This window comes from Arvicanthis niloticus, chromosome 4 (genome assembly GCF_011762505.2).
Source record: "Arvicanthis niloticus isolate mArvNil1 chromosome 4, mArvNil1.pat.X, whole genome shotgun sequence".
Lineage (NCBI taxonomy): Eukaryota > Metazoa > Chordata > Mammalia > Rodentia > Muridae > Arvicanthis > Arvicanthis niloticus.
Window position 1 is genome coordinate 110,249,629 of NC_047661.1, and position 144,179 is coordinate 110,393,807.

The following is a 144,179-nucleotide window of genomic DNA, read 5'->3' on the forward strand; positions in this document are numbered from 1 at the left end:
TTCCTATATTACTTCATGTATGGTTATCTCCTCCTATTGAGTTAAACATCATCACAGTTTAGCAAAATAGTACAATAGAAGCAAGATAATTTTGCCAAAGTTTAATGAACTTTGTTAATAAATCATAACTTGCTTATTCAGTTAACACCCGTTGAGTTCATACAGTAAGCCAGATATATTTCTAGGACTGCCCTTACAATAATTTCTGGTTTTACTTAATTTACAGAATGACATACCATAAAGTAATCGAGTAAAATCTTAGCCTGTGTAGCATCACTATGCTCATTTTTTGGCACGATATTTGCAAAGTTAGAGATGCCAAGCCAGAGTAGACACACAGAGCCAATTAAAATGCAATTTAGATGTTAGACAAGAAATATTTTCAGTATTGGTATATTTTAAATATTGCACAGAAACTATATTAAAATGTTATCCAATTACCTGAACATATAATTTTCAGTTTTTTTTAATTTGCCTATCCTAAATGCAGCTAAATGAAAGCCAAGATACAGCCAGGTGTAGAGGCATTCTCCTTTAGTGTCAGCACTTGGAGGCAGAACAGGCGGAGCTCTAGGAACTCAAGGCAAATCACGTGTACACAGTGAGGCATGTCTCAAAAATAATAAAAAAAAAAAACAATTAAAAAGACGACTCTCAGTGAAATAACCTGTGTGCTTTATTCCACGTGGATAGAGACTTGATAGACATTGAGGAGTAGGGTGGGATCCAGGGGTAGATGATTCCCATTGGCTCAGTTTGAGATGCTAGTGATGCTCTGTTTGCATGGGGAAGGACTCCAGGTATTTCCCCTGAATGACTGACTGTCATGGTCCTCTCAGTGGGGTATTATGGTTATATGTTCCAGAGCAGACAGAGTTAGGCAGGGAGTTGGCCTTACTCCTACTGTTCTCAGTTCCAAGATTCCCGGGGTTTGGGCTCACTCAGCCTTACCAGTTCTTCTATCTGCTGGCATAGTCGACTTGGTCCACAAAAGATGGCTATTGTTTGTAACTAATCAGCTGAAAAGGCTCAGTAAAGATTAAGTTAAGTGGATGACTATAAAGTATAATATCTAGGGCCACAGAGAGTGGGGCGCAGAGTGAGTGTGGGGGCGGGAGGAGGGTGCGAAGCGAGCGGGGCTGGAGCAAGAGGAAGAAGGGAAAGGGGGGGAAAGTATAAAATCTATGTGTTTCTTGGTTTTTGTTGAGTGTGTAGAGAGATAAGGAGGACTGGAGGAACTGGAGCATGGAAAAAAAAACATGATCAAAATTATGAAAAAAAAAAAAACCCTGTAATTAAAAGAGTGGTTTATAAATAGCATGAATGTGAGGGATAAATAATTGCTTTATGTATGATATATTGCTAATCATATAGACCATTACATAGGAACTTGAATTTGAATGAAGTAATTTTGCAGAAAGCAGAAAAAAAACCCTAATGCTCTATGCCTTTATTGCTATTGACTGAAGCTCATTATAAAATACAATGAACCAGATACAAGTGAAAAATAAAGATGAGAATTGCTCAGAAATGCATGTTGTAATAAGTGGGAAACCATGAGAAGTGAGAGGTGTGGGAGGATTCCAGAAAACATGTATAGACTCCTGCTAAATTCAGATTAGAGTGTGTGTGTGTGTGTGTGTGTCTGTGTGTGTGTCTGTGTGTGTGTCTGTGTGTGTGTTGAGGGTAGGGAACAACTAATGACTCTCTTCCTTCCACCACATGGGTCCAGGGGATTAGACTTGCCAGACTTGGCAGCCCATTATGTCAGTTCTCCAGCCCACTGTTCATTTCTTATTGCTGGGACTGTGTATTTATGTATCCTTGCTCAATCACTTAGGTGGATGATGATAGGGTCCTTAGCTTCCTTTACTGGGACCTGCCCTGCTCAGCCTCTCCTAGAGATGGTGAGTTTCTCAGCTGATGGATCTGCATTTCTCTTTCACATTTGTGGTTAGGTGTCCCTAGGCAACTGTGTGTGAAAATGAGGTTGTAAGGTGGGTACTGGCCTTGAGGTGGCTGCTGACCTTGTGTGTCTTCTTGACTTTCCTTGTCCTTTCATGGCCACTCTCTCTAGGCTTCTTTGGTGAGGAGGATTCATGGTATCGTGATCTTGTAGCCCCACAAATTCTGCCTCACGTTTGGTACCTGCCATCACTTCTCCCTGCACAGGGAGGTTTGAAAACCCTGGGAAGGTTCCCATATGCCTTTGGGTGGGAACCTTGACTTTCTATAGGGCTGGCTTTGTTGTACCTTGCAGGGAATCTCTGCAATACCTTTTCTTTCCCTGTATTATTCTGGTCATCTCCTGGTAAGTGGTCCTCAACAGCAAGAGGCACTCCCAGTGGTTACAGTTGACTGCATCGTTACAGCTGTGAACTGGAATCATTAGGACCTATAATATGTGTGATTGCCACACCCTTTTCTTCTTCACTAATACTGAGCCCCAGCCTTTTCTAGCTCCTATACCATGAAGGTACTTCTTTGGGGTTGTTCTCTGGGCCATCTGATGTACAAATACATTTTTATTAATGTCATTCCTGTTGGTGAAACTATAGCCATTTATTTTATTGGGCCATTTTACTGTTCAGCAAAATTTCTTTGGAAGGATGACCTGCTGGGCATGCATTGTAAGCAGAAGGCCACCCTGTGTATTGCTGACTGCAGATGGTGCCAGCCTCGGTGGCTATACCCCTGAGGTGGTATGGAAGTGTCAGACAGCTGCTATGCCTCTGTCTTGTTGCACTGCATGCGCCAGTGACTGGGGTAGCTGCAGCAGCTGCTGGAGCCTCCTATGGTATAACGGTAGCAAGGTGGGGGTGCTACACATCTGTTCCTATTGCTAATCATACTGTATTAGGTGTTTCAGGCACTCCAGGGATATAAAGCATATGGACAGGTATGCATAGACTGTATACAAATGCAATTAAATAAGGGACTTGAGCATGTGACTATTTTAATGTCACTGAGATTCTGGAATTAATCTCACATGGATAATAAATGAACTTAAATATCTATTAGACTTTAATAGGAAAGTGTTGTGGACTTGTTTTTTGAATGGTTAAATTATAATGTCACTAACTGTACTGTTTGGCAAAAGAGCCTTTTTGTTGCTGGTATTACATGCTATCATAAGGGTAGGACTTTGTGTTCTTCCCCCCCCTTTTTAATTGGTTATAATATTTACATTTCAAATTATATCCCCTTATCCCATTCCCCCCACCACCCAGGAGCCCCTTATCCCATCTCCCCTCCTCGTGTTTCTATGAGGGTGTGATTTTCCAGTTTCTATGATGCTGTTTCCATTAACATAAACTGCCTCCTAAATTTCTAAATCCTTCCATTTGTGTTATTAAAAAGAAAAAAAAAGAAAAATAGGAGATTTAAGGACTTTGTGTTCTTATAAGAAAGGATATCAGCATATCTCTTCTATATTGTTTTATCTTCTAGGACAAAATATGCCTCTTGTATATTCAGTGGGAAACCCAGTAAAGTCTTTATTTGGAGGCAAGAGATACCCTTTGAAGCTACTTGGAGTGCAGCTTAATTTCTGTTTAACTTTCTGGCTTCCCACTTCCTACTCTGTGTGGGTGGGTTGGTTCTCACTTAATGTTACTGGTAAGTTGAGCACATTCTGAGATGATGGGCTTAGATGCTATGGAAAGTGCTTCCTGGGACAAGAGTAGCTCATCACTTAAGAGACTATGCTATTTCAACAGGGGTTGTTCCATCTTAGTGAATGAACTAAGTATGTTCAAAACTGTTCTTTTATGAGATGGGTAGAATCACTTTAACCCACTGTGTCTCTGACTCAAAATAATGCTATTTCTAGGTTTTTCTCTTATTGACATATTTGATTTAGATACTACTGATGTGTTGAATTTTTTATAAATTAGAGATCGTAAGGTGCTTTTTTATCTTTAACTTTATCTTTTACTATAGTTGGTACTTTGTCTAAGTATAAAGGCAAATACCTTCCCCACTGAACTCATTAAGGCAAATTATCTTCATGTAGAGAGAAGCTGTCTCAAGACCTACGTCAACATCTGTTGTAAAAAAAAAATTACTTCCAATTTACTGGGTGTTGGCTTAGTGATAAATAAAATTTTTTTTCTAAAAAGTTTTATCTCAATGTTATCACATTAACTCTTTATAGCTCATCATGTTTATCTTTCAGGAGATGAGGGATGCACCTGAGTCCCAGTTACCAACAGGGAAATAGATATACAACCAATAAGTGTCAGTAAAGGGGCTCCTGTGCTTTTGAAGGTTTGGGTGAATTTTGTTCAAATTCTATTTGGCAGTTGGTGTGCCTTCAAATGCTCCACAGAGAAACAGAGACTCCCAAAAAATAATTTCTTACTATCACCTGTATTCATCAGTCTTAGCAAGCTATTATAAGCCACTCACATCTTCCTCACTTCAGTTTTTTTCCATGTAATGTCCAGTTAGATAGGAATGTCCTTGATGATGTGAAGAGTCATAGAGGGGGCTGGAGAGATTGCTCAGTGGTTAGAGCACTGACTACTCTTCCAGAGGTCCTGAGTTCAATTCCCAGCAACCACATGGGGGCTCACAACCATCTATAACGGAATCTTCCGGTGTGTCTGAAGACAGCTACAGTGTTCTCATATACATAAAATAAATAAATAAATCTTTAAAAATAAAAAAGAATCATAGAAGGAAATCCAATCCCATTCCCCTTCATCTCCCCTGCAGCCTTCAGGCTTTCTTACTTTCTAAGGATCCAGGCCTCTGACACAAGACCATCTTGTGATCCTCAGACCCCCAAAAGTAGTGTGGTCCTGTTTATTCGACCTTTTCTATAGGGAATGTTTTCTCAGTGTTACCTGTCTCCTGCCCCCCTGGGACATGGAGAATGCAGTCTCTATTTCACTACATGGGTTACAATGCAACATTACTGACACTTGTGCAGGAGGCAGTAGTAGTCCCAATTTATTAAATGCCTATTTAGTACCTATTATTGTTTTAAGAATGCAAATACAAGACAGAGGAATGGGACATGAATTCTTGAAAGACTTTTCCATTTTTGAGGAATGCTCTAAAGTGAAAGAATTGGGAAGTTCTTGGAAATCATCTCTTTGAATTCTTCATCTGTACCCAGATTTAAAAAAAATAACAACAGTAACAAAACAAAGACAAGAAACCAAACCAAATCAAATCAAACAAAAAATGGATGGGTAAGTTTGGGTCCTGATGTGGCAGAGCTGGGCTTCATTCTCAGGCCTTCAATCTCAGTCTGGTTCCTGTACATCACTGGTTTGAAGACTGCTGATAAAGCTGAAGACGTAGGTGAGGTGTGCTGGGGGGATTGCAGGGGTAGGGTATGCCAGGGATATGTACACATTGAAGGAAGAAGTAATACAAGCATGCCTCATAATGAGGAAAGTAAAAATGCCCCACACCGATGTTCAGCTTCTTTAGAAGAAATTGTTTGTTGGCGTGCCAAGGTGAGTTGCAGAGGGAAACGTTGTGGATGTGTTTGTTCACGGGTGAGGAAACGAGAAATAGAATATAACTCTTTCCCAAGCTTGATAATGTTTCACCTTAATTGTGCCTTCTGATGTCACTTGCTGTACTGTGTCAGTAGGCATTGATAAATACAGGGGAAACTAAGAGTATTTATGAGTCCCGAGGTCTGAGAAGATGAAGAGAATGAGAGAAAAAGAAAAATGCTGTTTTACTCAGAAGATCCATTCGAGCCACTGGTGTAGGCTGACTAGCACGAAATAGCAACATGAAGTATGGAGGAAGGGGGCTACTCCAAGAGCTGTATCTGCAGATACAACATGCAATTTCTGTTGTCTGGAGGTTATGTCGTTACAATGGTTTGAGGGGTGGCAGAGAGAAAAATGAGACTAAAGATACAGCTCAGGGGTAGAACACGTGCCTAGAATGTGTGGGGCCAGAACCCCTCAGTACCACACACACACAAAGGATGGAGATGTTTTCTTCTCTTGCATGTTTAAATAGAGAAACGCCTACCATGATTACACTAATCAGAATCTTACTAATCAGAATATGTCAGTGTCTTTCATTACGTATGCATTGATAACTTGGGTGACTTATAACCTATGTTTTTAAATGATTAATACATAAAATGAATAAAAATCTCTGTAAGCTAAAGTGGACATTTACAAATAGATAACAAAACAAAGCAATGTCACATAGAAACTAGAGTTGAACCTTCACAAAGGGAAGAGCTTCCTCTGTTGTTTAAATCTGCATGGAATTTTCATCCTGGCTTTTTTTTTATTATTGCTGAAAATAGGTTCTTTTCTTACATACTATATCCTGCTTACAGTTTTTCCTCCCTCCATTCCTCCCAAATTTCCCCTTTCCCCCTCCTTTCCAGATCTACTTTCATTAGAAAAGAACAGACTTCTAAGAGAAAGTGAGCAAGCACGGCAAAATAAAATTGAATGAGGTAAAGCAAAAACTTTCATGTCAAAGTTGGACACGGCAACCCAACAGGAGGAAATAGAGCCACATGGCAGGCTGTGGGTAGGGACCTACTTGTTCTTTTAGTTAGGAATTCAAAACAGTACTAAGCTAATAGCTCTAATAGATGTGCAGAGGACCTGGTGCAGACCCATGCAGGCTCTGTGCTTGCTACTTCAGTCTTTGTGAGCTCATATACACATGGCTTAGTTGATTCAGAGGGTCTTGTTCTCCTGGTGCCCTCCATCCCCTCTGGCTCTTACAATCTTTCTGCCTCTTCTTCTGTGGGGTTTTAGCTGAGTGTAGGAGTTGGTGGAAACCTCCAATTTAGACTTTCTTTCTGCATAAGGTCTGGCTGTTGGTCTCTCCCCATCTTCTGCCATAGGAAGCCTCTCTGATGATAACTGTACAAGGCACCAATCTATAAGTATAGCATAATATCATTAGGAATCACTTTATTGATACTGTTTTAGACTAGTTGTGTTTGGTGTTAGTCTAGGTCTTTGGGCTATCTAGTCTCTGGTTTTTGATTACCCAAGCAAGGTCTGGGTATGGGTTTCTTCTATAGAATGGGCCTTTTAAGTCAAACCAAACATTGGTTAGCTATTCCCACAAATTCTGTGCTTACATTACTCTAGTATATTTTCAGGCATGATAGATCATAGGTCAAAGGTTTTGTGACTGGGTTGGTGTTCAAATTTCTTTTTCAGCAGCCCACATAATACCTTCCCACACCATTGAGACTAGAACACAGGAGTGTTGGCTCCATGTAGGGACCAGCTCAACTTCTCCATATTCAACGAATTGCATGGATGTTGTCCTCACCAGTGGCACCTCACTACAAGTTTGAGGAGAACAACTCTTTTGTTTTAAAATTAGCCTAGGTTGTTATGGGAATTTCCAACGGACCCTCCTGGCCAACAATTCAATTAGAAGCAACCTCAACCCACCACTGGAAGCCATATTGATTTCCATAGTAGCTAGACAAATTTTCACTCCCATCAGCAATGAAGGAGCATTCTTCTTGTTCACATGCTCAACAGCATGAACCCTCACTTGTGTTTTTGATCTTGGTCATTAGGACATGTCTAAGATAGAATCTCAAAGTAGTTTTGCTTTGCATTTCCCTGATAGCTAAGGATGTTGAACGATTTTAAAGTGTTTCTCAGCTATTTGAGATTTCTCTACTGATAATTCTGTTTAGATCTGTACCCCATTTTTAATTATATTTGTTTTTTGTTGTTTTATATCAAGCTTCGTGAGTTATTTATATATTTTTAAGAATAGTTTGATGTGGAGTTAGTAGAAATTGTTTCTTATTCTGTAGGCTGTCACTTTGTCTGATTGAAGGTGTCTTTTTTCTCACAGAAGCTTTTCAGTTTTTTGAGGCCCCCACTTATTAATTATTGATCTTAGTACCTGTGCTATCATGTTCTATTCAGAACGTCATCTGTACCAATGAGTTCAAGACTATTGCCCACTTTTCTATCAGGTTCAGTGTATCTGGTTTTTTTTTTTTTTTTTTTTTTTTTTTTTTGGTTTTTTTTTGAGACAGGGTTTCTCTGTGTAGTCCTGGATGTCCTGGAACTCACTCTGTAGACCAGGCTAGCCTCGAACTCAGAAATCCACCTGCCTCTGCCTCCCAAGTGCTGGGATTAAAGGCGTGCGCCACCACCGCCCGGCCAGTGTATCTGGTTTTATGCTGAGGTTTTTGATCCCCCTGGAGTTTAGTTTTGTGCAGGGTGATAAAAATGTACCAGTTGCATTCTTCTACATGCAGACATCCAGTTTGACCAGCACCATTTGTTAAAGATGCTATGTGTATTTCTGGCTTTCTTATTAAAATCCAGGTGTCTATAGGTGTTTGGATTTATATCTGGGTCTTCAATTTCACTGATCCACATGTCTGTTTTTATGCCAATAGCATGCAGTTTTTATTACTATAGCTCTGTAATATAATTTGAAATCAGGCCTGGGGAGACCTCCAGTAGTTCTATTTTTATTTTTATTTTTATTTTTATTTTTATTTTTATTGTTTTAGGTAGCCTGGAATTTTTGTTTTTCCATACAAGGTTAAGAATGTTCTTTCAACATTTTCCTGAACTTAAATGTTTTCATCAAGAATCAATGGCACTATAGAGCCCAGCTCTCCACAGCCCATCTTCCTGTCCTTATACCCATCTGCGTGTTATTCATGCAAAGCATCTCCACAATTCAATACATTTTGCACCACCACATATTCTTTAGTATCTAGTTGACTGTGTGGTGTTCTAGTTTTTTTTTTTTTATTAGTTGACTAAATGTGACAGGAGTCATGAATGATCTGTCTTGGTTTCCCGATTCTATGCAAGTCTATGAGCCTCGATCTGCAATCAAAGTTCTCTTTTTGATGTTCATGGTTTTGAATGATAAAATTTACTGGCCGTCTTATGCATTTTTTGTGGTCCTCTGGCATGACATTCATATTCTCTTAGTGAGCACGTAAGAAATGTATGTCTAACATTTGAGGTTTAATCAGTCAGGATCTGTTAAAAGCACTAGAAATGTTTGTTTTTTCTTCTCTTCTGGTATAAATGAATATAGCTACAGTTTATGGTTTTCTACTTGCTGCTAATTCTTCCACTTGATCCAAACTTAACACACGTTTTAAAGGAGATGTGTATGGTAGAAAATGATCCTCTAAATAGAAGTCAGGTTTAGACATAGGAGAAATCAAATGTTTCTAGACTAAAGAAGATGTGGTAACTGAAGTGTGAACTTATTTTTGTTTGTTTTATTTGTTTGTTTCTTTCCATCTTTGTCCTTTTCTCTGGGTTTATGGTAGGTGGTAGGATCTTGTAACTGTGTTCTTTGTTTTTTTGGAAATGAGTTGAATGCAAGTCATCACTCATGCCTCCTGGTAATGTCTATGTGGTTTGGTGGTTTATATGAAGCATCCTATTGATTACATGATGGAAAATAAATTCCAAAATCACCTAGGTCCTTAACTGCAGGACATGTCCTATAAGGTCAATGATAGCTCTTCATCACTGTGACTGATGCCCAATTACTGACCTAGTGAGCCATCTTCAGGGAGTAATTGTGCTTTTCCTCCTCACTTTCATGTAGCCTGAGGACCCTCATATTTCCTTTTCCATGCTGGGCAGCAAGGAAAAAACACAGCTGTGTTTTCTAGGAAATTGAATCAGTGCTCCCCAGCCCTTTAAGAAAATCATGTCCCACAATTGCCGCACAGTTGTCTGTGTCCGAAGATGCCCTGAGGAAAAGAAGTGAGGACAAGAAACTCTCTAATTTCTTTGCATGCAATTAGCAGACTTGGTTATTGTCCTTCCTTGGAAGGGAAGCGTGAACTGGAAAGAACGGAAGCAGGTAGTGGCAGAGATGTGTCAAAAAACCACCAACAAGGGTTGTGCGTAAGCAATTGAAAACAATTAATAAAATGCTTTGAATCCTATAAGTGTCCTAAATGAAACATAGGGCATCAGCATTTTGGTGACTGAGAATTTAAATTAGTAGATATCTGGGCAATTTTGAACACATCTTAACTCATGCTCTTAGTTATTTGGGTTATGAAATCAATCAACAAAAAATTCAACCACAAAAGGTACAGATCCATAGGCACCAATTGTAAGCACTTAATGATTTTCAAAAATGAATTGGAGATATTAACTGGCTGAGGCACACTCACATGATGTTTTGCTGAGGCAAGACCTGTGAGAGGACACGTCATGTCTGGAGAGAGTATAAACGAAACTCAATGGATAGTGATGGGGCATTTGTATAGCTAGCCTTACAAAGCTTCGTTGGTCTTGAGTCTTCACTGATCTTCATTTTGTTGAGGCAAGCACAGCAGAGAACTTTATCTGGTATCCTAGCTGGTTCTGGTCATTGTTGACTCATGCCAGTTTGGTAGAGACCTGACTGTTTCCTCTGGTTCATGTCACTGCTGCTGATTTGAGTTTGGTATCCTGACACTACTGAACTGGACTGCTGGTATCCTGACAAATGGAGATTGGAATGTCCCCAAATTGTTGGGAGCCGACTTTAGTAGAAAGCGGCTAGATCAACTTTGCAGCCATCTGGAACCATATACCCTGATGAAAGACTTGGTTGTCAAAAGCCTATAACAGCTGAAGCACACTCTGATAAGTATATTGTTTATCCCACATAGCTTGTTTTGCTGTTTAGTGACCTCAGCTGTATGGTGCATGTGGTATAAAGTGTTTTCACCTGTGTTCTCCTGCTTGTGTATATAAATACCTCTGAATTCCCTTCAATAGAAGAGACTTGATCACACCCTGTCTTGTCTCCATTCTTCGAGTCTCCTGCCCCTGCAGCCCCACTCTCTCTTGACCAGAGCACTTAGCCCCAAAGCGTTGAGGCAGAGTACGGGCCACAACACCAAATAACTACTTCTAAACAAGTCTACCTTTCTTTGTCCTATTTGCCATCTTTTCTCCCCTACCTTTAATGGTGGACTAGAAGCAGAGTTAAAGCATTTGAAAACCCTTATTAAAAGTAGATTTTTAAAAATCTAAGCCTACACTCTAGCTCTGGAATATTCATAGCAACAGACAATGTTCTTGATTATTTTTATCCCCCTAAAAATAAGAAAGCAGACAGGTTGAGGCATGATGCATACACTGGTTATCTCAGCAACCAGGAAGTAGAGGTAGGCTCAGGAATACAATGCCAACTTCAGACTCTTAGGAAATACTGGGACTAAGCTACAGAGGACCTTATCTGAATGAACAAAAGAGCTCAATGGGTACTTGATGCATTTGGAATTTCATGCAGAGTGAGAAATAAGGGTCTACTTTCCTTTACACTTTGATAGCCAGTTTCCCAAGCACCAATTGTTGAGGACCCTTTTTTGCAGTGTGATTTTTTTTTATCTCTTTAGGTAGTTCTGTATGTCCTAGAACTCCATATATAAATTATGCTGACCTTGAACTTACAGAGATATGATATGCCTGTCTCCGTTCCCTACTCTCTTAACCCCAGTACTGAGATTAGAGGCATGTGTCACTAACTTAGCCAGAGTTGTATCTATTTATATCTGGGTCCAATGTTCTGTGTAGTTGATCTGTGTGTCTGTTTTGTTGTTGGTGATGGTGGTGGTTGTGGTGGTTGGTGTGTGTGTACCTTGCTGTTTTTCTTACTATAGCCCTGTAGTATAATTTGGACTAAAGTATGGTGATACTTGCTGCAGTATTCTTTTGTACATGATCATTTTGGCCAACCTTAGTCTTTTGGTTGTACATTATACATTTTTAGATTGTTTCCTCTGTGTCTATAAAGAATGACCCTGGAATTTTGAATGAGATTGAATTACATTTGTAGGTTGCTTTTGTTAAGCAAAGACTTTCTGAATAGGACTCTGATAGCATGGGAAATAAGACCAACAGCTGAAAAGTAGGATCTCGGGAAGCTAAAAAGCTTTTTACAACAAAAGAAACATGGAAAGTACCAAAGTTAAATCATGAGCATATATTGAAGAAAAAAAAAGCAGATCCATCATATGCACTGAGATTGAAAAAGTAATACAATTGCTTGGTATTGAGAGCCCAGGCAGCTGGACTGATGGCTCAGCAGTTAAGGGCTCATACTGCTCTTGGAGAAAACCCAAGGTTGTTTCCTAATTCAGAGGTTCACAGTTGCCTGTAACTCCAGTTGGTGGGGGGAGGGTTGGGGGATCTGACACTTCTGGCCTCTGTGTGCACCTAGATTCTGTACTCATGTGAACATAACCACTACACCCATACACATAATTAAAATAAGATAAATCTTTAAAAGGGGAGGGGGATCCTAGGACTTGATGGATTTACTGCTGAATTCTACCAAACCTTTAAAGAAAAGCTAACACTAATATTTTTCAAAGTCTTCTACTAAGTAGAAAAAGGAAGGACACTATCAAACTCATTCTATGAAGCCAGCATTATTATGATACAAAAATTGTTAAAGATACAAAAAACAAACAAAAAAACAACCCTGTAAACAAATTTCTTTGTTGACTATAAGAGTTGCCTTGGTCGTGGTGTCTCTTCATAGCAGTAAAACCCTAACTAAGACAGAAATTTGTACCAGGGACTGGTGTATTGTTGTGATAGGCCTGACTATATTTTTGTTTGGAAGAATGTGGATTTTGGGACTTTGGATTTGGAAAGTGGTGGAATGCTTTAAATGGAGCTTAATGGGCCATCCTAGTAGGAATATGGAAGACTTTGTTGCTGAGAGTAATTTCAACTGGATGGCCCAGGATAGGGGAATGCTAGGGCACTGAGAAGAGTGGGTGGGTGGGTGGGGGAAGCACCCCCATAGAGGCAGGGAACAGGGAAGAGGATAGGGAATTTGTGGAGGGGAACCTGAAAAGGGTGATAACATTTGAAATGTAAATAAATAAAATAACCAATTTAAAAAAGGAAAAAAAAAATCAACTGTGCAGATCTGGCCCAAGAGGTTTCAGTGGAGAATTTCGATATGTGGCCTAGAGACTCTTTTTGTGGTATTTTGGTGAAGAATTTGTGTACGTTTTGTCCTTGTCTGAAGAGTCTGCCTGAGGCTAAGGTGAAGAGACTCAGATTACATCGACAAAGGAAGTCTTAGAAATGCCCATCATACACTTTATTCTCTGGGTAAGTTTCACTAAGAGCATTTTAAACAAGCATAGCAAACTGAGAAAGGAAAAATATAAAATATCAGGTTCAAGTACTAGAGGGGCACGAGGAAGTGAAATGGAGCAGAATCCTGTGTTTAAGTATATTAAATTGAATTAAAGGAGTAGTGACCTTGGGGCAATCTCCCACCCAGTTATATTTAGGTCCAGGCATGGTAGAACAAGCCTTTAGTCCCAGGAGGCAAAGACAAGCAGATCTCTGAGCTCAAGACCAGCTCAGAACAGAGCAAGTTCTAGGTGAAGAAAAAGTAAAATCCTGGCTTGGTGGACCACACCTTTAATCCCTGTGTTTAGGAGATAGGCATGCAGATCTCTGAGTTCAAAGTCAGTCTGTGGAGCAAGTTCTAGGACAACCAAGTTTAGGCAGTGAAGGAGTTGGGAAACAGAAAGCTGATGATAATGTAGAACAAGGGGGACATGGTCCAGCTCCAGCAAGCAGCAGAACTTGGCAGTGTTTTGGCCATGTGGCTCTGACTTTAGAGTCTAGAATAGAAGGGACTATTGGGACAATTGATGCTGGTTAGCTGGAGCTAAGAAAATAGTAGTGATTAAGAGGCGACCAACATCACTGAAGTGAAGTCTTCTGGGAAATGTTTTTTGGAAAATGTTTTCAGAGAATCTGGGTTCCAGAGATAGCCAAGGTTATACCTCATGCTGCAGCTGTAATTGGTAATGTGTAAGAGTCACCCAGGTGGTACTGGTTTTGAAGGCATGAAGGGGTCATGAAGAGCAGCTGAGGCTTGGTGCCGTCTCAGTTGCAGTTGATGGCCCAGGACTGGAGGGATCATGCAAAGGAATTGAGTATTGGCCCCATGAAGAGAGCCTATGAGAGGCTATTGGTGAAACCTAGTTGCAGCAGAACACCCCAGCATTTTGGAGATGGCAGTACCATGGGGTGATCACCAAGATCAGCAGTGGTAGTGGACTGCTACCGAGGGCAACCTGAGCTTAGAGTGCTACTGAGGGCAGAGCTAGAGAAGTGATGTCAGCCCCTTGGAGGAGCCCAGAAGATCATGTGTGGGTCTCAGACATTTGAACAAGAAGCTGTAACACTGAAGTTGTCTTGGAGACTCCAAGATGTTCAGATGAGAGAGCTGTGGGCTATCTGCTGAGGAAAGCTTCTAACAGGGAATGGAACCAGCTCAGGAGAAAGAACTTTGTTTCAGTCAACAAAGATGAAAAAGGAGTTGGAGATCTGAAGACCACTTTGACATCAGACATGGAGATGCAGAGTTTGGAGTTTGCCCAGCTGGTTACCTGTCTTGCTTTGAGGATTACAGGTAAGTGATTGGATGAATCTCAGAAGAGACTTTTGAACTTTGGGCTTTTAACATTGTTGTTACTGCTATAGACTATGGGGTCTTTGGAAGTTGGACTAAATGTACTTTTTAAATTATGCTGTGGCTAGATATAGTCCCCTTATTTTCATGTGTTTGGCCAAGCCTATGGGGGGCCAGGAAGTGGAATGTCATGGTTTCAATATGCTTGCCCCAGGGAGTGGCATTATTTGGAAGTGTGGCCTTGTTGGAATAGGTGTGTCACTGTGGGCGTGGGCTTTAAGACCCTTATCCTAGCTGCCTGGAAGTCAGTATTCTCCTAGCAGCCTTCAGATGAAGACGTGGAACTCTCAGCTCCTCCTGAACCATGCCTGTTCTGGATGCTGCCATGTTCCAGCCTTGATGATAATGGACTGAACCTCTGGACCTGTAAGCCAGCTCCAATTAACTGTTGTCCTTTATAAGAGTTGCCTTGGTCATGGTGTCTGTTCACAGCAGTAAAAACCCTAACTGAGACATTGACCATACATGCTAAGATTCTCAATAAAATTCTTACCAATTATATTCAACAATGACTCAAGAAGATCATATAGTGTGACACAGTTCGTTTCCTTTCAGGGATATGAGATTGTTTCAATGTAAGCATATCTCAACATATATATATATATATATATATATATATATATATATATATATATATCATAAGCAGCATAAGATAAAATGGAGTAACTTAAATAATTTCCTCCAAGATAAAGAACAAGACAGGGTGCCCACCCTCTCACCACTGTTTCTCAATATTATGCTTGAACATTATCTAGAGATGTGAAGTGAACAAAAGGGACACAAACAGGAAAGGAGGTTTGCATACAACATGATCTTGTGGTTAAAGACCGTAAAGACCCCACCAGAAGATGATTGGTTCAGATCAGAGTTAGATAAGTTGTTTTAACAAACTAGATGGGTATACCAGTCAATGAAATTGCTGAGAGAAGAATAAAGAAAAAACCCAACCATAATAGCTTTTTAAAATATATGGGAATAAGTATAGCCAAATAGATGAATATCTTTTACAATAAAAACAATCCTTTCAAGACATTGAAGAAAACACTAGAATATGGGGAGACCTCTCATGCTTAAGAATTGACAGGATTAATATTGTAAAAATCATTGTCTTGCCAAAAAAACTATCTAAAAAAAATTAATGCAATTTCCATCAAAATTTCAAGCATACTCACCACAGAATTAAGGAGGTTTTATTTCAGTAGAGTTCCTTTTGACTTTGTAAAAAAAAAAAAAAAACTTTTAGTGTTATCCCTTCACCTGACTCTTTCTCTCCACACACTCTTGCACACCCCACTGCACATAATTCCTTCTGATCTGTTATTCCCGTTTAACCTTTCAAACACCTATGTTTGATCTCCCCTCCCTCGGAAAGCACCATTCCTGTTGGTCTTGTACTAACTTCCTGACTTCCATGGGCATTCCATTCAAAGTGAACATCCAGAAATGGGAGAAAACATGCAATGTCTTTATGTGTCTGAATTTTTTTTAAAAGATTCATCCATTTACCTGTGTATTTTATCATTTTATTTTTCCCAAGTGGAAAATAAAATGTGTTGTGTTCTGTTGTATAAATTTACCATGTTTTTTATTATGGATCCACCAACTGTTGGAAATCTACGATATTTCTATTTCCTGGCTATTATGAATACAGCAGCAATGAACATGGATGAGCTGATAGCTCGGTAGTAGGATGTAGAGTCGTCTGGGTATATGTCCAATAGTGGCATAGCTGGATCATGTGGTAGATCTATTTTTCCATGCTTCGAGAAACCCCCACACTTCTTTCACTAGCGGTTGTACCAATTTGTACTCCCACCAGCAGTGAACAAGCTAATGATCCCCCTTCTTGTGACCCCATAAACATCTTCTTCTCTTATTTTTTTTAAAATGTTATCTTGACCATTATGACTGGAATAAGATGAAATCTCAAAGTGGTTTTAATTTGCATTTCCCTTATGACTAAAGATGTTGAACATTTTAAGAAGTGTTTCTCAGTTATTTTAATTTTTTTGAGAAATCCCTGTTTAGCCCCATTTTCTTTTGAGTTTTGTTTGTTTGTTTTTGTTATTTGTATATTCTAGATGTATGCATCTGTTAGATGTATAGCTGGAAAAGTTCTTCTTCCCATTCTGTGGGCAGCCTCTTTACTCAAATAATGGTATTCTTTGCTGTACAGAAGCTTTTTAGCTTCATGAAGCCCTACTTATTAATTGTTGGTCTTAGTGACTGCTATCAGTATCCTCTTCAGAAAGTCTTTTCCTGTGACAATGAGTCCGAGTCTATTCTTTACTCCATCTCCACTCAGATTCGGGGCATCTGACCTTTTGTTAAGGTCCTTGATCCATTTGGAGTTGAGTTTGAACAGTGTGATAGATAAGGATCTACTTTCATTCTTCTACATGTAGCCATTCAGTTTGACATGTTATTTGTTGAAGATGCTGTCTTTTTCCTAGCTATATTTTGGCTTCTTTGAAAAAAAAACCTCAAGTGCTTATAGGTGTGCAGCCCTCTATCTATCTATTCTATTCCACTGGTCAATCAGTCTGTTTATAAGCCAATAGCATGCTGATTTTATTACTATAGCTCTGTAGCATTACTTAAAATCGGGTTTTGGTGATACCGCTAGTAGTTCTTTTATAGTTTGGGATGGTTTGGGCTGTTGTGAGTAGTTTGTATTTCCAAACAAAATCAATTTTTAGAAGTTTTCTGTGAAGAATTGCAATTTTGGTAAGGATTGTGTTAAGTCTGCCTTTGGTTAGATGGATATATTTACAATATTAATCCTATCAATCCATGATCAGATATAGTCTTTCCATCTGCTGGTATCTACTTCAATTTGTTTCATCGATGTCTTAACATTTTTAGTATTTTAAGTCCTATTTACTTATTATCTATTTTATAGGCTATTATGAATGGGATTGTTTCTCTAAATTTTTTCAATATGTTTACTGAGAAAAAGTTACTAATTTTTTTAAATTTTAAAATTTTTTATTTACTTTCTAAAAGATTTATTTATTTTATATATATGAGTACAACATTGCTCTCATTAGACACACCATAAGAGGGCATCAGAAGCCCATTACAGATGGTTGTGAGCCACCATGTGGTTGCTAGGAATTGAGCTCAGGACCTCTGGAAAAGCAGTCGGTGGTGCTCTTAACCACTGAGCCATCTCTCCAGCCCAAGGTTACTAATTTTTGTGTGTTAATCCTGGAACTTTGAGAATATATCAGCTGTAGGTATTTTCTGGTGGAGTCTTTAGAGTCTTTTATGTATAGAAATACACATCTGCAAATACAGATAATTTGACTTCTTTTCCTTCTTGCATTATCATTATTTCATCTGCCTATCTCATTGCTCTCGTTAAGACTTCAAATACTATATTGAACAGGAATGGAAAGAGCAAGTATCCTTGTCTTGCTCCTTTTAAGATATCTGTTGGGTCCATTTGATTTATGATGTTACTAACATTTCCCTGATTAGTTTTTGTATGGATGACTTGTTCATTGGTGTGAGTCAAGTACTGAAGTCACACCGTCACTGGATTGGGGGGGATCTAATTTTATACCTTTTTTATTTTGAGACAGGGTCAAATTGTGTATCCATGGCTGGCCTAGAATTCACTGTGTAGACTAGTCTGACTTTGAACTCACAGAGATCCACCTGCTTTTGCCTGTCAAATGCTGGGATTAAAGGTATGTACAGCCATGGTTCAATCTATGACTGTAGATTCCAATAATGTTTATTTTATGAAAACAGGTGGTCCCATGTTTAGTATGTGTTAGTATGTAAATGTTAATTGTAATATCTAGTCTTTTTCCCTTTAATGAATATGGAGTGTCATTCTCTATCTTGTTTGTCTAGTTTAGTTTTGATCTATTTTGTCAGATATTAGGATAGCTACGCCTGTTATTTGTTCCTCATTTCCTTGTGTTTCACTATTACTAATGTTGTCATCAAATACCATGACCAAAACAACTCTTATACAAGAAAGCATTTAACTGGGGACTTGCTTACAGTTTTAGAGTTAGTCCATGATTCTCATGGCAGGAAGCATGGCAGCATGCAGGCAGGCATGCTGGAGAAGTAGCTGAAAGCTTTCCATTCTGATCCACAGACAGCAGGCAGAGAGAATGACACTGGATTGGTGTGGGCTTTTCAAATCTAACAGCATACTCTTGTTAACACACCTCCTCTAACCAGGTCATATCTATTAGCCCTTGCCAAACAACTCATTAACTGGAGACTAAGTATGGTGATTTGAATATGTGTGGTACTGTTAAAAGGTGTGGCCTTGTTGAAGGAAGTGTGTCACTGTTGGGGTGGGTTTTGCAGGTCTCTTCCTATACTTTGGCTCCACCCATTGTAGAAGGGTGTCTACACCATTCTAGCTGTCTGAGGATACCAGTTTTCTCCTGTCTGCCTTCAGATCAAGATATAGAAGTCTCAGCTTCTCCCACACCATGCCTGCCTGGAAACTGCTATGCTCTCTCCTTGATGATACTGCACTGATCCTCTGAACCTAGAAGCCAGCTCCAATTAAATGTTGTTCTTTATGGGAGTTGCCTTGGTCATGGTGTCTCTTCACAGCAATAGAAACCATAACTAAGACACTAAGCATACAAAAGCATAAGGGCATTATTTCCATTAAAAATCAATATATCTTGGAGCACCTTTATCCATCCTCTTACTCTAAGGAAATGACTATTATTTATGTTGACGTATGTGTCTTGGAAGCAGCAAAGAGATGAATCCTGTTTTGCAAACCAGTCTATAGAGTTATTATTGAATAATGTCTATTCCTGCTATTTTGTTTTTGTTGTGGTGGTAGTGTGTCTTAGACCTCCTTTGTTCTGGGATTATACATTTCTGTGTCCTCTTGGTCATGCTTAATCTTCTCTTTAGACCTAAATATTCTTTCTAATATTCTCTGTGAAGCTGGTTTTTTGGATATAAATCCCTTAAATCTGTTTAGATTATGAATGATTTTGCATTCTCCTTTAATTATGACATACTTCTAGTGGGTATAATAGTTAGGCTGGCATCTGTGGTCCTTCAGAACTTATATCAACCAAGGTCCTTTCAGCATCTAAAAATTTCCAAAAAAAAAAAAAAAAAAATAGGTGTTATTCTGATGGGACTGCCTTTATGTGTGATTTTGTCTTTCTCTATTGGCATTGTTAATATCCCTTCAAAAACTAAAAATAGAGCTGACTTATGATCCAGCTGCACCACTCTGGGTATATAACAAAAGGATTCTAATTCAGTGCATCTGTATGCCAATGTTTAATGAGACACAATTCACAATATCTAAGAAATGGAATGAGCCTATGCCCATAAAAAATGGATGGGTAAATAAAATGTGGCACAGACACACAAAGATTATTCAATCAGAAAGAGAAATGAAAGCATGGCATTTTCAGGAAAATAGATGGAACTGGGATCATTATGTTAACTGAAATAAGCCAAACTCAGACAAATGGTGAATGTCTCCTCTTACGTGTAGAATCTATATTTCTCTGTGTGCATAGGTCATGAAAATAGAAAGGTCCAGGAGTGTGGCCACAAAGGGGTCTTATGGGAGGGTATAGGACAATAAAGATAAGGTAATGGGACTCATGGGATGTGTAAGTGGAGGGGATGCTACATAGGAGAAAAGAAGACCACCCTTGAGGGCATGGAGGTGGGTGGTAGCAGTGAGTGAGAAATCAGAGCAAAGTAATAATGGCACAGGTCTGAACATGTTGAAATGAGTCTTCTTACTTCGTGCACTAGCTTTTCTTAAGTTTAAAAAAATAGATGAAGGTTTTCTGTGACCCTGCATCTAAGACCAAATGCACATGGGACTTGTTGTATGATTATTTCATCTTCTGCATTAATGCAAACCATTATGGAGTTTCCTAACAGTGTAAAACAACAAACAAAATCAAAACAAAGCAAAACAACAATAAAAAACAGCCCCTAAAAGGAAAGTGGTGTGTGAAACAAGCCTGTTGGTCTTTATTTTTTATTTATTTATTTATTTATTTATTTATTTATTTATTTGAGACAGGGTTTCTCTGTGTAGCCCTGGCTGTCCTGGAACTCACTCTGTAGACCAGGCTGGCCTCGAACTCAGAAATCCACCTGCCTCTGTCTCCCAAGTGCTGGAATTAAAGGCGTGCACCACCACCGCCCGGCCCTATTGGTCTTTAAATAAAATCTCACTCGATTTTACCAGTGGAGACTTGGGAGCCAGATCTAGGGTGAAAGCCTGCTAGTTCAGAGAGGCAGAGAAAGCACCTTGCCAGCCTTCCTTGTCAGCAGACCCAGTTCCAGGCCCCCTCCTCAGTCCCAGAGGGATTACCTCTTTCTCAAAAAAACCTCCTTCAATCTAAATGTCCCTCCCTTCTACTTCCTGTGTATCCCTCTATCCACCTTCCTGATTCCCTCTTATTCTCAGATACATATTTTCAACACAGAATTGCTAGCCATGTCAGTTTAAAAATCATGAACTATTATTTTACCATTGAATTATAGAAATTACCCTTTTTGTCCATTGCCATTTGAATCGACAAAGAACACTCTACCCATATTTGAATGTGTGTTTGTGGACAAACATGCCACATGTGATTTTATGTGATGGCTGGAAAGACAGATACATAGAAGCAACCAGCCAGAGAGTATAGGATAAAAAGTTTCTGTTTTTAATGGAGAAAGAACCCTCTACGATTTCTTTAATGAGGGCTTCAATTCAAAATGAAAGGCAACCAGGTTAGTGGGAGGTGAGACAGAGGCCCAAGGAGCAAGGCAGCCATGGCTAGGACACTGTATTTAATAGCCTGGCTGGTGACAGCGTGCCACTAAGTCACTAAGTTAATAATTCACTCTGAGTCACACATGTTGTTAGTTTCTCTCTCTCTCTCTCTCTCTCTCTCTCTCTCTCTCTCTCTCTCTTTCTTTCTCTCTCTCTTTCTCTGTAATTAGACATTTCTATGCTGGTTCCAATTCAACAGGTAATATGTTTCTGGCAGAGGAAATTAACCCCTCAAGAGCAAAGAGAACAAACAGATAAAAACACATTGTGTTGCCCTATTTAACAAGAGTTTTTGGCTTCGTATTTGTGAATAGCACTGCCACCGTGAGACACATCAGATGTCATTACCAAAAGCACCTAAGTCCCTTCCCAATTATTGAGATGCCAACACCATATGTATTTTCTTTCTTGAGATCAAGATGTTACATTTCAGCTTCCTAGGAATCTCTGGGGTATCTGTAGAAATTAATTGCCTCTTATATTTTGATCCTTTGGGTTTGTGATTGTGATTTAGGAAGGCAGACCCAATAGTGAGTCTCAATTAAGGAAATATTTGCTGAAAAAATATAGCTTCAGGATTCTCTGTTTGTTCTTTGGCAAAACTACTCCAGCTAAGCATCTGGGGTTTTGCTCTGATAAACTTATTATAGACTGTAGATATTGTAAGAAAATACATTTAACACACCTACTCTCTCTTAGCAATATACTATACTTCAGAATATTAGTTATTTTCTGTCATAATCAAGTGGGCTGAACTGCTTAACACCTTGAAAGGATATCAGGTCATATATTGCATGTCTAAGAAAGTTAAAAGTTCTAAACCTAGTTTTTGTTTTGTTTTGTTTTCTGAATGCATATCACTTGGGACCACTGTAAATGGGTGTAGACTTGTAAGTCAAACCAGGATTCATTATGGGAACCTTTGTACTGGAAAACATTGGCTCACAAAGTTTTGATGGCTTTCTAAGAGCTGCAAGAAAAGCAAGTATGACCTAGGTTGAGATAAGTAAGTACTTCTGGAAATGACAACCTAAAAGTCTTTTTATTTTTTTCCTGAGCCCCAAATGACCTGTGAGAAAATTCTAACTTGAGCCTTGATCCTGGAGAACATTGTTACCACCTTTTCCTCATAGGTCTCTCTCCAGTCCTGACTCAACACTGACCATATACTGTCTTGTATCATTTGTGTATTTAAAAATTTATATGCCATGTGTTCTACATCTGTTATTCTATACATGGTACCAAAAATGTAATCTTACTGTAACTCTGTAGAGGAGTAGAGAAGAAAACTGGGTAGGTTGTAATGGAGCAGATATTGCCATAGGACCAAGGTCAATACAAATAAGGACTTCTGTCCTAGTAGAAGTTACAAAAGCATCAATACTTCCCTAGATTTATTACAGTGGACCTTCAGGCCAAAGGAGAGAACTATTGAATGAATTTGATCCCATGCATATATTTTTAACAGCGAAGGAATTCGAACAAGAATGCAAAATAAAATATTCCTCTTGATATTGCACAGAGTCTTCTCTTGAGGTGGAAACATAAGGGTGCTTTGGAAAGTTAGTTATGTTGGATGGTGTTCTTCTGGGGCAAACATGTGAAGGAACATTTCATTGAAGACACAGGTGAAAGACTAAGGCAGACTCTTTTTATTTTTTATTTTTATTTTTATTTTTTATTTTTTTTTGGTTTTTCGAGACAGGGTTTCTCTGTTTAGTCCTGGCTGTCCTGGAACTCACTCTGTAGACCAGGCTGGCCTTGAACTCAGAAATCTGCCTGTCTCTGCCTCCCAAGTGCTGGGATTAAAGGCATGCGCCACCACCACCTGGCTAAGGCAAACTCTTGAAGAAACATTTCACTGAAGCAGACATAGGGGAAAGAATTTTCTGTTAAAGCAAGCACATATGATGAAAGATTCTTTGAGAACGACACCCATGTATTGATCTGCCTTATATTGCGGTAGTTGAACTCCATTTGTCAGGACTGCACAGAAAGAAATGCACCAAAAAACTTCTGGGGGTCTATTGCAACTTCTTGGTAATTCTGTAGACTCTGGCTTATTGACAGAGTGGTATCAACTGAGACAGACACACATGCTGAGACAAGATCTGGGCAGGACACATGCTGTGATATTTGGAGGGCATATGAAGGACTTGACAGACAGTGAGGGAGGCTAAGTTAGCCCGGCTTATAGAGCTAGCTGTACATCGGTTGTTGGTCTTGAGTCTTCCCTGATCTTCACTTCTCTGAGAAAGGCATAACCAAGAAATGTTCCTGCTGTTCTGGTTGGCCCTGGTCCCTCCTGCTGACCTGTGCTGAGGCTGAGGCCTGGTTGTCTCTAAATAGTACTACTGCTGCTGATTCCTGTTTGCTAACCCAACTCTCCCAAACTAGAGTGCTGGTCTATCTGTGAAGTGTTTGCAAATGGATCGAGCTGCAGCCGCTGACTCCTGTGAACTCAACTGCTGATTTCCTGACAACCCAGATGGGAGTTGCTCCAAAGAACCTTTCTGAACAGGTCACTTTCCCTGTATCCCTTCCTTTCCACTACTTCTGGTAGGTGGGGGGCTAAACGAGAGATTAAAGCTTTTAAGAACCATCATTAAAAATAAGTTTTGAAAAATTAAAGTTACATTTTCTATTTGGTATTTCATGTTGCTCTAAGTTAAGAGAAATAAACGTTTTAAATCATTAGCATGAACTCAACCATTCGAATTTGTGTTGTGCTCTGACACATTATTTGATTTGAATGTTATGGCTCATCCCCCTTCAATGAGTGCCTGACACCAGCCAGAAAACAGCATAGGGTAAGTAGAGGAAACAGAACCCTGTCTGAGCACCTAGACATGAGGACATTGGGCTTCAGAGAGACAGGTGCAAACTCCAGGTGCTTGTCCAGAAAGTGTTTAGAGGACAAATATAGACCTTCACAGGCCATGACCTGTCATGCAGAGAAGTTTCCACTTTGCACCACTAGCCAAACTACTAAATTGTCCCTAAACTGGGAGTCGGATCTGGGGAAATCAAACAGGCAGGCCCCATTCTATGAGCCTATGCCCCAGGTCAACAGACAGGAGAACTCCAGGCATCTGTAAGCCTCTATCTTATAGGTAAAATTGGCCCCTGGATTGGGTAGAGCATCCCCACCCTGAAGGCAGGCACAAATGTCCCCACACAAATAAATTGAAAATGTCTGTGCCTTTCTCTGCTGAGCTTATCTAGGTGACATGCCAAGAGGAGAAAATGTGGTATCTCTGAGGCCACTGCTGAACGTGACAGGAAATTGGACATGATGGTTCATGTCTGTTATTTTTGAACTTAGAGGCCAAGACAAGAGGATTGTCAGTGGTTCAAGGTCAATTCAGACCTTGAACCAATTCAGTGAGACTACACAGTGAGCCTGAGACTGAACTGTGCTACAGAACAGTCTCCATCTAACAGAACTGAAATAAATGTTCCAGAAGGTTGGGCGTCCAGTTGAGCGGTGTTCAGATCAATGTGTGTTTCCACTCACCTCCTCCTCTTTCCCTCATTACAAAGTATTTTCCTAGTGTGGAAAAAATATAAAAATGAGAACTCAAAAATTTCAGACTGTGAGTTGCTTTCAACTAGACTAAAACTTTGGTTTGCTTTTGGTTGGTCTTTGGTGGTGGGGGCAGGGTACAGGTCAAGAAGACATAGGGGGGTTTGCTTGTCATTGGAAAAGAAATATCTATCTGAAATAAAGACTTCATTCTAGTTTGTCATGTCATTCAAACTCGCTAGTTAAAATCTGTACGCATGTCTTTATTACTGTAATTTCCACCTCAGGTAGAACATTAGGGCCAAGAAAAGGTTGTTCAAGTGATAGCCTGGACCAGCCAGTTTCAACCAGGTCTGCCTGTCTGTCAAGCTGCTGGCATCCTTGGGGAAAGGCTCTTGTTTCCTGGAGCAGGGTTTGAAAGTATTCTCCACTGGACTCAAGCACTAAACAATGCCTAAACTTTAACTATTCTTAATCTTCCCAATGCTATGACCCTTAAACACAGTTCCTCATGCTGTGCTGACCCCCAATCATAAAATTATTTCACCGCTACTTCATAGCCGTAATTTTGCTACTGTTATGAATCATAATGTAAATATCTGATATGCAGGACATCTGTTATGTAACCCCTCACACACACAGGTTGAAAAACTGCTGACCTAAAGAGATGATTTACCCAACAACTTGGCCACACCAGATGTAGAAACACGTTCCAACAGTGAAGCAAGCATGAAGGGGAAAGAGGAGAAAGGGAACTAGCAATGTCGCCTTTTCCCTGGTTGGGAAGAAAACTGTCCTGTGTGTCTTTGCTCTGTAGGTCCATGCACATTGAACCAGAAGGTGACTCAAAGTCTAGATTGAACCTCTCGAAACTCAAAGGCAGAAGGAAACCTTCCGTCCTGCCTCCAGGACCCCTGAGAATGCTGGTAGCATCTGAGTAACTAGAAGATTATCATAAACAAGTGCTCTACTCTTTTCTGCTTTCTGGCCCAGGGCTTCCCCCTCACCCTCCTAGCAATGAACCCATTTCTACTATCAACTGTGTTCTCTTGCGTCATTTTTTTCTGTTCCATTCAGCTAACTTCCTGACTCAGAAAAGTTGAACAACCGTCTTTTCTCTGAACAATCTGAAGCTGATTCTGTGAGCAGTTTCTCTCCTCCCCTTCATTCTGGGTAGCCCTGGGGTTTCCCCTTCTTCTTGAGTTCTAGTAATGAATGGTTGCCGTTGAAAGCAGGTGATTCAATGCTCTCATGTACCAAGCTATGGATGAGAAGCCCCAGTGACATCAACTGCTGTTCAGCGCTTGGGGCCACACACACACACATACGTCTTCCTTCACCGCTTCTGTCATCTGTAGCATTGTGGTGCAATGTTTCCATTGATGCTTTTCAGAGTCAGAGAAACACAATTAGGGCCTTAGAGATGCGTGTGACAAATATTCAAAATGCATGCTGCATTCATTTTAAAACCCTTAAAAATTTTTGACAGTTTTTATTTATATAAGCAATATTCTACTCTCTCATTCCTCTCTCTCTCTCTCTCACCAACACCCTCTTTCTTAACAAATGCTCTCCTGCTTTCATGTCTTTCTTTTGTGTATGCAACACTGATTTTAGTAAAAGTTACCTTCTGGAGTGTAGGTGAGGGATTATTTTAGTAAACAAGGTTGATTTATTAGTGACTACACCACTAAAGAAAGGACCACCTCCCTCACGAGCTCTGTTTGGGGCCTTTTTACTTACTGAGAATTTTGTCACCCAAAACCCTTTTGCCAGGGGACAGAGAGATGAATAGTGGGTGGTAAATATCTACTTCATATAGGTAGCCTGGACGTGACCCACAGGACGTGGTGATGGCGTTAGATGAGATGAATATGCCCACAGCCAGCCAGCGCACACTGTAGGTATTGGACAGCTGATGGTTGGGGATGTAACTCAGTGGTGGAACTTGCACTCAGTGTGTGAGAGATGCTGAGGTTCAGTCCCGGGACCAAGAAAGAAATAAAGACTGGCTGAACAGAAACTGACCTTCTGGGCTCCGATGGGTCACCCAGACGCTGCCCTCTTTAAAAAGAAAAGAAACTCCTAAGTCCCTTAATTCTGCCAGTCTTTGAAGTCATCATTTGTTATTAGTGCTTTGATCTGCAGATCTTAAAGTTATTTAAATTCTATACCCTAGTTTTTTCAACTATAAATTAGAGATAATAATAATAATAATAATAAATAACAGTTTTGCTAAGCCTCTAGGTTGAGAAGTTGCCGAAATGCAGTAATATTACAAACTACCTGGGAGATGAAAGTGCAGCCTTTGAAAAGCCTTGACAGGGAAAGAACAACAGTGGCCATCATGAACCATCTCAAATCACAGGAACGCCACCCCACTGTGAAGACTTATAGCCACGGTTGCTCCTGGAGGAAGTTTGCAGAGCAGAGACTCTGCCATCCTTAATTCCAGGCCTACTTGTCTTCTGGTGCAAAGCCAGGCATGCCGTAGATGCTTGGTAGAGTTGGCACTGAAGGTCATACTTTTGGATCATTACCGAGAAAACACAATATCAGTTTTTGAGAGGGCCTTGCTTTCTAGCCTGGGCTACCTTCAAGTTTATGATCTTCCTTCCTCTACCCCTAGAGTGCTGGGGTATCAGGTGTGTGCCAGCCATCTGGTTCTGAAAAGGGCTGCTTTTGCTTGGCCATGCAGAGCTGGTTTCTGTGTAGCATGACAGAAACTCATTTCAGACATCAGATTTCTAGTATTTCAGTGTTTACCATGATCTAAGTGTTCCTAGTATGCATGAAAATTATATTGTTTAAAACTATTTTCATTTACTGGTCATGTGTGATTATTCCTTAAGATTTACAAATAAGCATGTACTCCCTCAAGACAGAACACCAATGACAGGCTAGAACATTGATTTTACTGTGCCAGGGACCTGTCAGCCTCTGCCTCTGGTGTGCTGGGATGGAAGGCATGCAGCACCACACCTGGAAAGTCAGATGGTTATTAGTGATAAGTTTGTTCATGGGACGTATTATTGTGGCTGACTTTTTAAAGGTTGACATATCCATTTGTTCCATAGTTAAACCACATTTAGTAAAGTGTAAACTTACTTAGCAAACTGCTTTTGTATGATGCTGGATTTGGCCTGCTAGACTCTTACTGAGGAGTTTTTTTTACAACTATGTGATATGTGCTTTGGTGTTGGGGCGATGCTGGCCACAGGGAGAGTAATAACTTGCTCTCACACTCTCTAGTTTCTTCTGAAGAGTGTGAGATGTGTTGATAGTAATTCCTCAAATGTTTTGTGGAATTCTTCTGCAAAGATATCTGATCAAAGATGTTTTTACTTGGGAAGGTTTTGATTGTGACTCAATCACCCTGATCCAATCTAGATAAGGTCGCATGTTCTTGGGAATTTATCTATTTCATCTCATTTGTTGACATATAATGGCATATATATGTTGACATGTAACTGACATTAATGATAGCTGCTTTTTCTTTTCTTTTTTCTTTTCTTTTCCTTTCTTTTCTTTCTTTCTTTTTTTTTTTTTGAATAGACTTTTTGGAGAAGATTTAGAGTCACAGAAACTTTCAGTAAATGCGACTGGGATTTCCTATGTGCTGTCTACACTCATCCATGTACACATAGCTATTGATATTACTAACAACCCTCTGCTATTGTGGTCCGCTTTTTGGGAGAATGCACCCATACTGTTTGTGGTAGATTACAGCCTTCAGTTACGCACCCAGAAGTAGATGTAGTCTCTCGTTGGGAAGGACCTTTGCTTCTTTGTTATATTACTATCATTTTAAGGAGTTTGTCCCTTTTCACCTCCCTCCATGCCTTCTTTTGTGGGTACGCCTATTTTTTTGGTTTGGGAGGGGTCATGATGAATTTTGATTCTCTTCTCATTTTTTTGTGTGAGTATTTCTTTAGTTTTAACTATTTTTGGGTTTTTTTTGTTGTTTTTTGTCTTTTTCCTTTTTAGTTTTAATTATTTTTTACATTTATTTCTTTATCTCCATGTTTGTGTATGTGTATGGGTGTGTGTACCCTGCAGCAAACTTTTGGAAGTCAGTTCTCTCCTCCAGTGTGGATTCCCAGCCTCAAACTCAGGTCATCAGGTTTGGCGGCAAGCACCTTTACCCACTGAGAAATCTCACCACTCCTTCTGTGAAAATTCTATAGTTCATTTTGTGCTTATTATGGGTATTACAAATAACATTTGTCTTAACTACTGTCTATTGCTGCGAATGGGACACCATGACACAGCAACCCTTATAGAAGAAAGCATTTAATTGGGACTTGCTTACAGTTGCTTAAAGTTACAGTAGCTGAGAGTTCTATATCCATATTCACAGGCAGTGAGAAGAAAGAAAGGGAGGAGAGAGAGAGAGAGAGAGAGAGAGAGAGAGAGAGAGAGAGAGAGCTCACATTTTTGAGGGCAAAAAATAACTCCCAGACAGTGCTACTGAGAACAAAGTGTTCAAATATATGAACCTATGGGGATATACTCATTCAAACCACCACAGTCTCTTGTCTATTCCTGTCACCTCACATAAGTGGATTGAACAGATGCACATGCCTCTGGTTTGGCATGTTCTCGTTCTCTCCTTCTTCCTCTCTGTCTGTTCTGCAGACAGAGAAGGCCTAGTATATGTGAGATAAGCTCTCCACCACTGAGCTATGTTCACACTGTTTGTCTTCATTCGCTTCAAATAATGTATTCAAAGTTCATCCATAGTGTAGTTTGTAATTCCTTTCTTTGGAAGCCAAATAATATCTATTACGTGCACACATAGTGGTTGGCCTATTCATGTGCACAACAGGTTATGTCCACCTGTTGTGAATGGATCTGCCACACATGCATATGCAGGCTTGTGGATTCCCTTTTGAGTCCTTAAAAAAATACCATCTTGGAGTCTACGCTCTGCAGTGGGTCACGTGGCAACTCTATGTTGTTGTTTGAGGAGCTGCTGTGCTTCTTCTCACAATAGCTGTGCCAACTTGCCTTTCTGCCATTCGTGGACAAAAGACTCCATTTTCTCCATAGCCTCAGCAGTACCCTGATCATCTCAGTTTTGTTCGTTGTTTGCTTATTATCGTCCTAATGAATACTAAACCACATCGAATTGTGGTTCTGCTTTTCCCTAAAGTGATACTGAGCACCTACTCACGTACTTACGAGACATTTGTATTTTCCTTGGAATCCTCTGCTCATTTTTAATTGGAGTGGTTGTTGAACAAGAGAATTGCTTTAAACTCTGTCTAGTAAGACTGCCACCTATTCCCTCTGTGTGTGTGTGTGTGTGTGTGTGTGTGTGTGTGTGTTAGGGGTTCTTGCTGTCAGTTAAGTTTCCTTTTTGAAGTCAATGTGCATGCTATCTTGTTCATTTGTGTGAATTATGAATTTCTGATGAAATGTAGGTTTATGAAAAAAATAATCACTTCTCCTCCATTTGACAGACTGGACCTGGGTCGGGAGTTTTTGGTCTTTTCTGGGCCTGTGTCAGGATAAATTTAGAATGGACTGGCTCCAGCCATGTCCTGGTTTTCTGTGAGCCCTGACCGTCACAGGGCACCCGCCCAGCTCGGGGTCAGCTTCACGCCAGCTGTTATCAATTTCTCCTGGAGGTTGGTGACCTTGCTTTGAGTCGCCTCCCAGTAACAATATGAATTCCTCTGTCAGACTGGGAGTTCGGTCTGCAGAACTTTTCTTCAGAGAAGAAACTCTCAGCCTGGGATTTACTGTTGCTGGCTGTTCTTCACACACCATTTAGAAAGAAGAGGGGGATGTATTTATGTAGCTTTCTTGGACCCGCTTTTGGGTTCCTTCACTTTTATGAGCCTTAAATATTCCAGGCTTGTGTTAGTTTCCCCTCCAGTTTTCACGGGACTTATATGCGCAAGGATCGAGACAGAGGTTTGGTGCGCATCAGGACATGTGGTTCTCTCGGATGCTCCTCCATGCTCTGTAGTTTTCTCTTTAAAACTCCTTATGTCTATCCCTTTTCTCATCTCCTGCTGCTGTTCTCTGAGAAAGATTTTGCTTGTTTTGCTACAAATTCAGCCTCTGGCTGTATAGAAAAGGCAAGCTCCTTTTGCTTTGGGCTTCTTGCTACGCCCATTTATACATCTAGCTAAACGTGATCCTCATAGCCAGCCTTTACACTGCTGGCAGGAGGTGAAGAAGTCGTGTCACAGAGTGTACATAGCTAGGCCTATAGTCACAGCCCTTCAGGAGGCTGAGGCAGAAGGGTTGTGAGTTTAACTTGGGTTGCAGTGTGAGATCGAGGTTAGCCTGAATAACTCTTTAGCAACTTAGCAAGAACCTGTACACACACACACACACACACACACACACACACACACACGAGGTAGAGCTAGGCCTTCAGCTCAGTGGCAGAAAATTTACCTATTATGTACAAGGTCCTAGGTTCAGTCCCCAGCAAACTTGGGTGTTTATCTAAGGACAGAGCTGGTGGTTTCTTATTTAAAGCCAAACTCCATTCTGTCTCACTGCTTCCAAGTCCTTTTGCACTTGGTACTTATACACGAAGACCATCTCAAGCAAGGGGAGTCTCATCTCATAGTCACCTTCTCCAGCCTTTGCTGGGAGCTGCTCTTCGTTGCCCTAGTCCCACTAAGTAATTAGTATGAGGGTTGTTCAGTCACCCACTGGGCATCAGCTCTTGGTCATGCCTTTCAGTCTTCATACAATAGGTGGAGCTTCCTCCCACTTTTAGCCTCTTAAGGATTTAATTCTATTGTGTGTCTTTAGTCTGTAAACTGCCCTGAGCATAGACTTCATGAGGGTCTGGGCTTTGAGGAACCAAGAAAACCTATCTCTGGGAGGTCTTTTAGACTCTGGCTGTTCTCTATTGCTTAGGTCCTGTGTTTCTACCACTACCACTTCCAGTGCAAGGGTTTACACTTGAGTTCTTCCCCTAACCGCTACACAAGAGGCCTTCCTGCCTTTGAGTGGCTCAAATGTCAACTTTCCAAGCTAGTTCATTTCACCTAATGATCTCTGATTCTATATCCTTTCCTACAAATGCTATGATTTTGTTTTTGTGACTGAATAGTATTCATCTCTCTGTGTGTATGTTTGTGTGTGTGTGTGTGTGTGTGTGTGTGTGTGTGTGTGTGTGTGTGTGAAAGAGATAGAGGGTGGAGGAAGGAGGACAGGGGACAGAGAGATTATGCATGTGGAAACTAAGGGACAGCTTCAAGTGGGTCTTTTCCTTCCATCCTGTTGGGAGCCAACTTTAGTAGAAAGCGGCTAGATCAACTTTGCAGCCATCTGGAACCATATACCCTGATGAAAGACTTGGTTGTCAAAAGCCAACAGCTGAAGCACACTCTGATAAATATATTGTATATCCCACATAGCTTGTTTTGCTGTTTAGTGACCTCAGCTGTATGGTGCACGTGGTAAAGTGTTTTCACCTGTGTTCTCCTGCTTGTGTATATAAATACCTCAGAATTCCCTTCAATAAGGGAGACTTGAGAAAATAGAAGAGAGACTGAATCACACCCTGTCTTGTCTCCATTCTTCGCGTCACTTGCCCCAAGAGCCACACTCTCTCTTGACCAGAGCACTTAGCCCCAAAAGTGTTGAGGCAAAGTGTTGAGGCAGAATGTGGGCCTCAACACCATCCTATGGGAAAGGAGATTGAACTTGGCTTTTAGGGTTGGTGGCAGGTACTGGCTGGGTCATCTCACCGGCTCTTTAAGCAATTAGTTCTTGAGCTACTTGGCATCCTGATCTGGTCCTTGCCTGTGCTTCTATTTATGGACATATCTGTAAATGATTTATCTATCTTCCTCTAACAATTTTCTGTTCTATGTATTTTAAAATAAACTTCTTTTGTGATTCATTCATTCATTCATTCATTTTATGTGTGTGGGTGTTTGGCCTCCACATGTCTGTACACAGTGCATGCAGTGCTACAGAGGCCAGAAGAGAGGGTCAGATCCCCTGAGACTGGAGTGATAGATGGTTGTGAGCCTCCTATGGGTGCTGAGACTCAAACCCCAGTCCCATGGAAGAACAGCCAGTGCTCTTAACCACTGAGACATCGTTTCTGCCTTCAATTTTACATTTTATATTAAGATCCTCAACATAGTTGAATTGACTTTTAGAGGGAGGGAGAGAGGGAGAGAGGGAGAGAGGGAGAGAGGGAGAGAGGGAGAGAGAGAGAGAGAGAGAGAGAGAGAGAGAGAGAGAGAGAGAGAGAGACCAGGTTTCATCTTTCATCTTTGGATTTCTCAGTATCACTTCTTAAAGGGATCATCTTCTCTAACAGGGTTTTGGCAGTATTTGTGAAGATACGATGGCTGCATATGTGGGTACCTTTGAAATTTCTTGTTCCTCTGTTCAATTCCCTTAGTCTGTATGTCTTTTTTGCTTTAAATAAAAAAGGAAAACAAAACTAGTATAATTTCAAATCACATATAAAAATAGAACCAGTATATTGGTTTTTTTAAAAAAATATTTCTATATGAAGTATATAATCTTGGTTTTTCTAACCAGGGCTGGTGGCACATGCCTTTAATCCCAACACTCAGGAGGCAGAGACAAGCAGATTTCTGTGAGTTTGAGGCCAACCTGATTTGTAAGCAAATTCCAAGACAGCCAGGGCTGTTATGTAGAGAAACCCTGTATTGGAAATTTATTTTTGTTTATTTTATCTATCTATTTTATGAATGGTCTGGTGCATGTACACCTGCATGCATACATCAGACCCCTTTATTAGATGATCATTATTCACCATGTCGATGCTGGGAATTGAACTCAGGACCTCTGAAAGAGCAGCCAATGCTCTTAACTGTTGAGGCATCTCTCCAAGCCTCTGTCCCAATCTTTATCATTTCTTCCGAGCTGTTACTTTTGGGTTGGCTTGATGTCTTTCTAAGATTTTCAGGTGCATCATTATGCTTCTGGTTTGAGAACTCTGATTTCTTTTTCAAAAGATTCTCTTTTAGATTTACGTGTATGCGTGTGTGTGTGTGTGTGTGTGTGTGTGTGTGTATGCATGTATGTGTAACCATGTACATTCATAACGCCCATAGAAGGCAGAAGAGGATGCTGGATCACCTGGAACTGGAGCTATAACCAGGTGAGATGACATGTGAGTGCTGAGAACCCAACTGGAGTCCTCTGCAAGAGCAGCAAGCACTCTTAACCTCTTAGATGTCTCTCCAGCCCCAGCTCTGATTTTTTAATTCATTTATTTCTTTGTTTTTTTATTTCTTTTTGGGGGTATTGGGAAACAAAATACAAGAACATCAAGGTCTTTTTTTCCATGAAGCCATCTCTCCGGCCCCTCCTTTTTTTTTTTTTTTTTTTTTTTTTCAAATAATCACAGATATAAACTTCCCGTTTAGAAGTGCTTTAACGCAGGCCCCAGGTTTTAGTAACTAGCATCCATTTCATTTCATGTCATCTGTTTATAGGAGTTTACATTTTTCCTCCTTGACTCATTCAGTGATGTACTCATCTAAGAGTTACTGTGCAGTTTCCACGTGTTCCTGTTGTTTCTGTACTTTCTCTTACCATTGATGTCTAGCTTTAAGTCCACCATGATCTGATGAGATGTGAGGTACTATTTTGACCCTTTGTATTTATTAAAGTTGTTTTCTGGCCTTAAATATTTCAGAGGATGATCCAAGAACTGCTGAGATGGGGGCGTCTCCTGGGTGTGCTAGAAGCCAGGGAAGGGACAGCAGGGTGATCTGCGCATGTAAAGGGTCTGGTTTCATAGCTTCAAATCCTGCTGAAACAGGAACGCTGGTGGCAGTTATATGGCTGCAGAAGCTGATCCACCTGTTAACCCCAGGTCATCAGAACCCAGTTATTCTCAGTTGATAAGCTTGTCGGGCTGCATCTCTCTGAACATGTCTCTGTCTGAGTGGAGTCCCCTACTCCCTGCACTACTCAGCTTGTCCTAGACCAGCCAGCCCCTCCCCCACCTACCCACCTATCTGCACCCTTTACATCCATAGTTGCCTTTCCAGGCTGTGTCACCACGCCCTGGGGCTACAGCACATGGGCTCCCTGGTGGATGACTCCTGTTCTCAGGCCCCCCCAGCATAGCTCAGTTTTATACAGTAGACCCTCTCTCAGTATAGACACTGACACCCATCCTCTGAGTCACACAGAATGAGTCTATAGCCCAAGGAGTCCTTGTCTCCTGAAAACGTACAATTAGATGTGAGTATAGTGTAGGCTAAGGGTAACCATCTCTTTTCCCTAGGGGGACCTGGCTTTCAATCTGCCTTCTCTTTCTTTTCCCCCACTGGGGGTGGGGCATGTGTTGGGGAGCAGTGTTAAGCTTGCTTCACTTTAGCATGTCATCTTTTTTAATTTTTTAACTCAGTACTTAGCTGCCTGATTCTCATTGTTCTGAATATGTTGTTGGAAGCTCTTCTTTGCTTTTGTTTGTTTGTTTTGTTTTTTGTTTTTCGAGACAGGGTTTCTCTGTGCAGCCCTGGCTATCCTGGAACTCACTCTGTAGACCAGGCTGGCCTTGAACTGAGAAATCCGCCTGCCTCTGCCTCCCAAGTGCTGGGACTAAAGGCGTGTGCCACCACCACCGGCTCTTCTTTGCTTTTTTAATTCTCCTTTTCCTATTGTCCTTCCCACAGTCACTTGGACCATGTAGCTTTCAGTCTGCCATTTTACCTGGCTCCAATTTTACCTCCATTTGAATTTAAAACTTGTTTTATGATGGTCTCAATAATTGTCGTGAATCTATACCTTCATATACATTCATGATAACTGTCTTTCCTTTCTGGATGGATGGCTCTTTCGACATCTTTGTCAGGCTTCTTTGCTCATCATGAGTTCCCTCCTTTATCTCAAGTTCTAAGGTCATTGCTTCTTCCTCAGTTCGCAAGAGTTACCTTGTTATAGTAATCATGGCTGAAGGTCCTTTCAGGACCTGGCCTGTATCATAGCATTTCAACCTGGATAACAGGGATTCCCTGATAAATTTGCAGTTAATCTAATGTGAGAAGCATTCGATATGATAGCACTTTTACCTTGTATATTTTTATTTCCCCTTTTTGGCTTGTGCTTTAGTTGTTTGTGTATAAGATTCTTTTCTGTCCATTTCTGTTTGGAGGACCCTAAACCTCCAATGAACATATGTTTATGGCTTTTCTGAGCTTAGGAAATTCCTGGGGTTTTATTTGAATAGGTTTTTACATACTCCTAAATGTTTCTTGCTTTTAGGTATTAAAAACACTTGCAGATTTTTTATTTATGGTTTCACAAATATCTTGAATTAAATCCGCCTTCCTCTCTTTTTCTTTCATATGTCTGGTTAGGATATCTCATATAGCCTGTCTTCAAATTCTGATTGGTTGATCTAGTCTATTATTACTTAAGTTTCTCTCTCTCTCTCTCTCTCTCTCTCTCTCTCTCTCTCTCTGTCTCTTATTGCATGTAGAGGCCAGAGGATAACCTTTGGTAAGGGTGATCACCTTCCACCTGTTTTTCATACAGGATTTTTCTTGTTCATAGTTATGAACCGCAGGCTGGTTGGCCCGATAGATTCTGGAACTTCTCCTATCTCTGTTTCCTATGTCCCCTAGTGGGTACTAGGACTTCAGATGCTTGTGGTACTGGGTCTGTCTTTTACCTGGGCTCAGGGGGATCTTAACTCAGGTTACCAGACTTGCATGGAAAGTGCTCTTACCCACTGAACCATCTCCTCAGTCCTCAATTTTATTATTAGACTGATTCAGCTCTTTGTTTATATGGTTTCTGCCCAATTTTTTTTCTTTCTGAAATGTTCATGTTTTGCTGAATTCCTCATTCATATTTTCTGTTGTCTTCCCAACTTACACAAGTTTATCTATATTCTTTTTGATCTTATTGAAATGTTTTATGTAACAATTCTTTTAGAAAACATTATTTTTCTCTGCGTGTGCACACATATCCACACAGGTGTTATGGCTTACATTTGAAGCCAGTTCTCTTCTTCTAGCACAAATTGCAGAGATTAAACTCAGGTTGTTAGGTTTGTGTGGCAAGAATTTCCATTTGTAGGCTCTTTCTAAAATTCTTTTTTGTTTGTTTCTTGAGACAGGGTTTCCCTGTGTGGCCCTGGATGTCCTGGAACTTTCTCTGTCGACCAAGCTGGCCTCAAACTCATTCATGCACTGCCTCTGTCTCCCAAGTACTGGGATTAAAGGCATGTACCACTACTTCTCAGCTGACAGTTATAAACTTAAGACTCCATGTTTGCTTATTTTACATACTTATTTTTGCCCATATGCAATTTCTTATATTTTGGAGATTAGAGATCTTTACCAATTTTATTGGTTGCCTTCTTAGTTTTAAGACTTTCCACAGAAGAGGTACCTTAGAAGATCACCTTCTTGGGCAGCATTGGCTTTCATTATCAGTTGACATTGTATGCTCTTTGGCTGTGTATGAATGGTGGTTTCACAGTGTTATTTCTGGGAGAGCATAGAAGAGGACCATCACCTCTGAGTGCTTTATAAGAGAGGGAACGCTTGTAATGCAGGCAGGCATGGTGTGGACAACAATGTGTGTGGTGCACAGCATGGTCAGCCTGAAGTGCTTGTCGTTCTGGTAGTCACTGTGTCAGGATAGCAGCAGTCAGCACCCCTCTGTGGCACTCATTCCTAGTTCTGCAACAAGTATATCCAAAACAGGACTAAGTGGTAACCAGAGCCATAATATTTCTTTTTGTACTTTGTTGGCAATGGCCTCCTGGAAGTAGGGCCATGGTCAGAATCATACAAAGATGTCCTCTTGAACTTCTTTGTACGTGTAAGATTCCATATGCTTCTGAAGTAGTTCCATTCATTGATGAGTAGACAGTCAAACACAAGAACCCATGGAGGCCACTTGTCACTCAAAGCATAATACCTAAGCATGGAGTTAGGATCTTGTCCACTGTAGCTTCTACTAGCTGAGCTCTGAGCCAGTCACTAGAAAGAATCTTCTAGCATGAGGCAAAGAACATACTGACAGATCCAATCTCTTCCCAAGGCTTACAAATGTTTTACTTAAATGTTCATATTCCTACCTGATGCTCACCATAGCTATGATGGGTGGTGCAGTGTGTTGACCTTCCAAAGTTCAGACACTATCAGGCTAAATCCAAAGCCAGGTGTTGTCATCATCATTAGACTTCATAAAGCTCCAATCAAGAGACCTCTGTGGGACTGAAAAGCCGTCTCAGCAGTGGAAGGCATTTACTGTTTGTTCAGAGTGGGATTCTGTTCCCAACATCACATGGCAACTCAGAGACATCTGTAACTTCAGTACTAGGGGATGATGTCATAGAAAAAAAAACAGTCTTAAACAAATGGTTACCATAAGATGAATCAAAGAAAGGATCTGGGAACTTGCCTATGAATCCTCAATCCTGTGAATTTACTTTCATCCAGGGGATGGGGCGGGGAGCAGCAAGGTGCTTGTCTGTCACTATTAGTTTCCCCAATACCTAAGCAGAGTCCTTATTTCAGCTCAAATTAAGAATTTGATTAGAGAGCAAAATGTCAAATTGAGCAGATTAAGCATCCTTGAAGTAGCAGGAAGAACGGAGGAAAACATTCATCATGTGAATATGCCAGGAAAAGTGGCTCCTTTGGATGCAAGCCTGGTGCGGACAACCAGAGAAACCTGTGAGAAATTACCTGCTAAAAGGGGGATGTAAACAGGTGGTCACAAGTGTATTCAAAAAGGACCTTTGTTCAGAAGCACTGTGCCCTAACTGGATTCATATAAATTGTAGTTAATTCTTTTCTAAGTATCCTTTGTATTCATTTTCTCCTGGAGGGAGAAGTGAGGGGTGTAAGCAGGGAGTACATGACACCCCTGCACCCCCAGCCAGATGTGTTGTATAAGTCAGGAAGCCAATGTTTCATCAACGGGCTTGGTCCTCATCTTAATTCTGGAGAGAAAGAAATGCTCCCAAAGCCGTTTTTGATAGAAGATTCACCACCAGATGGCTTTTAAGCCACCACCACCACCAACTAAAGTTCTCAGGGACATGAGTGGTAGACATCTTATTGAATCAAGCCATTTCTCATGCATTGTGGTTCTTAGGCAGGAGTTAAAGCTAAAGTAGAATTATCCAGTGTGCGAACTGTTGTATTTTAAAGCAACTCCTGGCCCAGGGAAGCAGCAAGTTATACAGTATAAGGGCATCTGTGTGCGGGTTTGTTCTTGGCAGTTCAAGGAGGCCAATGAAGCATGGGTGAACACTGTCTTATGTCATTTGCAGCTGTCTATCCAATCAAGGCTCAACAGTAGGCCTGCCTCTACCTGTTAGTAGTGTGCCAACATCCCCTACCTCTGAAGGTTGGTGGGATGACGGTGGGGAGGGAGCTAACAGGCAATGCTTTGTGGGGTTGTGATCTCTGACTGCTCACTGACCTTGAGAAGTTAGACAGTTTGTAGATGTTCAGGAAGATGAATCATGAAAACTATGTGCCCTGAGGATTCAAGCCACGGCTTCTAAAACAGTGATGGGCTGCCATTAGTGGCAGTGCTGGCTTGAAACAGTCCCAGACAGATCTGTCACCGAGCTCAAAGTTACTAGGTGCATGGTCCAAGCTTTGCATCACTGGAATTAACCTTGGAACTAGGCCAATAGAAGAAATATGGAAGAGGGAACTCCTTTATTATATGCATGATGCACTTAGGAGGCAGAAGTAGGCTGATCTGAGGCCAGCCTGGTCTAGAATACCAGGACAGCCAAGGCTATACAGTGAAAGCCTGTCTCAAACCAAACTATGCCCAGTGGATTTAGGGAGAATTTCTGAATAGAGCAGTGGGGTTGCAAACTGGCAATATGTGCATGCAGAGAACTTATATGGAACTGAGGACAGTTCTGTTTCAAACTCCCCAAAGGGCATTGCTAGGGCAATCTTTCCTGTAAAAACTCGTGGAGGCCTGAGGGGCAGGAAGAGGAACATGAAAAGGCTAAGACTATAGATTCAAAACAGGGCTTATGGTACCCTCCAACACTAAGACCTAAAATGACAGCCCAGGATCAGCAGCTGTGACCTTTCCCTTCCTGGTTATGTACACAGGAAGTAGGCTGAAAGGAAGCAGGAGATGGGGTGATGAGTAGATCTGAATTGATTTAGATTTAGTTTACCATGTTGAAGAACTATGTAAAAAGTATCTTGTAAATCAACAACAAAGTTACTCCTTTCCATTTTACCTCACTCATAAAACTCATAAAACAAAATGCAACAGAACATTTGAGTGCATTAAATAAATATAAATTTTATTAAAAACACTCACATGGCCTTATCAGGAATGATATAATAAACAGCTTTAAAATAAACTGCATCCATAACATTACAATACTTACAGTATTTATAACCACCCTCAGATTGTATAAACAAAGCCAACATCTCATGAAGGAAACTACATTTAAAAAAATAAAGCATAGAAAAAATGCACACAGAAGTTCATTATCTTAGTGTCAAACTGCAAAAAAAAAAATTTTCTAACAAGTTAACCACACTACCTTGTAAAGTGAACTATACATCACTGTGCGTCACTCGAAGATGAAAAATTCATTCAAGTAATATTGACACCAAGCAGAAGCACTTTCAAGTATAGCTATGTAGTCAAGCTATTCCTACAGAAGCAAATCACAGATCTGCCTTCCACTTGATCTGATGGACAGAGGTGGGATGTCACTGCCTCTCTTCCTACATGACCCATCCTCTCAAACCACACTTACTGCTCCCGTTGGCCAGCAGTTTGACAAATGACAGTGGGTGACATATAAAGCAAATATTCTATAGGGATGGCTGGCTCAAAATTGCAAAACACACCTGCAGGAACCTGATGTAGACTGAACATCATGGTGTGGAAACCATTAACCTTGTGTTTTTGTGTGCAAGGCAGACATTCTTAGTTTTTAGTGACAAATGTGACCAATAAATGACAAAGGTATCCACTGACACAAAGCTACTTGAAAAGCTAGTGAGCAACACTGTACTTAGGCCACAATGTAACAAGAGTCCTATTGCACAGAACACCACCAGCTCCTGGGACTTCATCACTAGATCAGAAGCCATTACTGGTGATTTGTCCAAGAGCCACAGGGATGATTCTTACATCTGTTTTCCCTTTATCAGATCAGTGCTTCCTATTTTAGACTTTTTACTTTGCTGGACAAATTTATAAAATTAGGTTTAGTTATCAGGACATGTACAAGCAAAATAGGAGGGATTCAGAATAAAAAAATGAGTTAAATCCCTGAAAGAGCATATATTAACCGACAGCTTTACATAAACAGGCGACATGTTGGCATAAGGAGAACGAGCTGAAATATCCCTGAATTTTTAGAACAAAAAGTTTGAGATTCAAGTTATACTTGCTAAGAAATCAAGTATTTAATAATGGTATGTCTTAATAATACAAAGATTTAAAAAAAAAATGGTGGTATACAATGGTCTAAGCTTCCACTCTTAGCTCAGTATCCCATTGCCAAGCTAGTGTTGAGGTATTAAGTAGGAACACCACTCCAACTTTGAATGGATTCTTAGCTCACATTAAGATCTATGTGGAGCAATCTGGGTAGCACCATCATGATGTGAATTTTGCTTCAATCTCATATATATATATATATATATATATATATATATATATATATATATATATATATATTTACAGTACTAAAATACTAAAGCATTGCATTAAAAAGGTTTTGTTTTACAATTTAATTTACTATACAACTCTTTTACCTTTTAATACAAATTAATGTTTAAAATCACCACAGCAAACCAGCTGCCTATTTTTTTTTTCGGTTTTTGTTTGTTGTTTTGTAGCCAGTAGACTCATATGAACTTAGCCATCTTATCCACTCAATCTTCCTGGTATGTATAACACTTAGCTAAGAAATGATACCAAAGCACATAACACAAAGGCAGTCTGCTGTCCTGAAGAGCATACAGATCTGTAGGACAGCCTGGGACAAGCTCTGTCTGTAGCATGAAGCTAATCACCACCTGCAGTTAACAGTTCTTAAGCTGTATACATAGGAGCAAGGAGCTCGCCCTACCATGTAAGATGAGCACCAGAATCCATGTTTTGTGGACTAGCATATCCATTCAGGTTCCCTTTGGATTGCAATAGGCCTGTCAATGATAGTGCTTACCAGCCTATGCTTACAGCATAAACACACGGCTAAGAGCAAAGCAAATGTTTTCAAAGCTTTCCTTAAAAAAAAAAAAAAGTAAGTGAAAGTAAACTTGTTTATTTGTTTTTAAATTTCAGTACCTTAGCATTGCTCAAGCTGCCAAAGCTTAGGTAGGCAAAGTGCTTCTCTAAGACACAACTTCAAATATTTCAATACACACTAAGTGTGTGTATGTATACATTATTTATAGTCCTACAAGGACATCGGTGGATAACTACAATCCAGAGGCCTTTAAAATGTCCACATTTTAAAAACTAAGCCGAATAACAAAAAGATAGAAATGTAAATAAATCTAAGATAGCCTAGTTCCTCAAGGGCCCTAGACTACACTGGCTGTATGACAAAAGGCATTGATTTTTCTCAGCTATTAAAAACACCATTTTTGTAGCACCATTTAATGTTAACACCCAAACAATTTCAGTGTTTTGCCATTATTCACTTAAGCTTTCTGTAGCTACTTTGATAGATAAATAAGTTATTATTAAGATTACAGTAAAAACTGCATGTTAAAGTCATAATTCCAGTATTTCAGTACATCATACATCAGCACCAGATGATTCCTGCAACTGCTCTGCTACAGTACTGTGTCCCATGACTGCACACACTTGGTACTAGAGGCAGTCACATGTAGAGTGGTGAGGGGCATGTCACATGCATGACCTCAGCCAATAAGAGAACCAGTGGTCTTGAAAACAAAGATGTCCCTTTGCATAGGATGCTTTACTCTTCCTGAATGCCACCATGACTACAAGACAAGTCGGTAGAGATTAAGCAGAATGGTAAACTATTTTGCTGGTGAGCTGTGACACACTGCATTTGTCACAGATGCTGTAATCTGTCCCTACTGCCCATACCATGAAAGACATACTACTGGCAGGTTGTCCTTGGTGGTCTGACATAATGAACAGCATCATACAAATGTGTTGTAAGGTCCTGTAACCTGAGTGAAAGCATATGGTGATGTAGTCACGGTGGAGTCTGTGGTCTTAGACCCTGTGTTCGCAGCAAGAGACTTAATGAAGCTCAAGTAACTGGGTTCCTGTGGCCACGTGGGCTCTTGCTTTACCTGTTTACCATGCTGTTTTTTCTGAGACACGTGGTCTGATTCATACTTTTCACACTCTTCCTCTTCTTTCTGGGCCTTTCCAGCCATTTTGGCTTCCCAGAAACCAAAGTTATGTTTTGGCAGATTCAAACTCTTATGCTGGTAAAATACAAGTGAGATCCTGGCAGGGTTTTTCCGATTAGGATAGTTTATTTTGGTTGTGGCGTGAAGCTCATACCTTGCACACTCAATGAGAATTGACCCATGAGTTGGAGCTATAGCCACACCTCCAATGAGGGGATCCCGAAAGTTGTGCTCACTATCTGACCACTCCTCAATGTACTCAGGAGCCACATCCTGGTCTGACACCCCAGTTCTATCATGATTAAACCCCGGAAGCACGTTAGCTGTGTGGGAGGCCATGTCATTCTCCTTGTTGTGGAAGGCGTGACTGGAACTGCTCGCTGAGCCTGAAGCTGCTTCAGGGTAGCTGTGGGTCGGGTGAGACGGAAGATGATGCTCACTGGTTTTGTAGTCTGTGTTCGGGTGGCTGTATGGTGACCTGGAGGCAACTCCCATGAAATGGCCATCCATCTTGGGGGTGGAGTAAGGAGAAAATGTTGCCAGGTGGTGTACATTTGGTTTTAGGGTACAGTTAGTGAAGGCATCTCTCTGCATATTTTGGTTTCCATAACTTAAGTACTTAGAGGGACTGTCTCCAAACCTCTGTTGGTAAAGTGTGTGAATGGGTGGTAAGTTCAGATTGGTGAGATGGTCCTGGTTTTGATATCTATGCAGACCTCTGGACTGAGACTGGGGGGAATAGGAACCTAAGAAAGGAGAACCGTTGTCCGCCGACACACTCCCATTGCACTGAGGGGCTGCATTGTTCTCATTGAGAAGCCCAGGGTAGGGGTTCATGGAATTTGAAGGACTCAAATATGAACCCGTGGCATGAGATGAAGTGGGGTAAAAGTTCACACGGTTGGCATCTCCATAAATATCTGGCGTATGTGAGGAGCTGGGGTAAGGACTAAATGGAGTAGGCTGTCTCATGTATACACTGGTGGGCCCAGAAGAATGAGAGCCAATGGACTGAGAGTTACTGGGCAAGATGTGCTGTGGCCGCCCTTGCTGAAGGTGCCTCTGGAGTGCCGCTGGCTTCGGGATGACATATGGCAGCTGCAATTGTGCTAGGAGAGAGCAGGTACAAATACATTTTAAGAACTCTAATAGAGACACTATACAATAGCATAAACAAGCACCCCCCCCCCCAACAAAGACAAAGGAAAGCCAGGGTTCTGAGCATTGTCAACCATAATTCCATGAAAAAACATGAACTATTAATGGTGTATGTCGGTAACGTGTTGCCCTGCCCCCACCCCTGCCCCAGAGCCATTCAACATGCCTCTACCCAGTCTGCATATGTACCTCTGCTTAGTTCATGGCTTCATCTTCAATGCTAACCTAGTTTGATAATGCAGAGAAAGTACTATAAAGGTGCCCCCTCCATCCCTACTGAAGGAAGGGAAGAGTGTTATTTTACTTCAATTGCCTGGCACATGGCAGGACTTGTCAAGAATGGCATTTATCTATATCTAAAAAGGTCAGTCCTACTTCATGAGGACATTTCCCAGGAAGGAAATGCACATGATTGTATGTAGAGCTCCTTGTAGAAATATTCCCCTTGTAAGCTATACACTGTTCAAGGAACCTGCAGTGGAACAGCTTAATCACAGAAACCAGCAAAAAGGGGATTTTCACCTCACAGCAAAGATGACTGGGAAGCAAATTAGTAGTCTAAAACTTACAGATCAAGCCAGTATACTTTCTAAACAGTGGATTTCTTTTCAGTATCTCTAATTATAGACATACAGCAAGGGTAATGGTATATGTCTATAATTACGATTAAGGCAGAAGTTCTTTTGATGAGTGTGGAACATTACTTACACCAGATCCAACTTGTCTATGAAAAAATACTCAATTCTCCCTTTATCCTGCAAATTAGTTTGAATTTATTTCAATATAGCACTGTTTTAATTACCCAGGCTTAGCTACTTGTCTTAAGTTTTCTCAATTCAGTGCTGTGCTTGCATTGAGAGGGTTTATGTTCAGTTTCTCACAATGCCCCTACTGGTCTACTGTGTCCAAGTGCTCCCTCCTTAAACTTGGTGAAATGTTACTGCAGGATTCACTTTTGGCATATAAATCTCTAGTCTGAGATGGATGGTTCAGCAACTCTGACAACTCCAGTATATGATGAACATAGCCATTTGAGGGAGGATTGTGGTAGATTAGTCAGATCATGATTGCTAATACGTCCCAAGGTGTCACCCAGCAAGCACAAGTGTCCTCAAACATCAGTTACCTGTCATCTGTTTCATATGGCTTGCATTTTCCATCTGCTTTGTACATGAGGAAGACTCATTCTCAATCGAGCCATTCTCCAGAGAAGAACCCTTTCTAGCTTTCTTGGTCTTCGGTTTCTTCTGTCGGCCGTGGCAACTCTTAGCCGGGTCTGCTGCTAACCTTATGACTCTTCTCCTCCGAAATGAGTGCAGAACCTGAATGGACCCCTTCCGTATCTTCTCCTCCTGACCTTCTGTACTCCCAAACTCATCCTCAGTAGCGATGGTGTACAACGGCAGTACATGGAGCTGCTCATCCTCAGGTTGTCCTCCGATGTCTTCTCGATTGTCTTCTCTATTGAGGGTGACCACCTGAAGCAGTAAGAGATGTTTTGTAATTACTACAAGAATCCAACAGCACTCAATTCTCATCTGAGTATCTTTCTGCCCTTGGAGCCCCTGTGATCATCCAAAGGCAGGACCATTGCCCACTGCTATCGCCTTATAGAATGAAGAAAAGACTACATGGCTGTGCTATTGTGATTCTACCACAGCCTCAGACAGGGCTGACCAGGGTCATGAGTAGCTATTTTCCTGGACCTAACTTCAAACTATGACTGGTAGCGATTATACCTCAGAGCCTGTGTTTAGAACGAAGGCTGTATTAATCCACTGTGCTACTGTAGGCATGTGCTATATGTAGGCATCCTGGAGTCATTGTACATAAGTCACAAATGAATGACACAGTGTTGATTACTTTCTACCTTTTGGTGACTGGGTATATATCAGGCAACCTGAAAGACACTGATCTTGCCCAACAGCTGGATAGCAAGCCTCAGAGATCCACTTTAAAGTGGATCATTGGTTCACTTTACCAATATTGGGTGATTAAAGATGCCTGCTACAGTACTGGGTTTTACATAGGGCAACCTATTCAATTCTCCAGCTTGAAGCTAAGTGTGTTCCTGGCTGAGCTACTTTCTGCTGATTTTTGATTTTTCTTTTTAAAGATTTTTAATTATGCGTGTGGATGTGTTTATTGTATGAGTTAGCATGACTGCAGAATCAGGAACGTACAAGTCAAGTTCCCTAGAGCTGGAGTTGTAAGCTATGCATGCTGGGAATGGAACTCAGGCCCCTCCCAGACCTGGAAATTTTTATTTTCTTGGCAAGTACTTTGAAACAACAATGTATAGACACAATTTAGATTACTAAGAACATCTAAACTCTTGAGTGGTCAACACTTCTGCTATTGTGCTGCTTGGTTATGAGAGGGCTCGTAGTGCCCAGGAAGGTCACTGGAACATCCATGAAAACAAATGGCCTGGTGATCCCTGCTGAAAGCACATGTATTCTGTGCCAAGCACCATACAGCTCGTGCTTTTCTCACTGGCAGACAGATGCTGCTAGGATTGTGGGGTGCCACTTACCACCGTGCAGCCATTTAACATGTTCTGCTGATCTTTGTGGGCATGAGCAGAGAAGTCGAAACATGCAGTGACCCCTGAGAATGGTCGGCCTTCCTTCAGACCCAAACGGCAGTCTTGAGCTTGGTGTTCAAATTTAACCTGAGAGACAGGTGTGTGTCAAGGGGAAGGCACTTTAGAATGAGACTATTTTGCACTTTATATCTAGAACATAATGGGATGAGCAAAAATAGAGCACACTATTGCTGAAGAAAACTGTTGTGTAATGCCAGAGATCACCACAATGAAGCAATCTATATCACTGACTTACACTGCCAGCTCCCACATCTCCATTCCCTTTCCTCCCTCCAAACCCTTTCATATAACCCTCCCTGCTTTTTCAAATTCATGCCCCTCTTAACTACTTGTTAGTGAAATACATATGTGCTTGCACAATTGTTATTGTAGCATATAACCTGCCCATGAACATATATAGCATTTATGGAAGGTAGTCTTACTTTGATCTATGTTCACACCCATGTAACCACTGCTATAAACAAATCAGGTATATATACCCATTACTCCCCTAAAGTTTCTGCCAGTCTCTGGTGTTTCCTCTCCACCACACAGACAAATGAGGATTATATCACATTTAAAGTCTTCTATGTACAAGGAAGTAACCCAAGTAAAACAAATATACATGAGAAGATAAATCTCTGTAGATGGTTCTTCTGATGATTATAGTTACTATCCAGGATCTACTTTTTAAATAAAAATCCAATCACTCCGTCCTCCCTCACCTTTTACACACACTGAAAGTGTCATTAATGAGTCCCTGTAGATTGATATCAGACATTGTTTTGAACCAGATAGTCTGGAACGCCCTTTTTTCTGTGTACATACCCCTATCCTAGCATTTATTATGTGACAGGTTTTTTTTTTTTAACTTTGTTTCAAAACACATAGAAGTCACACTGATCTCTTGATGCCTGTGGTTGTAAACAGGCTTTTGCTCAGGTTCACAGAGTGATTATCGTGGGGTCAATCTTGAGACTGACCTCATAGCTTCATAGCCTTCATCTCACAAAATCAGCAATACCGGCTTTTGGGTTTTTTTTTTTTTTTTTTGTTTTTGTTGTTGCTGTTTTCTTTCTTCATGGAGACAAAGTCTAACAATAACTCAACACCTGGACCCATGTGTAATAAATGCAAGGCACACTGTATAGATGGCCCTGTATAATTAGGGTTACATGATTTAAACATACTAAATAAAATCTTCACATGGATATAAATTAGTAGATGAAGCATCATTAAGAGTTAATTTAAGGCTGAAAAAGTATGCATTTTTAAAAGCAATAGAAATAATTCAAGTAGTTTTAACGATTAAGAAAACAAAGAGTGAGGCTGGAGAGACTGCTAAACTAAGAGCATTTGGCTCTTGCAGAGACACTAACTCACATCGTGGCTTACAGTTTTCTATAATCATAGGTCCAGGGGACCCAAGGCCCTTACCATGCAGTCCATTCACATGCATGCAGGGAGGCCCTCATATGCACGAAGTCACTTCTTCAAAAATAATTTTGGGGTTGGGAGCTGGTTATGCACACCTTTAACCCCAGAATTTGGGAGGTGGAAGCCAGCCCATCCAGGACAGATAAGGCTACTTAAAGAAACCCTATCTCACCAGGCAGTGGGGGCGCACATCTTTAATCCCAGCACTTGGGAGGCATAGGCAGGTGGATTTCTTGTGTTCCAGGACAGCTAGGACTACACAGAGAAAACCTGTCTTGAAAAACAAAGTTTTGGACTGGACAGGTCACCAATAATAAAGTTTGACTCACCAACAATAAAAAGATAAACTTACCTGATTATTGTAAGCTTCAGGTGCAAGCTGCTTGTATATTGGAGCAATATCTGTAGCCAGTTGATTAAAAATAAAAGCTAGCATTTCTTCCTGTACAAAAAAATGATTCAACAAACTAAATTAAACATGGATATATATATAAATGTGTGTGTGCATTTAGATATGACAGTCAGCTGAATTATTCCCAAGTATACTGGTTTTCTTACTATAAAAAAATCTTTATTTTTTATTGGATATTTTATTTACATTTAAGATATAATCCCCTTTCCCCATTTTCCTCCACTCAGGAACCCCCAGTATTCCCCTCTTCCTGCTTATATGAAGATATGCCCCCACCCACGATTTCCCCAACACTGGGGCATCTGCCTAGCCTTCACTGGACCAAGGACTTCCTTACCCACCTATTCCTGACACTGCCATCCTCCCTACTGGAGTCATGGGTCCCTCCCTATGTTTTCCCAGGCTGGTGGTTTAGATTCTGGGAACTCTGGTTAGTTGGTGTTGTTGCTCACCCCATGAAGCTGCAAACCCTTTCAGCTCCTTCAGTCTTTCTCACTCCTCCATTGGGAACCCCATGATCAGCTCAATGGTTAGCTGCTAAATCTTTCTAAAATGACCACTTCTAATATGAATTTGTATGCACACCTGGTATATCTATCAGATATCTACCAGGTGCTATCTCTTTGGATTTGGGTATGATGGGCCCAGTCTCTACTTTGCATGCAGACTGACAATTTGTAAACACAAACCTATGCTGGGGGGGTGGGTGGAGTGGTGAACAAGCCAGCTGGCTCATGGGCACACAACACATCTTCTCACTATTCAAATATTCTAAAGAAGACAAACTACTAAATTTGGCTACTTCTAAGCACTTCATAAGTTACTGTACATTTTAAATGTGGATAAAATTCTCTGGACTAGCCACATTCAATACTGAACAGTTTGTTTAAAAAGGGAAACACTGTTATATTCCTATTAACCCATACTCACAAAGAAAAGTTTCTGATGGGCTTCTAAAGTGGCATGTACTTGGTTTATATATTCCCACTGACACTTATTTTAAATTGCTGCTGTTGAATAATCTTGGGAGGCTGGGGAGATAGTTAGCAATTGCTGCCCTTCTAGAGGACCCAAACTTGTTTCTTCTCATTTATGTTGGCTGGCTCACAACCACAGTAACTCAGTTCCAGGTGATTACAGGCCTTCTTCTGGGCTCTAGAGCACCTGGATGTGCAAGCATGATGAGCTGAGGTTAAGCCCAAGTACTCACATAAATAAAAGATAGTACCTAGAATAGTGCTGGGGTGGCAGAGGCATAAGAAAAGCTGGGGCTCCCCTGATATCCATTCTAGTCAAAGCAGCCTTGAGCTTAGTGAGAGACTCTCAAAAGGGATAAAGGAAGATGCTGGCTACCACAAGCATGTGTGAATGGACACACAAATGCATGACACACACATCAAGAGATGCAAACTTTAGTAGGTAGGTAGAGATGGCTGTGCACCAGAGCTGCTTAAGAAAAATCTTATTTGTATCACTTATCTGTATTTATTATAACTGCAGATAAAGATAACATTTTCCCTTTAGATGAATATAACAAATTTAATAACATGTGTGGATTTTAACCCTTTAGATTCTATAGTTAGAGAAAATGTTAATATACAAGTGCCAAATATATTGATGTTTTTGGTCTATCAGTAAACATTTACATGTTCTTAATTAAATCCTACCATCTTCAAAGTATTGTCTTCCAAAGAATCTGTATTCAGATAAAAAGTTTGATGGTTTTAAATGAGAAATTAATGCTCATTTATTCAAACTGATTATGTATCCTAAAAATCTTAACCTGTTTTAGTTGCTTGAATACATTCACCACACTAATTTAAATCTTGAGATATTAGAAAGTGTAAGCATGACTTTTGTAATTCAAACTTGAAAGTGAATATCACAAATCCTAATGCTTTAGTTTTCTGATGTCCCTTTCTGATTCCCCAGGGCAATAAATTACAGCCACTTTAAACAGAGCCATAATGTCTCCAATAAAGTATTCCTTCCATTAAAAAATAGTATTTATATATTGCATATAAATCCAATGTTTTTGTAATTTATTTTTATGTATTGGAAGTTTACTTGTGTGAGTGTCAGATCTCTGGGGACTGGAGTTACAAGACAGTTGTGAGCTGCCATGTGGGTGCTGGGAATTGATCTCAGGTCCTCTGGAAGAGCAGCCAGTACCCTTGTTTGCAATTCCCAGTATCATAGACCTTTCAAGCAGGACAACTTCTTATTTGGTCTAAGAAAGTATAGGCAAATTTTTGGTCAAATACGCTATGAAATAGAATGTTAAGTGGAGCCTCATTGTTATACATATCAGTGTGAAATTACATTGAGAAATCAGAATGTCATAAACATTAAGGGTCTATTGCCCATATTACAGACTTTTCTTTACACAGAGCCTCATACTTTAGTCCAGGCTAGCCCACTCAATTTACCTTTGGCATTGGTATTCTATAGAGGCCTATGCACTGGCTAGTTGTGTCAACTTGACACAACCTAGAGTCATACCAGAAAAGGCAACTTCCATTTTAAAAATGCCACCCTGTAGGCAAGCCTGTGGTTCATATTCTTGATTGATGATACTGGAGGACCCAGCTCACTGTGGGCAGTGCCACCCCTGGCCTGGTGATCCATGGTACTATAAATGGCCCAATCAAGTAATAGAGTAAATCAGTACCCATTTTTGTTTGTTGCCTCTGAAATAGTTCTATGTCTCCAAGTTTCTGCTCTGACCTCCCTGTATGAACTACAAGCTTTAAGGCAAAATAAGCCTTTTTATACCCAAGTTGATTTTTGTCATGGTATATAGAAACCCTAGCTGACTACCCACATGTAGGAGTAATTTGTGCTGCTACACATATTTATGATAAATTTATAATACTTTGTATTTAGGGTTTAGCCAGAATATGTAGGTTCATCTGAGATGAAATTCCTTCTTGAATGAAAGGTCATTATGCTCATTAATTCTGTATAAAAAATAGGTTATAGATTAGGAAACAAACCAACCTTTTCTTGCTTATTTCCACGTAGCTTAAATTTCCTTGGGTTCCTGCTTCTGGCAAACTTACATCCATTATAGTACATGCTCCAAGAACAACCAAAAGAAAAGGAGGCACCACAGGTTTCTGGATCCTCACCCTGACACAAACAGTTTCTGCTGAGAGAACAAAGAACATTATAAATAGTCTCTGACAATATCCATCATGTGGTAACAAGTGTAATGTTATATACACATTCTGATAAGGGGGAAAAAACTACCAAATGTTCTGCAAATTACACTGACACCTAGCCAATAAACCAAACTATTGACCTAGTTTCCCTGATGGACACAGATGAACAAATTCTTGAAAATTATATTTAAGGACACATTAAGATCATATATTCTGGTAGAGTTGGTTTCATTCCAAGTATGCCAACTTGGCTCAACACACAAACCAATAACAGAAATCAAATAATTTTCTCAAAACAAACATGAACATTCTTTCAAGAAGTGCTAAAGAAACTAGGAAATAACCTATCAACATAATAAGGTGATGAAGTCAGTCAACATATTAAATGGTGACCAGCTCCTTGCACATCAAGAATGAGGCGTGATTATCACTGCCCCTTTTAAATTCAATGCTCGTCTTTTCAGCAAACTCCAGAATCCATAAAAATCAACATGTAAATAGCATGTTCAAGTTTACTCCCCAGCACCCACACTGGGTAGCTTATAATTGCCTATAGGTTCAGTTCCAGGGGTGTCTAACACTTGTAGCCTGTGGTCACTAGAATGAACATACCCAGAAATAATCAAAAAATAAAAAATGACATGTGAATTTCATTTAAATTTCATGACAGTGAAATTCTCTCAACTTATTAAAAACATTCTTACACTATTACCAATATTTTCAAATAAAATACAAAATAAAATTAACCAAGAGATAAAAGATCTCTATAATGAAAAATTCCAAGACAATCAAGCAAGATAAATATCTATAGATTCAAAGTAATCAAATTTCTACTTATATTGTTGACACCCCTAGAAAAAGAAATCCTACTAAACAGGAAAGCAAGGCTGTATCATAATAACTAATTTAAATTATACTACAGAGCCATCGTAACAAACCATCATGGGACTTATACAAAAACAGATATTTAGACACATGGAGCAGAATAGAGGATCTAGGAATAAACCTGAGTTACAGCAAGCTGACTTTTGATAAAGATATCAAACTACAAATTTGAGAAATAATGCCTGAATAATCCACATGCAGAAGTAGATGTGGTCCACCTCATACAAAATTCTTTTCAATATGAATACAAGTGGGGAAGCAGAGAAGGAGAAATCCTCCTGCAGTTTTAGCCTCCAGCCAACAGGTGCTATCCACACTACAGTGGGTCGACATACATCAACTAACCCTAGCTATAGATATTCCTCAAGTCATGCCCAGAAATGAGTCCACGCTGCTTCTAGATCCTGTCAAGTTGACAAACATGAAGTAGTGGTAATGACAGTGAGATTACATGGCACTAGAAATCTTACATGAAGGGAAAAGTCCTTAGTAAATACATTTCTAGGGATCAAATGTAAGATATTTAAAGAACTACAGAAACTCAATACAAAGACCAAATTATCCAGTCAATAAATAGGCTAGTGAACTGAAGGGAAGGGAAATAAATGACCAATTATTTGAATGTGTTAAGCACACATTAGTACTGCTTTAAAATTAAATATCACTCAAGTCAAAAAATTTAAGGAAACAAATGAAACCAATGCTGTTGATGCCGTGGGAAAAGAGGAGCCTTTATCTATACATATATACTACAGGCCAGAGTATATGAACCTGTGCTGACTGTAGATGTCAGTGTGGAAGCTCCTGAAAAAAAAATCTAGAAAGAACTGTCACACTATGGCTATCCCACACTTGGAACAGCTTAAGACTGTGGCTTAGTTTAACATGGTCATCTTTAGTTTCCTGAAAATAATTTCACTTTCTCTGGTTCAAAATTTTGTGGATGCATCATGTTTCTGTTTATCCATCTATTAGTTGGTGGACATGTTAGTTGTATTTCCTGGCTTTTAGGCATAATGTAACAAGCATGGTTGTCCTTCTCTAAGTTATTTTCCTAAGTTCATTAGTAATTTAGAACCTGAAGCCTACCTTGAAATTCCATTGTAACAACAATGAATACCTCAGCAAGTGTCCCCAATGTGCCTTCACTTTTGAATGTACATACCTTTACCAGAATGAATGAAATAATTTGTAAATCTGAAAAGTAATTACATCTAAAGCAGATCAGAAGTTTACAAGTCATGGGTCAGGAAGTGAATAAAACATTGGAATAATCATCAGTAAAACGTGGACTGAAGCCAGTGCAGAATAGACCATGACAATTTGATCAAATTTGTGGAAAGCAAATCAGTTTCAAATGGGCAGTTATACCTGTATAACACTGAAAAACTCTAAGTAACAAATCTGATTACCAGTGAGATTGGTAAACATGGCCATGACTCACAGCAAATGATTCTGTGTGGTTAAAATCTACAAGTACAAACTGTAAATTATTTTTAGACCAACTGTGAGAAAATGTATCAGGGGAACCTTTGTGTGCTAGCATCATGCAGAAACTCACAGGAGAGGAATAAAACCAACCTGTGTGATGAATTTCACTTACTGAAAAACTGGACAAAGTTAGCCCGACAAACAGTAATAGATACGTACTAACTACCTAGCAATAAAGGATGGAGCAATAGTGAAAAGGGAAGCAAGGTTTGCCCTACAGAAATAATTAGAGTAAATGGAACAAGAATTTCAATTTCTATAGAACTTTATGAATCTTGAAATAGTGGATTAAAAGTCAATGACCTGAATACCGAAATGGTATCTTACTAAAATGGTAGCCACATTAATAAGGGGTGCCCAACGCGGCATAAGAACTAGAATAGAAATGATACAGCCATTGGATGCAGACACCTAGATTTTACTGGAAATGGCTCTTGAACAAAGACTGCCTATGGACCATAATCATTCACTACCCTGACTATGCCCCACCACCACCCCCCCAATTTATCAAATCCCTCTGGAGAATGGAAAGGGCCTAAACCCACTTACTCTTCATTCTTAGAACAGCGACGACAGGTGACTTCGCCATATTTGCCCAGGATCTCTGTAAGGTTTGAGTAGAGTGGGGAGGCCGAAGATTCTGGGATTCCATTCCATAGCATGATGACAACAATAATCACTGCAGTCTCACACGTATGATGAGGTCGCTGTCGTACCAAACTCAGTATTTTCTCCTTCTTACTTGATTTCCGAAATATCTGTGTGGATTAACAATCCACCCAAACAGTCCCACCCCACCCAAAACAGAACAAGGGTCAATTGGAGTCAATACTTGCATATGCATGCTTTTTTCATGTCTGGATCAAAATTATCACCACCTGCAATTTTATTGCCCAGCTATACAGTGGGAACCTAATTAACTGTCAGAAAAAAGAAAAGGTCCAAAATTACTCCTCAATGGTTAGCAGACCATGCCTGGTACAGTGGGCAGTAACCTCCTATAGTGAGAAAAGACATGCAGGATCTTAGCTGAAGGCTTTCTTTAAGTAGCACTATAAATATTAATCTGCCGCTCAATCTAAGGACTATTCTTTAGACCCATGGTTCTCAACCTCCCTATACTGTGCCTCTTTAATACAGTTCATGTCGTGGTGACTCCCAATCATAAACTTATTTTCATTGTTACTAAGTAACTGTAATCCTGCTGTTCTGAATCATAATGTAAATGTCTATGTTTTCCAATCACAGGTCTCAGGTGACCCCTGTGAAAAAGTCACTCATTTAACCTAAGGGATCACAACCCACAGCTGAGAACCACTGCTTTTGACCTCTAAATTATTTCAATTGAAATAATTCATGATTTTAGAGCCACTCTGCTTTTAGAATACAAGGATACACATAAAATATGCTCCTTCCAACTGGCAATGTTCTTTGGCAAGAGTTGGGCAAGCCAGTTCTTGAGGTTAGGTAAACAAAATAGAAGAGAAGAGCAAGAATGAGCAAGAATCACTGACAAGGTATACTTACCCATTTAGCAATAGGACATCCTCGAGAGCTCTTGCCTTCTTTACCAGTATATATGATTTTTTCAATCCTAATAGCTTCACCCTTCTCTCCAGACCTTAAAGAAACACACTATTATTAGATGACTTTTATGTTTTTGTCTGTAACCACATCTGAAAAAATAAAGGGCTTATTTAAAAAAAAAAAAAAAACTTTGGTCTAAGCCAAGCATAAGGCCCAATAGTCTTTTCTTCGGCATCCAAATATACCAGAAATTATAATAGATTGTTCTGCAATTATATGCTGGGTGAAAAGTATTGGGAAAGATATTCCTATATACAAAGTATAAAATGAGTTTGCTAAATTCACTTCTTAAAAGTATGATTTTCATCCTTATGTTTCTAAAGACATCTGGCCAAGTTAGTATCCAGCTATCTAAGTTAGAACTCTAGAAACAGATTGTATTCCCAGTTGCAAAAGTGCTATGCACTAATAACAAAAGAAAATTAGGTAGCTCTGGCAGGTTACTGTGGCTGGGGGTGGGCAGCATGGTGAATTTCTATAACTTAGAAGCACATGATTTGAAAATAAGGCCAAGAATATTGTGTGCTGCCCATACATATGCAAATATATTTTAAAAACTGCTACTTCTTAACAGCACAGACCCCTTCACTCAGAGCTCTATCTGTAGGAAAGGCCATCTGAGTTTAACATACAGTAAATGAAGTCTCTTAGTCAACCTTTCATCTTTTACACTTGCTTTCTTTTGTAAGAGAAACAACTTATTTGCAAAGCTAAAATCTTAACTCAGTGGTCCTTTCTCAGACTGCTTTCCCTCATTTTTTCTTTGACACACTAATAGGAAATACACACAGTAGGAGAAAGCCAAGTGAGGCCACTCTTTGTAACCTGTGCCAGCACTCTGATGCAGGTTGGATTTGTTTGTGCCTGGGGTTTCTAGCATCTATCTCCAAGTGGACAGACAGCCTGTGCCAGCTAAGTGACTATTTGTCCTGTCAAATATTGTGACTAGTAAATAGCAGTGTGTTGGGTTGGCAACCCTGGAATAGCTAAGCCTGCTGATTTACACTTGTTTACTGCACTGTGTGGGGGGAACTGGAAAAACTGCTGTATATACAGGGGGTAACCATTAATCTGTCCTGTGCCTTTTGAGTTAATTACCTTTCTTCCAGGATTGTTCTAATAGCTGCAACATTAGGACCAGCTCCTAGATGGGTATAATAAGGAGCTTCATCTTTGTCTGTTGAGATAATAGAAGATTATTTTAGACCTCAATTATACTAGATATTAAGGCTACATCCACAAAGATTATCCTCCAGCTGTACATTAATGGCCCTAAGTAACTTTAATTTTTTTCTTTAAACTAGAGTACATTGCTGGCTTGATCTATTAGAACATGTGCCAAGCCAAGTAATACATACACAGTAACTACTGGAAAATTATCACTACATTTCAGATACAACATAAGAAATTTTAAATCAAGATATAGAACCAAACAATAAAGGAATTAAAATGTATCATATGTAATAAACTACAATGAAGTCTTTTTAAGCAGGAAAGAAAATCTAAGAATCATGTTTGCCATTTGAAAGTCTCTTCCTTTCCTGTTTCAGTTTCGACTTGCGGGGTCCAGTTTTTCTGCTGCTTTTTCTCCATACCATTCAGTTGGATCTATTTTGCCTGCACTTGTGCTTTCTGAGCTAACTTACATAGGGATCCTAGAGTAATAGTAACTTACATAGTAGTAAACACATATATGTATGCATATATATGTTTAAAGAGTATATAAATACATATATTTAAAGAGTACACACACTAAAGAAAATGATCTAATACTTAAATTTTAAGATCTGATTTGAGGAGAAATGAGCACATGCATCAGCGGGGTTTTGGGAGCAGGGTGTGGTAGTGAAAAGTTTTTCCTTTTGCATTACAAGTGTCTGTACTTTAAAGACAAAACAAAAACAGTATTTGAGCCTTTACAAATGGCTCCCAGTATAATTTGAGGTTAGGGATGGGGATTTTCCCAGAGGTTCTTTTATTGTTAAGAATTCTTTTTTTCACTATCCTGGTTATTGTTTGTTTCTTTTTCCATATCAAATTGAGAATTGCTCTATGCCATTGAAGAATTGCGTTGGGGATTGCAATGAATCTGTAGGTTAAAGATTAAAAAGAAAAAAAGGCTCCCAGACTCCACCTTAAGAAAGAAGCCCCATATATGAAGCTGATTAATTCTGGCAAACACCATGTGCTTTAGTATGTTACTTACACTGACTTGGATTTCTGCATGCTTCACAGTTGATATTCTTGTCAGGTGTATCTGATGTGGAAGGTGATTCTGAAACATCGTGGAGAACAGAAGAATCTCCTCTTTTGGTCTTTTCTGAATGAGTTGCTTGTGGCTCTGCAGCTGGGCTGTGGTTCTCAGATTCTGCAGCATGGATATTTGTAGATGTTTCTACTGTCACATGTTTCTGTGGCTTAAGAGTCAGTGACTTATAGTCACAGAGTGACTTGGGCTGAAATTGCTTCAGATGCTGCTCCAAGGTCTCAATGATGCTCTTTGGCTTCCCATTATCACAGCTTAGTGAGGGGATGTCTTGCTTTATCCTTTTGGACATATTTCCTTGTGGCGCTGACATGCGGCGTTTATAGGAAGAGGGTTTGGATCCAGGCTCAATCTCAATTGGCCTATGCATCTGATTATGACAAGACTCAGACTGGGATTGCTGTACTTGCTGCTGTTCTTGCTTCTGTAAGAGAAGCCACCTTAAGGCAGCATGCTTCTGAGTGTCCTTCTGAGGAGGGGTCTGTGTGTGACTTCCTCCTTGTTCGGGCACAGGGAGTGCCTTTGCTTGATTATGCACCAAATACTTCTGATGAGCTCCTTCAGCTAGTGGTGCTGAGGACTCATCCTGGTTTCTGCCTTTAAGGCCCTGTAGAGATGAAGTTTGTTGAGGCTTCTGCTCTTGTTCTTGAAAGCACCTGTGATGAACGTCCTGATTTGGGGTCACATTATTTGGAAAACACTGCATGTTCTGCAAGTTTGTGGTCTTATTTCCAAGTTTGGTATGTAGAGTTTGTTCTCTACTCTCAGAAGCTGGGTGTGTATCATTTGAACAGTGAATCTGTAATTTGCGCGAATCTGGTGTTAAGATCATATAAGGAATATTACTATTTACATTCTGTACTTGCTTCAACAACCCCCCCTGGGCATTGTGAGTTTGGAAATCTCTTGATTCTGAACACTGATTTTCACCACAAAAGCTTTCTTCCACTTTAATCTGGCCAAAGCATGAGCTTTCTCTTTGCTTATCACTGGCACCTCGAAGATGAGAGAAAGTGTGAGGCATTTGTTCTTTATTCTTCCTCTGTAATTGCTGCTGCTGCTGGCAGATTTGAGGGAAATCTGAGTTCTGGGATGCTTGTGTTTGTGCTGCCTGCTTCTGTTGTAAAAAGCTTGAAAATAGTTGAGTCTCTGTGGCCTGTTGACTCAACTGCTTATCAGTGGAGGGATTTACTCTTTGCTGGAAATGATACTGAGAACCTCTAGGTACCTGCCTGTGAGCCTCAGGTGACAGGTGAGCCTCAGGTGACAGATTTGTCCTGGAAATGCATTCCTGGTATGAAGTTTTCTGGAACTGTAGATGTTGGTCCCCCATACCTGGAGAGGGTCCTTGATTCATTTCTACTTGGTACATTTGTGACTTGCACTCTGGCTGAGCTGTTTTCTGGATGTAAGGTAGCCTTTGGAATCCTGCTGGCATGTTTCCAGTGAACATCTGATTGGCAGGGCTGGTCTGAGAGTGAGGGACTGGGTACGTCGATGTATCCCTGCATTTTGTCTGATGGAGTGCTTCACGAAAATGAGATGCCTTCAGTTCTATCCAGCCAGGTCCTGCCAGTACAGAGTCTTGAGTTTGTCCCCTGTTAGCATTCTTCAGAATTTCTCGCTCCCTATGTCCCATCGGATATTGGCCATGTTCTTGTAAATCTCCTCTGTGGCCATGATTTGGCAGGTAATACATGGGATGTTCTGACATTTTTTTTGTTTTTTCAGAGTACTGGGGGACACAATCATTTTGATGCTGTTCTGTAAGCATCAAGGGGGGGTTGGGTGTATGTACAGATTGATTCAGACTCTGGCTAGATGATGTCTTAGGTTGATGTTCTATTTTCTCTTCCCTTAAAGGAGTTAGGTTACTTTGGTTGGGGTAGTGATGGTGTTCTTCCAAAGCTACATTCAGAGCACCTTTTCCTTCTGAAGGAAGCTGAAGAACAGGACGGGGTGCAAGAAGTGATTGTGATGATGAGGTCATGGGAGTGGCAGAAATGGAATCTTTAGGGAACATTGAGCTTTGCCTGAAGTAAGCACCATTGGTTTCCTTTTGCTTTAAATACTGCTCAGAGCTGCCATGAGAAGCGTGCACATCACTGTGGGAACTAGGATAGTATTCTTCAGCAAACAGCTTCATGTTTCCTTGCATGGTTTTGTTTTCTGCATGAGACGGGCCTATCTCCCAAACTGACTTTTGTTGGTGTTCTGCTTTCTGAGAAGGACAGGTACCTAGCACTCCAGCTGGTTTACTGGCATTATCAGCATCACAGGCCTCAGTCACCATTGCAGCTGGCTCTGGAGGCAGCTGGGAGCTTGAGGTCTGCGAGAAATTGATCTGTGCTGAGGTAAGCGATGGTTGAGTGATCTCATGGGACAACTCGCTAGCAGCATGACTGCTAAGGGTGTTTACATGAGATGTGGTATTCTGCACGGTAATGGAAACACAATCTGGATAACACTGTGTTTTTTCCAGGAGTTCACCATGTGTGTTTTCCACAGAAGGGGCAGAAACTGTAGCACCATTAGGCATTAGCACAGCCTTGTTTTTAAGCAATATAATGTTCCTGCTGCCATTTTCCCCTTCCTGCTCCTTAGGAATCTGAAACTCTGTGTTTTCAACTCCATTGTAGTTCTGTGTTGGGATAGCATCTATGTCTGCAACTGCACTTTCCTGGGCTACGGAGGTCACAGGCTCTCTGTTATCACTCAGACCCGTGACATTTGGCTGACTGCTGCTTTTACCTGGGCTTCTTTCTTGGCTCTCCCTGAAGTTATTACTTTCTCCCTTAGCTTTTTGGTCTAGTTTCAATTTCAGATGGAGCCCAGAGAGAGATGGTTCACTGACTGTGCGCTTTATCCCTCCATTTTGTTGCAAGCACCTGGAATACCCTCTGCCTTCATATATGAAGTCTGGACTCTCATGACTGCTCTGGCGGCCTTTCATGTAGGGTGTTCCATAATAGCTTTGGAGAGACTGCCACTTGGTGTCTCCATCTACTTCTGGATGAGGTCTCTCTGCTAACGGGCTTCCATTCTGGAGTTTGACAGCCTGAGGTTCCGTATGGCTGATGGGAGGTGATGCTATCAGGAATGGACTCGGTCCGGTACCCTCAGTATGGGTGGTTCTGTCCTGTTCCATCAGGCTTGCTTCAGGGCCATCCACAAGGCTCCCCTTTCGATGAATCCTAAAGACACAGAAACAAAAATTCAACAGCATGACAATAACATTAATACCTAGATATAAAGCAATCAGATGCTCGTTTTAGCAGACAGCTAATTTAGCTGATTTAGCAGACAGCTACATCTTCCTAGCATGGAGAAAAGGAACAATGGAATAAATCCCAGCTATTTATACCTCCTCAGTAACTAGTATCAGAGAAAAATCATTCTTTAGCCTTTGCTGAGCTGTCATGCTGCTTTCTGTGTGTCCCTGGAATCATCTCCATTAACACTGCACCAGCTCTCTTACCTCATAATCCTCATAACAGCTTTTTGAAACTGTATCTTCCCTATTATTCAGTTTAGAGTCTAGCAATAATATTCATGTTTATTATTCAGTTTATTTGTACAAATGTACTTACATATGTACACACCTAAAGAATAAAAATGTTTAAATCATAATACTTCTTCATTCATCTAGTTATTCTTTGTCCCACTACTTATTTTAAGGTATTTATATAGGGAGGGGTGCTCTTTTCTGTCTGGACTAAAACAGTATTGTTAGATTAGTACTTACTTTTAGACAAGGCAAATGAAGCAGAAGAATATAGAGATGCTGAAAAGCAGCACTAAAGTCAGACTTACCAGGACATGGAGTTTTACACCTTTAAGTTCAACATAGGCAGGAGGATCTGAGTTCTATGACAGCTTGGTCTATATAATGAGTTCCAGGCCAACTAGAGTTATATAGTAAGACCCTGCCTCAATAACACTGTGTACGCTGGTCAATGAAGAGAACTGAAATGCTGTCATAGTTTCTAAAGATGTAGTAAAGTAGCCAAAAAAACAAAACCAAGTATAGCTTTAAAATCTAAAAGCAATCAGAAGCTTAAAATGCTATAGGCAAGAGAGGTGAAAGTGAGAAAATACAGGGCACAGGTGATGTTCAGAAAAAGGAGGCAATGGCATCTGGGGACCCCAGATGTCTCTTTAGTGCTCGCCTGGATCCTCTATCTGCTAACACTCTTTTCTACATCTACATGGTGGAACTCTGTCCCAACAATTACATATCTTATTGATGAACTTTACATGGTTTCTAAACTGAAAAAAGCAGCTGAGGAGCACCAAGGAGAACGGCTCAATTAATTGCCTTTATACCTTTAATTATGAGCATTACTTAATAAAATTTAAAACTGATTCTTCCTACTAGACAAAAGTGATGTCTTTTTCTATGTGGTTTACCTCCTTCCAAACAAATTTGAAATGAGAGGAGATTGACATCATACCCAACACATTAGACATTAATAGAATCCTAATACTCCACAGAAAGATGGGAGCAGAACAATCAGGAGGCCAAGGTTGTTCTCAGTGGCACAGTGAATTTAGTAACAACCAGGCTCAGAAAAAATTTAATACATTATGTTAACTGACGTTTAAAAAGGTACATTTAATTTCACTTTTTGAAATTTAAGCTTCCACGTCATGTAGCATCATATTTTTATGGATAGTTCTTGATTTGATTAGTAAGGAAATAGGGAGAAAGAGTTGGGGGGAGGGAAGAGAAAGGAAAATTTAAAAGGACGCATTCCTTTGGCAACTGCACATCCAATACACATGTCTTTTTTTGTTTACAGCTACATACATGTGTACATGTCTGATGTTAAAAGGGTTGCAGGCATTGTATATATACAGCGTTGTCCTACCTAATTGAAGTATTAAATAAATTCAAGACATTACTATGATCTACTCCACATAACATATTTTTAAGGGCCAAAGTAAAAAATTATAATAGCTGAAGCTCAAAAATATCTTAAGCAACCTGACATGATGGCACATTCCTTCAACCCCAGCGCCAAGGAGGTAGACTCAGGCAGATATGGTCTACAAAGGTCAGCCAGGGCTGTAACAAAGAAACAAACCTTTAAGTATTATAGTAGCTCTTAAGAAATAGGTAACAAAATGAAATTTAGTGTGGAAATAAAAAAGAATTACAGAGAAACCCTGCCTCAGGAAAAGAAAAAAAAGAAAAATATTGCCTTTGGCTTTCCTATGTCCCAAGTCATACCTTTTGCATAATGTTATAGGATTCTGTACCTATCTGAAAAGTACTTTCAATTATGCAGGCTTTGGCCTTATTTCTAGTGGAGAATGAAGATGGTGCCATACTATCGTTAGTGGGTTCACAGAGGTTTGTTGTTTTTCCTAAAGCTGACATAAAGTCATGGTTGTTTAAGACAGGAAGAATCTTTGGGTTGCATTTGAGATATTTACCTAATATTATTTTTCAAATTTAAATGACCGTAAAACAAGGATCCATTTTCAAATAACTATAAACTTTGGCTGGAGTTATTTTTACATGGTTTTCCTCAGTCCACTTCCTATTACTAATAGGATAGGGTTGGGCAGGTTAGAGGCTTATTTTGGCTCTTTATTCTCAAGTGGAACAGACTTCCTGTTTTTTATATCTGAAGGTGGTGCAAGCCATGATGGCAGAGACAGTAGGTGTGTGTGTGTGTGTAACTTGCCCTCTTTTTATGAAGCCTCCATTCCTAAACACTTGAGTTGAACCCCAAGGCCCTGCAAGTTGTCATTTGATCCACTTCACATAAGGTGAGGATCCCACCCTATGATCAATTTTAATCACTTCTGGATACACACTGGATACTAAAAATACCAAGTCCCTATCAAGTCCTTACTGAAGATTAAATTTCAACCACATTTTACAGGGTGAAAAATTTCCCAGTTGAAAATAGCAGGCTTTATTTATTATCTGCTCTTAGAAGTGAATGACCAGAATACTTAATTTATGAAATTAGACACTTCTAAAGTAATGCAATTACTGGAGATTTATAGATGGTACCATCATTTATTTATTATGTTTGTTTGCTATGAAGAAAGTTGTCATTTGAACTAAGAAGGAATGTTATAGTCAGAAACATTTGAAGTAGAACCTCTCTGGAGCTCAGTTATACCTAGCTTACATATAGGCCAAAGGTCTCTTGGGAAACCTGGAAAGTCTGACTAGTTGAGCTTCCTATGGATGCTTCAGATCTTACATAGTAACAGCTATACAAAAAAAAAAAAAAAAAACCAACCTATTTTAAACATATTATACTTAAGACTCATGGCTAACTGTAAGCTATTGAAGTCCCTCATAAATGTTAGGACTTAATACCTAGGGCTACTGAAAAATTAACAAATGAATCTGTTAGTTTGGAAATCTAAACTAGATTAATCTGTTAGTTTGGTAGAGCTCCCTGAGGCTCACATATTTTGGTAGTCATTTTGGCAGTCAGAATTGAGCTGATAAAGAGTTCAGAATCACAGAATGGCATTTTACCTTTAAAGACTGCAAGGTCTTTAAAATGGCATTCAAATGAGATGCCATGTGACCATAATCACCCTAAAGATGTATGAAGCATGTCAGAGAAGCAGGAAGGACCTCATTGTTCTACCTGCTGTACATATGTGAATACTGAGAAACTGGCTCCGGCTGGGGACATGGAGATTTTTTTACCTTAAATTCCTACTATGCCCTTATCAGTAGACTTCTTATCAATATGCAGTGTCTGGAACTGGACTTAGAAACAGTTCTTACCTGCCATGTGGGTGCAGTTTGATACATGTCTATGGACCTTTGGTTATTAACAGGATTTAGGCCATTTAGTTATCTTTAACCAGGGCACAATTTCCTCACGTGGCTTGAAATAAACAGCTAGCACTTTTTGCAGACACCAAACTCAGGCTCTATTGATGATGCCAAAAAGTGCTTACTGATAGGAGCTTGGTATAGTAAGTGACTTTGCCAGAGCCTGACCAATACAGATGTAGGTGTACACAGCCAAACATTGAACTGAGCTCAAAGACCCCAATGGGGGGAGGGGGGTTAGGGCAAGGACTGTAGGAGTTGAAGGGGTCTACAATCCGATAGGAAGAATAACCAGACCCAAAGATCCTAGGGACTAAACCACCAACCAAAGGGTATACATGGGGGGACCCATGGATTCAACTGGATATGTAGCAGAGGATGGCCTTAGCGGGCATCAATGGGAGGGGAGCCCCTTGGTTATGTGGAGGCTCAATGCCCCAGGGTAGGGGAATGCTAGGGCACTGAGGCAGAAGTGGGTGGGCAGGTAGGGGAACACCCTCATAGAGGCAGGAGGAGGAGGGAGGAGATAGGGGACCTGTGAAGTTCCTGTAGAAGTATTCTGACAGTTTGTTGAACTTAAGATCCCCCCCCCCCCCCGCCTCACTGTAATTGCAAGCATTACAAGTGTGAACCATTGTACTGACTGCTGCTCATTCCCTAAAACACAAACAAATACAAGGTTGGGCTGAAAATTTCTGATAAATTACTATTCACAGGCTGGAGAGATGGCTTAGCAGTTAAGAGCACCAGCTGTTCTTCCAGGCTGGGGGGTTTAATTCCTAGCACCCACATGTCAGGTAAAAACTGTTTCTAAGTCCAGTTCTGGACAAACATGTAGGCCAATGTACATTAAAAAAATATAGGTTCACTTAAATGGCAGCTGAGAGCTGACATAATTTAGAACCCACTATCTATGTTTTTATTTGTACCTGTAGCCTAATATTCCTCACAATGCCTGGCTGTCTGAGGAACCATAAGTAGTGGTTATATCAACTATACATATACCCTTTTGTTGTTGGAAAGTTTAAGGGTAAAATTATAAGAAGAAACGTGCCAGCATTCCATGATATCAGCTATTGGCACAGACTAACCATTGCTGACTGTGTCAGAGATTTACAAAACATTGTTTATTCCTTTAATCCTGGCACTCAAGAAGCAGAGGCAGGTGGGTCTGAGGTGAGTGAGGCCACCCTTGTCTACAATGAGTACCAGGACAGCCAGGGCTATGCATAGAAATCTAATCTCAAAAAAAGTATCTTAATTGAAAATACATCCCTTGATTGACAGCTAGCATTTAACAAGACAGGTTTAAGTCACAGCTCTCCTATGAGTTTAATTTTGTGCTTTCTCCTGCCTGTGACAATAATTATAAATTCAAGTCACATCAACAGCATCTGTGAAACAATTACTGCACAGAGGGCTGAGTCTGCAGTCTAATCCATCATAATTATGACAGTCCTCTTTCAAGACACTATGATGCATGACTTAAAAATAGCACATTAGCGTGCAAACGGATCAGCATCTCATTTCACCAATGTGCATTTAGCGCTGTAATGTAGCCCAGCACCATTTGACTTTCTCTGAATCACTCAGATGATAGCCGTACCTTTCACCATAGAAAACTGCAGATGATGCTCAAAAATTGTTTGTTTTTTTGGCTTACTGGTTTTGTACAGTGGTATGTCTTTTCCAGCTAAGTAAAAATACACTTATACAATAAGGCAGAAATTTTTCCTATAAATACTCCTTTCACTATACACTAATAACACACGCAGTGAATGTTTGTGTGTGAATTTATTCAGCTTAATAGAGACAAATACCTATAGCTGCTTATGGGTAGGAAATTTATCTACTAAAGTCCATGTCCAAGCATCAATTTTAGGGGATCATTATTTCCTCTTGACCTTATTTTTTTAATTTTTGGTTTTGAGACACTTTCTCTGTAGTCCTAGCTGTCTTGGAGTTCACTCTGCAGACTAGGCTGGCCTTGAACTTAGAAATCTGCCTGCTTTTGCATGTGCTGGGATTAAAAGCATGTACTCCCATTGCCCAGTTGGCTAGAAATGATCTCGTGGCATAGAGAAAAGTTGAGAAAGCACATATAGCAATAATCTCCTGAGCAATTACCAAAATGGGACACCATGTCATGTCATTATGTCTACCATACATTTATTTTAGGATATGTGCAGTGATCCATTGTAATGATAAATTGCCATCATCCCAGAATTGAGAGATCTAAAGCTCAAGGACATCCTGGATTATCTAGTAAGCTCCCATCTCAAAGTGTACAGGACAGTGGACATCATTATGCATTGTTGTGTCCTTGAAGACAAGGTTCCTGTGACCAAAACGCTGCTTTTGAATTCTTATATTCTAAATCTACCAGCAAAACTGTCAATCACTATAGATGGAGAAACCAAGATATTCCATGACAAAACCAAATTTACAATCTTTCCACAAATCCAGCCCTACAAAGGATGATAGATGGAAAACAAGGAGGGAAACTACAACCTAGAAAAAGCAAGAAAGTAATCTTCCAACAAACCCAAGATAGTTACACAAACATAATTCCACCTCTAACAATAACAGGAAGCCACAATTGTTTTTCCTTAATCTCTTAAAATCAATGAACTCAATTCCAATAAAAAGATGTAGCCTAATAGTCTTGATAGGTAGTAAACAGGATCCACAATTTTGCTGCAGGAAACACACCTCAGTGACAAAGACAGACACTATCTCAGAGTAAAAGGCTGCAAAACAATTTTCTAAGCAAATTGTCCCAAGAAACAAGCTGGATTAGCCATTCTAATATCAAATAAAATAAACTTCCAACCAAAAGTTAACAAAATTAAGGAAGGATACTTCATACTGGTCAAAGGAAAAAAAAATCTACCAATTCTGAATATCTATGCTCCAAATGCATGGGCACCCACATTCATAAAAGAAACTTTAGGGCCAGAGCAAGCAGGCCTGGAGTGAGCCTCACCACCAAGAAAAAAAAAAAAACTTTACTAAAGCTCAAAGCACACATTGCACCACACAATAGTGGGAGACTTCAGCACCCCACTATCAATGGACAGATCACAGAAACAGGAACTAAACAGAGACATGGTAAAAACAGACATGATGAACCAAATGGATAGCTATTTTATCCTAAAACAAAAGAATATACCTTCTTCTCAGCACCTCATGGTCTCTAAAATAGACCATAATTGGTCACAAAACAGGCCTCAACATATACAAAAAAATTGAAATAATCCCATGCAACAAAAACAGAAAGCCCACACATACATGGAAGCTGAACACCCTACTCAATCATAACATGGTCAAGGAGGAAGTAAAGAAACTAAAGACTTATCCAAACGTATGGGACACAATGAAAGTAGTGCTAAGAGGAAAACTCATAGCTCTGAGTGCCTCCAAAAAGAAACTGAAGAGAGCATACACCTGAAACCTCTAGAAAAAGCAAAATACACTTAAGGAGTAGATGGCAGGACATAATCAAACTCAGGGCTGAAATCAACCAAGTAGAAACAAAAAGAACTATACAAAGAATCAACAAAACCAGGAGCTGGCTCTTTGAGAAAAAAGATAAATAAACCTTTAGCCAGACTATCCAGAGGGCACAGAGACAGTATCGAAATTATCAAAATCAGAACAAAGACATAACATAACAGAAATATGACATAACAGAAGACATAACAGAGACATAACAGAAACTGAGGAAATTCAAAAAAAATCATATCCGACTACAAAGCCTATACTTAACAAAAATGGAAAATCTGGATTAAAAGGACAATTTTCTAGACAGATACCAGGTACCAAAGTTAACTTAGGAGCAGATACACCATCTAAATAGTCCCTTAACCCCTAAAAGATCAGCAGTCATTAAAAGTCTTCCAGAAAGCCCAGGATATGTTTAGTGCAGAATTCTATCAGGCCTTCAAAGAAGACCATTAATACCAATACTCTTCAAACTATTCCACAAAATAGAAATAGAAAACTACCCAATTTGTTCTATAAAGCCACAATTACACTTATACCTAAACCACAGAGAACTTCAGACCAATTACTCTTATAAATACTGATGCAAATACTCACAAACAGAATCCAAGAAAACATCAAAACAATCATCCATCATGATCAAGTAGGCTTCACTCCTGAGATGCATGTATGATTCAATAATGAAATCTACCAATGTAATCCACTATATAAACAATCTTATTAGATGCTGAGAAAGTATTTGATAAAAATCAACACCCCCTTCATGGTAAGTCTTGCACAGATCAGGAATTCAAGGCCCATACCTAAACTTAGTAAAAAAAAAAAAAAAAAAAAAAAACACAATATACAGCAAACCAGTAGCCAACATCAAACTAAATGGAGAGAAACTTGAAGAAATTCCACTATCTTCAGGGACTAGACAAGGCTGCCAACTGTTTCCCTACCTATTCAATATAGTATTCTAAATCCTAGCCAGAGCAATTTAGACTACAAAGGAGGTCAAAGGGATACAAATTGAAAAGAAAAAAGTCAAAATATCACTATTTGCAGATAATAGTATACTTAAGTGACCCCCAAAATTCCAGAGAATTCCTAAACCTTATAAACTTCAGCAAAGTGGCTGGATATAAAATTAACTCAAACAAATTAGTATACTTCCTCTACTCAAAGGATAAACAGGCTGAGAAAGAAATTCCCTAATTTTTAGAAATTCCCTAATGACATTCTTAACAAGTCACAAACAATATAAAATACCTTGCTGTGACTCTAGCAAGTGAAAGATCAATATGACAAGAACTTCATATCATCTCAGAAGATGGAAAGACCTCTCATGCTCATGGATTGGCAGGATTAACATAGTAAAAATGGTCATCTTGCTGAAAGCAATCTACAGATTCAATGCAATCCCCATCAAAATTCCAACTCAATTCATAGAATTAGAAAGAGTGATTTGCAAAATCATTTGGAACAAAAAATCCAGAATATTCACAATAAAAGAACTTCTGAGGGAATCACCATTCCTGATCTCAAGCTGTATTATAGAGTGATAGTAATAAAAACTGTATGGCACTGGTACAGAGGCAGGCAAGTAGATTAATGGAATAGAATTGAAGATGCAGAAATGAACCCACATACCTATGGTCACTTGATCTTTGACAAATGAGCTAAATATATAAAATATATAAAAAACTCAAAAAGTTAGACTCCAGAAAATCAAATAATCTTATTTAAAAATGGGGTACAGAGCTAAACAAAGAATTGTCAACTGAGGAGCACTTAAACATCCTTAGTCATCAGGCAAATGAAAATCAAAACTCATTCCTCACACCAGTCAGAATGACTAAGATCAAAAACTCAGGTGACAGCAGATGCTTGCAAGGATGTGGAGAAAGAGGAACACTCCATTGTTGTATAAACTGGTACAACCACTCTGGAAATCAGCCTGGTGGTTCCTCAGAGAATTTACATAGTATATTACCTGAGGACCCAGCTATACTGGAAATATACCCAAAAGATGCTCCAACATAATAAGGACATATGCTCCACTATGTTCATGGCAGCCTTATTTATAATAGCCAGAGGATGTAAAGAACCCAATTGTCCTTCAACAGAGGAATGGATACAGAAATGTGGTACACATTGGAGTACTCAGCTATTAAAAACAATTAATTCATGAAATTTCTAGGCAAATGGATAGAACTAGAAAATATCCTGAGCCCTCACTTTTGTGATACCCAATCACAAAACTCACATGGTATGCACTCACTGATAAGTAGATATTAGCCTAAAAGGTCACAATACCTAAGATACAATTTACAGACCACATAAAGCTCAAGAAGGCAGATCAAAGTGTGGGTGCTTCAGTCCTCCTTAGAAGGGGAAGGAAATACTCATGGGAGACAAAGTGTGGGACAGAAACTGAAGAAAAGGCCATTCAGAGACCGCCCCACCTGGGGATCCATCCCATATACAGTCACCAAACCCATATACTATTGTAGATGCCAAGAAATGCATGCTGACATGAGCCTAATATAGCTGTTTCCTGAGAGGCTCTGCCAGATCTTGACAAATACAGAGGTGGATGCTCGCAGACAACCACTGGATGAGCAAAGGGTCCCCAATGGAGGAGTTAGAGAAAGGAGTGAAGGAGCTGAAGGGGTTTGCAACCCCATAGGAAGAACAAACAACATCAACAAACAAGATCCCCCTTCGACAGAGCTCCCAGGGAGTAAGCCACCAACCAAAGAGTACACATGGAGGATCCATAGATCCAGCCACATGACCATAGGTGTGAGGACAGCCTTGTGGGGCACCAATGGGAGAAGAGGTTCTTGGTCCTGTGAAGGCTTGATGCCAATGTAGGGGAATGCCAGGGCAAAGAAGCAGGAGTGAGTGGGTGGGTGGGGGAACACCCTCATAGAAGTAGGGGGAGGTGGGATGTGGTAGGGTTTGGGGGCAGGTACCAGGAAAGGGGATAACATTTGAAATGTAAATAAAGAAAATATCAAAAAAATAAAAAATGGTGAGTATACTGGCTGGTTTTGACACAAACTGGAGTATCACAGAGAAAAAAGCTTCCCTTGAGGAAATGCCTCCATGAGATCTCAGCTATAAGGCATTTTCCCAATTAGCAACCAAGGTGGGAGGGCCCATTGTGGGTGGTGCCATCTCTGGGCTGATCACTGAATGAAAGAGACAAATATCCTTGCCTTGTGAGCCTGATATAAGTCTTAGAGCAAGTTTAATTAACCAGGATATTCTTTTAATTATAGGTACTGTCTTCTACCTTCTCCCTAACTTAGGGAAGGAATACAGCAAGGAAGGAGAGCCAGGTTTGTTGGCATACAACTATAATCCCAAACCCTGGAGGTGATGGGAAGATGATGGAGTTCAAGGAAGGCTGCTTTTTTTTAATGTATATTATTTTTCTATATATTTCTTATCTTTATATATACTTTTTGTTTTACTCTACAGGTCCTTTGCATACATATCATAGCTTTCGTCAGATGTTAGTTTTGTTTCTTCTTACTTTGTTATTATCCCATAGAAACCTGGTCTAAATAGCAAATCTCGGGCTACCTGGTGCTACAGAGAAACCTTGTCTTGAAAAAAAAAATAATGATCATAATAATAAGAGGGGGGGCTGGAGAGATGGCTCAGTGGTTAAGAGCACCAACTGCTCTTCCAGAGGTCCGGCAACCACATGGTAGCTCACAACCATGTGTAATGGGGTCTGGTGCCCTCTTCTGGTGTGTCTGAAGAGAGAAACTGGTGTACTCATATGCATAAATTAAATAAATCTTTAAATAACAAGGAGGAAACAAGAGGGGGCAGGAAGAGAAAGAGGAAGAAAAGGAGGCAGGGGAGAAAGAAGAGGAAAAGTTAGAAGAGGAAGAAGGAGGGGGAAGAAGAGGGAAGAAGAGGAAGATGATTAGGCTGGTACACTTTTTCTAGATGTTAACATTTAATAGCTTTCGCTGGGCAGTGGTGGCACACACCTTTAATCCCAGCACTTGGGAGGCAGAGGGAGGCAGATTTCTGACTATGAGGCCAGCCTGGTCTGAAGAGTGAGTTCCAGGACAGCCAGGGCTACACAGAGAAACCCTGTCTCAAAAATACAAAAACAAAAACAAAAATTTAGTAGCCGTCATTATTTCTTCTTTATTCTAAAGACTTACTTGAATTTGAATGTGGATTTGCTAAAGGTTGAGGTTTCCAAAGAAAGAGGCAGACTGTTTTAATTGGTATCAAGTGTTCTGTTGCCTTTTCTTTGTTATGGCAGGTCACCATGTCAAAAGTTCAGGCAGACACCAAAGGAGACACCCCGGCTTTCACAGCAGTTCACTGTCACAATCTGTGGCAGGAGGGATGTTGGGCGGGTGTGCTAAGCAACTTCCCTAAGAAGATGTTAGAGGACAGATAAGACATTCTACTTAGCTTTTAAATTTATTTCATAGTAAAAATCAGTCTGGTCTTTGTGTGCAAGTTAACTAGAAAAATTTAAATTTCTCCCTGGCTATTGTTTAGTTTTACTTTAAAAATTCAAACTGAAAGGCTGGAAGGATGGATTGTTCAGTGGTTAAGAACATTGGCTGCTCTGCTGGAGGACCTAAGTTCAATTCCCAGCACCCACATGGCTGCTCAATGTCTATAACTCACAGGAACGAATGCATTCCAAAACACCAAAGCCCATACAATAAATCATTTTAAAAAATGTAAAAACCAAATTGAGTCAGGTATGGTTGTGCACCTTTAATCCTAGCAAATTGAAATATAAAAAGTTCAAAACCTTCCAAAAATAAGACATAGCTTATTTTTGTGTTTGAGACTAGCTGGGTCTCATTATACTATCCTTGCTGGCCTGGAACTGTAGACCTGGCTGATTTTGAACTGAAATCTACCTTCCTCTGTACCTTAAACAGCTGTGACTGAAGGAGCATACCCCACACCCCCACACCATGCCCTTACTCTTATCTTGAAAGCATGCTTTCTATTTCAAGTCTCTTTGAAAGCAGTATCCAACAATAGAGCCCTTTCAGGAGCTCAGTTTTGCATCCATGGGTAAAATTAAGGCAGAGAAATGGAAATGAGCAGATACATAAGCCTTCTCCCTATGAAATGATTAAACTGATTGAAAAAAATAAAAATTTAGAATTACATTAGTATTAATATATCCAATACTAACTAGATGATAGAAGCTCAGAACTTGGAAACTGCAGATGAGTCTACGCCGCTCAGAGTCTGATCCCGAGTTCTCTAAGCTCGCTACCGAAAACAAAGCTGTCTTATCACCCCTTATTTGGAAAGCTTTCAGTTGGAGGGGGAAAAAAAAACCCTCACAGCAAACTGTGCAGTCAAAGGCCTCACTCAGTCACTGTACAGCAGCTGAAGGGACATGCAGATGCCATGTGCTGTCACTGAGTCATAGTCACATGTACAATGCTAATCCAGACAAGCCTTAAGGGGCTCCACTATGCAGCTAGCTACAAGGTAAGGAATGGGGCAAGCTTGAGAAACCAATGGCTTCAAGCTCCATAACCAAAGGAAACAGGTGTCCAAATCTGCCTGCAATACGGCTGGAGCTACTCTGGCTTTCAGAATGCTCTCACATGAAGCATGGTTCACAGAAAGGGAGAACCTGCGGGACTGGTCTTCCTCAGCATGGTGGCCTGAGGGGCCAGCCAAAAGAACATTACACATAATTACCAAATTATAGACCTGGATCAGAAACCTGGACAAGTGAAAAGGATATAAAGGCAGAGGGGAGAGGTGGGAGACAACTTCAGAAAGGCTTGGTGATCATTTTTAAACATCCTACTAGCCGGGCCGTGGTGGCGCATGCCTTTAATCCCAGCACTTGGGAGGCAGAGGCAGGAAAATTTGAGTTCAAGGCCAGCCTGGTCTACAGAGAGAGTTCCAGGACAGCCCGGGCTACAGAGAAACCCTGTCTCGAAAACAAAACAAAACAAAACAAAAAAAACACACAAAAAAATAAATCCTACTAAAATGACTTTCTCAAATTTCCAGATGCTACTACATACTGTAAAGATACATGGATATTTTCCTTCCAGATGTGTTAATAGGGGAAAGAAAATATCCAGAATACCAGTGCTTCGAAAACAAAATCCAACAGCCATTTGTCCCTTGAGAGAATGAGAGAACAAGAGAACCAATACAGAAAGCATGACCCACACAACTTTCCAGCATCTCTCTCCCCAGTAACAAACAACTTAGGATGCAGACTGGCAGCGGTGGTGGTATAACCAGAAACATGCTGGGCATTTTTTCTCCATGAGATACTTTTTTTTTTATGTAGACCCAAATGGCTTAGTCAAAACTAACCTAGTTTAGTCTTCCAAATGCCAGGAATATACCAGACCAGCCTTTGTTTAAACTCCCAGAGCTTCTATACCTGGATAGAACAGGTCAGGGCAGGAGCTCAGGTGTAAGACAGTCCCCTATTAGATGCCAGTTGAAAACCTCGGGTGTCTTGCTATGCTCTGACCAACAGGCTACAATTTCCTTGGGTTTGACTCATTTTTAGGAGCAGCTCACAAAGCGAGAGCACTGTATAAATCACAAGGCATTCTATAAACCAATCTTCCATTAAGAAACTGTAAGAAGGATATGGAAGAAGAGAAGTATGTGAAAAGAAGAGAGGGCTTGAAGCTTCCTTACCTGCTTTAGGACATCACACACACACTTCAGGGACTTCCAATGCTTGCTCTGCTGTGGCATGCTAGATGCTGTAGCTTCCATACTGGCTTCACTCTGGCATGCTAGACACTGTGGTTTAGAGGCTCTTATAAGACTCCTAAGTACATCAAATGCTAATGGACTGGGTGGGGATCCAGGGAGGTGCCTTCTTAGCATTCTGGGCCTCTCCCACCTCCCTCAGGCATGGGTGGCAGTAGTCACATTCCTTTAGAAAGTCCAGTTTCTATGACCTACCCTGGGGGGAATAAACTCTGCCTGCTTTGGGGAGTTACAAGCCATATATGGCATATCTCATAATGTCACCAAATATAAGGGAAAAAGAAATTTTAACCTAAATGAGAAAACAAATATAATACTCAACAGTAGAACAACATGTTTTGAAATAATTTGCTTGGCATTCTATAAATGAATGATAGACTTTCACCCTGCCAAAGAAAGGTTTGGGGCTGAGCATGCAGCATGGTGGTAGGTAGAATATATGCCTACAAGTGCAAGCACATGCACACAGAGATACACCCACAGAGACATCCAGACATGATATAGACACACACAGATTCAGATACAGTGACACAGACAGATGCAGACATACAGACACAACTGCATAGGCACACAAGAAAATTTTTTATATATACTTTGAAAAAAGTGAATGTCAAATCTGAAAACTGACTGAAATTAAAAAGAAAAATCACAGGGATGGGGTTCCCATCCCACAGTCAAAAACTCTGACCCAGAATTGTCCCTGTCTAAAAGAACTGCAGGGACAAAAACAGAGATGGGCCTGAGGGAAAGGAGATCCAGTGACTGGCCCAACTTGGGATTCGGCTCAAGGGCTCCAAGGCCTGTTACTATAACAGACGCTATGGTGTGTTTACAGACAGGAACCTAGCATGGCTGCCCTCTGAGAGTCCAAACAAGCATCTGAAAGAGTCAGATGCAGATACTTACACCCAACCAATAGACAGAAGCTGGGGACACCTGTGGTTTTGAATTGGGGAAAAGCTGGAAGAATCTGAGGAGGGGGGGTGACCCCATAGGAAGACCAGGAGTTTCAACTAACCTGGACTCTTGAGATCTCTTAGACACTCAGACACCAGCCAGACATACATGAGCTGGTCTAAGGCCCTGGCACATATACAGCAGAGGACTGCCTGGTCTGGGCTCAGTGAGAGAAGATGCACTTAACCCTCAAGAAACTTGGTGAGGTGGGGTGGGGTCCTTTTGGAGATGGGAGATTGGGGAGTGGAGGTATGGGATGAGGAACAGTCAGAGGGCAAACCAGGAGGGGGATAAAGTCTAGACTGTAAAAAAAAAAAAAAAAAGATTAAAAAATGAAAAAAATAATTCAAGACACACACACACACACACACACACACACACACACAAGCGCACGCACGCACGCACAAGGAAAGGAAAAAGAAAAATCACATTAAGTAACATAATTTAGCAACTATTCTAGACGCAGCAAATTTCATTTTATGACAAAGTCCTCACTATACAGTCTCCCCGGTTGATTTTGCACAGCTTGTTCCAACCCACATCTTCCATCCTAGCACCCAGGAGGCTGTACAAAGAGGATTTTGAGTTTGAGGCTTGGGCTCAAAAGCAGAGAAGGATGGGGATGACAACAGACAGAGAGACAGACAGACAGACAGACGGAGTAATATTAATGAATAATTTACCCCTGTGCTGGGATTACAGGTATGTGCCACTATACAGCTAGCTACCCAGTTCCCTTTTACGAGAACATTTAATGTGCCCAGTGAGCATGGTGGTGCATGAATTTAATCTGGGAGGCAGAGGCAGGCAACTCTGGGAGTTCATATTGAGTTTCAGGCCAGCCAGGGTTTCATAGTAAGACCCTGTGTATATGCATATGTTGGCAGGGGGGCAGTTTGGGGAGGTAGAATAAGTAGGCTAGCTTAATGTCCATCAGCACTAACAATTCTTGATTAGCAAACTGGCATAAGTACATTCCTGTCCCCACTTGAGGTTCAGAGCTACAGACATGGCTGTATTCTCTAGAACTTGGACACATTTTAGGAGGCCTGAATCTATTTTCCCAGATTGTAATTCTGTTTAGTCTCAATCAACTTTAATTTTTATTTTAGACTAAATCGGGCCTTATTCTAGGTTACCAAAGATACAGAGATTTCTGTTTCCTTTTCTAACTAACTTTAATACAAACAAACAAACAAAAAAAAAAACCAAAAAAAAAAAAAAAAAATCTTGCTGGGCAGTGGTGGCACACGCCTTTAATCCCAGCACTTGGGAGGCAGAGGCAGGCGGATTTCTGAGTTCAAGGCCAGCCTGGTCTACAGAATGAGTTCCAGGACAGCCAGGATGACACAGAAAAACCCTGTCTCAAAAAAACAACAAAAAAAAAATCTTTGAAATAAGTATTTGAAAATAGTGATAAACACATCACATCTCAAAATGCGTGGACTGTACTAATTATAAATTACAACCCTTTTATTCCCAGAGAAAGGGGAACAAAAATAAAACAGGTATTCCAATTCAGTCTAGAAGAGAGAACTAGGTATGACTGTACACACCCAAGATTGTATCACTAGGCAGTACAGGCCAGAGAATCAGCAATTGAAATGCATCTTCAGAAACAACTTCCCAGCCTAGATAATACTAGATACTACCTCAAAAGAACAAAATAAAAACAAACAGCAAGGGCAAAACCGAAATTTGCAATGGGTAGAGCTAGAGAAGGTCACATCCAGTGAGATAACCAAGCCCAGAGAGACAAGAGTTCATGTGGTCTAATTGGGGAAAGGAGAAAGAGGGACTATGGGAGGAGAAAGAAATGAATAGAGGAGAGGAGGGTAAAATACCCATAGGGATGGCTTGGAGAGTCTTAAGGACTTACTTACACTAGTAACTATCTGTTATGGGTAAAGCTGCTAGAAATGGGGCTGAAGAGATGGCTCAATGGTTAGGGACACTTGCTGCTCTTGCAGAGGACCTCAGACTCCCAGCAGCTACATGGTGTCTCACAATAGTCTGCAACTCCAGTCATAGGAAACCTAACATCCTGTCTGCCCTCTGGGCACCAGGCATGCTCATGGTACACATATGTACATGCAGACAAAACACTTACAGGAAAAGCTGCTATGAACATGTGTGTGCAGGTTTTTATGTGGATACAAAAATCTTTAGTTCGCTTCAGTAAATATTCAGTGAAAATAAATATCAAGTTGTTGAGCTTAAGTCTAAACCCTCACGAAGATTTAAGGAGAGTGGACTCTTAGGTCAAAAATTACGAAAGCCGTAAATACAAATTAGAACATTCACTATAGGATCAGAAATTCTACAAGAAAACTATTGTTGGCCTGGTCTTAACATTAAAAGCTAAGATGATACACAGCATCATATTGAGAAACAAAAATCTGGAAAGGTAATACCTGAAATGATGAGTCAGCACTTTTAGAGCCTTCGTTGGCACTCTGCTTTTATTTCAGAATACAAAGTGTTTTCAGCAAGACTCTCATCTCTGCTTAAAATACCCCATGAGATCAATAGAGGCAAGTGATACTCTGCTGGGAGAGGAAACTGAAATCCAAGGACAGTGAAATGACTTTCTCAGTGGGGGTGGGGCTCTAGTTCAGTTGGCTCCACTTGTTCTAAATGCAAAGAACTTGTGCCTGTGGACATGGAGTAACCAAGACAGCTGCCCAGCTAATGGTGAATTTGGAGACTGGCAAATTTCTCAGCTGAATCCTATGACAGTGTTCATTCTCTCTGACCCCTGAGAAACACGGGCTACAGATGCTAATCTGCATCACAGGGCTCTGCTCTCACACAATTCACCCACAGCTTGAACCAGGCTGTGCCAGGGTGAAGACAAGAAAGAAATGAAAATGGAGATTTTGAAAGCAGGACAATCAAAATCTTTCAAATACACTTCTGCTGTTCATTTACTAAATACTTATATTTTATTTTTAAAAATTAATTAAAAATGGGGCCAACAAGACAACACAACAGATGAAGACAGGCAGTTGAGCCCAGTGAGTTCCACTCCCACTATCCACACAGTAGAGGGAGAGGACCGACTCCCAAAGGTCCTATGTGTGCATGTATCCACACACTAAATATACTTAACGACTTTAAAAAACCAAAAGCAGTAACAAACGGAAAGAGGGGGAAAAGTCATTTGGAGACTGAAGAACTATGCATGAGATGATCTGCTATATCTGTGTTTGTTTTAAAACCCTGTGTCAGCATGGCAGTGGTGGCGCACACCTTTAATCCCAGCGCTTGGGAGGCAGAGGCAGGCGGATTTCTGAGTTCGAGGCCAGCCTGGTCTACCGAGTGAGTTCCAGGACAGCCAGGGCTACACAGAGAAACCCTGTCTTGAAAAACCAAAAAAAAAAAAAAAAAAGAAAGAAAGAAAAAAGAAAAAAAAGAAAAAGAAAAAACTTAAAACCCTGTGTCAGCCAGGAATCATCAAACCCTCATGGTAAAGAGGTAACCTAGGCAGCCTCGGAAGCCATGAGGGTTTAACCAAGGCCACTGCAAAGATGGTACCAAATCAGCCACTCAGAAGTATCAAGTGGCAAAGTGTTTGCTTACAGCCTCAAGCTCCAAGAATGAGGGCAGAGGTTCTTCTAGCAGGCAGCTTTATTCAGGATTCACTCTGCCTAAAGCATAAAGATACACTGTAGCTGTTCAGAGTTTCGGACAGTACACTGCCGAAATCTGCCTTTGCTCTCTCTGACCATCAGTGCTCTCCCAGAAGACCTACCCCACCACTTCAGCTGGCTTCTAGCACAGGAAAGGGTATATATAGTGTGCATTTCATTTTCCAATGGGGGGCATCCATTTGTTCTTTACTTCTTTATATAAAAAATGAAAATGGCTTTATATGGAGTCCTTCCTTTGTGGCCAGAGACATGGCTCAGTGGATTAAGGTTTCTGCTGGCAAACCTTACAACCTGAGTGTGATCCCCAAGGTTGACATGGTAGAACAGATTCCTGAGGGTTGTCATTTTGCCTCCAAGTACAAGTACACACATACACACTCACATGCATTTGCACATACAAGCACATGCACAGAGAAAGAGAGAAGGAAAGAGAGGGAGAGAGGGAAAGAGGGAGAGAGAGAGAGAAAGAGAGAAGGGGGAGGGAGGGAGAAAAGCAGGGGGGGAGGGAAAAGAGAAAAAGAGAGGAAGGAGGGAGAAAGAAAAAGAGAGAGAGAGAGAGTGTGTGTGTGTGTGCCTAAACTTTGTTTATGGCTGACAAGAGGGGCAAGGGTGCTTGCTGCTAAGAGTAACAACCTGAGTTCCTGAGTTTAATCTACAGAACTCACATGGTTAAAGGACAGAACCATTTCTACAAGCTGTTCTGTAGCCTACACACACACACACAGGATGTAGAATGTCTCCCCCTAAGTAAATAAATAAATGTAATAATTTTTTTCTCTTTTAAGAACTCTTAGTTTGGGAAATTTACTAGCAGTTTAGTGCATTAAGCAAAATGGTCTTTATTAAGATCAACTTTAAAGACACAAGGAGGTCTTTGGATTTTCCTCCACCCACTGCCTCTGTTTGGTCCTCTCAGGAGCTGGTATGAATGCCTGATGGTGCCAGAGCCTTAGTTCTCTGCTAGTGCCCTGCAGCCTCCTCCCTCTGACCACAACAGCCTCCACTCCCAGTGCTGAGCTCAGACCTAGTTGCAAATGCAAATGCTGAGGCAGTAACTGTCCAGAGTCAGAAAGAGGGAGGGGAGGGACGGGTGGCAATAACATTCCACTTCTCCATGCCGAGTAGTATTCAAAGACTTTTATTTCTTTTTCAGAAAGAATCAGATGCCAAGAATCTGATAAGAACCCTCTATAAAAATAACAATTCAGAAAAATACAGATATGCATAAAAAATTATACAGCTTTAAAGATTTATCTTAAAACTCTAATCCTTGAGTCCTATGTACAGTTAAAGGTTGTGATTCACAGTGTGACCTGAAGTTGAAGATACAGGAGAATATCCACGCAACTGCAACCAGCCTTGCACACATGTTGTAAGTCAAGCGCCCGCTGTGCCCCTGCCTTACCAGCAGCACGGTCCCTCAGTGCTCCTCCTTGATCATGTCCTGTTGACCACGAGCGAGCCCATCTCCTGCTTCCAAGCACCACAACGGAACAGGAACAAGGAACATGGAGAGTCTTGGGAGGGTAAGCTGCTGAATGTCTACCAGCCTAGAAAGACAGAGTTTGCTTGGTTTTAGTTTGCAAATAGGATCAGGGCATCTATGCTTATTACTAAAGGTACGATATGCTGGTTAAAAGATCAGAGGCCGAATTACATCGCTGAGTGTTAAAAAAAAAATGAAGGTTAAAACATTTTTATCAAAGCAGTGACACCTTCAAATGTCCCAATAAAAATCCCATCTGTGTAGAGCACTTTGAGACATGAAAGAACCAGCAGCCTTATCCTTGTGATGGTCAACTAGGTTCCTACAGTACCACTGACTTGATTACTTTATCTGCTGGGCTCAGTGCCCTGAAGCCTGGGGTGCAAGAACAGCATCTCAGTGCTAGGATGAGCCCTTCACCCAGACACTCTGACCTGTGGACTATGGTAGGACTTCGTCCCCAGTGATTCTATGGAAGGCAGAGTCAAAGACCAGTCATTTAATTAAGCCTTGGCACTTACTGAATAAGCACTCAGTTAACTCGGTAGCATTTACTCTGTATACACCATGTGAGGGCAGTGTGCTGGGTGCTGTGAAAAGGGAAAGGGTCGTCTCTGTGTTCTGGAGCTTTCATGTTCTCTAATATGCATTTTTTAATTTTTTTTTAATTACCTGAAAAAAAAAATACGTTGAAAACAACCTAATCCACCAGTCAAAGACACAGTGAAAGTCTGTTGCCCTTGGAGGAAATTTAGACTTCTAAGAGTAGGGTGGAGTTACCTGAGAGAGAAATGGGGTTCCCAGTCTTCTACAGTCTTACCAATACTTATTATTGTATGTTCCTTTAATTATATTTATCCTCGTGTGTGGTAAATGGCAAAAGGTACTATGAATAATGATAGGTAAGAAATTTAGTACTACAGCTATGCACAAAGTGATTGAGTCTGAAAATGAATGGTCTGAACCAAAAGAAAAATGACTAGCTGCGGAGTTACTGTTAGTACATAGAGAGAAGTTCAGTGCCATCCTTGGCATGTAGAGAAAAAAGAATGACTCATTCTTTCATGGGTTTGATTGACAGGATCGGTGATGACATCAACCTGATAAATGCATCATCATTCCTGAAAGGAAAGCTGAGAGGAGACATAGACTTCACCTTAATACTCTTGAGGAAATCTAAGGATTTCCAATAAATAAAGATGAAACTTAGGATCTTTCTCTCTTCCCTTCCTCTCTCTACCTTAACCCCATTTTCCTCCCTCCCCACCCCCATCTTTCAAAGACATTTTGGTAAGATTGTGATGGTTTGTATATGCTTCACCCAGGGAGGTGCAGTATTAGAAGGTGTGGCCCTGTTGGAGTAGGTGTGTCACTGTGGGTGTGAGTTTTAAGACCCTCATCCTAGCTGCCTGGAAGTGGGTATTCTGCTAGCAGCCTTCAAATGAAGATGTAGAACTCTCAGCTCCTCCTGCACCAAGCCTGCCCGAATGCTGTCATGCTCCCACCTTGGGGTTAACGAACTGAACCTGTAAGCCAGCCCTAATTAAATGTTGTCCTCATAAGAGTTGCCTTGGTCCTGGTGTCTGCTCACAGCAGTAAAATCCTAACTAAGGCAGATTAAAAGAGAGTCATTTCCATTTCCTAACACACACACTTGAGGTCTCTCCAGCTGAATTCAGCCACTTACAGACAGAACACTAAAGAAGGCAAAGGGGATTTTGCCGTCTTGTTTTCTGCTTAAAATTTAAAATAGTAAAACAATGCTAAATACTGCCAGGACTTCAATTGTAAGCCTCTAGTGTTGGAATACTTCTGTGTACATGGGGCTGTGGTACCTCCCCCCCTCAGATGGACGGGAGTTTGCTCAGAAAGACTTCCCTTCAAGGCCTGGCTCAGGTTCGGGAGTCCTAGAAGACCCAGTGTTGCCACAACTTGTTATCTGGTTGGCTGGGATTCCAGCTGGCAAACTGTCAAAGAGAACCATGATGTTCCAGTTTTCCATGCCCCAAACAACCTCTTAGCAAACGACTAACAAGGGAACTACTAGCAATGGACCAATGTAAAGTGCAATCCTTCTGAAATTAATATAGTTCCTAGACAGATTTTTCTCCTTAAATTGAAATCTACTCTAATTTTATCCTTATTAGTTATTTAGTGTTTTAAAACAGATTTTCTAGGTGATAAAATTTAAAATAATAAGTTAAAGAGCTACGATCTACTAAAGGCTTCTGGGCTCACTTAGGTTCAACATAGTGTCTCCTGTATGCAGGCTGCAAAGTCCCAGAGCCTCTACTCAGATCTACCATGTTCATGTGTCAGGGTCCAATTCAGCATTTCAAACCCTAGAAGTGCATTTTCTTTCCTTTCTTCCTTTTTTTCTTTTTTTATATGTATGGGAGGTGTGCCTCTCTCTCTCTCTCTCTCTCTCTCTCTCTCTCTCTCTCTCTCTCTCTCTCTCTCTCTGTGTGTGTGTGTGTGTGTGTGTGTGTGTGTGTGTGTGTGTGTGCCTTTATTGATCTACATTGATCTACATGCAGGAAGCAGGATCTCATACTGTACCAGTAGCTCTCCAGTTCTAGCTGGTCTAGCCCGCCAGCTTGCCCTGGGGATCTCTGCCTCTCCGGTGCTGGGATTCCAGGATGCTTCCAGGCATGCTTTTGTGTGGATTTTGGGGGTCCTCACACTTGTGCAGTAAGCATTTCACCCACCAAGCTGTGTGTCTCCAGCCAAAGCAGGCCTTTAACAGAAGAAAAAGAAATCTCTAAAAGCCAGTCACTCACACTATAAATGTGCACATGCATACAAGTAATGTATACTGTGTATAATACCTTTCTTTTGAAATTCTTTATTATTTTATTTTAATGCACTGTCTCATTCTCTATCCCAGGCTGGCCTAAAACCTACTATGCGGATCAGGCTTGCCTTGATCCCCCTTTCTCAGCCTCCTGAGTACTGGGATTCCTAACATAAGCCACCACTCTGGGGACAAAGTCACCCTTTGTCAGTACTTGGATCCATTATTAACCAAATGTCACGAAGGCTCCACGTTTAGCCCTTTGGGTCTGGCCTTTCCCTTTTGAGCCCCTTCTAAGCCTCCCAGCATTAGTTGCTTCCTACAGATGCTTTGTACAGATGCTGTCTCTGCCTGTTGAGATCCTCCAGGTCTAAATGGGGTCAGAGTAGAGTGCACTGCACAGCAGGTTACTGACCTCAGAAGGGTGTGTCCACAAATTGGCTCTCCCCTTCCACACACACCCAGCACTAGTAAATGACTTCAGCTGCCTAGTTCTCAGAAGAAAACGCTATTTCAGAATCTCAGCAACTTGGCAGCAATGGCTCTTTCCTTATTAATGCTTTAAAAATGATTACACCGAGAACTGCTTTAAAGCAAAGCCATGAGGAGAAAACTAAGGAAGCCCTCGTGTTATTTCTGCTCTTGTTCCTCCTAACTTATACATAGTGTGACTCTGAAGGAAGAATTCAGCAAGAATTCGCAGAACAAATTCCAGCAAAATTAAAACAAATACGCCCCACCTAAGTTGTTTCTTGTCAAGTCTTTAGAGACCTGAAATCCCAAACAAATCTGAAATATTAGCCAACATTGAAGATACTATGGCCATCACAGTGTTTGCACTGCACCAAGAGATAGCCAGGAGCCAGGGAAAATGTCAGAGATACCTATAAATTCTGCACCATGACCTGATGACATATAAGTCAAATTACATACACATTAGAAACAAAAAAAAATGTTGTGAAGAAATGTAGCAGGTATGTTTAAAAATAAAGATGTGGAAAAATTAAATTAAAAAAAATAAAATAAAGATGGGACACACACTTTGGAAGAAAATGAGGAAAAACAGAAAGCCAAGTGTAGTACTGTGTGCTTCAGTTATCTCAGCAGACAGGAAGCTGAGGCAGGAAGGTGGCCTACCCTGTTCCAAAAAATGTCAACCATACAAAAGGAAAGCACATGAAAGTTTCTGAGTCTGGAGTATAAACACTCAACACTCTGACATCAGCCAGTATTTGACCTCTTTGGTCAAAGTCTGGACCAATGAAATGGCAGGTGTGTCTAAATTTTTAACTCTGAAAACCAGCAAAAGATATGGTGTACTTTAAATCCACTAAGTAAGAAATAAAACTTCCTACAACCGTGGTGCCATTCTGATATCCAGACACTTTGAGGATTCTCTCTGAAAGTCTCATATAAAGAAAAGGAGAAGAAGCCAGTAGTGAAACACACCTTTAATCCTGAGATTAAGACAAAGGCAGGGGGATCTCTGTGAATTCAAGGCCAGCCTGGTCTACAGAACAAGTTCCAGGCAGCCAGAGCTACACAGAGAAACCCTATCATGAAACAGAATGCTGGGTGGTGGTGGAGCACGCCTTTAATCCCAGCACTTGGGAGGCAGAGGCAGGCGGATTTCTGAGTTCAAGGCCAGCCTGGTCTACAGAATGAGTTCCAGGACAGCCAGGGCTACACAGAGAAACCCTATCTTGAACCCCCCCCCCAAAAAAAAAAAAAGAGAGAGAGAGAGAGAAACAGAATTGGGGGTTGGGGGAGGAGGAGAAAGAAGAGGATATAACATTTGCACTGGTTTCAATGATTCACCTGTCATTTCCTTTTTCTTCAGACAAAGAACTTTAGACACGGTGATTGTGGTTGTTTAAATGAAAATCCCCCCTTTAGTCTCAGGCCTTTGAATACTGAGTCCTCAGATTGTGGCACTATTTGGGGAACATTTAGAAGACCTGGCCTTGTTAGACGAAGTGTGATCCTGTGGGTGGGCTTTGAGAATTGAAAGCCCCTGCCATTTCCAGCTCACTCTGTGCTTTGTAACCTAAGTTAAAGGTGTGAGCTATCAGTTTTCTATTCTGTCTCTGCTTGCTGCCTTACCTCCTGCCATGGTGGACATCCTTCTGGATCCACAAGGCAAAAACAACTCATGTGTAAGTTGCTTCTGGTCGTTGCATTTTGCCACGGCAATAGAAACCAACTAATGCAAAGGATTTATTGATATAGTTACATACAGGACAATAATTCTACTGGAAAGCAATTGTGTCGCCCTGGCTCATCTCTGTAGACCAGGCTGGCTTTGAGCTCAGCAGCAGCAGCAGCTCTACGGTTCTCAACCTCCCTAACTGTGACCCTTTAATACTATTCCTCATGTGTGGTAACCCTCAACATTCGTTGCTATTTCACAACTGTAATTTTGCTACTGTTGTGAACCATAATGTAACTATTTGTGTTTTATGATGGTCTTAGGTGACCACTGTCAAAGAGTTGTTTGGCCCCCAAAAGACTGGTGACCTTTGGTGTTGAGACCCACTGGCTTAGATGTTGGCATTGATTGTGGTGGGACAAATACCTATATCATATAGACAGCCAGGTGTGGTGATATATACCTGTAACCCCGATACTCTAAGAGACAGAGGCAGGAGGATAACCACAAGTTCAAATCTAGGCTGAACTACTTGGCAAGTTACAGGCCACCCAGTGTTACATAATGAGAAAAACAAAGTTGAAGCAGGAGCAGACAATATATAGAAATACATGTACTTTATGTCGATAGAACTATCTCCACTTATTCCCAGTTACATGATTGTAAAAGAAATTGGTTTTGAGACAGAATCTCACATATCCCAAGCTGGCTTTGAACTTGTTACATCAGGGCTGATCAAGGCTGATCTTAAACTCTCAATCCTCTGTCTCTACTTCTTAAGTGCTAGAATTGCAGGTACTTCCCACCATGTCTAGTTTATGCAGTACAAAAGAGTGAAACCCAGGGCTTTTTTCATGTTAGGCAAGCTTCCTCTACTAGCTGGGTCACACCTTCAGACCCTAATGACATAGTTTTTACAAATAATATTCCCTAAGCAGAAATGTGTAACCACAGTTCACAGTCACAATGCTCATCACTGGGTTCAAAGATATTTTATAACGTAAGTTCTGTTCCTTTAGATTTATGAATTTTGTGTCATAAAGTCCCACGGTGAACTCCTAGAAGAAAAAAGTCTATGACCAAGGTTCAACCTGACTAAATTACTGACTGACTGACTGACTGCACCATTCATAGTGGCTACACATTAAGGATCAGAAGTAGATTGTACGTGCCTTAGAGAGCTGCTTCAAATCTATAACATGACCCTAGATATTAAAAATGGCTTAGCTTCCAATATTTTGAGGAAAGTATGAGGCTTCCAGTGTCTCCAAAACATTCAAGAAGAATGAATGTTAAACTATAAATTGTGTCATAATGACTCATAGTCCTGCCTTCAAGTGAAGGCATGTTCACATGAGGGAAGATTTAAGGCCACTGCAGGAGCTGTGTCAGTCCCAACATCAAGCATCGGTTAGAGGAAGGACTGGTAAGATGCAGAACTACATGTGACATGAAACTTCCCACTCCACCACAACATCATAAGGCTGGTGACCTTTGGTCTATCATTATTTTCTTTAAAACAGCCTTACTTGGCTGGAGAGATGGCTTGGCTTGGCGATTAAGACCACATACTGTTCCTTGCAGAGAATTCATTTCCTGGCACATAGGTTGGTCAGCTCCAGCCCTAAGGAATTCAGTTCCTTTGGGCTCGATGAGTACCCTGTACTCACACAGCCTTGTGCTATACTCGATTATAAACAAAAAATGATCCTTAATTTTTTTAAAAATAGCCTCAATCCAGAAACAGTAGTGTTGAATTTTAAACAAGCAAGTTTTGTCAATTCCTTGTTTGTTTTGAGACAGGATCTGAATCTCAGGCTGTCCTCAAAGATTCCATATAGCCCAGAGTGGTTTCAGACTCTTGATCCCCCTTCCTCGGCTTCTCTGGCACTCAGATTACAGGTGTGCAAACACAGCACCCAGGTGGAATTTTATCAAACCTCACTTCTAATAGAAAAGCAAAGGAAAGGATTTATAAAAAGACATAAAAGCAAACAATAAATCTCTGGAGCCATATTTATCTGTGTTGTTAAAAAACAAATTATGCATTTTACAAACTAGAAATGTTATTTAAGATGAAATAAAAATAATTCTATCACAATCATGCCATGGTGTCTCACGCCTGTGATCCCAGAACTAAGGAGGTAGAGGCAGGAGGAGCAGGAAGTAGAAACTCAAGATTAACTCCATGTGTGCATGTCTGTGTGCATGCACCAAAGTATGCTACAGTTCCCATTCCCAGAGAGAAAACAAACATAAAACTTTGATCATAGCTATTACTATTCTATCATCGTTATTATTATTTAGTCAGGGTCTCAGTATAAAGCCCTGGCTGGCCTGGAACTTACATACACCAGGCTGGCTTCCAACTCACAGAAATCTACCTGCTTCTATATCCAAAGTTCTGTGATGAAAGGTGTATGCTATTACAACCCAACACAGATTATATATATCACTGAAGTGTCAATGTTTCAGGCTAGCATGGTTGAGCTACATAGCAAAATTTTATCTCAAAGGGAAAAAAGGGGGTGGGGGAAGCATCCATCAACTTAAAACAAATAAATGAGGTCTCTCTAGCCATAACCAGTAGTAAACAAAATAACATCTGGTGTGCAAAGCGTGGGTCACAGGACAGAGCAGAGTCCTAGTCCCATCTACAGCCCACCTATAAGCCTATAAGCTATGTGTTATTTTGGTTGCAGGGCAGTGGAGAGGCCCAGAAGCGGCAGGGAGGGAGACGGGAGACGCAGAGGCTGAGGCAGCAGAACTGCCGGCTCCCTTGGAAGCACTTCAGTGAGCAGTGGCACAGCCATCCTCTCGCACCTGCTGCACAAGGCCTCTGCTTCTTCCCACATATCCTAAGGGATAAAAAAAGACTGACCGTTGTTAAGTCTCTTTGAATTGAACATCCACTGGGGGGGAAATGTCACTTTTCACTCTAGTGACAGCTAGAGAGCAAGATGAGAAGGGGGAACTTTGGAGGAAAAAAAAAAAAACCAAACATTTAAACATAACAAACTTTTAAAATACTTTCAAAATTATACAAAAAACCATATTATCAGGCTTTAATGAAAATGAAAGCAGGAGGCTAACGTTTCAAGTTCTGGCCAAGTTACCTGAATTTCAAACTATTTTCCCCTAGGTACAGAAGGCAGACAGCATAGAGAGACATAAATTCAGCCAGGCATAATGGTGCGACCTGTAATCCTAAAACTTGGAAAGGTAAGACAGTGATACCCTGTCTGAAAAAAACAAGCAAAATAAAACAAAAAAGTCAAAAATACAAGCACATGTCATACTTAAGGTTTAATAATCATATAAATAGATAAGTTCAAATGTTTATATAACAAATATGACTATTTTAATGAAAGTAATTATTGTGTTATATTTAGAAATTGATGTGTTATAAACATTTTAAAAACAACACAAATTGAACAAACAAACAAACACAAACCAGACTTTGGAGCATGATACAGATCATAGGTAGGGTCATGTCCACAGAGAGCTGCATTATAAACGGAATGATAATTTATGTTTTGCCTGCATGTGTGTGTGTGCTCCACATGTGTGCCTGGTGCCTGTGGAGGTCGGAAGAGTCAGAGTTACACATACTTTAGAGCTATTTTATATGGGTCATCTCTCCAGCATGTAAAACTTCTCCTTAAATGTTCAAAATCTGACAGGAAGATGAGGGGCTCAGGAGGTAAAGTGCTTCCTGTGCAAGCTGGTAATTTGCATTTGATCCCTGGAACCTGTGCAAAGTAGAAGGAGAAAATTGTCCTCTGACCTCTATACACATGCCATGATATATATATATATATATATATATATATATATATATATATATATATATATCCTCCTAATAATAACTTTTTAAATGTTCAAAATCTATTTTTATTTGCTAAGTCTTCAAAGATACCTGAACAAAGACCCTGTGCCTATTGATTATCCTTTGTTGAAGGAATTCTATCCACCTGTAGCTTCTATGTTGTTGAAACCAGTGTAAGGATTGTCTACAACCATGCTACAGTGAAGAGTGGAGTGGGCAGAGAAGCGGAGGGGACACTCAATATCTCCAACTAGCTTCATCATTCAACAAAGTGGAAACCATCAAGAATCCTCTCAAAGAATATCAACTGTGACCAAATGCAGTACTTATGGACTATATAAAGACTGATAGGCACACACATACATTCCCCTAAATGCAAATAATAAAGATACAGGCAGAGGCTCAAGGTTCTGATGGCTTCTGGACCTTTGGCTAAGGTCAAGTGTTGAGACCATCTGAGAAAGTAATGCTGAGAAGCTGTGTATGAGCTGTTCTCTAATACCAGCACTTAAGAAGTTGAGGAGGAGCCAGGCAGTGGTGGCACATGCCTTTAATCCCAGCACTTGGGAGGCAGAGGCAGGCGGATTTCTGAGTTCAAGGCCAGCCTGGTCTACAGAGTGAGTTCCAGGACAGCCAGGGCTACACAGAGAAACCCTGTCTAAAAAAAAAAAAAAAAAAAAAAAAAAAAAAAAAAAAAAAAACCTCAATCAAAAAAAAAAAAAAAAAGTTGAGGACGGAGGGTTTTTACAAGCTCAAGGCCAGCTGAAGAAACAAATAAAAACAATAAAATGAATAAGCAAATAGAAAAAAATCTCAAGCTACTCATAGATAAAAACCCAATATGCTGGTCCTTCCTCACTAGGAAGACACCTGCTTTACAGGCCTCTCTGTGGACAACCTTCCAAGGGGATGCCAGTCTTCCAGTAGCAAGCATGGATGAAGTAAGTTACTTAAGCAAGGCACTAGGTGTGTGCCAGGTCAGGGTGTACATGTCACCTCCACTCACTGCCATGGATGAAGTCATGTTATACAGAATGCAGGTCAGAGGTAGCATAAATCACGTAAGAGTCACAGCTGTCAACAAATAACTTTCTATTACAAGAACTCACTTCCAAATGATGCGGCAAGGCAAGGAGGGAATTAAAAACAAAACAGGATATTTTCATCTTGAATAGCAACTGCACAGTCCGTAGCGAGGCTAATTTGCTTTGTAGCCTCTGTGCCATGAGCATTGTTAAGCTAACTGAAGAGAAAGCCCACTGTCTCCTGTAGACTCTTACAGATCCTGCTCTTAATAAAAGATCAGTGCTCACTGTTCAGCCATGAATACTGCTATGGGTCAGTTAAGAAGGACAGTAGGTTACTTACTTTAGCCATAAGGGGTGGGTAGGGCACTCACCTGATGGTCATGAACAACATGTATTTGACTTTAATTTGAGACTGCTCAGGTACTTCTAAATTTTTCTTCCTTGGCTTTCTACTTTACGATAAGAGCTTTGGGTGTGTCCTGAAGCTCTCCAGTGGTATGCGCTACTTGCCCTTCCCAGACCTTTTACTTTCAAGATTTTTAGTTTTTGAATCTTCTATGGCCACATCCTTGAGCTCAGACTCTTCCTTTGGTGGCATCCAGTTTATTAGCGAAGCCATCAAAGGCATTCTTGTTGCTCCTGCTGCAGCATGCTTGTGATCCAACAGGTCTTTAGTTCTTTCTGAAAATGTCTCTGTCAACATTATCCACCTGTTCTTGCATCTGTCCATACCTTTTCCACTCATTCATTAGCATATTAACTAAAGCCACTTCTAGGTCCAGCAAGATGGACCTGCTAAAGCTGACATCTGGGTTTTACATCCTGAAAGGAGAACTGGTTCATAGAAGTCATCTGACCTCCACTGGATGTGCACGCATGCACATACACACAAACAATACAAAAACCAGGCAGTGGTAGGCCATGCTTGTGATCCCAGCACTCAGGAGGCAGAAGCAAGCAAATCTCTGAGTTTGAAGCCATCCAGGTCTACAGAGTGATTTCCAAGACAGCCAGGCTCTATAGAGAAATCTTGTCTTGAAAAAACAAAACAAAGCAAAAAGCCTAAATGTAATAAATAAATACAAATATAATACAAATCTTGATTGTTCCCATATTGGTACTGTATTTGCTTCTATTTTGAGTACTTCTTCAATTTTTTTTTTTTTGGTATGCCTTACAATTTTTTGTTCAATGGCACACACCACATCCTTGGCAACTGCCCTCAGTAAGACTTTGATAATGCTGATGGAGGAACATTCTACCCTGCTGTGACTAGTCTGTCTTTTATGGGCCTGTGCCTTGCACTATGAACTTCACCCCTGTGGTTCAAAGTTATTTCAGCCAGCTGGGTAAAACTGGATTTCTGGAGTGGTTTGCAGTTGGGTAGTTATCTTCCTTCAGGTTAGGGTTAGGCTAGAATCTGATAAAATTCCAGAAATTACTAAAATGCTGGTGCCTCTAATTCCAGCAGTGGGCAAGATAGGAGGTGGGGCCTCTGTGAGTTCTAGTACAGCCTTATCCACATAGGAAAGCCTTGAATAAGAAAGGAAAAAATCCAGAATGTAGGTTTTATTCAAGTTTCTTGAAGCCAGGTGTTGAAAGTCTAATAAAATTTTCTGGCATATTTCAAAAGGATTTCTTTCCTCTCCTTGCCAGGAACTGTGTGGTGATGGGCTACACTACCAACCTCGAGGAACTGGGAGAGCTGGTGGCACAGGAGAGTTGAAGTGGGTGCCACTGACTGGGTGATCCAAGAGTCTGAACTCCTTAGACACACCAAGCCCCCCAGCAAGTCACTAACTGCCCAGGTTTTCCTACCCTGACAATAGGTCCAGACAGTTCTTCCTGTGGACTGCTGACAAGCTATACTTTTCACTATCTGCCTACATCTCCTCAGCACTGAGACTATAGTTTCCTCTGATCTTTTTATTTGGGGGGGGGGGGGGGGAATGCAAGAACTTTATTCAAAGTGCAATGAAACTTGTTAAGAGCTTAAAAGATAGGGAAAACTAAGACACCTCCCCATCAAACTCAAGAACAAGCACAAGGAAGGCTCTTTCTAGATACTGTGGTGAGAAAGGTACATCTGTCTATCTTCCTGCTTGACCTTCTTGGTGGAGACACTTGGTGGAACCACCAAGGTGGTGGTCTTGTCTGTCAGGGTCTTCACAAAGATCAGCCTCTCAGTGACACTATTGAGAATGTCAAGGCAAAGATCCAGGACTAAGAGAGCATCCCCCCTGACCAGCAGAGGCTGATCTTTGCAGGCAAGCAGCTGGAAGACGGCAGCACCCTGTCACACTACACATCCAGAGAGTCCACCCTACACTTGGTTCTTCGCCTCAGAGGTGGAATGCAGATCTTTGTGAAGACCCTGACAAGCAAAATCCTCTGATGTTCTTATGACAGAACCAAGCACTGTTGGTTTCATGTCACTCGTTTGCTTGTCATTTGGATGGAGTGGTGATTTCTATGTTCCCTACATGACAGACTGCAAACAGGAAGTCTGCCATCTTTAAAAAAATCACCAATCCCTCACTCCAATTCTTTAACTGTATATAAAGTCCAACTTTTACTTTATTCTTCTCTTTTTCTTTATTATTTCTCTTTTCCTCATGCCCCAAGACTAAGTGTCTCACTGTACAGCACTGAATGACTACGATTCTCTATGTAGACTGGAACTCACATAGATCTGCCTGGCTCTGCCTTTGGAGTACTGGTATTAAAGGCATACCCTACCACACCTGGCAAAAAATTATATTTTGAAAGCTGTTGAAAATTGCTCATGACGAATCATCCACCTGTGACTGATTTATGAAAAACTTATTTTGGGCCACACAGTAGAATACACCATTAGTCCCACCACTTAAAAGGCAGAAGAAGGTACATCTCTTTGAGGTTGAGGCCAACCTAGTCTACATAGTGAGTTCCAAGATAGCCAGGGTTATGTAGGGAGACCCTGCCTCAAGAAAACAAAAATTATTTTGTGGGGGCTCAAGAGATGGCTCAGCAGTTAAGACCACAGACTGCTGTTCCAGAGGACATGAGTTTAATTCCCAGCACCTATATGACTGTAACTCCAGTTTCAGGAGATCCAAACCTTATGGCCTCTTATAGCACCAGACACCAGGTGGTGCACAGATATGCATGCAGGAAAACACTCATACACATGGGACAAAATATTAATAATAAATAAGAAATGTGTAAAACAAAATTCAAAGGTTTGGGGGTTAGTTTTATTTCTTTTATTTAATGTAGATGAATATTTTATCTGCATCTATGCTTATGAACTATGTGTGCTTAGTGACCTTGGGGAAAAAATGTATCTGATCCCCTAGAACTGTAGTTATAGATGGTTATGAGCCACCATCTGGCACATGGGTTCTGAGAACCAAACCCAGGTCCTGTGGAAAAGCAACAAGGGTTCAAAGCCCCCAGGCCATGTGACTGCTTTTGTTCTTTCTTTTCTTTTTTTGCTTTGGAGACAAAATCTCACTATGTAGCTCTGGCTGTCCTGAACTCACTATGTAGACTAGGCTGGCCTAAAACTCAGAGATCCACAACCTCTGCTTTCTCCTAAGTACTGGAATTAAAGGTGTGTACCACCAAATCAAGGCATAACTGTTTGCTAATGCCAAGGACATCTGAAATCTAAAGAAGCTAGCTGAAAGATCTGTATCTGATCATGAGAACAGATGCCAAGAGATACAGAAACCACAATCTCTCCTAGCCCCAAGGTTAGCAGACATACCTTGGAAGGCAGGAATCAACTGACCCCTCCTCTGCTTATATTTGGGTTGTTTAAAACTCAAAAGTAGTGTTGCAAATCATGTTTTTAAGCACACAAGGTACTTGGAATACCATAACATTCTAAGAATATGGAAAAAGAATACAGTTGCATCTGAGTTCGAGGCCAGCCTGGTCGACAGAGTGAGTTCCAGGACAGCCAGAGCTACACAGAGAAACCCTGTCTCGAAAAACCAAAAAAAATAAAAAAATAAAAAAATAAAATAAAATAAAATAAAATACAGTTGCCATTGTGAAGCACGCTTTAGGTACACTGTTTCCTTTGCTCCAGAAGCTCCTGGGAAACTGTATTGCAAGGCATCCATCTGCAAACCCAGCCTCACTTGCATGCACTGGATGGATACTTTTGAAATCAAGTGTGGAATAAAAGGACTTTTACAAACCAAAGGATTCAACTGGGGGGTGGGCTAAGGCACAATTAGAAATTCTACAAAGATAAGAAAATAGAGATTATTCCCCCCCACACACACACACCAATTTCTGTTCTCTCTCCCCTGCTCTCCCTACATATGATCGCACCCTGCCCACCATGCTCCCTCCGAATCCCTTCTTCCACCCAGTTCCTTCCTTCCATCAACCTCCGATATCTATTTTCTTCCCGCTTCTGAGAAAGATTCAACAATCTTCCCTTGGATCCTTGGTATTTGGTTTCTTTGGGTCTGTTGATTATAGTGTGGTTATCCTGTACTTCATGGCTGATAGCCACTTACAAGTGAGTACATATACAAATAGTGAGGCGTCAACTGGGGACTAAGTATTCAAATGCCTGAGACCCGGAGGAGCATTTACCTAAGATATTAAAGTAAGATATACAGTTCAATGAGTGAAAGGAAGGGTATTAGGCAAGGAGTCCTGTCTTGCCCTGATCAGCCATGGGTGAGCATGCATCTTCCCAGGAGGTAATTTCAACAAGTGAAAGTCCTTGGAGGTCACAGTAGACATGTCAGCCAGGCTGGGGAGGATGTTATAGTGTAGGTCATTAAAAGGACACATACTACATTAGCTATGGAAGACAGTTGTTGTATTCCTGTGTTAGCTGGGAATACTTAGTAAACTACACTGTAAAGAAATGTAATCCATTTCTTTAGTGAACACTACAAAAGAATGAGATAAATAGTTGAGATTTAGAGACATGGGATGGTGAGAGGCCCCAGGGTGTGTGTGTGTGGGGGGGCTCAGCTAATCCAGCTGAGACTTCTAGCAGTGGGGAACATGGATCCTGAAGTGGCTACTTCCTGTAGCCAGGCAGGACTCTCAGTGGAGAGATAAGGACAGCCACCTTCTCACAAAACCTTCAACTCAAAATGAGTTCTACCTACAAAATGTGCAAGGACAAAGAGAGCAGAGACTGAGGGAATGGTCAACAATGACTGCCCCAAATTGAGACCCATCCCATGGACAAGAACCAATCCCTAACACTATTAATGATACTCTGTTATGCTTGCAGACAGGAACCTAGCATAATTGTCTTGTGAGAGGCTCTACCCAGCAGCCAGTGGAAAGAAATGCAGAGAATCACAGCCAAACATTAGATGGAGTTCCGGGAGTCTTATGGAGGAGTTGGGGGAAGAATTGAGGGCCCTGAAGAAAACATGGACTCCACAGGAAAACCAACAAAGTTGGGCTCTTGGAGATTCCCAGAACTGAATCATCAACCAAAGAGTGAGTGTGGGCTGGACCTAGTCCCCTACACATATGCAGCAGATGAGCAGCTTGGTCTTCATGCCACTCCCCCAACAACTGGAGCAGGGGCTTGTCCCGAAGCCTGTTGACTACTTCTCTGCAGATCCTGCTCCACTAAATGGACGGCCTTGTTTGACTCAGTAGGAGAGGATGCACCTAGTCCAGCAGAGTCTTGATGTGCAACAGGGGTAGAAGGGGGTAGGAAGTCAAGGAACAGTAGTAGGGGTGACACCCAGAGGGGGGGGGGGCTTCACCATCTCAAAAGAGAAGGGCAAGCTGGAATGGGGGTAGGAGTTGCATGAGGAGTACTGGGAGGACAGGAGGACTGATAGCGGGATGCAAAGTGAATGAATAAATTAGAAAACAAACAAAATAAAATAGATAAAAAACCAAAAAGAATAGATAATGAGGTAAAGTGATAACAAGAAAAATTCCTCAAGGGCAGTGGTGGTGCACGCCTTTAATCCCAGCACTTGGGAGGCAGAGGCAGGAGGATTTCTGAGTTCAAGGCCAGCCTGGTCTACAGAGTGAGTTCCAGGACAGCCAGGGCTACACAGAGAAACCCTGTCTCAAAAATAAATAAATAAATAAATTTTAAAAATCCTTAAAATGAGTGAAGGTTTTTGTTTTAAGACTGTATAGAGCCTGGGTTCAGGGATACACACTTTTAATCCCAGAACTTGGAGGAAGGCAGAGGCAAAAGAATATCTGTGAACTACATAGTGGACCCTGTCTGGAAAAAAACAAAACAAAACAAAAAGCCAAAAATAAATATATAGGATCACAGTGTTAAGAAGAATGACATTTTAAGTTATATGCTAAATACTTTGTAATGAGAATTTAGAATTAAAGACTCGACTGCTTTCATAAGAAGCAGTTGGATGTTTAAAATGTTGACATAGGATATTACACAAGCAATACCAGATGGTTAGTGATCTTCCAATGTGTCCTAAATTCTTATTTTAAATGATTCCAAACTACCAGGTATGGTGGTGCATACTGAAATCCCTACTTGGTAGTCTGAGGCAGGAAGATCTAGAATTTGAGAACAGCCTGTATTACACAGTAAGACTCTGTCTCCAGAAAATAAAAATTTTAATTACTCCAAATAATTTTAAATACAAGTATGTTTCTACTAACCATACAGAAAAATGTAAAGCATTTTGGACAGGTTAGGACTGATATTATCTCCTGGACCTCCAAACTGCTTAGAGTACAGACTCCTGTGAAAGAGAAGAGGTGGATACAAGAGAGAACCATGATTAAGCCCAGGCAGGGCAAAAAGATGACAGAAACTCTGTGTGTTGTAGTACAAGATGCAACCTTAAGAAAAATACACTTCCTGCTCAGAGCTTCTGACCTCCACAGAGTTCAGTCACATAGCCCCACACACAGATGCTCACTCCTGGTTAGAAATGAGCATTTAAAGAACACAAGAAGCAATTAGAGTTTTCAAGGGAAAATGATTGTTTATAGGAAAGTCTGAGAGTGTGCGTGAAAGAAACCAAAGTATAGCATCATTTTAAGGAATTTAAAAAATACATGAAAACAAAATTCACTTAAGTTGATGCTTAAAATGTTAACACTTGAAGCAAGGCAAATTCTGTGTCAGGATTTCTCCTCCTGCTCGGTGTGTTTACCATGCCTTGGGACGAGTTCGAAACAGCACAATCACAGCTGTAAGTGATGTACCTGTTTCAGTTAGCAGTAAGAAACAACACACACACACAAACACACTAGCTATAAATGAACATTAGGCTATATTTATTCCCTTTGTGTCGCTAGGATCAAACTGAAGCAAGTCTTTCCCATGTTTGCAGGTCTATGAGCTATATTATATAGCCTTTGCCCCCAAAATATGAAACTTACAGACTTACTTATTCTTTTTTTTTTTTTTTTTTTGGTTTTTTTTGAGACAGGGTTTCTCAGTGTAGCCCTGGCTGTCCTGGAGCTCACTCTGTAGACCAGGCTGGCCTGCCTGCCTCTGCCTCCCAACTGCTGGGATTAAAGGCGTGCGCCACCACCGCCCGACCAGACATACTTATTCTTATATAGAATAGCATAGAAAACAGAAGATTTGGGTCTGGAGACACACTCTTCCTCACATGTTAAGAAAACAAATAGGAGAAAAGCATTGTGGTAGAAGGGAGGGAAGAAAAGAAATAAATGCTGGAGAAATACCAAGTTTCACATCTTACACTCGGCAGAGGTAGGTCACGGGGTCAACATGGCATTGTTCAGTTTTTGTTTTGTTTTGTTTTCTCAAGACAGGGTCTCTCTGTTTAGCCTTGGTTGTCTTAGAACTCTGGAGACCAAGCTGGCCTTGAACTCAGAGAGATCCACCTGCTTCTGCCTCCCAAGTAATAAAATTATAGGTGTGGTGGTGTATGCCTTTAATTCTTCACCTGAAGGCAGAAAGAGGCTGGCCTCAAATTTTTCATTAAGTGACCTGAAAGTTCATATCTTCCTGGCTGCACCTCCCGTGTGCTGGGAACCTAGCTGTGAGCCACCACCCCATACACTCTTTAGTGTTGATCGTTTTTAGACCTGCAATCATTTAACATTTCTAAAGTCAAGCTTATTTTCATATCCCTATAAGAACAATAGAGGAGAGTCAAAAACAGGTGACAAGGGGAGTGAGTGTCTGACTGCAGCAATCCAAAGGATGGAAGTGATTCTCCATCTCTTTAGAGATTATGCCACTACACTGTGCGTTCTTTCTCAGGCCCAATACTGGGAAAGTTATGCCAAGTTCAGACCAAGGACCATCCAGGAAATAGAGAAATCGGTCCTTCGAGTAATGATTGGAAAATATCCCAGGAAAGTCTTCGGATGCATAGATAGTCTATAAATAGCTATGTAGCTTACGTTAGCCTCAAACTTATGGCAGTCCTCCTGCCTCAGCTTCCATGATGCTGGAATAACAGGCAAGGCGATCAAACCCTGATTCTTGCCCACTCCATAGAAGCAAAGATGATGGTCACTTTCTTCCTATTCTAGACAATACACACCTGAAGAGCAAATGTCATCCACTGAGTCCCTGAAACTTGACATCTCACTGGCTCCTCTTAGGAACATATCAAAATTTTTGGCTGTTCCATTTTGCAGATGGTGAAGCAAGTATAGAGAGGACAAAGCAACAGGATAGAGACACACATACCTAATGAAAAGGAAAGCCACAATTTGAGAAGCTTCCTGTGGCATGATCTAACTTACATATGGAATCTGAAGAAACAGAAATCATCAGAACAGAAAGTGGTTAATATTGCCTGTATTAGAATTAAATATTGCCTCCTTAGCAACACCAGCAAACTGACTTTCCCTTACAGTCTTCTCTCGTCTCACCTCAATCCTTAGAGTCTATATCTGATTACAATACACGATGCTGTCTATGAACTATGTTTTTTATATCTAATAAATAATAATTTTAAAGTGTGCTGAAGGTGGTTACTGTCAAAGGGGTAACCATATAAGTGCTTTTAATGTGCACACGTACATAAAATATCAAACAGAGGATACAGCTTGGAGGTAAAGTGGCCCAAGACCTGTAAAACAATCACAATGAAAATCAAATCCAAACAAACACACAGAATTAAACCTATAGTTTATAAGAATTATTAAAAGTGTAAAGAACAAGACAATTTTCAAGTATTTGACAATTTGTTACAAGATGAAATCAGTTTACAGTCAACCTTGGAATTTTCATAACTAGTGACAGTGTTTATTATTCACTGAAAACTATTAATGTCGTCATTTCTGCATGTTTTCCTCTCACCCAGCTAGCACATCTCTGTGTTCAACACTTGCTGACACTCAATTGAATACACATACACGCACTTCATTATTAAACTGCATATAAAATAATCTCTCAATTTACTTCCTCCCCCCTTGTCATGGATGTACCAAATGGTTTAGCCAGGTATGTATTTTAGCTAGCATTATGGATGCCAGGGCAGGAGAACCACCACAAGTTTGAGGGCAGTCTAAGCTATGTAGTAAGCTCAAGGACAACCTAGGCTACACAAGGAGATTCAGTGTTCCTGGGCAGCCTGAGGTACATAGTGAGACAGTGTCTCGGAAAACACTTATCTGCTGCATCTCAGTTGTTAACACGGGGAACCCACAATTGGATGCAACACAAACACAACTTTAAACCTCCTCAGACTTTACATATCAGGACCAGCCTGCTTACAACAACAGATCAAGCATACACAAGATGAGACATTTAAAGTCATGATGCTTTAAAAAAAAAAAAAAAAGGAAGGAAGGAAGGAAGGAAGGAAGAAAGAAAGAAAGAAAGAAAGAAAGAAAGAAAGAAAGAAAGGAAAACAACAACAACAAACAAACAAAAACAAAAAGCTCCCTGGACCCTTTATGGATAAATACAAATGAAAATCCCCAGAAATCAACTAGGGAAAGGAGGAAGTCCTAAGTGAAAGCTTTCTTTCTATTGTGTTACTCCGGGGGTGAGATGGGTCCTGAGCAGGGTAGGGCAGCCATCCAACAAGGCGGATTTCAGATGCCAGTGTGGGGGTGGGGAGAGAGAAGCCTGGGAAGTATCAACTTTCTCTGGCCATAGTTCCTACTCTGGGGGGTTGAATCAGGGATTCACCTCATGAGACCCCAAAACTAAACAAAGGATTTTCTTCTTTGTTTTTAAAATTGAAGTGGTTTTTTTTTCATACACTATGTTCTGATTATGATTCCCCTTCCCTCAGCTCCTCCAAGATCCTCTTTTGTTAATTGAACGGCATTTGTGCTAAGAGGCCACACTTAATGCACTGGACACTAATTAACAGAACCAAGGCATCATCTACCAAAACAAATAAACAAAAAGACTAGCAAGACCGGCTCTGTGAACCTCAGGAGATTAACCTAAGCCGGCATGCAGGCTCAGCTTGCCAGGCTTTAGTAAGTAAACTTTGAATTGGGCAGGCCTCACCTAAACACCTTGATCTTGGGGTCATGACCGGTCAGAGCCTGGCCAGGAGATTTTTGACTATTAATTAAGGGGGCCGGGCCCGGCCCCAGACACAAAAGCCTCCTCTCTCCCAGGGATTGCCTAAGTGTTTGTAAATAGTGCTGCCACGAGTTGGCCCACGTGTCCAACTGACAGGGTCCTGCACAATAGACTTGAATGCTTTTGCACACAGAAACCTACTTCCTTGGCCATGAAAATGTACACGTGGATGACAAAGAGTTTGCTCTAATGAGAATTTATTTTATCTTTAGTCTTTCTTGTTTATTTAACTTACTTTAAAATTAAATATACTGGTGCTGAGGGGCTCAGTGCTTAAAAGCACTGGTAGCTCTACCAGAGGATTGGGGATGACCCAAACACCCATGTAAGATCACAATATCTAGAACTCAAGTTCTGAGAGATATGGCAACCTCTTTTGGTTGCTTCAGGCACCAGCACATGGTGCACATGGTGCACATATATACACCCAGGCAAAACTCTTAATAAATAAGTTAAAACAGATCTTAAGGGCTGGAGAGATGGTTCTGTGGTTAAGAGTAGTAGCTGCTCTTCCAGAAGACCTGGGTTCAACTCCCAGCACCCATGTGGCAGCTCATTCCTGTCTGTGACTCCAATGCTAGGACTTTGGACACCCTCACACAGACATACATGCTGGCAAACCGCCAATGAATATAATATAAAAATAAGTTATATATTAAAAAATAACAAACCTTAAATTTTAAAAATGACACATTCTCTATCTTTTAACACTTGAAATAGGCACTTTGTAGAAATGATTTCAGATCTATTTGAAAGAAATCTATAAAATTTTCCACTTGAAAAAAGAATGTTTTAAAAAGAAAGAGATCATTTCAAGCTAGTGAAAACTTAGGTCCCAAAGCTAATGGCCAATTTTTAGCAGTAATCAAACCCAAGCCATTGAGAAGGAGATAAGAGCCTTCTGCAGAAATGTCTGCTACCTTTCTTTGTTTCTGCCAGTGATTTCCCATAAATTAAAATACACTCTTGCTTGAATGTCAACCTAAACATAAATAATATCACAAGACAAAAAATAATCATTTAGTTGACATTTGCATAAATAAACAGAATTTAAGAGTATAAAATTAAAATGTTCTTTCTAAGATATACCTAAGGTTTTACTAAAAGAAAAATGTATGTGTTAAGCATTTTTAAGTTGGGGGATTCCTTCTTTCCTCATATCTGGAAAGTATTTATTCATGGGGTTTGTTCCTTTTGTTAACTTTAAAATAGAAATGTGAGTGCTTTAACATTCATTTTCAGACTCTTGCCTGACCCTCACAGTTGATCAGCCAACTTTATTTGCAAAAAAGTTTTCTCATTATAATTATGGAGCGGTGAAAAGTGAGCCTTTTAATGCAAAAGTCATGAAAGGTGCAAAAACTGAGATCATGCTACAGCCAACAGCCAATATGAAGACTGAAACTTCAGATCTGGAACTTTTGGGACGAGTACGGACAGACAAGAAGCAAGTGGGCAGGAGCAGGGTGCTGAGGATGGAATGCAGCTGTGGCTGGAATGGGATGGAGCAGGCCAGTGTGCTGACGGACCCAGCTGTGGCCGTGCACCTCTGTCTACCTTAGAGGATTCCAGCCTTGTCCTAAAGGCTGACCTAACCGCAGACAGGGAAGAAACAGAGAAGAGTAACTCAGCTACCTCGGCACATCACCTGGCTTCGGTCACCCTCACTTAGACCACCGTTGTTTTGTTTTGTTTTGTTTGTTTAAGACAAACTATAAAAACAAAATAAAATGGAAGGCTCTGTGGATCATTCCCATTAAAGTGTGATACTCTTTGAAGAAAGTCAGTAATTTGATAAGGTGCATTTCAGCAATGTCCATGAAGCCATGACAATGACAACTACTATGGCTGCAGTACCCACAGAGCACACTTTGGTAACTCAGAACAGTCACAATAGCAAACCCCAATGTACTACAGCACAGCACACCTTAATGAAAGGCAGCTTCCCCCTGTGCCTGGCCACAGGCAGGGTTCTCTGAAGAGAACAGTCCATCAGCAAAAACAACCCATCACTTCTTTTGAATATGTTTTATTTTTTCACAGAAATTATTTGTAAATGTAAAGTTTAAAATATCAACAAGAAGTCAGGCATGGTAGTCAGGCCTTTAATCCCACCACTCAGAAGGCAGTCAGGAGGATCTCTGAGTTTGAGGCCAGCCTGGTCTACAGAGTGAGTTCCAGGATAGCCAGGACTACATAAAGAAACTCTGTCTTGAAAAACAAAAACAAAACAAAATCAACAACAGGGAGAACTGGCTCATTGGTTAAGAGCACGTGCCTCTCTTAACCAATGAGGACCTGGGTTTAGTTCCCAACACCCACATGATGGCTCAAAATTATGTTACTGTAGTTCCCAGAGATCTGGCGCCCTCTTCTGACCTCCACAGACATCAGGCACACACATGCTGTACAGATACACATGCAGACAAAACACTGATTCACATAAATCATCCTTTTTAAGAAATCACCCACAGATGCAGACAAGTACCTTATACTTAGCATCTGACATCCAGGAGGCTGGGGCAAGAGGATCGAGAATTCAAGGCCAAATAGGGCATAGTGGTGCATGTTTATAATCCTAGTTCTGGAAAGGTGGAGGAAAATTTTGATTTTAAGGCTAGCATAAGAAAGTCACTGTCTCAAAGAGAGGGAGGAGAAGAAAGGAATGCCAAGGTCATCTTCTGCTAAATCAAGTTTTAGGTCAGCCTGGGATAGCAAGGCAAACCCAACAAATCACAATGCTCCAATTTTGCATGGGGGTGGGAATCAAATTTTGAAAGCTCATAAAAGTAAAAACGAAGGACTAAAAAGGAGTAAATAACTAAAAAGTATCATGATTGGACTATAAAAATCTACCTTCAATAAAGTGATTCTCAAATACTAAGAGAAACTGGGGAGCTGGACACAGCAGCAATGCCTGCCATCCCGGCACTGAAAAGGTAGATCTCTATGAGGCTGAGGCTAGCCTGGTCTACATGGTCTACATGGTGAGATCTTGTCTTGCAAAAAAAAAAAAAATTCAAACTTTACAAACTGATGAGACCTACTAATGCCTTTCTGTTTTCAGCTGGATAAGATCCAAAATTTGTCACTAAAATATTCAATCTACAGATTTCGTCTCCAGATCTTACTATACATTCAGCATCTGTTAAAACAATGACAGCCCGTTACTATTTCTTAGGCTCCACCTCCTGAACTAACTGCAAAAGGCTTCATAACTGGATATATTTTGCTAAAACACAATGGTACAATCACATGCATAACGGAGAATTGTGCCCAGCTTCTCTGTGCTCAAGATCATGAGATAAAAGTACATAGAACTAAGTATATACAGGGATGAACGAGTGGAGAAAGTCAAGAAAGAGAGGCAGACACAAAGACAAGCATGGCAACCCACATCCATAACCAAGGCACAGAGGAGGCTGAGGCAGAAGGAAGCTATCGTGGACTACATAGCAGGACGCTGTCTCAAGAGAAAGAGGGAGGGAGGGAGGGAGGGAGGGAGGGAGGGAGGGAGGGAGAGAGAGAGAGAGCATTGGATGTGAAAGTTTGTGCCTGTAATCACAGCATTACAGAGGCTAAGACAGGATGCCATGAGTTTGATGCCAGCTTGGCCTACAGAGCATGGCCCTACCATAAAAACAACAATAAAACACAAACAAACAAATCACTATTTCTCAAGGGAAAAATGATTGCTTAGCATATCTGAGAGCCTGAGTTACACACTACACACACACACACACACACACACACACACACACAAGTTGAGTTGAATCAACTGAATCAATGCCAGCTTCCTGGGCATGACACTGTACTAAAGTTGTGCAAAATGTCACCACTAGAGGAGAACAGGTCATATACACAGGATCTGTGTACATTGCTTCATATAACTGAAGAGATTCTACAACTATTTCAAGAAAAGCTTCAGATAAAAATATGTAATTCTGGTATAAATGCATTAAAAGCCACTAAATCCTACGGTGAGGATGGGTGAGTTTAACAGGAGCCATTCATTGGCTTTCCCTGTAGAACTTACATTAAGGAAAAACAGCATCACTGCCTACCACCCTGACCATGCCCATCACTGAGGCCTTTCACATTATTTTCCTATTTTATTTTGAGTACAAATGACACATGTTCCAGTAAAAAAAAAAGTTTTTGCTAGATCCTGCTAGTGAATAAAAATATATAAAAATCAGCAACTGCTCAACAGACAGAAAGAAATAAAATTTAAAAGAAACACTTGCAGTATATTTAGGACAACAATGAATTTATTTTATGCTCTAAATTATCCTTCAAAAATACTTCATCCCAGTTTAGTCAGCTTTGGTTTAATTCTCAGACTATTTAGGATATGATTTCACATCAGTTTCTTAGATCAGCATGGTAAGTACTCAGAAGATGAAGTCTGGAGGACTGCAGCAAGTGTGAGGCCGGCTTGGATTCTATAGCAAGTACCAGGTCGTCCACAGCCAAGACCTTATCTCAAACTAGAGCTGAAGATGGCTGAGCAGTTAAGAGCACTGACTGCTCTTCCCAGACCTGGGTTCAGTTTCCAGCACCCACGTGGCAGACCAAAATCTTCTGTAACACTAGTCCCAAGGGATCTGGGCCCTTTTCTGGCCTCTGCTGGCACTGTAGGAACATAGTACAATATACAGAGAGAAATACACATAGAAAGAAAATAAACACACAAAACATAGCTTTAAAACTGCAGGTTAAGATTATTGAATCCATTTTCCAAAAATACTTAAAACCTACCATTCTGCTTGCTAAAGCATAGAACATTTAAATACTTTTTTTGCCTATAAATTTCTAATCTGAGATTTTCTGTTTTTAAACATTTATTTACTTATTTTGAGACAGGGTTTCTCTATAGCCTTGGATATCCCAGAATTCACTATGTCCACCAAACTGGCCTCAAACTTGCAAAGATCTGCTAGCCTCTGCCTTCTGAATGCTGGGATCAAAGGCATATGCTACCACATCCAGTCTAAGAGTCAGCTGTCTACAGAGGCTGAAGTAGGGTGTTGGAACCCTTGGACGTGTAGTTAATAGGTGTTTGTAAGCCACTCAGTGTAGGTAGTAGGATTCAAACTCCCATCCTTATGATTGAGCAAAGTATTCTTAACTGCTGAGCCTTCTTTCCAACCTCTTAAATACCTTTCATAACAAATGGAGAAACTCAAAACTGAGAATTTGCTACATTTGGAAATGGCACTCAAGGTCAATTCTATTGAGAAGGATGATATATCTATCTTAAACCTCGAATTTTCTGCAATGTCTGTTTTGTAGTCAGAATACACTTGAAAACAAGCAAGCGCAAAGTGCACACAAGTCTTCTTGCTGGTGGTCACAGTGACACATATGCTGTGGCTGCCCCTCCTCCCCTGCTGAACCCTACATACACCAACAGATGCACTGTATAACCTCATTCAATAATGTCACAGTATTCACTTAGTTTTGGCAGTAAACTGTAATAAAAACCAGAACGCTAGACCCAAGTAAATACTGTGTGTTTGGCAAAAATCACTGTGGCTCTGTTCTTCAACACAGTTTCCAAGATAACCACCAGCTCTGCTTGGCAACCGGACTCTCCCATAGTTAAGGCTCCAACTGTAAAGCTGGCTTTCAAGACATTTTCCTGCTGCTGGCTTTGCTCTGCTGCTGCTCCTAGGAACTGCTATTCAATGGCAGCATAATCTTTGAGAAAGCATAATTTTAATAAACCAATACTGTCCCATTAAAGAAACAATTATATTATGTCTTCAACTCATAAGCTGTGTAAGATTATGAGATGTGATGATGGAGAGATGGCTCAGCAGTTAAGCACACTCACTGCCCTTGGCAGAGGATCTGGGTTCCAAGGAGCACCCATGTGGCACTCACAACCTGACCCCAGATCCAGGGGCATCAATATCCTCTTCTGGCCTCCAAAGGTACCAGGTGTGCATGCTGTACACATACATACATGCAAGCAAGCACTCATACACAGAAAACAAATCTTTTTTAAAATAACAATTGAAGAAGTAGGAGTGATGACAGCATAAAGTCAGATCTAGTATAAAATACCAGGTAGCCTAAAATACTGGCATTTCACATCATCTCCTTGTTTGTTTGTTTGTTGAGGTGTCTCATTCTATAGCCCAAGTTAGCTCTATGTTTTTTTTTTTTTTTAACAATCTTCCTGCCTCAGCTTACCAAGTGCTAAGATTACAGACTTGAGCTCAGACATTTCTAGGACATTTTATATGATGACAATTTCATTTAAAAATTGACTAATTTTCTTGGGTAATGATGGAAAATAGAGTTTCTTTTCGATGTGTCAGTGAGTCATAAGAAGGGTTTCTAAATGAGGCAAGCAAACAAGGAAATAGTGGCACTTGGCTTACAACAGGGTTGGGTGGAGCTACAGAAATTGATAGGGAATTTCTAGCTTCAACAAATGAAACCAAAAGGAAACACAAACCCAGCAGCCAATGAGGACTGGGGAAGTCATCCTAGAGTCCAAAGCAGGTGTGCACATTGCATGAGAAGTGTTGGTGATGCCAGTATGCAGGGACATATGTCACCACATGGAAACTACACCATCCCCCTGGTTCCCAGCACAGACTTAAACAGTAAATCTACTGAAAGCCTTAAAGAATACTTTAAGTGAGTTTAAATAAACCAAAGCCTGGTTCCAGATTATTCTTTCATTAGTTCAAGATGTGAATAGATAAAACAATGTACATTTAAAGGTACCAATCTTGTTACTGTTTTAATTTTTTTTCTAAAGTAAAATCAATTGAAACAGCTCTTAAGAACTTTTAGAATACTTAAATGGAACTTTAACACACACAGTAAATGAAAGGTTACTGTAGACTCTCCATCCCATGCTTGATTCCATAAGTTCTCTAAGAAATGAGAAAGTGTTTCTTTTTATTCAGTGCTCAAAAAGATACAAAATTTCCCTGAAGCCCTTAAAATAATATTACTTAGCAGCTGTTTTCAGCATAAAACTGAAATGCACCAAGTAACAAGAATCTAAACTTCCCAGCAGGAAAGAATAGGCATCTATGATAACAAAAAATAAGTCAACTTATTGATAAGAATGGAAAACACTTTCATGTAGTTTGAGGGCATAAAATATCATGAATCTAAAAAGTGGTCCACCAAAGAAGTCATGACACACTGGTCTACTAGTGAAACAAATTACTTATTTTTAATTCTAGATAGCTGGAATATTTGACTATAGTTTTCTCAACCAACAATAGACATTTATGGGAGAAAAAATTCTGTTTTTCCTCTACGACTTTAGGGCAAGTCAGAACCAATGAACTGCTTCTGTTCAGGGATGAGTAATGTTTCTTCCCTCTGGTCATGTGGATGAGCCCCTAGTAGCAAGCTTAAAGCAAACTTAGCCACATTTCTCATTTCTGAGAACCAAAACAGAAAGACCTGTAAAGCAAACTACTAAGGGTTTGGAGATTTGATTTATGCAGCGGCATGCCTTTCCCTCTACCCTGTAATCACACCAACCCTACTGATCTTAAGTTTAAGCCCCAATCTTTCACAGTCTTCTGCTTAATAACAGTTTTTTAAATTAATATTTATTATGTTGTAATTTATACTGTATTCAAAATACATTACAAAACACACATACAAACATGGAGAAGAATGTAACTACTCTTCAGTATTTCAACTTTCCATTAAAATGCAAATGTAATGATTTCATTAGCTAGGCTACAATACCCACAGTCTTAAACCAAACCAATATATTTTCCCTGTGAATCCCAACATCCCCTAACATGTAATCTTATCCTTATGCTGGTTCTTTGCTCATGAATTCTGAGTATGAATTTTACCAATATAATCCTATTTAGAGCAAAGTACCGTATGTGACTTGTGATTCTTAAATCTACGGATGTATTCGGCTCCCCAGATAGACAAACACCACAACATCTTGCTACATTTTAAGCAAACAACTTGGGAAAAACAAAACAAACAAACCTAATTCTATTCCAGAATTAGTCAGAATTAATCGGAAGAAAGAAAAATCGCTCAAAGCAAACAAAATCTATCATGAAGTCATTAGCAAGCAAGTAACATGTCTTTTAACCTTCTCAAGAGTCTGTCCAGGCCTCACTTGGTTTAGCCAAACGTAGAAAACTCTCCATAGAAACCCTATTAGCTTTCTAACAGTAAGCAAGCAGATCTAGCGAAGAGAGTCAAGATCTGAGTGAAGAGTGGGGAGGGGTGTGTGTGAAAGACCAAATAAAAGAGTGAAAGTCAGAGTTAAGGAAATTTGGGATGGGACTGTTATAGATCTTCGCTGGGATTGGGTTTCATTTCTTTGGGCTCCCCTGACCTTGCCTTCTCCAACTCGGAACGCTTCGCCCGCCCCCTCCCCCGGCCTGCGCCTGCCTTTGTGTGTGCCTGTCACTTAAGGGGAACGAAGCTGATTCGGGGGCAGCACAAAGCCAACACAGAGATTTGCACAGATTCTCTTACACACATTTCCCAAACTGGAAGGCACAACCCACGCAGAGCTTCTGAACCTTGAGAAAAGTGGGTTCTGGTCTTGTTTCAGGGAGCAGAGAAACTATTCTTTCCTCTCTCACTCAGCGCCACTAACAAAACGCGCGGACTCAAGAGAAAAAAGAAAGAATGAAAAAAAAACTCCACGTAGTGGATCCTGAATCCACTCACTGTGACATCTGTCTAGTGTAGTAGTCCACGGGGGGACAAACGTGCTGGAAGCCGGAGACACAAACCCAGAACAGGACCCAAACAAACACTACTAGAGATAAAAGAGTCAAACACACCGGGTCAGTGTTCTTTCCGGGGTGTCTGAGGATGAACTAGGGGCTCCTTTGACTTACACTAAGGACAGGGGGAGGAGGATCAAAAGAGAAAGTGGTGGTCCCCAAAGATGAACTCTTTCAGGAAGGCAGCCCCAAGAAAACACTCACTTTCCTGAAACTAAAAGGCCAGAAGAGCGGCTGGTGGGAGGTACAAAGGTAAGTTTTCTGGGTACGGAGGGGGGACACGCATTAGCAGGAAGAAGGGACCCCAGAAGTGCAGGTTGCAGGAGAAGGGGGTGCTGAATTAAAACTATATTTGTCAGCCATGTTGAAGAAGCTCCAGTAATTTTGTAAGGCTTCCCTCTTCCCTCTTAGTATTTGTGGGTGACATGACAGTTCCCGCAAGGCCGAGAGTAAGAGAGGGAGATTGGAAAGGGACCATTCCGCGGCTGAAAACAGTGAGGAGAAGAAGAGAGACAGAGAGAGACAGGCGCGGACAGCAGCGCTCTGACCTGGTTCTGGTCCCTCAGCCTCGCAGTCCGCCGCCGTCGCAGCCGGGTCTCCTTTCTAACAAATCCTACAGGGCAGCCATCTTGCTTCCTTCTGCTCCTCTACGAAAGCAGCCTCGCCTCCGCATCAATATTCATAAGGCAGTTTGACGTCTGTTCTCTGGGCTCGGCGGGGCCGGCTCTCGGGCGGCCGCCGAGGGGGCGGACGTGACTGGCATGCGAGCGGCGCGGGCGCGAGCGCAGGCGCGGGCGCGGGCAGTGCGCTCGCTCCCTCTCGGGAACGCGGCGGGAGCCCGGGCTGTGCGCTCGCTCCCTCGCGGGAACGCGGCGGGGTCCCGGCCTGTGCGCTCGCTCCCTCGCGGGAACGCGGCGGGGTCCCGGGCTGTGCGCTCGCTCCCTCGCGGGAACGCGGCGAGGTCCCGGGCTGTGCGCTCGCTCCCTCGCGGGAACGCGGCGGGGTCCCGGGCTGTGCGCTCGCTCCCTCGCGGGAACGCGGCGGGGTCCCGGGCTGTGCGCTCGCTCCCTGGCGGGGGCGCGGCGAGTCCTAGCTGCGCGCTCGCTCCCTCGCGGGGGGCTAAGGGCCTCTTCGGCTCAGCTCCGCCCCGGCCTTTCCGCAGCCCCCGGGGCCGCCGGCCGCACACCCGCGCGTGGGCCTCCGCGCCTCTGTCCCCGCGGGGGCCCCGTATGGACTTGGAAACTCTGCGCCCTCCCGCGCGCTCCGGGGGCCCCTAGCTCCCCGCGCTCCCGCTGCCAAGCACCGCACCGGTCGGCTCCCCACTCGCCCCCACGCCCTCCCTGCCAACCCCTGCCCTGTCGCCCAGCCAAGCCGCTCCCCATTTCTCCAAGGCCGTGGCGGGAGAGCTCGAGGGGCCTGGGCGTTCAAGACTCCACACGGCAGCAATTCGGAGGCGCCCGGCTTTCCCCGCCCAGGCCCACCTTCTGTTTACTTTGGCCACGTGGGCCGCGCAGGGGGTGCTGTCTCTCCGAGCCGAGGGGAGTGGTGTCTCTGAGCCCCTGCTTGTCACTCGAAAGAAATAAGCCAGCAGCTTCTAATGTTCAAGTCGCCCCTGTAAGTTCCTCTATTTTGCACACATTTCCACTCCTGTAAAGTAATGAAGAAACCGCCTTGTGGGAAGCTGGATTCCGAACAAGCCGCGCTCAGTTTTCCCTGAAGTTCAAGGCTTGTGCGCACCAGCTCTTCAGCTGGCACTTTTTTTCTTGCTCAGTCGTTTTTTTTTTTTCTTACATTTTTAATGTGCCTTTTGGTAATTATTAACTTTTGAAGATGAGATCAAGACAAATTCCTAGGAATCATGAGAAAGTAGTTTAGGGAATGTGAAGGCGCACACCCACCGCTTTCCTGTCACTGAATGTTGCGTTTTAAATAGGTAATTTGGAAACCTCTTCGACAGGATCGGTTGCGATTACAGGAACCTTAAGTCTACTTTAACATTATTATATTGCCTGTAAAGCATCCTTTGCGTGGGTGCGTGTGTGCGTGTGTTCTTTAGAAATGAGGTCTGGAACCAACTGTGACCCGTAGTCACAACTATTTCTGAGACTGATGACAGTAGGATCATTTGAGCCCTGGAGTTCTGGGTCAACCCTGGCACACAATCAACTCAAAAGAATAAGGCAGCATAGTGGAAATGTACTTGTAGAGCAAAGGCTCTTGCCTTGCAAACCTAAGGACATTCATTGAATCAGATCCCCACAACCTACCTAACGGTGAAATAAATTACATTAAGTAGTCCTCTGACCTACCCATACATGCACTGTGGCCTGCGCACACACACTACATAAATTTTGAAAACAAAGAGCAGACCTGCAATCACAGCCTTTAGAAGTCTGAGGCAGTAGGATGTCTGGGAGTTTGAACTCAGCTGGGTCTTGTAGGAAGAAGAAGAAGAAGAAGAAGAAGAAGAGGAAGAGGAAGAGGAAGAGGAAGAGGAAGAGGAAGAGGAAGAGGAAGAGGAAGAGGAAGAGAGACAGAGACAGGCTGGAGAGATGGCTCAGTGGCTAAGAGCACTGACTGCTCTTCCAAAGGTCCTGAGTTCAATTCCCAGCAGCCACATGGTGGCTTACAACCCATCTGTAATGAAATCTGATGCCCTCTTCTGGTGTGTCTGAAGACAATGACAGGACAGTGTACATAAATAAAATACATAAAATAAGTAATAAAATAAATAAATCTTTAAAACAGGAAAGAAAGGGAGAGAGGGGGAGGGAAAGGAAAAGAAAGGGAGAGAGAAAGAGAAAAAGAAACAAACAGCCATGACACCTTCCCTTAACTTCATGACTTCATGAAATGCAAACACTTCCTCTTTGTAAAATGTTCTCATATAGTATGTATTCACACAGGAAAGGCCGGGAACTCTATGTGTCACATTGTTACTGAGAAGAATGCCTAAAATAAGTTCTAAGGAAACAATGTTTCTTCCATTTACAAACAATTACCAAAGTGTGGTCTCACAAGTCAGTAATCATAACATTTAGCTGGGCTTTGAAGCAAGACCTTATTTTTAAATTAATTTTTTTTGAGGCTGGGTCTCCCTGCGTGGCCCTGGTTCATCTGAAGCTCTGTAGACAAGGTGGCTTAGAACTCACAGAGATCAGCCTGCCTCTGCCTCCGAAGTGCTGGGATTAGAAGCGGTCACCTGCTTTGTCTGGCCTTTTTAAAAAGTGATTATTAATTAATTAGCTTATTTGTATGAACATTTGCTGGCATGTATGTCTGTGTACTGCGTGTTGGCCTGGTACCCCAGGAGGTCAAAAAGTGGGTGAGTTACAGATGGTTGTGAGTTCCCTTGTGGGTGATGGGAACTAAACATAGGTCTTCTGCAAGAACAAGTGCTCTTAACCACGGAGTCATCTCTTCAGGCTCTTTTCTATTTGTTTCTCAAGTCTGTTGAGTTCATGTGGAAATTCAAAACTGCCGGCTAGTGACCAGAACTAAAATAGCCAAGCTATTCCTGTTGAAACTCCCTCCAAACCAGAGTCATTCTCAGATCTAAGTTTTAGCAGGGGTAGCCTTGGAAGCCTCAGCAGGTGTCTACAGCGCCCTGGGGAGCCAGCTTTGGAATCCAAGGAGTATCTAGGCAAACCTGTTGTTTGGTCCTGTGTCCTGCCTTTTCTGCTCAGAGAAGCTCAAACCACAGTGACAGGCCTGTGATGTCAGTATCCAGGAGCTGGGGACGGCAGGATGACCTGCCCGTTGTCATACTCACTTGGCTACACTGAATTCTAAGCCAGTCTGGGATACATGAGACCCTGTCTCAAAACAAAACCCCCATTTAGAAACTGAAATTCCCATTGTAGTTCAGGGGTCTTACCCTGGTTATTCGGTATTTAAATGTCTGATGCACTGACAGTCCTGACAGTCAGAGCACACTCAGGACTAACCCAGGAGGAGGAAGTGATAGGATTCCTATCCTACCACAGCCTGGCCCATACAGGCAAGGGCAGCAGATACTATGACCCCCATATGCTGACCTGTTTCTTGAATTATCTTCAAGGCCAAACTCTCTGGGAGATTTTGGAAAGCTGGCCAGCTGATGTTAGAAGTCATGTAAAAAGTGCCTGTTACACAAATAGAGTAACCTGGCTTTGATTTCCAGAGCCCTCATGGAGATAGAATGAGAGAACTGATTTACTAAGTTGTCATATGACCTTCACAATTTCGCTGTGATACACACATGCATGCACATCCACAAATAAGAAATATTATTTTATAAATAAGGTGTGTGAGTACATGATTGTTGAATGCTCATACCCATGTATCAGAATGCATGTGGAGAACACAGGACTTCCATACTCTCCCTTCCTTTTCAGGTTCCTGTACCTCACCTTAGTTTAATCATTAGGCCTGGCTTCTGGGGATGGTCTGCAGTTACTCCTGAAGGGCTTAGTAGCCCCCTGTACCCTTTCACAGACAGTCACCCATTCCATTTCCCAGTGAGAACCTGGCTCCTGACAGGACGAGTTGCACACTGGACTTATGTCTTAAAGGGCAAGGAGCCATGTCCGTGGTAATTATTTAATTTTAAACAGAAGAAAAGAGAGGAAGGAGAAAAGAAGCAATCCGATTTCTGATTTTGTATTAACTGAACAAAATTGTTTGTCTTCCTGTAAGCATTTCGTGTGAAGTTAAATTTACTGCTGATTTTAAAACACCGGAAGATTCCTTATAATTTCTTTTTTCTTGACTTGGATGTGAAATTCTATACAGACCATTGAATGCATTTTTGTCGTGCATAGTATCAGAGTTGCTTAAAGTGTGGGTTTTGGAGTTGAACAGACTTCAGGAAATCTGCCTAGATCTCTTGCTGTGTGAACCCAGACATGTTACATAACTCTCCAACTCTCCGAATTAGTTTTTTTTTTTTTTTTCAGCCCTTAAGCACTGTTAAACACAGTGTTGTTGTAAGGATTAAGTAAGACTCCAAGTATGTGTGTGGGTACTTATTACTCTTATCAGTAGTAAACCATCTACTTCCAGGAGTGTTTCTTGACTAGCTGTAGGAATATATACATAATTATATAGCTTTCTATGCTTAATAATAGATGGGAAATTTAATGTTGGTATGTATTTTTTAATGTGTATGTGTGTGGTCCGGAGTGTATGTGTGTGCACCATGTATGGTACCTGAAGTGTCCAGAAGAGGCATCAGATCCCCTAACACTAGAACTGCAGGCTGTTGTGGGCTGCCCAAAGTGGGTGCTCCCCAAGAGAAGAACTCAGACCCTCAGCAAGAACTGAGCAAGATTTCATAACTGCCTAGCCATCTCTTCAGCCCCCCCCCAAATATTCAAATTCCTTCACCCACACCCCGCCCATCTCTCTAGCATCACTATATAATCTTGGCTAGGCCAGGACTCACTATATAGACTAGGCTGGCCTCAAACTTAGAGATCTGTTTTCTCTGCTTCTAAAGAGCTGGGATTAAAAACATGGTATATATCTGACATGTCTAAAAGTTTCTTTATATTAAAATTGTTTAAAACAAAAGAAAAGCCTTTAAAATTATCTCCTTGGTTCATCTTTTAAAACCTCTCTGTTGTAGCAGGTGGTTCTTGTCTATCTGGAAGTATGTTTGTGTTACAGTTGCTTTTTCTGAACATTTTCTTGCCAAATTCTTTTCTCTGTATCCCCACCCACCCTTAACCACCATGACATTTGTTACTTTAAAAGAAAAAATATTATTCTTATTGGCTACTGTGACTTTTCATCAGAAAAATGAAGTGAAACTATGAATGTCTGTAGATTATGAGTTTTTGTTTTTCCAGTTTTTGTTGTTGATTGAAAGAAAGCCTCCTTTCTTAGCTACTTCTGGGAAAGGACGGCGCTGGTGTGCATAATCACTTGTTTGCTGGCATTAGAGTCCATCTGTAGGAGGAATTCAGAGCCAGCTTTTGTCAGTACTATGTATTTCTCAGATCTGCCCCCCTAGGTGTGGCTAATCTAGTTTTTAAAAGATAATTTACTATCTGAACAACAGCCGATTGTTATCAGATCCTCAGCTATGTCTCTAAAATGAGAAAGAAGAGGTGCTGCTACCTCACTACCCAGTCTTTGCTTCCTGATGGAGGGAGAGACTAGTAACACCAACCCAGTGCCATGCTACTTTGTGTCAGACTCGACTTGATTGGCCTGACCATCTGTTGTCTAAGTCAGTTGTTTCTCCACCAAGCTTCATGGAGAAGAGGCCATTTCCTGTCTGTTGCTGTCCACTGAAGAAATGCCTTACAGTGCACTGCAGGTTTGGTTTTGTTTTTTGATTTTTTTTTGTTCGTTTTTCTTTTGTATTGTGCTAATAACAAAGACAGTACACCAACAAAAACTAGGTGCACTCTCCCTGTTCTTCCTGCCTGCAGTGTAGAACATTGTTTTTAAATACCTGATTTCTTTTCTTTAAGAATTATGCTGCCTACAGCTTTGAAAGAATTACAGAGATTTCACAGAAACGTTAAATCCTACCCTGCCATTTCCTATTTTTTTCTGAAGTATATATAATGTGATATACAATTATATCGGCAATTTCAAAAGACAATTGATGGTCAGTGGGTACAGCATTTTTGCTAGGCGGCAGCTTTGCTGTTCTTCCTATCAAAGGGAGGGAGGTAGATGCATAGAATGCTAATAAGAAGATATTACCCTTAGATAAAAACATTTGCATATAACCTGTTAGCCTGGTGAGCTGAATGACTTATCAATAATGATAAAACATTGTCTTCTAAAACCAGTTGTCATAATGATATGAGGGCACACATAGTCTCTTTTCTTAGTATGACCTGTACTTATGACCTCTTGTTTGACCTGGTTTATGGATGAACTCGTGTGATATTTCCCTCTTCCAATCCTATTAAAACATTACTGGAGGTATTATGAAGAGACCATTAAGATCATTATTTGGACAAATATCATGAAAACTCTTCAGAAATATTGTGTGTTGCTAATATCAATGTCCTGTAATTTTCAAAGCTTTTTTATTTTTATGATTTCATGTAAGGAAAATAGCTTTGGAATTTTTATGTGGCCCTGGCTGGCTTTGACTTTGTTTGTTTGTTTGTTTGGCTTTGAACTTCTGAGCCCCTCTCTCCACCTTCCATGTGCTGGGATTATAAGCATGAGCCACAATGCCTGAGGTTTTTGAGTTTTTTTTGTTTTTGTTTTGTAGGACTGGCTGTCCTGGAATTTTCTATGTAGATCTCAGATTTATTGAGATCCACCTGCATCTGCCTCCCCACTGTTGTAATCAAAGATGTGCACCCCTACACCCAACTTTGCTTTGTTGAACAAGGTGCTACCATGAAGCTCAAGTGGATCTTGAACTCACCACATAGACCAGGCTGGTCTTAAAATTGTGAACGTATTGCTATTTTCTGCTTCTTTCTCTTGAGTACTGGGGTGACAGCTATGTAGCACCGTCTAGAAACAGGTGTAAATCATGTTTTTCAGTATTACTCGTAACGGTGAGTCAGTCTTACCCTCCTTCACTTTAGTAGCTTTCAATACAACATTGTGTGCAAGAGTAGTACTCCTTCGTTTTCTTCATTGTTTCTGCCTTAATTTCCTGCCCTAGTTGTCAGAATTTGGCTTTTTACTCAAGTATCTTCAAAGAGTCTTTGTCCATTTTCATCCTAGTAAAAAACACCTTCAAGTGAGGACTGCCTATGTGGCCACATGAGCCACCAGCTTCTTCCTGCAGCTTCTGTGCAGTGGAAACCTGGACCCCTTTCCTAACTTGCTGCTCTTCATAGCTCCACTTCCTCCTCCATAAACCTTGTTGTCCTTTCTTTTGGTTTATCTTGTCTTTTTTTCTGCTTGATTTTACTTAGCTTGATGACAGTCTTAGATAGGACTGCCTTAGGCTGGTCTTGAACTTGTGATCTTCTTGCTTCAGTCTGGCACATGCTAGGATAACTGACAGATGCCATCATGTCTGGATTCTCACCTCTTCTGATGAGCATAGATCATTGAATGTTGTACTTTGGTCTCAGTTTTTTTGAGAAGAGGGTAAGACATAATCATCCTGCATAAGAGGGAAGGTGATTGAAATATCTTTTATGTTGTGGAGAGGTGGCTCAAGGGTTTAGAGACTTACAATTCCCAGACATAGCTCCTGCACCCAACCCCCAACCCCCTCTGCACGGTATAAACACACAAATAAAAAGTAAGTAAGGTCTTAATTTAGCTCCATTGATGCCTGAAAAGGGTGAAATTGCCTTTCTGACCCACTCCTGACTTTCAGGAGTGACCTAACAGTAGTCATCCCACCTAGCATGGAATTTGGAAGATGGAAAGAGCACCCTCTGCTGAACTTGTTAGTGAGGCATGGGTCCTTGGAGATACACTCAAAATGATGCCAGTTGGAAAACCGATCAGAACCACCTAGGGAGCTTTGGGAAGAACTGTGTGTAAGCAGGTTCCTGACTCCAATTCTGGAGGTCCTGAGGAGAAACGCACGGATTAGCTCTGGGGTGAAGGCTAACCAGGCCTTTCAGCAGGTTTGCAGGAGTCAGATCTATAAGCACTTCAAAACCGCTGGGACCGCTTATCTGTGCATACGTAATAAATAAAGGCATTCAGGAGCCTGAAATGATGCCTTCTTTCTCTAGTCCCAGAACTTAGGAAGCTAAAGTAAGAGGATTTCTCAATGCAAGGCCATTTTGAGCTACATAATGAGGTCCAGGTCAGCCTGGACTGTGCCAGTGAGGCCCAGTCTCCAAACCAAAACAGCAACTAAGCAAGACTAGTTTAGGCCTCTCTTTGTTACATTATTTCCCTTTCTACAGATATTCTTATCTGTAGATTTTTATGAGACATAGAAATTGAAATGAAGCAGGGTAGTATTATTTGATATCCAATTTTCTTTATATCCTCTACAGTGTTTGCAAATTTTCTAGACAAGTGTGTAGAAAATCTAATGAGATCTGACTCACTTCCAGCTCAGAGCCCATGGGCGTATGAGAAGTCAGTGGTTTCCTCCAAGGCTGACACTACAATTTGTTTCCTCTCCCTCTCTTCCTCCCTCCCTCCCTCCCTCCCTCCCCCCTTTCCCTCTCTCATATATATATATGAATCTTTAGACAGGGGTTTTCTATATATCCCAGCTTGGCCTTAAACTGAGATATATAGATTTGCCTGCATCTGCTGGAATTAAAGGTGTGTGCCACCAAACCTGGCTTCTCATTTGATATCTTAGATCACAATGTTATTACTGTTTGGCATGATGGGCAGCCTATGGTCTTGCATTTTACAACAGCTTGTTGTGAATCATATCTAAGCACTGGTCACAAACCAGGGACCCCTCCCAGAAAGGGTGTGAGGTGACATATTTGTCTCTTAAGGTAGGATGTGACAAGGTATCCTGAGAGGGTCCTTGTCTTCCCCATCCTCTGGTCAGTGGTCTTACTAAGCCTGGGCAGGGACATGCAAGAAAGAAATGGTTGCAGAAGGCTGTGTTTTCATGGCTTGGTGTCACCAGGTACAGGCTGTTAGCCTGGTTATGATGCACTCATTTTGCTTGAATTGATATACTTCTGTGGTGCAAAGAGGCAAAAAGTAGGGCCTCATGAACTTTAGACAGCTGCTATAACCCACGCATATATATATATATATATATATGTGTGTGTGTGTGTGTGTGTGTGTGTGTGTATGTATGTATATATATATATCCACAAACTCTCATTGCTCTTATTCTTGCCTGTGTGTGACAGCTATTCACATGTGTATACATGTGAGTGTGATTGCCAGCACTTGTGTGGAGGTCAGAAGACAACTTTTCAATCTGTGTGCTGGTGATTGAGCTCAGGTGAAGATGTTTTGCTTGGCAAGAAGTTTCAGCAGCTGAGCCTTCTTGCCAGACCCTGATGATGTCTTGTAAAACAGATAGTAGAACTTAATGAAGTAAACTTTCCTGAACCACTTACATGCAGGGAATGCCTGAAGCCACTATGTTCCAGGAAGCAAGAACTAGAAAAATCTGTCTAGATTGAAAGTCTTGGAAAATGTGAAGTTATCACTTTTTTTGGGGGGGGAGATGGTGGTGGTGAGGTTGACTCTTAGAGGTACAGGCAACCTAAAAAAAAAAAAAAAAATTAAAAAATCACATGAGGTAATGCATACCTGTAGTGCCAGAATTCTGGAGGTTAAGCCAGAGTTTGAGAGCAGCTTGCGTTTCAGTGTTCATTCAGAAAATGGTATTGCACATCTGTAATCTCAGTTTGTAGAAGCAAGAGCAAGAAGAACTGCTGCACATTTAGGGTTGGCTTGAAGAATGTGGTATGATCGAGGACAACCCGGTCTACATAGTGAGGTCCTGCCACTAAAAAGTAACAGTACCATCAAGATGGCTTTGGATAAAGGTGCTTGGTTGTTGCTAGACCTGAAAACTTGAGTTCAAGCACTCAGAACCTCACAGTAGAAGGAAGCAGTGGACTCTCACATGTTGTCCTCTGACATCTACACATGCACCATAGCATGTATACCACCCCCCCACTATAAATAAAATGTAATAAATAGTAAAACCCAAAACCAACAACAGTGTTCTTTTTGACCACACATTTACTAAAATTAAAATATTGCAGAGATGATGAGCTTGGCTCACGTGCAGGGATAAAATGCAACATTATAAAGTGTTCCATGTTTTATTAAAATACTGTGTGTGTAGATGAGGAATATGTGAGAGTGTTGGTGCAGAGATCAAAAGACAACTTTGTGGAGTTGATCCTGTCCTTCCTCCTGTATGTGGGACCCAGAAATACCACTGTGCTTAGGCAGCCTTGGATGAAAAGCGTCTTTGCCGGCTCAACCATCTTGTTGACCTGCATCTTATTTTATGTTTTGAAGATGGGGGAGATGGCCCTGTGGACAAAGGTGCCTGCTGGCAGAAGTTTGACCGGAGAGACACAAGTGGGGAAAGAAGAGAGTCAACTCCCGCAAGTTAGCCTTTGGCTTCCACAGGTGTGGCCTAGGCATGTCCTAGGGTACACACACACACACAGAGACACACTTATGCACACACTGGGAAAATGTAACTATTTTTTTAAAAGAGAGAACTGATAAAAGCACACTTTTTTGAAGAGTCAAATTCAGTCTTCTGTAGGTCAGTGACAATTCAGGACTGTGCTCTAGGCTCTGCTGTTAACAAAGTACCATAAGACTTTTTCTTCTCTTTTTCAGTGTGCTGGGCAAGAGCTCTACTACTGAGCTGTGCTCCTTACGTCTGCGGTAATCTTCAAAGTCAGACTGTTTTGATCCCTATCTTACTGAATTTTGTTACTTAGCATGAGGAGACATGCATTTGATGCAAGCAGGGATGTGTCAGAAAGATTAAGTAGCTCATTTAGGGTGAAGCAGCAGGTAATGCAGTGCTCAGATTCAGCCGTGGGTATTCTTCTACACATTGATTCTTTTACTCGGGTGCAGGATGGTGAACGAGCTGGGCCCCCTTTGCCTGCATAGATTTTATGAAAAAGTGGGAAGATGGGCATGCAGAGGAGTTAATACAAAACAGTGTAAGCGGTGTGAGGGAAGGCCACCGTTCTCAACTCATGTTTCAGCCTCGGAGAAAGCTCCCCATGGCTGTGATGTTTAAAAGAATCTTAGGAGTAAGGGAAGAACTGCAGAGGCCAGTCCTGACACGAACGGGGAGTACTTGATAGAGAGAAAGACTATGGATAAGAGAGCAGGAGATATTTGAAGAAACAAATTCCAAAGGACTTTCAGAGAGGTCTAGTGTGAGGGTGGGGTGGGACTACATGAAAAAAAAAAAATAGGGTGAGCATGGTGGTGCACACTGGGCTAACATGGTGGTGCACACTTTTAACCCCAGTACTCAGGAAGCAGATGCAGCCAGACCTCAGAAGTCGAGGCCAATCTGTTCTACATAGTGACTTCTAGGTCATCCTGTACTACAAAGTAAACATTGCCTGCCCCTACAATGCCTACCCCACAAAGGAGGCCAGCTAAGGTGATGCATACCTTCAATCTCAATTCCAAAGGGCACATAATTTTCTGTGAGTTCAAGACTAGCCTAGTCTCTACAATGATCTCTGGGCCAGCCAGGGCTATACAGTGAAATCTTGACTGACTCAAAGATTTGACAAGTGTTAAGGAGATAGCTCAGTGATTAAAGCAATTGTTTGCCTTGTGAGCAAGGGGACCAGAGGACAGATCCCCAGAACCAGCATAGATTCGAGGTAAACACAACAGCTCAACTTTAATTCCAGCCTCAGAGGTGGAGACAAGATGGTCCCACAGCAGATAGGTGAGCCATAGAGGGAAGCTCTGGGTTCAATTAAATACCCTGCCTCAAAGAGTAAATTAGAAGAGTACTTGAGGAAGATTCACGACAGCAAATGCTAGCCTCCCTGTGCACGCTCGTTTGTACACATATGTGTGCCCTCCCACATAAACATAAAAGAGGAGAGGGGACAAAACAAGAGCAATGGATTTAGGAGAGAAGACAACAGACAGATTGGCAGATTTGGGATATGGAAATACCTCTGTAGCTCCAGTGACACAGTGTGGAGACTGAGAAGACAGAAAAGCAGGGCCAGGAAGAAGGCTCAGTGGATGGGAGGGCTAGCTGTGCATGCCTGACCATCTATGTTCTGTCACCAGAAGCCATGTGAATAGCCAAGGCAGTGGCATACATCTGTCTGGTTATCCTTGGAGACAGGAGAATTGCCTGGAAATTCATGGCCAGCTAGCCTGGAGTAACAGATGCTGCAACAGAAACAAGAAAGACGCTGTGTCAGCAAATTGGGAAGTGGAGACCATTGAGATACTTAATATTGAGCCTCAACTGAGCACATGCAGTGTCACCTAGGAGATGAACCTCTGAATGTGTTTAGGAAGGAGTTTTAAATTGGGTTAATAGGGGCGGGAAGACTCACCACAGGTATGGGTAGTCACATTCCATGTATTAGGGTCCTGGACTGAATAAAAAGGAAGAAAGGTGAAGAGCAGCATTTGTCTCTCTCTTCTTTCTTTGAGTCAGGCCTTCCCCACTGTCCTAGATGGTACCCTAGGACTGTGAGATAAAATGATCTGTCCCTCCCTGCCTCCCTCCCTCCCTTCCTTTCTTTGAGGCAGAGTCTCATTATGTAGCCCTGGCTTTTCCTGTAACTCACTCTGTAGACCAGGCTGACATCAAACTCACAGAGATCTGCCTGCCTCTGTTTCTGCCTCTAGATTGCTGGGATTAAAGGTGTGCACCACCACTGCCTGGCTATACTATTCATAAACTGCCATTGTCAGTTTTTTTTTTTTTTTTTTTTTTTTTTTTTTGTCACAACAGTGAGAAAAGTGACTCATCACTTAGGTAAAACTGAGTGGTCGGGGTTAGAGATTAGACCACAGGGAGGAGAAAAGTGGGTCAAGCCAGAGGTGTTCCAGAAATAGAAGATGTGGAGCAGGAAGTCAGGGTGGAGGGAGGGGGCACCCAAGAGGGCAGGATGTAGCAATTTGCTGAGTGTTGATGTGAACCATGGTGAAGGGTTTTCAGCAGTGTGGGGCTGATGTCACTCACTGCTCTCACCTGGCCTATGGGATGTTTGGTGGTTGTTCCCAGGACTAAAGAAAACTGGGTGGGTGGTGCTCTTGGGACCAGGCAGTTGACAGTTTGAGGGAGAAAAATCGCAGCAGTAAATGAGTTATTCTGAGGCACCTGAGAGTCTGCCATGTGTAAATGCTCAAGGGGTGGTTGTCTACCTGAGCCAGACACTTGGAGTAGACGTTTGAATCTGTCTATCACCAGGACAAAGGTAGGGCTTGATGAAACCAGCCTTTTCAGTAGGGAGAGGGAAAAATGAAGCTCCAACCTGGTAGCAGAGAAAGAGCTCTGAGGGTGGAGCAGGAGAGTCTTTGGTGCCAAGGAGGCAGGAATAGATTAACAGCTCCTGGAGGGAGTATAAGACCTGGCCAGCAAGCCACCAGCCAGCAAGTTGTCACAAGACACTGGTGACAAGAACTGTCCTCAGATACACAGGTGGACAGTTCTGTGATCTTCAGCCAAGTGAATTTCAGTAGGAGAGCCTTGATCCCAGAAAGCCAAGCAGGAAGTGAGGCTGTGCAGACAACTGTTTAAAGAAGGCTTACAGTGGAGGGAATGAGGGAGACAGAGCAGCTAAGAGGGATGTGGGGGTGAAAACTGGGTTTTTATTTTTAAGATAAGAAACACTTGAACATAGTTTAGTGCCCATTGGAGAGAGAGCAAATTAAGGTGGGTGGTTGAAGGGAAAGAAAAGATAATTTATTGGAGTTATCAGCCTTAGAAAGGCAGAGTCTGTGGGTGCAGCCTGTGAGTGGAGGTGCAGGGACTTGTGTAGCATAGCCCAGGCTTTCAGGGGTTTGTTAAGTGATTTATTTATTTATTTTTATATTTTAAAATATGCATTAGTGTTTTGTTTAGATGTATGTCTGTGTGAGCATGTCAGATCCCCTGCACTAGAGTTATAGACAGTTATGAGCTGCCATGTAGGTGGCGGAAACTGAACCCAAATTCTCTGTAAAACAACCAGTGCTCTTAACCCCTGCACCATCTCCCCAGCCCCAAGGCCCTCAGTTTTGTTCCTTAGCACAAGAGGGAAAAAAACTTACTCATTCTGCTGGCAACGCTGGGAACAGAGCAAAGAAACCAGGCCACCCTGTTCACTGTGAAGTTTTCTTTTGATTTTAAGGTTCAGGTAATTTTGTGAAGTTAATTCTAAGCACACGAGGGGATTGTTGAAAAACCCTGGTCCTGGTTAGTGTAGACCACATGGTTTCTAGCACAGGCTGAGGTCATTCACTGTGTGGATCCCTCCTTTCCAGCCACTCCTTTTTATAGTCTTAAAAAGATGCTGTCCAGGTGATGTGCAGGGTGACTGTGATTTCTGCCAAGCTCTATAGCAGCAACAATTTCGTGATATAAGAATAATCACAAAAATATTGCTTGCCTGATTTGTGCCAGGGACAAAGCATTCATTATTTTTATACTGTCACAAGACCCCATCAGATTTGTGTTATTATCTTCAGTGGGAAGACAAGTGAAGACTCGGAGGGAATAAATAAACTCTTGCAATCAAAGAGCCTGTGGCTGGCTGAGCCATCCTGACATCCAGGTTTATGTATGGCAGGGTGTGAGCGCTTTGCTTCATCAATCCTTCAGAAATACCAAGTTGGAGCCAAGTGTGGTAGCTCTGTTTTAAATTTTCAATGGTTTGAGGTACGTCTAGGTAGTATCATGAGGTCCTGTCTCAAACACCCAAAGAAAAAAATCATTAATTGAGAAATTTTATTCTCTTAAAAATTTTCTTATGGGAATGGCTTGCCACAAAACTAAAATGTGCTCTTTGTTGACATTATTGAGCAACCAATGAAGGGAGAAATTGGTATTGATGTGTAAGGGAGAGAGTTGAAAGGAAACTAGATCGAGGTGTGCAGGAAGTGGCAAGAGGGGCTAGGCCGTCTTCAACATGAAGTCCTTCGGCTTGCCCAGTTGGTGAAGAATTACATCCATTTATTTGACAAAAATCTGAATTTGGGCAGTTATTTTGTTCCCATAGAACTAAAAGTAAATCCTCACATTGAAACTTAATTATGGTTATGAGAAAAGCTATAAAGGAGACTTTTAGTGGCTGTTGGGGTGTGGAAGAGAAGGGTGTAACAGGTTATGAGTCAACCTAAGAGTTCCTTGAGAAAATTAGGATTATCTGTCCTTAGAAAAATAAATAGAAGTGGGCCAGTCAAACGGGACACAAAGGGAAGTAGCCTGGTTCTCAGAGAAGAAAATGACATATGGGAAGTCTGAAAGCAAAAAGGGACTGAGACTAGTGTGTCTGAAGGCCAACGGTAAGTCCAACCAACTGAGGCCAAATGGGCCACAACACACAGGGCCAAGTAAGTACAGGCTCCCCTGTGCAAGGTGGTGACAGTGCAGCTTATATGTGAAGAGAAGCTCGTTGAACCACAGGGCACAGGTGGACCTGTTCTACCTGAAGCATGGAGGTGGCTTGAACTAATCCAGTACTGGCCAAACTAGTCATTCATGATCTGTGTGTAAATGTTCAGCCGCTTTGTCTTACTCAGCAGTCAGATATGTTCTTCTCTCCTTAAGCATTTTCATCTCAGAGGAAGGGAGTAGTTTTACACTGTGGCACTGATGTTACTATAGCATCCGTGCATCTGGATTGCTGAACACCTGCAGGTGCCTGAAGTGCCATGTACAAAGGGGGAGCACGGAGCCTCTGTTCATATTTCCTCAAGGCTCCACCCAACAGTTACCTAGCAACAGCCAGGTAGGAGCCTGGCTCACTATAAAAAAGACAGTTCAGCTTCTCCCTCTCTCTATCTCGCTCTCTCTTTCTCTCTCTCCCTCCCTCCCTTCCTCTCTCCTTCTGCTCACTATAAAAAGGACTGTTCAGCTTCTCTCTTCTCTCTTTCTCTTTCTCTGCTTCCCCCTCTCCCCCTTTCTCCCTCTCCTCTCTGTCTCTGTCTTCTCCTTTCCTCCCTCCCTCCTCTGCCTCTCCCTCTTCTCTCTTGCCCCCCCCCACCTGTCCAGGCCAGGCCAGCCTCTTCCTTTCTTTCTCACCTCTCCCCCTCCCCCTCCCTTCTCCTCCCCCTCCCTCCCTCCCCCTCCCTCTCTCTCCCTCCCCTCTCCCTCTCTCCCCTCTCCTTCTCCCTCTCTCTCCCTCTCCTTCTCCCTCTCTCTCCCTCTCCCCCCTCTCCCTCTCTCCCTCTCCCCCTCCCCCTCCCTCTTCTCCCTCTCCCTCTCTCCCTCACCCTCTCTCCCTCTCTCCCTCACCCTCTCTCCCTCTCTCCCTCACCCTCTCTCCCTCTTCCCCTCCCTCTCTCCCTCCCCCCTCCCTCTCTCCCTCTCTCCCTGTCTCCCCGTCTCCCCCTCTCTCCCCTCTCCCCCTCTTCTCTCTCTCTCCCCTCTCCCCCTCTCCTCTCTCTCTCTGTCCCCCTCTCTCTTCTGCCGCTACCCCTCCTCCAGGTAAACAAACTCCCTTTTATATTGAGCCTGTCACATGACTTGATTATTTAGGGGGACACCTTGGCAGGGCCACCAAGGCACCTTCGTGCCAGCATGCAGGCTGTAGCTCTCTCCATCCTTTGCCATGTCCTCTGTAATACAAAGGCAGGTCCGAGTCAGTGCTTCCCTGAGTTCTGTGAGACACTCTCCGTGGTTATCAACCTGAAGAAGGGGTTGTGGAAACCTCCTTTATGGTCAGTAGTTCCTAAGCACAGGTCAAACACTCTGGGGATTGTGACTGGCTCTAAAGGAGGTAGAGCTGTAAGACTGAGCTTTCAACCTGTGGATTCTGATGGTGTCTTCCTGGATTGAATTAGAGGACATCAGACTGGAATCCATTGCTACAGCATTGCCTGCTTGCTAGCACGTGTGTGTGTGTGTGTGTGTGTGTGTGTGTGTGTGTGTGTGTCTGTCTGTCTGTCTGTCTGTCTGTCTGTCTGTCTGTGTGTGTGTGTTCCTTACATCTTTTAAGGCTCCCCAATGCATCTGCTAGCTGTGGTTATGGGAGTGGGTGGGGGAAGTGGTTACTTTTTCTAATGGAGTCGGTATCCGTTAAGTGGAGTTTTCTCTAAGAGCCCTGGCTCACTGATGGATGTGTGGTCTGGGAAGTGAAAGAATGAAGGGGTTGTGGAAGGAACATTGATTCCTGGGTGATCACATGGCCATTGTGTTTTACAGAGTCATCACTGAAACTGCAATCAGTTACAAAGAGCCAAAGAACCAAGGGATTTAGAGACAGCTCTAATTACAGGGGCAGTGGGTTTTACTGGATGCTTAAGGAATTCTAAACTAATTAGAAAAGAAGTTAAATATATAACCTTTGGTTACTGCTATCTTTTAAAACAATTTTTAAATGTGTGTGTGTGTGTGTGTGTGTGTGTGTGTGTGTTACCCATGTGATAGCACACCCGCAGAGGTCAGAGCATAAACTGAAGATTCAATTCTCTCCTCCTACCATGGCACTTCTATCACTGATAGCACTGGGGTCATTAGGCAGCAAACACCTTTAGTAAGTGGGCCTCCTGTCAGCTTTGTTAAAAATTATTTAAAAGCCATGCATTTATTTGTGTATTTGCATGTATGCACTACCATGTTCACACTCATGCTTGTATCACTGGGTGTGGAATTCACAGGGCAGCTTTCTGGGGTGGTTCTCGCCTTTGATTATTTGAGTTTTATACCTTGAACACAGGTCATCAGACTTGACAGCAAATGCCTTCACCTGCTGAACCATTAAGAGCACCGACTGCTCTTCCAGAGGTCCTGAGTTCAATTCTCAGCAACGACATGGTAGCACACAACCATCTGTAATGGGATCTGATACCCTCTTCTGGTGTGTCTGAAGAGAGCAATGATGTACTCATATACATGAACTAAATAAATCTTTTAAAAAAGGGGGCACATGGCTCTACGATGTGGCTGAGTCATGGTAAAATAATATTGTGTGCAGGGCATATGGCTTGGGCTCTATGACGTGGCTACTTCATGGTAACACTGTGGTTACAGAGTCTCCTCTCACACTTCTCTCATCACCTCATTGGTGCAGAATGAGCTTCAGTCAGAGATGTCATGGCAAATTAGTTAAATAGCTTCCCTTCAAGAATCTTATAGATGCAAAGAAAAAACATTTGGTTAGTTAGCAGGAGAATAAGGAAAGTTGGAGGTGGGAATATCATGATTCATTCTAGGCAGGTGGACATTTAAAAAAAACACAAATCAGCTTTGGGATGGATGACATCTGCATTGTAAAAGCTCTTTTGTCAGGGCATTCCTCTGGGGAAGTGACAAGGACCTGGGCACAAGGCTGGACTGAAGATATTGTTATCTTGGCCCATTAAGAAAGGTCCTGTGGTTAGGAGAGATGACAGAGGTTCTGGTTAGTCAACAAAATGATGGACTGGGTATTAGGACTATGTTGTACCTCACTGGTACAATTAGGAATAATTATGCTTTAATTGCATTTTGAGAGAAATGTTTTATTTTAACAGGAAGGGTGAAGCTAGGTGATGAGAGAGAGAAAGAGAGAGAAAGAGGGGGGTCATGGAGGCAGATGTTCACGTGTCTCCACCAGTCAAAGATAGTTTATATATCTAGGTTGGGTATTGGGTTACACTTCTGATTGAGCATTACCAAACTTATAAAGCCTTTGATTAACATTTTAAAAAATGTATAAAAGCAAAAAGGAAAAGGGGGCATGGGATAGGGGTTTTCTAGGGAGGAGAAATGAGGAAAGAGGATGGCATCTGAAATGTAAATAAAATATTAAAAAATAAAAAAAGAAAGGTCCTGTGGGATGCGATTTTATGGAAATTTGAAGGGTGCATTAAGGTAGGACTTGCTGATGCCATTAGGACTTCATATTTTGAAGGCGACGGGTATAGAAAAGCATCTGTCTCCTTGTGTTTAAGTAGCCATTTGTGTCCATGCAATGAGTATTTATGAGGGTCTTGCAGCAATGATAAGCTGGGATATATTTAGATACACTTTTTCCCTGAATAAAATGCAGATAAGAACTGCTATCTGCCATCAAAGAGCTTCAGACTGAGGGTAACTGTTCAGCAGATTCCTTGGTGGGAAGTTCCTGAGCTTAGCTGGCAGCTTTGACCTGGTACTTACGGATCTCAAATGGAACCTGAAGGAACAGACAATTTTGGAGCCTGCTTTGCTTAGCTGGAGGAAGATGCAAATACTCAGAATTTCACAGAAATACTTGGACAGGAGATACCAAAAGGGTTTGACCAATTAACGGCGACTTTTTCAGACCAAGAACAATACCATCCATCCCATAGTCTCCAACAATGCACACATATTTATCCTCATCAGAGCATTGACAAAGAAGTGAAATGGATAATAAAAACATTGGTTGTCTAAAATAAAAGACCCAGAGGTCTGGCTTTCATGCTTTCCCAAGTGTGTGTTGACAGGCACATGAATAGCCTCATTATACTTTCCTTTATTCCTGTAGATCTAGTAATGAAGGAAAAGACTCTGGTATGACTCTGATGGAGAAGTACATGAGTATAATGGTACTACCATTCCTTTCTTCCTGGAAGCGTTCAACCCTTTCCCAATGATGGTGGTCATAGGACCTGGACTCCAACTACATGTGCTGAGATCAGGGACAATTCTAATCAAGAAACTGTTTTCAAACCATTTTTGTTTTAAGCCTAATGTTATCTGTACTCTGTCACCTTCTAGATATCTTTCAAGTTTTTGGAAAAATTACCAAACTTAGTATACACATATACACATATAGCACTTAAATTTGACCCTTTATAAAATTATTAGAAAAAAAAATACTATCTCAATTTATAATTTAGAAAACACGGAATACATTTCTTTTGACTTGATTATCCCTGTTTGGGGTGCATACCATGAAACAGTCCATGGTTGTCAATAGAAAGTAATATATCTGTTTTCCTTACCTTCTAGTCTTCAATGCTTCTGAGTCATGATTTCCTTCTTGGTTAAAATGATTCTTTTCTTTCATCATGCTTACTATGTGTTACTAAGGAAGACTGACCCAAAAGTCCTGGATACTGCATTTTGTAGGTAAAATTTGCCTAATGATTGACTAAGAGATATTTGAAAAACCAACTCAGAACATTTGGGGTTGTTCACAATACTCATTCTGGAAAGAGAAAATGAATTGTAGACACATCAAGAGTACATTTCTTGGGAAAGGATGCAATGAGTTATTCTTAACAGTATATGATTAGGTTTCCTATTGAGTAAAAACGGGGTTATATGCATGAAGCACAATTAATGTCCTGTGTGATAGAGTCTGTGCTGTGTGACAGTCTGCTCTTTACAACTGCATTTTCCTGGCTAAGACTTGGCATAACTCTTTTGCAGTTTTCCCAAGGATAGTTTTTGAGTCTGAATTCCACTATGAGGATCAGCAGGAGTATCAGAAACAAACGAACAACTACAGTTTAAAAAGTAGCTTTCCCACTCCCTGCCTTATTTTAGCCACCATCTAAGTGTGAGGTTAGCCACACTGAAACTGGCTGCATCCTTAGCACCATGGTGCTGGAAACAACTGCCAATGACAGCAAAACACAGAGGACTCAAGACATGTGCTGCTTAGACTTGAAAACGGAGTTTGTTTTCATTGTGACTCCTGGACTCTCAAGTGCATTTCACAATCATGTGATCACCGTCTCATTGATTCCCCCAAAGAAAGACAATCACTTTAATTCTTTAGAGTAGGAATGTTCTCATCTCATGAAGTTAAGGTCAGTGCCTAAACCTCCATTGCTCTTCAGTTCACCATTGACTCAGATCTCTCTCTCCTCTTAGGTGCTGGGATTACAGGCATACAACTACCGTGTCCCCAAATACCTGCTTCTCCTTAGTTTTTAAAACTATTTGTTTACTATGGCTATTATTCTTGTTGTTGTGATTTTATGGTGTTGGCATTGAACCTACACATATGCTGGCCAAGCACCTTATTACTGAATCCTATCCCAGGTCTTCTAACTCTTCAGTTTGAGACCAGATGTCACTAAATTGTCCTGGCTGTCTTCAAACTTGGTTTCATCCCATCTCATGCCTCAGCCTGCCCAGTATCAAGGATTAAAGCCATGAGCCAAAAGTCCCAGCTGTCTTTCTAAGTTGTTGGTGTTGTTTTGTTTGAGACAAAGTGTCATGAAGTCTAGAATGGCTTTGAACTCACTATTTAGCTGAAGATGTCCTTGAATTCTTAGTTGTCCTGTCTCCATCTCTTAATTGTTGGGATTGTAGGTGTCTACCATCACAACTGACTTCTCTTTCTGATTTTTAAGGTGACTAATTAAGCCAGACATGAGAGCCCCACATGAGGCACATACCTGCAGTCCTAGGACTTAGGAGGCTGAGGTGGTCTAGCCTGGGGAACTTATTGGAACACTGTCTCAGAATGAAAAGTAAAATGAGGCCTGGGGTGATAGCTCAGTGAAGTGAAGAACCGTGGTCCAGTCTACAAGTCATGAGGTCCCAGACTCACTCTTTAGTGTAGAAAACCAACCAACCAAACTTCACTTTTTAAACATCACAGAAGGAAGACCCAATAACCAGCTGAGACCTTCCTAACGATGTGCTGTTACATTTTATTTGCATTTTATTTTGCAAAAGTGCCTGGGTTACTTTTCTACTGCTGGGATAAAACACAATGACCAAGATGACTTACCAGAGAAAGCATTTACTTTCTCTCATGGTTTCAGAAGGTTAGAATTCATGACGGCAGGGATAGCTGCTGAGAGCTTACATCTTGATCTGCAGTCATGAGTCAGAGAGAGCTAGCTGAGACTGGGGAGAGTCTTATGAAAGCTCTCTCTCTCTCTGTGTCCACCTGGGGATGGAACTCAGGTTGTCAGTCTTGGGGGTAGATGCCTTTACACAGTGAGCCATCTCTCTGGTCCCATCATTGTGATTTATATGCATAATGGATATTTTTAGCCATAAAGTAAAATAAAGTTATCCTATTTACAGGAAAATGGGAGATGGTCATTGTAAGTGAATCAAATCAGTCTGACACAGACATGCCACATGTTTTGTCTCATGTATGGGTCCTAGATATTGTAGATGCTTAATATCACACATGGACTGACTATACGAAAGTAGAAGCAAAATGGAGAGCAAATGGGACTAATGGGAGGGCTGAGAAGGAAGAAGACAGTGGGTTCTGCAGGGAACACAAAGTACATTATACATGCATGAAAATAGCCTTATTTAACCCACTATAATCAAAAAGAACAAATAAGGCGAGAAAATCGAAAAAAGAAATGTTAAATTAAAAACAAAACCACCCAACCAAGCAAAAAACATAAATATATATTCACATGATAGAAGCATCTCTGATCCTTAAATATTGTCTCAGAATATTTTTATACATATTTCTGAGACTTGATTGCCAAGTGTGCCCAAGGTTATGTTGTTTGTCAGTAATATCAACACTTGGGGCAAGGGTAGAGAGGCAGGAGACTAACATATCCATGGATTTCGTCAGAGTTAAGGCTAGCCTGCTCTATATAGCAAGCACCAGGCCAGGACCACTTGGTGGTATTTCCCCCCTCCACTTCTCCTTGAAAAAAAAAAAAATCTTGTGTTGATGAAAAAAAATCCCTCTGGTCAGTGGTGGCACACATCTTTAATCCCAGAACTTGGGAGGCAGAGGTAGGTGGATTTCTGAGTTCGAGGCCAGCCTGGTCTACAAAGTGAGTTCCAGGACAGCCAGGACTACACAGAGAAACTCTGTCTTGAAAAAAACCAAAAAACCAAACAAACAAAAAACAACAACAAACAAACAAACAAAAAAACCAAAAAAAAAAGAAAGAAAAAGAAAAAAATCCTGTAATTTTAGCATTTATCCATTTATTCAATAATATTGATCAGCACTGTCTCTGCTCTCTTACTCTCTCCTGAACTTCAATTCCACTCACACATAGCTGAGATCCAGTTAGCAGGGAACCTGAGGAGTAAATATCACTTCCTAGTTTCAAGCATTTTGACGGAATTGAAAGCAAGCTAAAGAATAAATGTTACTGTAGGTTGTTAGATTGGTGTGCTCAAGAAATGCCAAGAACAAACAGGAAGTTTCGTAGTAGCTTAAAAGAACAAGGTCAAAGGTCGGCAGGAGGGCTGCAGAGTAGCTTGGCTGGAGCCTCCCCGCCCCCTCATTCTCTCCTCTAGCCTCTGGCTCCTGAGTTTTGTTAGGATCTCAGGTGTGCATCGTCCTGCCCAGCCCTGTTTGGATTGTTTTGAGGGCTACGATAGATTCCTGATTATTGTTAAAAGAGAGGGCAGGATATTCAAACAGCATTCAGCTGCCTGATTAACTTAAGTAAGACTTTCAAGTAAGACTTTCTTTCCAATCTTTCTTTTAAGAATCTTTCCAGACTTTCTATTAAGAAGAGAGACGGTCCTTGGGAAATGTGAGGATGGGTAGAGTACACCAGTAATCCCAGTACCAAAAAAATTGAAGCAGGAGGTTCGGTTTTTTTTTTTGTTTGTTTGTTTGTTTTTTGAGACAGGGTTTCTCTGTGTAGCCCTAGCTGTGCTGGAACTCACTCTGTAGACCAGGCTGGCCTCGAACTCAGAAATCTGCCTGCTTTTGTCTCCCAAGTGCTGGGATTAAAGGCATGCGCCACCACTGCCGTGCCGAGGTGGGAGGTTCTTGAGTTCAAGGTCAACCTAGGCTACATTCTGAAGCCCTATACTAAATAAAAAACAAACAAACAGAAAAAGTCTTGAGTGAATTGATAGATGTTTTCTCTTGGCAGACATTATTTAGATTTTTGAAATCCATTGATATTAGAGAAGCTTTTCTGTTTTTAAATTTTTTTTATCAAAAATGTCCATGCAGTATGTTTTAATTATATCCTTTTTTCTCTCCTATCACTTCAACAATCCCCCACACCTTCCCACCCATTCAAAGTCATGGTGTCTCTTTCCTCAAAAATGAAAACAGTAGAAAAACAAAAACTGAAGGTCAAAACAAAGACAAAAATAAAATCAAGAAGACCAAAAAAATGCCAATACAAAGCAAAACAAAACAAAAAGTACACACACAGAGAGAGAGAGAGAGAGAGAGAGAGAGAGAGAGAGAGAGAGAGAGAGAGATTGGGCTGCTTGAGGCATGCTATGCATCCCAGGCCAGCTTCACACTCCTTGTCTTCCTTCCCTGGCCTCCTAGAGTGGGACTTGCAGGCACGCGTGAGCCACCATGCCCAGCTTCTTCATTCCATCTACGTCGCTACACTATCTTTCTTGTAGTGAGCCGCTGTGGCTGCACACGTGCGTTTTTCCAACATGGCGCTGGCCACATGTTTCCCCAGCAATAAACAATCATTCTTCGCAGCTGCTAGGCAGAAAGAGCGCCAAACCACTGGCCTATCCCGAGGCGTAATACTGGGTAGTGAGCAAGCAGCCATTCAGAAGTGAATACGTCACTCTAGGGTGTATTTAAGGGACCCTCTTCCGGTTTCTTGGGTCTTTCCGCTTTATCGTGTGCGGTAGTAAAAAGTTCCTCGTGGCAGTAAACCCGTATCGCCTCCTGTCCTTATTCGCGGGCGAAAAGGGATTTTGGGGGCGCGCGTTACATCTGGTGCCGATTAACCCGGGAAATTTTAAGGCGCTGCGGGAGACCACCCAAGCTTGGGGACGGGTTACAAACTGCGGAACTCGAGGTGCATCCTGGAAGGTATGCTTGGCGTGGAGACCTTTGTTGCGACCGAATTTTCATTCACTGCCGCTGCTGTAGTAGCTGGCCTTGTGTGGTTTTCGTTGACAGTCTATTTTTGTTGTGAGGAACTAGCTCGAGGCACAGCTAATAGGAGTGGAGAGGTTTCAAAAAAAGGTCTGCTCTAAGCTATCAGAACCAGGATGTGGCAACAGGTGCTCAGCCATAGGGTTGGGAAAAGAGAAACAGACGAAGAAGTCTGGAGAGAGACTGGCCAGAGAGTTTGGTTATAGGAAAGAATGTTCAGGAGGGATACAGGCCACTGCAGGGCCTGTTAAAGCTAGGAAACCTTCACCGCCTGGTGAAGAGAAGCGGGAACCCCCGCACCCAATTAAGGAGCCTGCTTCCATACACCTTAGCAGCTCCGAGGAAGATCTAACACAAGGAGAGGAAGAGGGCCTGGGGCAGGAACCAGCGGCCTGTACTAAGGCTGGAGGTCCCAAAGTAAGACTAAGAAAGCCTTTGAATTCCTCAGCCCCACTCTTGCCTCCAACTTACGATTCGGGCGGAGGCCCTAACTCATTCCTCAGCCCGGCGGATCAGAGGCAGCTACAGCTTGCATTTCCGGTCTTTGAAGCGGCAGAAGGCGCCCGCGTTTATGCTCCCGTAAATTATAGACAGGTCAAAGAATTAGCGGAAGCAGTGCGCGCATATGGAATTGGAGCTAACTTTACTGTAGCCCAAGTAGAGAGGTTAGCTACAGCCGCCATGACTCCAGGAGATGCCTTAGTATAAGAGAAACTAAGAGAAATCCTTAGTTCTGCTTTTTTTGTTTATTATCCTGTCCTTGGTGCACCAATGTCCACGTGTGTCTCATTGTATTTTCTGTCCACGTGTCTCGTATGAATGATTGGTCGTCTATGTTTCATGTTCTATGTTTAATGTTTAAAAGATTGTTAAAATTGCTTGATTCAACACTTGGTCTAGTCTAACTTGGTTTTCAAAGGCAGTTTTAATATGCAGAGCAGTGGCTAAAGAGTTGAGCTCAGCTGGAAAGGCTGCCTTTTCTAGGGACCAACGTGTTTTTGGATTAAATAAGGAAGTTAAGAGTTTGTCCTAGAAAAATCAAAGTGACAAGGTGCTTTTATCTTAAAATTACAGCTAGAGAAATCGAGAAATTTTGTTTGGTTTAAATATATAAGATGTGTTGTCATTTCATTTTTGCTTCCAACTGATTTTTAGAAATTATTGGCCTAAAGTTATTGGATATGATAAAAAGGTTTACAACCTTGATAAAAAAGGCTGGCTTAAGATTGGTGACTCAGGGTTGGAGTCATTCAAAAACCAGGTGTGTAAAGATAAGATTTAAGAACAGTGTCTCTTTGGTGAGATATTTAAAGCTGCACTATCGTGCATCTACATATAAGAACTGGCAGCAAAACTTTATAGCATAAAGGTAATTTACTTGATGTTGATTTTAAAGAAAATAAATTGCTTACATCGTTAAAGATTGGTTTTGTTTCTCAAAAATATGGTTATACTCTAACATTAAAAAAGAGGCTTAAAAACATAGTTAAACTGCCAATATTCCATTGGCTACAGTTGATAATTCAACCGAGAGTTTAAAAATTTTTGATTTGCCTATGTTTATAGAAAAAAGATACAACACGTGTCTTTTAAAATTTAAAGTTTAAATTTAAAGTTAAAAAAAAAAAAAAATGTGCAGTTCAGACCTCAGAGAACAGGCGGGAGATTAAAAATATTTACATTTGAATTAAGACAATGCAGACTGAGCTCTACAGCTCAGGAGCCGCTCCCAGATGGAATGGTAGTTTATACGGATGGGTCAAAAACAGGAATAGGTGCCTATGTGGTTAATGATAAAGTTACATCCAAACAATATCATGAAACCTCACCTCAAATGGTGGAATGCTTAGTGGTGTCAGAGGTTCTGGAAATATTTCCAGGTCCCTTAAATATTGTTTCAGATTCCTTCTATGTGGTTAATGCAGTAAAAGCATTGGAAGTTGCTGGGTTAATTAAGACATCTAGCAGACTTGTGGAAGTTTTTCAAAAGATTCAGCTTACCCTGGCTAAGCGTAGATCCCCGGTCTTTATAACTCATATTAGGGCTCACTCAGGCTTACCGGGACCTATGTCCCGTGGCAATGACCTGGCAGATCGAGCCACAAGGTTAATTGCAATTGCCCTTTCACCAAAGTTAGATTTGGCTAAAGCTTTTCACAAAGGTTTCATGTGACAGCTGAGACATTAAGATGTCGATTTAACATCTCTAGAAGGGAGGCCAGAGATATTGTTACTCAATGCCAAAACTGCTGTCATTTCCTACCTGTTCCCCATACAGGAGTTAACCCTCGGGGAATCAGGCCCTTACAAATCTGGCAAATGGATGTTACCCACATCCCATCCTTTGGTAAATTACAATATTTGCATGTTTCTATTGATACTTGTTCTGGAGTTATATTTGCCTCTCCTTTGACCGGAGAAAAGGCGGCCCATGTTATTCAACATTGCCTCGAAGCTTGGAGTGCTTGGGGAAAGCCTAAAATCCTTAAAACGGACAATGGGCCAGCCTACACTTCTCAAAAATTTAAACAATTTTGTCGCCATATGGAAGTGACACACCTGACGGGTCTTCCTTATAACCCCCAGGGACAGGGCATCATTGAGCGTGCTCACCGCACCCTTAAAACTTATTTGATAAAACAAAAGGGAGAAGTTGAGGAAGCTCTGCCCACGGTGCCACGAGCTATTATTTCTCTGGCACTTTTTACCCTCAACTTTCTGAATTTGGACAGTCAAGGCAATTCAGCGGCTGATCGACATTGCCTGGAACCAACTAGGCCAAAAGAAATGGTAAAATGGAAAGATGTTTTGACTGGTCTATGGAAAGGCCCGGATCCTATTTTAATAAGATCCCGGGGAGCGGTCTGTGTGTTTCCACAGGGGGAAGACAATCCATTTTGGCTGCCAGAGCGACTGACGCGGCGACTCGCGGTTCCTGAAAAGGACCCCCCGAAGGATTCATCTGCAGACGCTCTCAGCTCCCATTTGGACTCTCCAAAATCGGGTTCCTAGTATATACAGTAAATTTAGATGGTTAACCTATCTGCTTCTCAAAAACCTATGCCCTTGCCTTCTTAAAAGGCGTTGCTGCTGCTAACTTGTACCAATGTAACTCGCTTTATATTACAGTGCTGGTCTGCTTTTCTATAAGCAGGTCTAATAGCCAGTTTACCACTCTGATCCCTATCCCCGTTCAGACGTCTGAGACCTTGATTTTATCCTGACAAGAAAGGAGATTCTAATATAACTGCAGCCCTTATCGCTGCTATTACCATCCCTACAAATTGCAGCTGTAACAGCTGACTCAGACATGGTTAATCAAATCACAGCAGCTACTGTTGCTAATCAAATTTCAGAAAAAACCTCTGAGGCTTTTGACCCTCCCACAGAAAGTGGATGTGTTGGTCAATCAGAGAGTTTATTCGCTCCAAGCACACTTGATACAGCTCGCAGATATGGCTCAAATGAGCTGTGTCTCAATGACCCCATATCCAGGTATTTCACCTCTGAGATTTGTGAATGATACATTTATTTAAAGCCATAATCTTTCTGCTTACTTAAAAGGAAAGTGGAATGGGAAGTTGGACCAGATACAGCCGTGATTACAAGCTCGGATTTCCAGCGGATGAAACCTGCTGCCCGTGGAGATTTTACTTCTTAAAAATAAATTTCTTCTGCCTTTTCTTTCCTTCTTTCTTTCTTTCCAAAGAGCCGGAATAGGCCTGCGTGATACACTTCTAGGATGTGAACTAGTATTCATAGATGGATGGTTTGTAAGCTCAAGCCCAGCAAAAACGTGACAAGGTAGCTCTAAGCCTAAGCACGCGCAGCCTTGGGGCAAGCATCCTCCCTGAAATTTGATGATCTAGGCTAGAAATAGCCTATGACAGAGACATTCTCAGTCTATGCACCCCAAGAGCTCGGCTCATTTGCACTGGGTAGATGAGAAGTCTTGTCCAGTCAGCTCTTGCCTAAATAATTGTGATACCAGATAATAGGTTGACAGCCCTTGCACTCCTGGGAGCTATATATATACTCCATTGCACAGGGATGGGTGTCAATTCTCTTTATATTTCCTTAGCCCATGCACCCAGAGGACTCGTTTCCATGGCACCTGGAAGGGTAAGGAAAAAAATCTTCGGGCTATAAGCTCTTGATCGCTTACTCCCCCCCAAGATGGAGTTTGCTTGATCGGGTTTGAGTTCGAATCTTATTTGGTACTACATTTAATAGGCAAAAGGCTGTTTCATATTAATAATTTAAACAGGGAGAGATGTAGTGAGCCGCTGTGGCTGCACACGTGCGTTTTTCCAACATGGCGCTGGCCACATGTTTCCCCAGCAATAAACAATCATTCTTCGCAGCTGCTAGGCAGAAAGAGCGCCAAACCACTGGCCTATCCCGAGGCGTAATACTGGGTAGTGAGCAAGCAGCCATTCAGAAGTGAATACGTCACTCTAGGGTGTATTTAAGGGACCCTCTTCCGGTTTCTTGGGTCTTTCCGCTTTATCGTGTGCGGTAGTAAAAAGTTCCTCGTGGCAGTAAACCCGTATCGCCTCCTGTCCTTATTCGCGGGCGAAAAGGGATTTTGGGGGCGCGTGTTACACTTTCTCACTTGTCTGCTTGCCTCCTCCTGTTTCCTGTCCTCTCCTATACCTTTCCTGTTTCCTTTTTTTTCCTTTTAAAGACAGTCTTGTTGATCTTGGTGGTGCACTCCATTAATCCTAGTATTCAGGAGGCAGAGGCAGGTGAATCACTGAGTTAGAGGCCAGCCTGGTGGTCTACAGAGGATTTCTAGTCAGCCAGGGTTACATACATATGATACTCTGCCTCAACTAACGAGCCAACCAACCAACCAAACAAACAAACATTGGATCTCCTGTAACCCAGGTAGATATGTTAGTCACTACGTAGTTGAGGTTGACCTTGATCTTATAACTATCCTGCCTTCAGTATTTATCTGTATGAATTACAGGCATGAAGCACTATGCCTGACATCCCTTTTTTTCTTTCCTTTCCCTCCCTCCCTCCCTTCCTTCCTTTTTTCCTTTTTTTCCTCTGTGGTGCTGAGAATCAAACCCTGGGTCTTCTGTGTGGTAGGCAAAGCTTTACCAAAAAGCTAGCCCTAAATACCTATATTTATTAATTTTTTATTCCTTTTATAATACAAAGAATTGAACCAAGGGCTTCACACATGCTAGAAAAACACTCTACCAGTGAACTACATCCTTGGATTGAATAAAGCAAAAAAAAAAAAAAAAAACCAAAACCACACATTTTGAAACAGGATCTCACAAAGTTAAGCATACTGGTCCCAAACTTGTGGTTCTCTTTTGTCAGCCTCTAGTGTAGCTGGGATTATGGCCTGTCCTACACACCTACCTGATTTCCATCCCTAAAAAGCTGGCACCTGGACTTGAGTCAGATTTGCTCTAGACAAAATTGAGAAACGTTACATTCCACTGTTCTTTAATCTTTTATCCCAGTTCTCATTTCTAGGACCTGGACTCTAACATGTGTCTTCAGACCTCAGGCCTTCGTGTGCTTTTTAGCATTAAAACATAGATCCAGCTAGATCTCACTGGAGTCTTTTGATGGACATGTCAAAGTATAAGCACCTGCTCTGACGTTTCATATGTACAGGAAGTGTCTGTCTTTCATTTAACAAGCAATTTTAACTGGACAATTGTTCAATTCAACGAAGAGGGTTGAATTACAAAATGTTCAAAACAGACAACAATGAGTTAATCCAGTTAGTCTTTTCTTTCCAGAATTTTGGCAGAGAATTTCTGGGAGAATTTTTTAGTAAAGGCAAGATGAGGAGGACGAGCTAGTCAAGAAAGACAGATCCCATAGTAAAGAGACTGCATGAGCAATAGAAGAGAAAGCGACGGCCCACCCGTCATCTGGTTAGCTACTGCTGCATGACAAATCACCTCAAAAACACGGTGCTTTCAAAGAACCATTCTGCTTCCTCATGGCTCTGTGCATCAGGAACCAGCTACCATTTAGCTAACTGGTTCTGCTTGCCTTGGCCCTCGCTGGTGACATTCACTTGTTGACATTCATAGGATAGAAGTTCCAAGAACTCTTCCCTCACATGTGGCACCTCTGTGTTCCCACATGTAGAGGGCAAGACATTCTCCCAGAAATTTGCTGCCAAACAAGGCAGACATGGCTTCCTCTGTGCATTCTGAGTGTACTTTTTATCTGGCAGTGCGTTTCTTCATTTGGACAAAGAGGACAGTGGAGGCAGGAGTATTCAGAGACTGCTGAAGGTCCAACCTTAGTTATGAGTCACTTTTTGTCCCAATCTACAGAGTCTCTGACACAGTCAGTCTAGATTTAAGGAAAGTAAAAGCAGACTTTATCTCTTGGTGAGGTGTGGCATAATTAGGAAGACACCTTAATGTCACCAGTCATCCCATGTGGCCTTCTAGCTTTGTATATTCGAAATATGATGACAGAAGGTCCCAAGAGAACAGGTTCTGACAAAAAAGAGGTTTTTTTTTTTTTTTCAGTGTCCTCTGCATCAGAATTTTATGGCAGTCACTATTCACCTTGTCAAAGGTCAGCTTACATCATGATAGATCTACAAGAGGGATTTGCTAAATAAAAATGACAAAAGATGGGGCTGGAGAGATGGCTCAGTGGTTAAGAGCACTGACTGCTATTCCAGAGGTCCGGAATTCAATTCCCAGCAACCTCATGGTGGCTCACACCCATCTGTAAGAGGATCTGAGGACCTCTTCTGGTGTGTCTGGAGACAGCCACAGTGTACTCACATTAAATAAATAAATAAATAAATAAATAAATAAATAAATAAATAAATAAAATGGCAAAAGACTAAGATACTGGAAACCAAACTGGTGTCACTCATGCTAAAGTTCCCTGCCATCAGGCTGAAGCCACACTGTTCATCTGACCTGAGAGACCAGGATTCAGAGAAACAGCAGTCACTTTTCCCAAGGAAGTCAGCTTCAGTTGGCATGTAGTGAAGCTCTTCTTCCTTAAAAACAAACAGAAAACTAAAACAGACAAGCAGACAAATTGAAGAACAACTATCAAACCTAAAACAGACTGATGCTATTAGTCTTTTATTACAATTAATAATCTATTAACATAATAGTCTATTAACACTAATCTATTATTTTTATTAATACACTTGTTGGTTCTTCTTTTAGAAGGAAAGTAACTTTGAAAAGTCAACTTAAAATTTTTCATATATCTGTCATTTATGTATTTATTTCTTTATTACTGTATCTCTGTATCTGTCTTTTTCCTCTATCTATCTATCTATCTATCTATCTATCTATCTATCTATCATCATTTATGTATCTATGTATCTAAGTATTTATGTGTCTATCAATCTGTGTATGTATCTATGTATGTATCTATGTATATCTATGTATGTATCTATGTATCTCTAGGTATGTAGTTATGTATGTATATATTTATGTATCTATTTATCAATCTGTGTGGTATATATCTACGTATCTATGTATGCATGTATGTATGTATGTGTGTATCTATCTGTGTATGTATGTATGTATCTATCTATCTATCTATCATCTGTCTATCTATGTATCTATGTACCAATCTATCATCTACCTACTTGGCATTTATGTGTGTTTGTATATGTGTGCACGTAATGATATTCACCTATGGAAGTCACAGAACACCTAGAAGCAGCAGGATTTCTCCTTCCACCATTTGGATTCTGGGCTTGACCCAACAAGTACCCTGGCCTACTGAGCCATCTTGCCAACCTATCTTTTGTTCATTTGTTTCTGCTTGTTCGGTCATTTGTGTCCATAATACCCAGTCTCCTCACTTAGCTCACTAGAACATTCATTTCTATTTTCTGGAAAAAAGTGATTGGAGAGTTATAAATAAATTAAATTGTGATTCAGTTGTTTGACAGAGATAAATAGAACTTTAACTTTCTTCAATATTTTGCTAGTGAGATGGCTCAGCTTGTTATGCATGCCTGAGAACCAGTTCAACTCTGGAACTTTGGTGGGAGGAGAGAACTGATTTTTGAAAGTTGTCCTCCAACTTCATCACAAACTCTGTGGCATACATGTGCCTTGCACTCACACACATGAATGTGCACGTTACACTCTGCCCTCCACAAACACACTGAATACAGAGGAGGTAATTGGGAAAGATTTAAAATTTTTACTTGGGGTTGGGGATTTAGCTCAGTGGTAGAGCACTTGCCTAGCTCTGGGTTCGGTCCTCAGCTCTGAAAAAAAAAAAAAAGACTTAATTAGCTAATTAATTAGTTTAATTAATTTTACATGTATGGATGCTTTGCTTGCAGGTATGTTTGTGCACCACATGCACTCCTGGTACCTGGGGATGCTAGAAAATGGTGTGAGTTCCTTGGGGATTAGAGTTACAGGTGGTTGTGAACCAACATGTGGTTGCTGGGAATTGAAGCTGAATTCTTTGGAGGAACATCTAGTGCTCTTAATCTCCAAACCATCTCTCCAGCCCCTG

General features: G+C 41.2%; 1 protein-coding gene, 1 long non-coding RNA gene and 1 other non-coding gene across 8 annotated transcripts; 2 read left to right on the forward strand and 1 right to left on the reverse strand.

Moving 5' to 3' along the window:
* Window positions 1-40,059: 40,059 nt before the first annotated feature.
* On the reverse strand, window positions 40,060-111,971 carry Tet2 (tet methylcytosine dioxygenase 2). Of its 6 annotated transcripts, none has more exons than XM_076933268.1 (12): window positions 111,840-111,971; window positions 83,858-84,035; window positions 81,218-81,362; window positions 58,066-61,319; window positions 56,958-57,036; window positions 55,800-55,893; window positions 54,822-55,030; window positions 51,733-51,883; window positions 48,673-48,762; window positions 46,833-46,970; window positions 45,423-45,774; window positions 40,060-44,247 (listed from the first exon to the last, which is right to left on the reverse strand). In XM_076933268.1, exons 4-12 carry the CDS (start codon window positions 61,271-61,273, stop codon window positions 42,920-42,922), a joined length of 5,649 nt encoding a protein of 1,882 aa, XP_076789383.1. In that variant the 5' UTR covers window positions 61,274-61,319; window positions 81,218-81,362; window positions 83,858-84,035; window positions 111,840-111,971; the 3' UTR covers window positions 40,060-42,919. The 6 variants fall into 6 exon arrangements, with proteins under 6 accessions (XP_076789383.1, XP_076789386.1, XP_034356970.1 ...); XM_076933271.1 differs by lacking the exon at window positions 111,840-111,971 and adding an exon at window positions 110,907-111,063 and having other exon boundaries at window positions 51,733-51,880; XM_034501079.2 differs by lacking the exon at window positions 111,840-111,971 and adding an exon at window positions 110,907-111,063.
* Window positions 111,972-120,948: 8,977 nt separating this feature from the next.
* Window positions 120,949-121,055, forward strand: LOC117707945 (U6 spliceosomal RNA). The gene has a single exon (XR_004606687.1). It is a non-coding gene; the product is annotated as a U6 spliceosomal RNA (small nuclear RNA).
* A 14,184-nt stretch (window positions 121,056-135,239) lies between these two features.
* Window positions 135,240-139,787, forward strand: LOC143442133 (uncharacterized). Its single transcript, XR_013110125.1, has 2 exons — window positions 135,240-135,608; window positions 138,555-139,787. It is a non-coding gene; the product is annotated as an uncharacterized LOC143442133 (long non-coding RNA).
* The last annotated feature ends 4,392 nt before the right edge of the window (window positions 139,788-144,179 follow it).

Bases quoted from the DNA above. Each gene is read 5' to 3' on its own strand.
- Tet2 (XM_076933268.1), bottom strand. From the start codon at position 61,273: ATGGAACAGGACAGAACCACCCATACTGAGGGTACCGGACCGAGTCCA. The intron at 55,031-55,799 runs GTAAGTATACCT...TAATCCACACAG, and splicing joins GATGTCCTATTGCTAAATGG to ATATTTCGGAAATCAAGTAA. The intron at 45,775-46,832 runs GTAAGTGGCACC...TTACTGCTTCAG, and splicing joins TGTTAAATGGCTGCACGGTG to GTGGTCACCCTCAATAGAGA.